Source organism: Abramis brama, assembly GCF_963993115.1.
Source record: "Abramis brama genome assembly, chromosome: 6".
Lineage (NCBI taxonomy): Eukaryota > Metazoa > Chordata > Actinopteri > Cypriniformes > Leuciscidae > Abramis > Abramis brama.
In genome coordinates this window covers 34486232-34630410 of record NC_139968.1, presented here as the reverse complement: position 1 = coordinate 34630410, position 144179 = coordinate 34486232, and the positions used below count along the sequence as shown (strand labels likewise).

The 144179-nt window shown below is 38.8% G+C and overlaps 6 protein-coding genes and 3 long non-coding RNA genes across 11 annotated transcripts; 7 read left to right on the top strand and 2 right to left on the bottom strand.

Moving 5' to 3' along the window:
• Window positions 1–15687: 15687 nt before the first annotated feature.
• On the top strand, window positions 15688–16473 carry LOC311085415. The gene is made up of 3 exons (XR_014606816.1): window positions 15688–15811; window positions 16048–16091; window positions 16355–16473. It is a non-coding gene; the product is annotated as an uncharacterized lncRNA (long non-coding RNA).
• A 17967-nt stretch (window positions 16474–34440) lies between these two features.
• On the bottom strand, window positions 34441–57925 carry LOC311084808 (uncharacterized protein). Of its 3 annotated transcripts, XM_084117105.1 has the most exons (6): window positions 57578–57925; window positions 49957–50123; window positions 43313–43642; window positions 39096–39437; window positions 38601–38734; window positions 34441–35508 (listed from the first exon to the last, which is right to left on the bottom strand). In XM_084117105.1, the coding sequence occupies exons 3-6, from the start codon at window positions 43605–43607 to the stop codon at window positions 35494–35496; spliced, it is 786 nt and encodes a 261-aa protein (XP_083973231.1). In that variant the 5' UTR covers window positions 43608–43642; window positions 49957–50123; window positions 57578–57925; the 3' UTR covers window positions 34441–35493. The 3 variants fall into 3 exon arrangements, 1 of the variants encoding a protein (XP_083973231.1); XR_014606609.1 differs by lacking the exons at window positions 34441–35508; window positions 38601–38734; window positions 39096–39437; window positions 43313–43642 and adding an exon at window positions 48199–49396; XR_014606610.1 differs by lacking the exons at window positions 34441–35508; window positions 38601–38734; window positions 39096–39437; window positions 43313–43642; window positions 57578–57925 and adding an exon at window positions 48199–49396 and having other exon boundaries at window positions 49957–50259.
• On the top strand, window positions 39637–41582 carry LOC311084820. Its single transcript, XR_014606617.1, has 2 exons — window positions 39637–40294; window positions 41069–41582. It is a non-coding gene; the product is annotated as an uncharacterized lncRNA (long non-coding RNA).
• Window positions 57926–60165: 2240 nt separating the features above from the next.
• Window positions 60166–66477, top strand: LOC311084809 (SLAM family member 5-like). Its single transcript, XM_084117106.1, has 3 exons — window positions 60166–60348; window positions 62586–62906; window positions 65334–66477. The coding sequence occupies exons 1-3, from the start codon at window positions 60300–60302 to the stop codon at window positions 65660–65662; spliced, it is 699 nt and encodes a 232-aa protein (XP_083973232.1). The 5' UTR covers window positions 60166–60299; the 3' UTR covers window positions 65663–66477.
• A 7255-nt stretch (window positions 66478–73732) lies between these two features.
• LOC311084788 (SLAM family member 5-like) lies at window positions 73733–78404 on the top strand. Its single transcript, XM_084117068.1, has 6 exons — window positions 73733–74034; window positions 74501–74821; window positions 75025–75315; window positions 75417–75554; window positions 76234–76307; window positions 76871–78404. The coding sequence occupies exons 1-6, from the start codon at window positions 73989–73991 to the stop codon at window positions 76922–76924; spliced, it is 924 nt and encodes a 307-aa protein (XP_083973194.1). The 5' UTR covers window positions 73733–73988; the 3' UTR covers window positions 76925–78404.
• On the bottom strand, window positions 75457–85317 carry LOC311084836. The gene is made up of 3 exons (XR_014606634.1): window positions 85250–85317; window positions 83862–83980; window positions 75457–75522 (listed from the first exon to the last, which is right to left on the bottom strand). It is a non-coding gene; the product is annotated as an uncharacterized lncRNA (long non-coding RNA).
• A 41-nt stretch (window positions 85318–85358) lies between these two features.
• LOC311084794 (uncharacterized protein) lies at window positions 85359–91627 on the top strand. The gene is made up of 6 exons (XM_084117078.1): window positions 85359–85478; window positions 87713–88030; window positions 88205–88501; window positions 88570–88680; window positions 88795–88856; window positions 90880–91627. Exons 1-6 carry the CDS (start codon window positions 85421–85423, stop codon window positions 90922–90924), a joined length of 891 nt encoding a protein of 296 aa, XP_083973204.1. The 5' UTR covers window positions 85359–85420; the 3' UTR covers window positions 90925–91627.
• Window positions 91628–113244: 21617 nt separating this feature from the next.
• LOC311084800 (uncharacterized protein) lies at window positions 113245–119546 on the top strand. The gene is made up of 6 exons (XM_084117095.1): window positions 113245–113321; window positions 115536–115853; window positions 116028–116324; window positions 116399–116500; window positions 116615–116676; window positions 118622–119546. The coding sequence occupies exons 1-6, from the start codon at window positions 113264–113266 to the stop codon at window positions 118649–118651; spliced, it is 867 nt and encodes a 288-aa protein (XP_083973221.1). The 5' UTR covers window positions 113245–113263; the 3' UTR covers window positions 118652–119546.
• A 9995-nt stretch (window positions 119547–129541) lies between these two features.
• Window positions 129542–135688, top strand: LOC311085914 (SLAM family member 5-like; the record flags this gene model as incomplete). The annotated part of the gene is made up of 6 exons (XM_084118532.1): window positions 129542–129606; window positions 129697–129836; window positions 130036–130326; window positions 130435–130545; window positions 131121–131191; window positions 134588–135688. The coding sequence occupies 6 exons, from the start codon at window positions 129542–129544 to the stop codon at window positions 134639–134641; spliced, it is 732 nt and encodes a 243-aa protein (XP_083974658.1). The 3' UTR covers window positions 134642–135688.
• Between the last annotated feature and the right edge of the window lie 8491 nt (window positions 135689–144179).

Below are 144179 nucleotides of genomic sequence, written 5' to 3'. Positions count from 1 at the left end.
CCAGGGTGGCTAACAGCCCTGCAGCTAAAAAGAAATGAGCGGTGGCCCACCACGCATAAAAAATGTTATGACAGGAAGGCCATCACATACTCAAAACGGAAGCCAATTTTCCTTGAGCTTCTCGTTAGATCGTTCCAGCCACCAACTGGGGAGGCTTCAGGGCCCTGAAGTCTCCATACTTTACCTTTTTATTCTAAGAATGACCCCTAGGTCTATACAGGGAACAAGGCTTCTGTAGAGAGATACAAATAAGTGTTAGTTATACACACAAATTCTCCAAAAACCAAAAAAGTTCACCTGCGGCGTGCGGAGTGAAGACTTCACCAGAAAGGTCTCAACGAACCTGGGGTCCACCACTTTTACATGCCTAAAAGAGGCACTCACATCAACCAGTTGCTACGGCGGGCCATCAGAACATAGTTCTCATCATAGGCCCAACCCCAGGACTGGTGTAACGCAAACGCCTGGGGAGTAAAGAAGAGGGAGAGGGCCGGTAGAAAAAGCCCTCCAGGGAGGTCATACCCTTACTTCCGCTGAGCGCTGCTCCGCTTGCGCTGAATGACCTCCCTTAAGTCCCTCTTCTTGCGGGAGGCTCGCCTTCTCTGCGTCCTACTCCTCCCTGGAGGGGGCGCACGAGAGGCAACACTAGACCTCTGGCCCTGTCTATGGTCCTCGGACCAAGACGGACCAGGTCCTCCCGCCTGCCTGGGCCGGGGCCCGGATCTCAGCGGTATACAAGTTTTAAATGCGGCTGAGCGCGCCTTCGCCTCCCTAAACTTTCCAACCACCGCCTCAACGGAGGTGCCGAAAAGTTTAGTGGGCGAAACTGGTGAATCAAGGAGAAGGGCCTTTTCCTTCTCCCCGATATCAGCCAAGTTGAGCCACAGATGCCTCTCCGTGGCCACCATCGCCGCCATCGACCGGCCGATCGCGGCAGCAGTCTGTTTAGTGGCCCGGAGAGACAAATCTGTGGTCCGGCGCAACTCAGCGACCGCCTCAGGGGACAGCCCCGTCCCCTGGTCGAGATCCCGCAGCAGATCAGCTTGGTAGGCTTGGAGCACTGCCATGGTGTGAAGGGCAGCACCAGCCTGACCTGCTGCCATGTACGCTCTGCCATTCAAGCGAGCCGTGACTTTAAGAGGCTTGGATGGCAGAGTCGGAGCTTTTAGTGTCGACGCCCGCCCAGATACGAGATAGTTCGCAAACGTCTCGTCAATGGGCGGCATCGACACATAACCATACTCCCCGATCCCCTCAACATCAGCGAAATTACCCCGCTGATGTCGATGAATACGGGCCGAGTATGGTTTCTCCCATGCCATCTCGATCTCAGAATGAAGATCCGGAAGGAATGGGAGGCTCAGTTGAGCTGGTGGTCTATGTTCAGGGAGAAATCGATCGTCTAACCGGCCGCGAGCGATCTCTCCCTGAGCGCGCCGCCATGGCAACTGAAGCTTGTCAGTGGCGCGCTCCATAACTTCCACCAACTCAGCGTACATGGGGCAGGATGGCTGACGAGGTTGAGGATCTGATTCATCCTCCTCAGCCATCTCTTGCCCAGCCTGAAGAGCACTCGCTGCAGTATCAGTAGGAGAATCTTCTCCGTCATCCACCTGCAGCTCACTCTCGTCAGCCGATGACTCGTCCGAGAGGTGAACAACCCTCTCGAGACTGTCAGCGAGCTCCATCTGGGAGCCCCATGAAGCGCGTCGCCGCTCTGCCTCGGCACAAGCGGGACCCGATCCGCGAGGACCAGATGCTGAACTCTCTCCCCTCGAGAAGAGAGCCAGACGAGAGCGGAGCGTTCTCATAGGAAAACACTCACAGTTTGCACAGGATGCTCCCTCGAGAGCATCCCGTGCGTGCTCTTCACCCAGACAGTACACGCACATCTCGTGAGTGTCACCCGGCGACAAATATCTTGGGCACGGGTCAACACATTTGACAAATTTCTTAGGACTTGCCTTGGACGTGCGTTTCATTTCCTTGCTGGAGTAGACGTTTTTAATTACAGACAAAAACAGTCCCTGAAGACGAAAAGATGTTGTCATGTTTGCAAAGCGCCCCTTTTATACTTGCAGGTTGCACGTTAATCATTCACGCTAATGATTCACGGGCTGTCGCCGGTCAGCATGATTGCTGTGAGATGATATTTGATTTCAGACACCTGTCACGCCTGAGGCGTTCCCCATAGCGTCATTCTGACGTAGTGTAGAGTTCCCTTTCGAAAGGGAACCGTAATATTTTCTTCTCAGCCATGTCAACAATTATCCGCGAGTGAAATCTCCTCCCATCTGTTGTCTGATTGGCCTTTCGCAAGGATTCCTGGGTAGTTAAAGTGCGTGGAGCCTGCATCTATGCGGGCTTCGCGGAAGACCGCTTCAAGGGTACAAAGGGGGCGCTGCTGAGCACACTTCAGAGCAGTAAAATGCTGAATGGGACAGCCTACGGACTCGTAGACTCAGCGAGCACGCGCAATTCAAGTCCACGAGACCGAAAGTCCGCATGAAGTGCGCCATTTGGGACAGGGCCAATGTCTAATAGGAAGAGAATTGGCACTCTCTGCTTACTTCCGGTTTCTGGACTGGCTGCAGTAACACGTCTCTGTCCATGCGGGGGCGCTCGCAGGCGAGTGCAGAATGAATGGAGGTCTATGGCGAAAAACCCTCAAAATCCACTTTTCTCAGGATATAATTTTTTGTCTAGTAATTTGAATGTTGTATTCGAAAGGAGATGCAAAGAAATTACACATTGCTGGGTGTTCGATTTTTTAGAGTCACTTATTTGGTTTAAAAAGTCTTTTAAAATGTCAATGACGTCAGAATGCTGACGTCATTAGCAGAATGCTAGCGTGTTATGGGCAACAACAACTCAACCTGTAAGAAATCGAAAAGAAATAAGTACTCGATCATTCAACTTTCGACCTATAACCCATGTTGAACTTGCAAAACTTACAATAAAATCTGAGATTTCTCAACGGCAATCGGGTGAAAGAGACACATTTAGCCGTCTAGCCCCATAGACTCCCATTCAGTCTGCACTCGCCCGCGATCACCTCCAGTGGAATTCTAATGGAACTGCAACCAAGATCGATACAATGGGGCTAATAGGAAGTGCCAAGGCTCTCCGTAGACGGGCTCTGATGGAAGCCTCCGTGGACTTACCCGTCCTATGTATATAAAGATAATAAATTCTTCGTTTACGAGGATTAGTCTGATCATTGGCAGAGGTATTTGTACACCATTGAGGACATATTTATGAATAAAAATATTGATTTTAGATAATAAAATACCTAAAAAGTTACTTATTGTCCCTTTAAAGTGACAGTAGCCTCATATATACATAATACTGCATAACCTTAAAAGAATAAATATATAATAAATACTTGATCAATAAACTTGATCAATTACGTTGTTGACGTTTTAACACACTGCAGTAGGTTCCGATTACGTCATAAAAGTTTAAACATGCATGCACGCAATGACCTATTACAGATAATACGTTACACAAAATACATTTTATGAACTCTGTATGGCTATTATTGATAAACGTTCAAATTACACCAATTTATTTAATGTATTATTTATAAATATCTAAACTTGCAAAAAATTTGGCTCTTAGGTGCAAAAGCATATCCATGCATTTAATTTTTTTTATGAAAGTTGGTGATTGCGGTGTTTGTCTTTTTTTTAAGATACAGATGTTGAAAGACAACAGTTTGGAGTCATTGTAGTCCAGTCAGAAGATAACAGTAAGTAAATGGTCTCTTTTTAGTAAGAGCAGTTGAATTTATGAATTAGCTCTCTGAGTAAGAATTGTTTCTTTTTTTTTTTTTTTTTGCTTGTGTGTCTTTCAGATTGGCCAGAAAGTTGAAGCACAGAGAAAACTTGGACAGTTTTTGTGCTCTGTGAAAGTGATGGTCTAAGCACTCCCCTGGACATCAGCATTGCCATTGATGGTACTGAGGTTTTACATGAGTTGTCCTCAGTTGCATCTGCTTGTGCCATGATGTTTGGAATCACGTACTGAGAACTTGAGGTATCCTGAAGTACTTAAATATAGGCCTTTCAAAAAATTGAGGCCTTTCAAAAAATTGTCATGGACATAGCAAAGATGCGAATGGATTTTAAAGGGTTAATTCATCCAAAAATGAAAATTCTGTCAGTATTTACTCACCCTCATTGTCAAGTCCTACTCTTGTTCAATTTCCAAAGGACACAAGGACAACTCAAATTTCCGACTCAATCACTTTTATTTTTCTTTTGGCTTTGTCAGTTGATTGATTTGTTCAATGAATTAGGTTGTAAACCTTTAAAGACAGAGATCAAAAGTTACCATTTTTGATTAAACATTTCAGTTAAAGCCGGTTTGCTGCTGCTGGTGCATTCTGGGAAGTGTAGTTCTTTGACACTAATTTCTGAGATTCAACTCAACACTCATGTTGTTCCAACCCCGTAAGACTTTCGTTCATTTTCTTGACGTATTCACGAGAGCAGCACAACGCATGCGCAAGAACTGAGAAGATGACGCAGATGGGTCTCAATGTAGTGTTTAAAATGGTTCTAAAGTGTGCATTAACTGGATGTCCGAATCGTGAGAAACCAACGAGAAAACGTATAAGTGACTTGCCAATGCCGCTAAATTAATGGCTTACCTTTCACCCTTTCCCATCAAATGATCGTGAGTGTCATCTTCTCAGTTCTCACGCATGTGTCGTGATGCTCTCGTTAACTCACTCAGACCCAAACTGAAGAAAATTAATAGTTGAATAAAGTCGTAATTTTTGTTTGTTTTTTGTGCACAAAAAGTATTCTCGTCACTTGATAAACTAAAGGTTGAGCCACTGTAGTCACTTGGACTATATTAACGATCTCTTTACTAACTTGTCTCGGCCAGCAGAATGAAATTACCTAGCAACCTATGAAGTAGTGAGACAGCTCTCAGATTTCATCACAAATATTTTAATTTGGTGAACTAACCCTTTAAATGTTCCTGCATGTCATGTCTTTTAAGGAGCTTTCAATGTTGATTTGTTTCAATGTTTTTTTTTTTTCAATGAATTGATGTTACACTGGATGATTTATCAATGCCATATTAAGGGCTTTTCAATGTTTTCTGTTACATTCCTAAATTTAATGCAAGATAATCTGAAATGTCGAGTGACAATTGTACTGTAGCAAATGGAATTGATGTATACATTTATTGATGGATGTTTTTTTGACATTGACATTGTTGACGGTTTTACTATTGAATGTATTTTTTTTATTAAGTCATGCACTAAAACAGTTTCAGTATTGACTTTTGTAAATCAAATGAATTCTTCCACAAATGTTTTTAGAACAAGTGGGTATTCTGGTTTCTGTGAGTTTGTTGGAAGATTGCACTAAATAAACAGTTAAATGTTTGATTCCAGAGTGTAAAAGGCTTATTTTTTCAGACAAAAATTCTGTGATATTTCATGTTTGTAATTTTGTTTTGTATTTATTTTGATATTTAATATATAAAAGTTAAAAAAATTAAGTTAATCCAAATAATAATTTAGAATTTATTGCTAATTAAACAAATCTCTTTGGTTGAAAGAGTACTTTGATCCAACGACTCATTTTTTTCAGTGCAAAGTATTTATTCAGTTTGTGCGTGTGTGAGAGCGAGCGAGAGAGAGAGAGAGAGAGAGAGAGAGAGAGAGAGAGAGAGAGAGAGAGAGAGAGAGAGAGAGAGAGAGAGAGAGATTATGACTGGTGTTGTTTATTGTAAGTATTTGTTGCCTTTTTGGACTTGTTGCCTTCCACCTGCACTGTCTCTTCGTCTGTCTCCTCCTCTAATGGGCCTACCCTTTTCACCACCTTCTCTGGGCCAGCATCCTCTAACCTGGCCTTTTTAGGGGACTTTCCTCTCAGGGCGAATGAGAGGATGCTTAATTGTTTTTTACCTGACATCTTTGAAAGACAGATGCAATGATTAATGCATCCATGGATATAATTTTAAAAGACATGATTTTAAAAGTGACCTATAACATAGACTACGCAATACAATTTAATTTATTTAGTGCTAATAATATTTGGAGAGAGAGAGGTTTATAATGTGACAATATGTTAGTCATCGTGTGATAACGAAAATATAACTAGGCCTAGACTACTTGTTCTGAGCAGGTGTTGTCAGTGAACAGGCTGTAAAACTATGAGGTGCCCCTAGGGACATTATTCAGAATTACCATGCATATACATGTACTTTTCCTCTCACATACACATATGAAGCCCGCTTCATTCACATACTATAATGAAATGCTCACACACATACAAGTGAAATGCTTTTACAAACACAACTGAAACGCTCCCACTTACACAAAAGCATGTTGTATGAAAGCATTTCAGTTGAAACGGAAGGTAGTGATGTGTCATTCATGAACAATTCGTTCATTTTGAACGAATCTTAAATATGACTCGGGACTACCGAGTTGTCTTAGAGAATGATTTGTTCATTCCAGTTCAGGCATACTTGCTTCTCAAAGGATCAAGTCCAGACCGAACTTCCCCACCATCAAAGTTCGGCTGGCATCCAGGCTAAGTTTGGGGAAAAAAAGTTTTGGGGGAAAAAGGTTCCGTTGATGACAACATCAGTCATGCTTAAATATGTGTTAATTACAGTTTAAATAGAGCAGGGGTCGGCAAATAACTTTGGCCGCGGGCCAATATTTTTTTTAGCCAGTAGATGGCGGGCCAGCTACACGGAGTAGGGATACAAATTAAACCGCTTAAAGGGATAGTTCACTTTGAAATAAAATTTTGGTATGTTTTAGCTTACCTGAAGGGCATCCAAGATGTAGGTGTCTTTTTTTCTGCAGTAGTTTCAATTTTGATATTTTTAGGTCAAACCGTTCTTGTCTGTCAGTCATATAATGCAGGTCTATGGTCACTTTGTGCATGCTCTTTGAGACCGTGACCATAGACCTGCATTATATGACTGACAGACAAGAACGGTTTGACCTAAAAATATCAAAATTGAAACTACTGCGGAAAAAAAGACACCTACATCTTGGATGCCCTTGAGGTAAGCTAAAACATACCAAAATTTTATTTCAAAGTGAACTATCCCTTTAAAACACACTCTGTATTCACCCTCTTTATATCCAGTGTTGCCAGATTGGGCGGGTTCCCGCCCAATTGGGCTGTTTTGAATTTGATTGTGCGGGTAAAGGGTTTGGGCGGGTGGACAAAATTTGGGCTGGTTTGGGGTCAGTTCGGCGGTTTTCAAACGTCTACATTTTAATGTCTAATTGGTTAAAAAACTAAACTAAAGTGTGCATGTAGTCCATAAAATCAGTCATCATGACATTACTGTACACGCACGCCCATGCAGAGTCAGCTGGCGTTGGTGTTGACATCACCGACGAGCACGCACTTTTAGCCAACCAGCAATCCGCAGGCAGATGCGATTGAGCGCGATAAGTTGTAGCTGTAGCCTATATTCAAGTGATCGCTATGCCAAAGTGACGATAGCCTACTATACAGTAAGTTGTATCTACAGTAAAGAGTGAGATAGTGAGCAACTCTAAAAATTTACACATGTGGTGGGAGATGACTCGATGGTGAATATAACTCTGAGGAGAGCACAGTTGAATGACTTGAATTGAAATCAAATATGGGATGACTCCTGTCCATGGTCATGTGCACACTAGCCTAACCAGACATCTGCAACTTTTACCAGACTGCACTCTACTTGTCCCTGACAGTTGCTGAAAAAGGTTTGAATCAACGATTAATCCGGTTTGATTGCTAAATTCTGCGTTATGTTCTGCAATGTGTTCTTCCGAGGGTTAAAGTCATCGGTTCATTTCTTGATTGCCGTTTTGACAGTGTCCACCTGGACATTTTAGTTATATTGGCTAATTCTCCTTAAATATTGCCCTGTTTTGATCTGTTTTCCTGGAAAAATTATTTATTTTGTATTTTATATTTTATATTATCATCGTTTATTTTGTTTAAAGGAGATACAAATTGTGCTTATATCAACTTTGAATGACATGGTAATGAAATTATATCACATTATTTTGGCAGTAAAATTTTGGGCGGTTTTTTCTTGTAGTGGGCGGGTTTTGGTGAGCTTTTGGGCTGGAAATCACCCCAATCTGGCAACACTGTTTATATCCCGACCTGACGGTCTCATTTCCAGAATCTCACATTCAAATGTCTCTAACGGAAAGAGAGAGATTAAGTAGCAATTATAAATGCTATACAAAAGTAACAATTATAAATGCTATACAAAAATTGTGTTCGTGTCAATATAAATATTATTTTAACATTGTACTGTCAGCAGAGAAAAAAATGTCACAGAAAAAAAATAATGAAATATAAATAACAAATAAATATCAAATCACTCAGGCAACATAAATGAAAACCATATTGCCCTACTGACAAATGAAGTAGGCTATTTTCTGCCAAAATATTTTAAACATCCTTGCAAAAAAAAAAAAAAAATGTTGTTGACTGACAATGGTTTCAGTAGGCTACCAAACAGCTCCTCAGAGATAGGTGTAGGCTACAGGTGGTCAGAATGAAGCAAAACATGTCGGGAGTGGGTTATCGGGAGTCAGACCGCCCGCTCCTTCCAAACTAGGTAGGCAACACCAGAGTTCTGACCGCTACCGTCTTTATACTTTAAAATAGAGTCCTGCACGGGTTCGGGTACCCGATGGGGTCACCCGCAAAATTTGGTTTAACAATCACATTCAAACGTAAAAATATATGCATATTTTTAGGAACACATCTACAAAAATATGACTGTATTTCAAGTTTATAAAATAATTTAAAATCCACATCAGTTTATTTGTGCCCACGCACCACACCCTCCCAGGATCTATAACGTTACCTAGGTTACTTTCACTTTTAAAAATTCATCATAACCGCGCGCGCGATCTGCACTTGTCGAGATGAATGGTGAGGAGTTGAAGAAAAGAATAACTAGTGGAGATTGTAAAGTTGTCGACAATACGTCATCAAAAATCAAGTCCACAGTGTGTGGGAGAAATTTGGAGTTATCTGAAGAAAATATCGTGAAAGGCTTTCCTGCATTTCACGAGTTCACACTTACATATAATTTGAGGGGGTAAAGTTTAATGCGTATTTGGCGTGCTGTCCGGAGGGAGGGCTCCGAGCTCTAGCCTGACTACGTCAGACTTCCTACTTCCGCTCAATTTCATTTCGCTTCTGTACTCAGTCTGAGACAGCGTCATAGCTTTCCGTTTTTCTCCGGTCTGAAAACAGCCGGCCAATCAACGAACAGAGGGCGGGCTGAGAGCCGTGACGTAGATGCTGATTGTTCCGTGGATGCGTAGATTTACTTCACAATTCACATAATCTGCAAAAGTCGTTCACAGCCATGTTTACTCCGGTATTTCGCTCCATGGTTTTCGCATCATACATGTGTTTACAGTGGAAGTTAGATGCGGCTGAGTATGCGCAGAACACACGCCATAACCAAACATTATGTGATTGGCTCCAATGATTTTAAACTTCAGACAACTGTCTATCGAACAGTGTTTTTCAAATGTAACACTGTTAAGTATGTGTGGTGTGCAGCGCGTGTTTGAACCCAAAATTGTCAGATGTAGGCGCGCGGCCACGGCTATTCTCAAGTAGTGGAAGAGATTTGTGCAGCATTTAGTGCAAATATTTTTTTATCAGGTAATGCATATTATTTATCAGTGTGTTATACCCGAAAAAATAATGAAAAAAAGTTCAAAAGTCGGACTGTAAGCGAATGAGACTTACAGGAGAGCATGATTGCTATTCACACCCTTATTAAAATGGCTGTAATCTGTTACCACAATAGTACTTGATCTGTTTAAAATGATTTAATTGGTATATGTCTGCTAGGTGTTAAATTAAAATTCAACATTAAAATTCGTCTAAACCTGTTATTCATTTTTTCTATTTTTGATCTGAGTGCACAATCAGAAAATCGGAAAACGAGTCATTATTCGTTTTTTCATTTTAGTTCAGGAAATAACTAATGGAAAAACAAGTCGTTTTTCATTTTTTTATTTTTGGTTTTAATTAAAAAAAAAAAAAACGATTAAACGAATGATACGCGGGGCCTATTTGTAAACCGTTATTGTAAAATAAAAATAGGCTGATTTAAAAAAAAAAAAAAAAAAAAGGACTTCCAAAATAATCCGGCGGGCCAGAAAATATTGCTGGCGGGCCAGTTTTGGCCCGCGAGCCGCCTATTGCCGACCCCTGAAATAGAGCCCAGGTTGAAATTAACCAAAAGTTTCCCCCATAATGCCCAGTTTGACTAGAAATGATGGTTTGTTTGCTTGCTTGTAGTTGTCCATCGAATCCAATGATGACGTCCACTTCCGTCTTTTAACGGTGAGTTTTCTGATGGCTGAATAGTCCTATCCTGGATCCACAGGTTCTATTGCAGGTGGGGCATATATACATGGTATTGGTGTTACTGGTATTTATGGGAGTGTTTCTCCTGAGCCTTCTTTGTTCTCTCCTGACTGTCCTATCCTCCTCCAGTGCTTGGGTCCCATCTATACATAGTTGCCGCCAGCTGTTGCGGTCAGCAGCCATGTTCTCCAGGTCCCCAGGTTTTATTTTGCACTTCTTTAGCACTGTCTTCAGTTGGTCTTTTTAAGCGTTTCTTCTGTCCTCCAGCAGAGCGCTGGCCTTGTTGTAGCTGGCCATATAGCACTCTGCGGGGCAGACGGTTGTAGGGCATCCTTATGACATGACCCAACCAGCGCAATTGGTGCTGGGTAATTGTGGCCTCAATACTCTTGCAACCTGCTCTTCTGAGGATCTCAGTGTGGGACACTCTGTCATGCCAAGTGATTCCCAGGATGCGCTGCAGACAGCAGATGTGGAAGTGTTCCAGGGACTTGATGTGGCGGCTGTAAGTAACCCAGGCTTCACAGCTGTAGAGGAGGGTGGTGATGCAGACCGCTTGGTAGACACAGATTTTTGTATTGAGATGAAGGTTCTTATTCTGAAAAACCCGCCGCTGGAGTCTTCCAAAGGCAGCTGATGCTTGTTTGATTCTATTCTGGACCTCATTGTCAATGCTATTGTCTTCAGAGATAATGCTCCCCAGGTATTTGAATGATGGAACAACTGACAGTTTTTCATCTGCAACAGAGAAGATTGGTGGTGCGGGTGGGATGTTTACACTCCACTGGCAGATTATCACTGTTTTGGCAGTGTTGATGGTCAACCCCATCCTGCTATATGCCCTCACTGCTGCATCTAGGACAGACTGGAGGTCATGTGAAGAGTGAGATACAAAAGCGCAGTCATCGGCATACTGCAGCTCAAGTATCCTCACTCTGTGCAGTTTGGTGGTTGCCTGCAGTCTCCTGATATTAAAGAGGTTACCCTCCAGCCTGTACGCTACTGTCACCCCACTGTTGTCTTCAATCTCCTTGTGGAGAAACTGAGTGACACATATGAGGAAGATGTTAAAAAGCACTGGTGCCAGTACACACCCCTGCCTTACCCCTGTGCGCACAGGGAAAGGGCTTGACTGTTGACCTCCTATTATCACCCTAGCAGTCATTCCATCATGAAACTGATGGAGGATGTTGACAAACTTAGTGGGGCATCCGAACCGGAGGAGGACTTCCCACAAGAGATCTCTCTGGACAGAGTCAAAGGCTTTGGAGAGGTCGACAAAAGCCATAAACAGATCTTTGTTGTTCCCTGCACTTTTCCTGGAGTTGCCGGGTTGTGAAGACCATGTCGACTGTACTCCTGTTCCTTCTAAATCCGCACTGTGACTCGGGTAGCATAGACTCTGTGATGTCATTGATCAGTCTTTGTAGCATCGCCTTGGCCAGGACTTTACCTGCCACAGCAAGAAGTGATATGCCCCTCTGATTATCACAAATAGCCCTATCCCCTTTACTTTTATATATGGTGACAATACTAGCAGCCCTCCAAAGCTGTGGGATGAATTCATCAGCCCAAACCTTGGTGATGTAATGGTGTAGTGTTCTTGTGCAGAGATACCCTCCTTGTTTTAGCAGTTCTGCAGGAATATTGTCAGAGCCAGGAGACTTGTTGTACTTCAGGGAGCGGACAGCTGTCAGAACCTCCAGGAAAGTTGGAGGATGGCTAAGGTTGTCAATAGGGGGAAATTCAGGAAGTTCATCCAGGATGGTAAAGTCTGCATAAAAGTCCTGATTCAGTAGGGTGCTAAAATGTTCAGCCCACCTCTCCAGTATGCTATTCTGGTCTTTTAGGACTTTGAGCCCATCTGCTGTTTTCAGGGGAGTGATGCAATGACTTTTTGGGCCATAAATGGATTTGTCTGTATTGTAAAAGTTGTGCATATCATTTCTGTCAGTGAATGACTGAATTTCATGAGCCTTCTCCATCCACCACTTGTTCTGTAAGTTCCGCAGAGTTCTCTGCACTTACCGACGATTTTCTTGCCATTGCTGTCTGGCGGTACTGGATAAGTTGTGACTTCCAGGCGGACACAATCTAAATCTAAACGCCTCCTTACTGGGTCCATGTTTTCGTATGGGGGGGGGGGGCGCATTTTCATGAGGACCTTGGTCATGATCATGCGGTGATCTGTCCAGCATTCCACACCTCTCATGGCCCGGGTTATGAAAACATCTCTGATGTCACAACGCCTGACGATGACATAATCAATCAGGTGCCAATGTTTGGAGCGTGGGTGCATCCATGATGTTTTGTATTTGGTCTTTTGCTGGAAGATGGTGTTGGTTATGGTCAGATTGTCCTCAGAGCAGAGGGTAAGTAACCTCAAGCCATTTGTGTTGGCCTGACCAATCCTGTGCCTGCCAAGAACTCCTTTCCATATCCCACTGTTCTGCCCAGCATGAGCGTTGAAGTCCCCAAGCAGGAGGATCTTATCGTTCTTGGGGATCTGGTGGAGAGCCTCATCCAGTGTCTGGTAAAAGGAGTCTTTAGACTCACTATCAGATGGTAGAGTTGGAGCATACACACTTAGGAGAGTGGCATACTGGTTCTTCACCAGGGGTATACGGAGGGTCATCAGTCTTTCACTGATGCACACTGGTGTTTCAGTGAGTCTTGGCAGTAGTGTGTTCTTAATGGCCAGTCCCACACCATGCAGATGTTGTCCACCTGGGGGGTAGCCTTGCCAGTAGAAGGTGTAGCACATGCCCTCCTCTGTTAGAGACCCCTCATCAAGGAGCCTGGTTTCACTCAGGGCAGCAATGTCGACATCGTAGCGGCTCAGTTTGGCTGCAACCAGGGCTGTCCTTCTATGGGGTCTTTCGGACCTGCCGTAAGAGTCCAGGAGGGTTCTTATGTTCCATGTTGCCAGTTTAAGGGGGTAGAATTTGTTTCTTTTGTTTCGACCGCAGAAGTGGAATGACCCGACAGGCACGGTATCCTGTCCAGGTGTGAATTGAGTGGGCATTTTTTAGGCCACCTTTTCTAGGCCCTTCCTCAGCTTGAGGTGAGCAGTGCAGTCCCTGAATAGGGCTGCTCAGTCGCACAAGGGTCTGCCGAGAACAGCTGCCACTCAGCCTCAGCTGTTAGCGACCATATACCTTGTGCCGCTGACGTGCAGGGTTCTGACTAAGAGCTCCCAGTCTATTCAAACCTGCCCCCGTCGTCAGACACTCTATCGCCGCCAGACTTCAACCATAAGTAGATCCAGGTAATATTCACCATTGGTCAGAGGTGGAATACCTGCGCAAAGAATTTTTTAAAGTGTTAAAGGGGGTGCGCTCTCCCCAGTAGCACTAACTTCACCATGATGAGGTAGGTCTGGTGGCATGGGTGTGCCCAGGACGACCAGCTCCTCATCCTGGGTGCAGGAGACTGCCGGGACCTAGCTCTGTTTAGGCCCGCCTATTGCGTGTCTCCAACGCATTGCTTTCCTGTTGGGGTGTGCTCCCTTAGCCTTGCCTCAAGAGGCTAACCCACAAGGCAGTGGGGCTATTTACCCATAGCTGGGGCAGTGGTTGACGGGCGTCAGGGCGTGTCCACCGTGTGGTGGGCCTGCACACCACATCTCTGGGGCCCACTGCTGCTCCGAGATCCCCTGCAGTTTAGCCTGGGACTGCAAGGTACCCAGTTACCAAGTGTGGCCTCGAGGAGGCACTGCAGGATATTTTCGTTTAACATTTTAATTAGTGCTTTTGTATTATTACTGTATATTGACTGATATGTAGCAGAAGGGAGTTACAAACTAAATTTCACTTTACAACCTGTTGTAATGTTACAAATAAATCTACCTTGTACCTTTTATGTCTTGCTAAACTTTTGATATCTGGGTAGGAACACTACCCAAAACTAATGCAGTCTACTACAAACCACATATAATTTTTCATTTGTAATTTTTCAGAATGCAGAAAACATTGTGTCCAGAAAATCTTCCCATACCAAGGCATCGTGGACAGAAGAGTTATAAATGTGAGTAATTTTCCATTTGTTCCTCTTGGTCTTTTGCCTTTGTGCCGGCAAAAGCAATGGCAGGAGACATTATGTCTCCACTTCCCTGTCTCCACGCCACTGTACATGAATGAAGCCAAAACATTCAGAATACTACCGCTGATGTTATTTTGAGCCTGAGTCTGCGCAGATTAGGAGTGCAGCCGTAGTATCAATGTCATGCCAATATACCTATCCAAATAATTCGCTGGCAGAGCTTAGCTGTGATAAGGTGAAACCCACTTTATATAGCTGACTGATTTATACCAAACTTATCAGATGAAATGAATACTTGAACATAAGTGTGATGACAAATACCTAAAATGACAGAAACCATCTTTGTGAGAAATGTATCTGGCTTGTACTCTGATGTTTTATTTTGGCCAATGTCCCATTCGCTAACATGAGCCATTTTTACATATGATCTCAATGTCCGGAGAATCCAGTCCAGGAGCTGAGTCCGAAATCACCCACTACTCACTACATAGTTGACTATATAGTGAGCTTGACATTTTGTAGGGCTGTCCGAATGTATAGTGAGAAGTATTATACCCTATATAGTCCACTCAAAGTATCCCGAAATGCATTTTGAAAAGTAGTGTACAACTGATGCCGTATACCAGCATGCATTGTACTGATAGAAAAAACTGTCCACCAACTGATTATCGAACAGCAATGAGGTAATTAACGGCGCCAAGATAATGATCGGAGTAGTGTCCGAAAGTGCTTTTGTTTTGGTGGTGAGGTCACTATATACCCCTGTCCATACAACTCTCTAGATAGGGAGTGGTGAATGAGGGGTGATTTCGGACACAGCTTTCATAAATGTAGCACACAACAGGACATTGTCCATGTGAGATCCTTAAAGCTGCAATAAGCAGAAAACTGGTGAATGATAATTGATTTTTGAGTCTCATAGAATGTTAAATACTGATGTTTAGAAATTAAAAATGACCGTACTTGCACGCTTGGCCAGACTGGCCAACAAAACACACATTAGAGAAGCTCAGGCTTCAACAAACACAGAGGGAGTGTGACTTTAACCTCTGCTCAGTTATTGAGGAGTTATTGCGTAACATTATTCCACTATATTTGCTGGTATATTAATGTTTAAAATCTTTTATGTGAGTAGAAAAGACTATAAAGTGGCTAAACGTGCAATGTCATTAGCCCCCACTCACTGTGAATCCTATGTGCACATGGCCTTAATCAGACATTACACATGATTTGTACTAGGGAGCGGGCAGGATGATAAGTCCGAACCGAATGATTCACAGGGTTGTGTTTACCCTGTTAATGTCCGGACATCTTAGTTTGTGAATGCAGCTATGGAGGGTGTGGGATTAATGGACTATGGAGATATAGAGAGAAAGGTGATTCTCCACAAAATTGACACAGATTTATAGTGTCACAATATACTCTAAAACCTGGCAGTATATTATAACGCATACTTTGATAGTATTTAGGAAAAGGATTAACTTTATAACAGAGTGACATTACATAGTAGACAAATGTGCTTCTTCATTAATCGTCTTACAAAAGCTCTAAATGCAACTCTTGCTGTTTTCTTAACTAACTGTAACTTCTGTCTATATGTCTTGGGTTTCAGGGAAAAGAAGAAGTCAAAGTAATGTGGACCCCTTGCTTAATATGGTAGGTCCTAACCCTCCTAGATAAAAAATAAAGTGGTGTTATGGACTGGAACCAGTATTATACATTGACAATACAGTAGTAACCAGCATATTTTGAATGAGGTTATTTGGACAATCATGTTAAGACAAAGATTTTCGTTGTAAGATATAATTCTGTACATGTGTAGTATGACATAAGAAGACAGAGGGCATGTTTTACATGTCATAGCTGAGGTTATTCTTTTAACTTTTATTGTGTTTGTTCTTCCTTTCGTTCCTGGACAGTGGCAAAGTGTGGAATGACACCTGGAAGTCATATGCATGACTCCATGGAAACAGCAGCACATGCAGAAACTGGTGGCTCCGACAGTTTTGGCACAGTTTCTACTTATAATAGAGCATGCTGTCATTTATAAATTGTTTCTTGATAATTTCATTGATGTTCACTTTTGAAATAAAGTTGTTTTTTTTCATTAGAGTCGACGTGTGCTGTTTATGCATTATCAATTTTGATAAGAATGCCAATCATGATAAAACATTGCCTGTGCTTTTATAAGCAACATATGCCTTCACTGCCAGTTGGAAAACAGTCTACAAACACTCTGAAATAAGTTTTAGAAAACATGTTACATCTGCCGCATTCCAGAGTTTATGTGTTAAGTTTTGTTCATTTGTTGATTTTCGCCACCTTATCATTATGCACATACATGCAGGTAAATGGCTGTTGTTCATAAATGCATTTGGTAATGATTACACTGCACTCTAAGAATAAAACTACATTTCAGTTTACCCTATCTGATGGGGTCTCATTAGGATTGAGTGAGACATTCAAGGTGCCCTAAGTGATGTTGGGTGACGTCACATCTTGTTGATGTTTAAAGTATTGTCAAACAAAACGGAGACTAGCTCGACCCTCCCTCCTCCTCATCGGCGCACTAACCCCCCAAAGTCCACCCCAAAATCATTATTGTCGGTTATTGGCTGGAACACTGTTTATGTTTCGTGGTGCGGGTTAGCCCAGTTTGTTTTTCTTGCCGTTTGTGGAGCCTGGGCTGTCTACAGAGAGACAGCACACTGTTTTTTTACAGCGTGTTCAGGGGACAGGTAGCTAGCGGATAGTGAGGAGATGTTTGCTGTATGTGACAAAAAAATGTTTTGGCCTAAAAAACGTGTGACATCGCTTAGAGCACCTTTCAATTTAATTTTACATATATAGTGTTTAAACAATTGAAGTTTTCCCAACGCACTTTACAGAGCCTGAACCCTGTATAACAACTTGGAAGGCAATAGGGCCAGGGAAAAACTCCCTATTTGACATGAAGAAACCTTGAGTAGTTACCAGACTTAAAGGAGGTACCCATCTGCTTGTGACTGGCTGGGTATAATATAACAATTAATATAATAATTAGTCATTTAGCTGACGCTTTTATCCATTGTGCCTTACAATTGGCACACAATTGCCTTACAATATACCAGAGGTTGCACGTCTCTGAAGCAACTAGGTGTCTCGCTCAGGGACACAATGGTGGACTAGAAATTGAGAAGAAATGGAATGCCAATGATCCTGCATTAACGATTTTGTACCTCCAGTTCTTTGGAGAGATCCATTGTCAACCTATTTCAAACTGACTCACAGATTGGATGATTGAAGGTCAGGTATATTTGCTTTACAACATTATATTATCCCAAAAAGGAATCTTAAAGTTAGAAATAAATAAAATATCTGGGTATTGTAAATAATAACTTATATAAGCCAACAAACTGCAAAGGTGAAGGGGTTTGGCCCTTAAACCAATCTTTTCAGGCCTGTAGTAATTCCATAGAATTATTTATTATCATTATAATTATTACATGAAACTGACTCATTTTTCTCACATAAAAAGATAAAAACAAACAAACAAACAAACAAACAAAAAAACAAGCAAAACCCTTCATTGTATCTTCAAAGTGCTCTTTGAAGTGTGGCCCTATATCATGGACCTAGAATGCCAAAATTAAAACTTTGGATTAGATCCAAACCAAGTACATCGTTGGAAAGGTCTCACCCTGGAGAGTAACATATGTCAGTAAAAAGATTCTTCATGGCTCCTGCTTTGATATACTGACCTTTGAACCCTGACCTCGGTGCATATATTAAGTTATATAATTAAGCAAAAAAAAATAAAAAAATAAATAGATACAGACATGGGACCAACTGTTATGGAAAGCTCTTGACCTCATCTAACATGTCAGTGTGGTCAATAACAGGGGGTGCAATCACATATAGGTAAAATAGATTTTCACCCATTTCACAATTATATATTTAAAATCTGATTACACACATGTGTGTATCATTGTCACATGCCTGTCCTGTCTTGTGCTGCACATGGGTGTTTGTTATGTTGGGCCATGTGCTCGTGTCTATTGTCTAGCCCCTCCCAGCTTGTTATTTAATTATTGGTTAATTTATCCCACCTGTTAGTCTCATTACCCTCCTTTGTTTGTTCCCCTATTTAGCTTCCTTGTGTTTGTAGTCCTGTGCTGGTTCGTTGTCTGAGTTACCTGTTCCTGGTGTTCCTTCCCGCTGGCTATTTGTGTCTTGAGTTTTGTACCTTATCCGTTAGTGTGGAATAAATCTCCTCTGCATTTGAATCCTCGTCTCTCGTTCACTCTCCCGTGACAGAACGAACCAGCCAATATGTGGATTCAGCGGAGTGAGATTTTTCCTCAGGGAGAGGAGAAGGGATCTTCAATCTCCTTATTGGAATACTTCGCCAGATGCGCTCAAAGGACTTGGGAGGAGGAGAGGACCATGGCTGATGACAATCAGCGGAAAGGAGAGCCTTCACCGCTGATCCCGAAATGGAGGAGGAGGAGAAAGACTTCCTCCATGCCTGTTCCGGTGGTCCCGAGTCCGGTGGTCCCAGTTCCGGTGGTCCCAGTTCCGGTGGTCCCAGTTCCGGTGGTCCCGAAACACAGGAGGAGGAGAAAGGCTCCCTCCGTAACTGTTCCGGTGGTCCCGAATCCAGTTGTCCCAGTTCCGGTGGTCCCAGTTCTGGTGGTCCTAGCTCCGGTGGTCCCGAAACACAGGAGGAGGAGAAAGGCTCCCTCCGTAACTGTTCCGGTGGTCCCAGTTCCGGTGGTGCCTGTCGAGCCTGTGTCTTCGGACAAGATGGCCGCCGCCGAGCCTGTTCACGTCATGCCTGCCGAGCCTGTCTCTTCGGACAAGATGGCCACCGCCGAGCCTGTTCACGTCACGCCCATAGATATCATATAAAGGCTAGATGTCTCGTCCGCGCTGCTGGCCAATGGAGCTCGACATCCGCACACGGCGGCCATCTTACGACAGGGTGCTCGCTCACTCATAACATGGTGCATGTACTTTTAAATAACCATAACTTGCTCAATTTTCTACCGATTTTCAAACGGTTTGGTTTGTTATAAACGTCAGAGATGTAGCTATTATACTGCATACATATGAATAATTATGTTCAAAATGTTTAAGCATTCAGAATTATAGCCACGTTAATAACGTTTGTAAGAAACCAAACCGTTTGTAAATCCGTCCAGTGGTGTCTGTTCCTGAGCCGGTGGTGTCTGTTCCTGAGCCGGTGGTGTCTGTTCCTGTTTCTGAGCCTGAGCCGGTGGTGTCTGTTCCTGTTTCTGAGCCTGAGCCGGTGGTGTCTGAGCCGGTGGTGTCTGAGCCGGTGGTGTCTGAGCCGGTGGTGTCTGAGCCGGTGGTATCTGTTCCCGAGCCGGAGCCAGTGTCTGTTCCTGTTTCTGAGCCTGAGCCGGTGGTGTCTGTTCCTGTTTCTGAGCCTGAGCCGGTGGTGTCTGTTCCCGGGCCGGTGGTATCTGTTCCCGAGCCGGAGCCAGTGTCTGTTCCTGTTTCTGAGCCTGAGCCGGTGGTGTCTGTTCCTGTTTCTGAGCCTGAGCCGGCGGTGTCTGTTCCTGTTTCTGAGCCTGAGCCGGCGGTGTCTGTTCCTGAGCCGGAGCCAGTGTCTGTTCCTGTTTCTGAGCCAGTGTCTGTTCCTGTTTCTGAGCCGGTGGTGTCTGTTCCCGGGCCGGTGGTATCTGTTCCCGAGCCGGAGCCAGTGTCTGTTCCTGTTTCTGAGCCTGAGCCGGTGGTGTCTGTTCCTGTTTCTGAGCCTGAGCCGGTGGTGTCTGTTCCCGGGCCGGTGGTATCTGTTCCCGAGCCGGAGCCAGTGTCTGTTCCTGTTTCTGAGCCTGAGCCGGTGGTGTCTGTTCCTGTTTCTGAGCCTGAGCCGGCGGTGTCTGTTCCTGTTTCTGAGCCTGAGCCGGCGGTGTCTGTTCCTGTGCCGGAGCCAGTGTCTGTTCCTGTTTCTGAGCCTGAGCCAGTGTCTGTTCCTGTTTCTGAGCCGGTGGTGTCTGTTCCCGGGCCGGTGGTATCTGTTCCCGAGCCGGAGCCAGTGTCTGTTCCTGTTTCTGAGCCTGAGCCGGTGGTGTCTGTTCCTGTTTCTGAGCCTGAGCCGGTGGTGTCTGTTCCCGGGCCGGTGGTATCTGTTCCCGAGCCGGAGCCAGTGTCTGTTCCTGTTTCTGAGCCTGAGCCGGCGGTGTCTGTTCCTGTTTCTGAGCCTGAGCCGGCGGTGTCTGTTCCTGAGCCGGAGCCAGTGTCTGTTCCTGTTTCTGAGCCTGAGCCAGTGTCTGTTCCTGTTTCTGAGCCGGTGGTGTCTGTTCCCGGGCCGGTGGTATCTGTTCCCGAGCCGGAGCCAGTGTCTGTTCCTGTTTCTGAGCCTGAGCCGGTGGTGTCTGTTCCTGTTTCTGAGCCTGAGCCGGTGGTGTCTGTTCCCGGGCCGGTGGTATCTGTTCCCGAGCCGGAGCCAGTGTCTGTTCCTGTTTCTGAGCCTGAGCCGGTGGTGTCTGTTCCTGTTTCTGAGCCTGAGCCGGCGGTGTCTGTTCCTGTTTCTGAGCCTGAGCCGGCGGTGTCTGTTCCTGTGCCGGAGCCAGTGTCTGTTCCTGTTTCTGAGCCTGAGCCAGTGTCTGTTCCTGTTTCTGAGCCGGTGGTGTCTGTTCCCGGGCCGGTGGTATCTGTTCCCGAGCCGGAGCCAGTGTCTGTTCCTGTTTCTGAGCCTGAGCCGGTGGTGTCTGTTCCTGTTTCTGAGCCTGAGCCGGCGGTGTCTGTTCCTGTTTCTGAGCCTGAGCCGGCGGTGTCTGTTCCTGTGCCGTGGCCGCCCGAGGGGTCGTCTCCGCCCTGGCCGCCCGAGGGAAAGTCTCCGCCCTGGCCGCCCGAGGGAAAGTCTCCGCCCTGGCCGCCCGAGGGAAAGTCTCCGCCCTGGCCGCCCGAGGGAAAGTCTCCGCCCTGGCCGCCCGAGGGAAAGTCTCCGCCCTGGCCGCCCGAGGGAAAGTCTCCGCCCTGGCCGGCCGAGGGAAAGTCTCCGCCCTGGCCGCCCGATGAACTGCCCGCTCCGCCCTGGCTGCCTGAAGGAAAGTCTCCACCCTGGCAGTTTGCACAGCCTGCCCCGTCCTGGCCTCCCGAACCCTGTGGACCACTCTGGTATCCCAGACATTTTGTTTCCCCTGTCCCGCCCTGGTCTGTCCCTCCCGTCCCGCCCTGGTCTTATGGAGCGTCTGGTAGCCGCTCCGTAGGGAGGGGGTAATGTCACATGCCTGTCCTGTCTTGTGCTGCACATGGGTGTTTGTTATGTTGGGCCATGTGCTTGTGTCTATTGTCTAGCCCCTCCCAGCTTGTTATTTAATTATTGGTTAATTTATCCCACCTGTTAGTCTCATTACCCTCCTTTGTTTGTTCCCCTATTTAGCTTCCTTGTGTTTGTAGTCCTGTGCTGGTTCGTTGTCTGAGTTACCTGTTCCTGGTGTTCCTTCCCGCTGGCTATTTGTGTCTTGAGTTTTGTACCTTATCTGTTAGTGTGGAATAAATCTCCTCTGCATTTGAATCCTCGTCTCTCGTTCACTCTCCCGTGACAATCATCCCCCTAAATACCACAGTAATCTCTCAATTCAGTATTTACAACTTCCAATTCTAGGAAGAACAGTAATGTAGACTAAAAACTAAAATTCCCTATAGCCGCGCTATGCAGTTTGATAAAATAAGCGCCGTATATGTAGGTTTTCGGTTTATAAACCCCAGTTTATACCAATTAGGGTTGTAAAAACATATATCAGCTTAATATATAAAAAATATATTACAGTCAAACTAGTGATTACACAGCATCTATTGAAATAGCCAGTGGTGGTAAGTAATGAAGTAAAAATATTTTGTTACTTAAGTATTTTTTTTCGGGGATCTGTACTTTACTTGAGTATGTTTAATTTGCATCTTCTCTCACTCTTACTCCACTACAATATTAAAGACAAAGTTTACTTTTTACTCAGATACTTTTCCCCATGCCCGCTCCAAGTATTTATTACACTGGCTTTCCAAATCAATGAAAAACTTGGTTTTCTTTTGAAAAAAAGAATGTGCAAGGCCACGAGCTCTTTGCCAGCATACGCTCACGCAGCAGTCAGTTCACCATTGCAAAGTGGAAGATGACCGCTGAAACAGGTGAGGGTGCAGCTTTCGCTGCCAACAATGATCCTGAGATTCCCGACAGTGTAGATCAGACTCTACATCAGTCTGCTGAAAACCTTTCCCTACATATGTTTTATTAACAAAGTTCGGGAGGAGCACGTTCAGATAATTAACACGAGTGGAGAGCAATCAGCAATCAATGATAAAAGGTGTATAGATACATTCAGCGGTCTCACCTCAATTCATTGACAGTTTAGCAGCATCCCTCCACCACCCGTTCTCCACACTTCTAGTCCTAACCCATTTACATACGGGGGGAGTACTCTGGGTTTGGGCCGAACTCCAAGCTCAGTGCCCTCCCCCTGGACAGTACGCCAAATACGCATTAAACTTTATTCCCTCTAGTTGTAAGTGTGAACTTGTGAACTGCAAGTTTTACATCAGGTTAAACATCAACTTTGAATAGTATTCTGTTAGGGGTTAAAAGTTTAGGACCCAAGGACCAGATGTTTGAAAGAAGACCCGGAGTCAAAATTATAAAAAATTTAAGAAAAGTTTTACTGAAGATAGTTTGCAGTTTCATCAGCAGAAGTTCAGCTTCAAGACTCACACAGGAGTTCGTAGGCCGCCCCGCTTACAGTTACAAAGATCACAGCAGTTATACCATTTCCAAGGCCTAAACTACGTCATTGTTTACAGCTTGAATGATTCTCATTGGCTAAGAAATTGATAAACATAGTAATTTTCCACACATATACAGATAGATTGATGCATATCTCCATAGATTATGCAGCTGACACTCAGACCCTGAAGTCAGGCACGTCGTGACCTTCCAGGTCGCAGATTTGGGTTGCTGGGTGCCAGCATGTCCCGAACAACAACTCCGTCAATCTCCAATAAAGCCAGTGGTTCCTTAACCTGTAAGCAAGAAGACTAACACACACACCGACACACAGCTTTTCAAGATAACAAGTTATTTCTCTCAAGGATATAGGACACTTTAGTCTAAATGGACAATATAGGCTTTAACAAAGAAATGGTCCCTTAAACTATTGGCTTCAATGACCCCTATATGTTTAAACACATGTTGAAGACCTTTCTCAAACACAAAACATTTCCTTATTTAGTTTCTTGAAGCTGGGTTAAATGAGCAAGCACTGTTACTGCATTAAGATATCAAATACAGACATTAAAGAATACATGAAAAGAACATTTCATTGATCACACTGGTAACTTTTATAACAAAGTAAAATGTGACCCTGGATCACAAAACCAGACTTAAGTCGCATGGGTATATTTGTGGCAATAGCCAACAATACATTGTATGGGTCAAATTTATCGATTTTTCTTTTATGCCAAAAATCATTAGGATATTAAGTAAAGATCATGTTCCATGAAGATATTTTGTAAATTTCTTACCTTAAATATATAAAAAAATATTTTTGTGAGTGGATGCAGCACAATCGCCAATAGAAATGGACAACTTTAAGGAGATTTTTTTAATATTTCGATTTTTCTGCACCCTCAGATTCCAGATTTTCAAATAGTTGTATCTCGGCCATATATTGTCCTATCCTAACAAACCATACATCAATGGAAAGATTATGTATTCAGCTTTCAGATGATGTATAAATCTCAATTTTAACAAAATTACCTATAAGACTGGTTTTGTGGTCCAGGGTCACAAATGTCCAGAGAAGTCATTCAACTCATTTGATATTTAGAAGGAAAAATATTGATTAATACCTTGATTATAATCATTCATTACATATACATTGAAGCAGCAGTGGATTCCAATCCACCCCCTTCAGTCCCCTGTTTTAGACCAATGTGGGGTCCAATACCACCACATCTGGTCTTTCCATACAGGCTGCTTCAAAATGTTAGGTGTCTGACCCATGCTGCTCTGTCAGGTTAAATTTTTTATAAAACAGACAATATATTTTTTCCTTCAACGACTTAACATAGCATTAATATCCCACATAGCACATAGTATATTATTGATCTCCAGAACCTGCTGACATAGCTGTCTTTACATGTCTTACACAGCTGTTATTCATCTTGGCAAATTTGGTATTATCATCCACCTACTGATACAATACAAGTACATATTTATTCTCTGGAAGCCGGGCTAAATAAGCAAGCGCTGTTGCTGTATTCCTAGCATGGGCTAGACCCGCAGTCACTACTCAGATAGTAAATACAGACATTGTCTATAATCATAAATACATGCATAAAATAAAATAAAACAATGCTTTTATAATAAACTAGAATGATAGTTAATCCATTCTTCTAAGTACCCCCATTATAAACCCTTTAGGTTCAAAACACAATGGTTGTCAAACTGAAAATAAACAACAACAACAACAAATAATAATAATAATAATTATTATTATTAAGACCCATAATAATCCATTTAATCACTTTGAGTCTCTACTAAAATCATCCTTCAGTTTACAGTCACATAGCATGTACCATTGTACAAATATAGAATTGTTCCCATTCTGCTTAATAAAACTTATGTTCATTCTTTATCTTTACTTATTCCTTATCACGTTAATCCCTGTTAATCATACTCAATGCCTTATTATTTTTATCTGAAACTCACAACTTAATTTGACTTAACAGGCGTTCATAAATAGTTCCATAAATTCTATCAGAAATTTTATTTTCATAACATAAATGTTTCTACTATATTTCTTCTCATCTTTCTCTATTTCCCTACATGCCAGTTCCTTCTGCATCCTTTTCCTTTCTTTTCGCTCTGCCTCATCTAACCAGTAAATTATTGTTTTCTTACAATCCTCACACACGTCTCACACAACAACCTTTCTGTTTTTCACTCCCCTCTTCCACCGAGTCTCTCACTGCTGTCAGCCTATTAATTCTTCTATATCCTTGTTTTCATAACATTAATTTTAACTTTAGTTTTCATTATAACTACTTCTCACAGTATTCCTCTATCAAATGGTTAGTCTGAAAATCCAAAAAATATTATCAGTATTGTCTCAGTCCAACATATCTTTACTGTTTTTCACAAACCAAAATAGTATGTTACTCGAAATCTCAACCCTTAAGACAGCCATATAGCTGCTTTCTTCTATAACCTTTATTACCTAAATTGTAGTTTTCTTAGACATCTAATGTCATACATCCATTTAATGGATTAAGAAATAAAGTTTTTTTTTTTTTAAAGTTATATCCACTCCTCCTTTGTTCGCCCACCGGCCTTTCCTAAAAGTGAGGGAATTCTCTGGATAATTTGGATAGTGACTTTGCCAATGTGTCACTTTGTCTCTCTGCCATCAAGTCTATTATTTTTACGTTTACCATTATGATCCCACCTAGGTGTCTTATTTAAATTTAGACCCTCAGTTGAATTTAGACAAGAGTTTTTACCCCATAATGGATGACAATCTTAAACTTCACAATTCTAATTTACATAAATACTAATCCAGAGAGTAATTCAACATCATAAATGACAAAAGTAGTCATAATTACCCATAGCAGACAGAGCTGGAAAACCAATCCAATTAAAGCTCGTCCCATGTTCTGTATTGTCTTTTCATCAGAATGACTAAGCCCCTAAAGCCCCTAAAGGGATGTGGTGGTGGAAAAAAGGTTGGGAGAATTTTTTTTTCCAAATCTTTTGCATTCCCTCGCAAAACTTTTGCGTTCCCTTGCAAAACTTTGCGTTCCCTCGCAAAACCTTTGCGTTCCCTTGCAAAGTTATTTGCATTCCCACGTGAAAACTATTCCCACGCAAAACCCGTTTTGAGCTCAGACAGACACTTCCTGTTTAATGTCCCGCTGGCGGTGTTTCAGAGCTCCGTACGTTAATGGAGCATTTCATAGTGTTTGAACTTGGACTCAAATATAAAGAAATGCGGTCAGTGCTTAGCTCAAGGAGTTCAGTGAAGTTGGTAGTATTCACATAGGCTATTTGAACTTCCCTATTCTTGAGCTAAACGTTGTTAACGCTAACGTTGTTGGTAACACTATGAAACGCTCCATTAACGTACGGAGCTCTGAAACACTGCCAGCGGGACATTAAACACGAAGTGTCTGTCCAAGCTTAAAACAGGTTTTGCGTGGGAACGCAAATATCTTTGCGAGGGAACGCAAATATCTTTGTGAGGGAACGCAAATGTTTTGCGTAGGAACGCAATTTGCGAGGGAAGGCAAAAGATTGAAAAAAAAAATTCTCCCAACCTAAAATTTTTTCCACCACCACGTCCCTATAGGGGCTCCGTAGAATTATCAGCTTCTTTAAAGTTTGTTTTTTCACTTAACCCATCTGTAATGATAAAACACTCATTCCAGAGGTTAATGACACAATATCCACAAAATCAGGAAATAATAGTACCACAAACTAACACATACAAACATGAAGTTCAGTCACCATCACACGCACTCATTCTAGACACGCATATGTTAAATGCTCATTTTCAATGTTCGCTTTTTAATATTAAACTCTAAAAATATTTACTTCACATTTTTCTTTCGATTTTACCTAATTTTACATAGTCTCTTAATCAGTTTCAAATCACGTCTGTTCATTATTCATTTGACTTTAGAAAAGTCAGCTGGGTTGTTTTGGTTCATTATCATTATTTTGTTTAAGCTTGCTTTAGCAGGCCGATAACAGAAAGACAGACAGAGTACCATCCCTTTCTCCACTCAAGCAGTCTCTCTCACTATAAACTAATAATCTTTTCAACAACCTCCTAAGACTGTAACTTAGACAAAATATAATAATAAATTAATTACAAAAATCTTTGATCATTCACCTTTGTTATCCAGACTTTTTCATGAATCTACAAAAGCTGTCTTCATCTTTAGCCACCAACATGTCTAACGACTCTTATTGACATATTATTTCAAAATCAACACTTCTATAGATTTTGTTTTTTTCTTGCCCATAAGGCAACCAACCTGATATAAATTAAGAAGTTTTGTTACTGTCTCCACAACAAATAATGACAATCACCTCATGGTCTCAGCTGGTCTTGAAAGCCCATTCCCATTAGCTCTTTATCTAATCTCCTTTTCTTCAGGGTGTTGTCCCCTGGCATAGTTGCAGACACTTGTCACAATGAAAAACAAGTCATCCAATGAATGCGGTTTCTGGTGAGTGGTATGGAGGAACTCACATTTCTGGGTCAGACTGCCGTAACTTCTCACAGCTCATCTCCCCTTAATGATATAATGATGCTGCTGGCCTCACAGTCATCCGCTCCACTCTCATACCCATCTCACATAACACACCTCCCTTCAGGAGATGCCCAGTGGCGGCGGTGACCCCCTGCCTTAGGTTGCCCTCGTTTGGCCAAAGAGGATCTTACCCGTCGTTGAGTAGTCACCTCATGCACACTGGTAACCGCTCTTCCCCATGACAGAATATTTGACAGTTTTCTTCAACATAATCAGTTGTTTTCTGGAGCTTAGGGAAGGCACATTCAAGAGTCACCAGAGCCATCAGGTTGCCTAATAGTGTTAATAAAGGGAGACAGGTAACTAAAAGCAGTATTTAAATCACTTAAATCTTTTAAACATCTTCAAATCAGCAAAATCGCAATAATGAGATTATACTCAGTGAACTTAGTTATCACAACGTCCATTCAGTGTACAGTTACATCTGTAGCCGGAGCCATCAGCCCTGTATTGTGGAGACAAAGAAGTAGTCCTGTGACAAAGTAGTCAAAAACGTCACTTCTATCATTTAAGACTTATTTAAAGTCATTCAGTTTTACTTTTAAAACATTTACAAACTTCCCTTTAAATGTATGAAATCTGAACTGCCTGTAGCATGATTTCTTTTAACATCTCCATGTCTATGGTTTTCAACCGAATTGCTTTACTATAAATAGCTTATCACTTATGACACAGGCTCAGATAACAGCTTTTAGCTGACATTGAATGAGAGAGACTCTGAAGCATTCAGGACTGGTACACTGCACTCTCATAAACTTCTAAACTTTATCTACCATCTTTTAACTCTAGCCCAGCGTAAGGAATCTTTGCCAGAAATGACATGCGTTTTCAAAATCTTTTGAGATTTTTCATTTAATTTTTTCAGATTTTTTTTCAGATATTTTTGCACTCACATTTGTTGGAGTCATTAATTTTACATCAACCTGTATTAATTCATCAATTCACTTATAAAAAAAAATATTATTATAGATTTTTTAAATATCATCATTTAAACACTGATCTATTTTCAAACCCACATTATTACCAGAACTTTCTGTTACTTTCACATTTTCTCACCTTCCGAGTGGCCATTTACAATTACGGGCTAAATGGCCCTGCTGACCATAATTAAAACCCTCTCTGTCATCTGGTGGGTTCATGTGTCAGGCTCAACTACAGCAACAGACACATGTTTGATCATTGAGCTTGCAAACGGCTCCAACTTACTGCACACCCTTGAAGCAGTGTGTCCCAATCAGGGATGTAAACACAGCCACTGATAAGCAGTTAGTTATCACAATAGCCGAATCATAATCTTCATCATTATCATTGGCAGCACATTAATTTTCATAAGATGCACAGAAAAATTACTCAACATATTCTAAGGGGTTTTCACAATGTTTCTGTTTAACTTGAATCACATTTGTCCAAGGAAATTATCCCCAACCTATAATTACATTTACTTGCTTTTTGTAATCATCGGAAGCAATACGAGGCTAAAAGAATTTTTCAGTTTCTTTCTTTGTTTAGCCAGTCAAGTTGTTGTTTAAATTTTGAAAACAGAATCAAAACCCTGACTATCCATTTTCTTAATAGTTTCTGCAAATTTCGTTGAAGTCAGAGCTTCAGAGCACAGCTGCTTACAGCGTTTGCTCTCTTCTGTCTCACTATTTGTTTCAGGACTGTTCAGGTTATTGATCAAGTTACTCAATTTGTCTGCCATATCTTAATCACAGTTCAAACTCACCTGAAGTTATTGCAGAAATGGAGGCAGCGATCTTTGAACAACACAGCTTGGCTTCTGCATGATGAAACTGCAAAGTATACTCCAAAATGACAGTTACATATACTGGTCCACACCAATTTGGGTCACAACTTTTATTTTTCTCTCAGGATCATTCCTGATGCATCCCTGGCAAACAACCCTATTTTTGTTAGTATCCCTAACTGCCTGATTCACTAAATTTGGAGATCCCCTATCTGAGATGGAAGAGATGGAGTAGGTTTGCGGTGCCACTGGACCTTGAATCCAGGGACGTACTCTGCTGGGGTGTTGCTACACCAACAATGCCCATCGGGGCCCCACTGAGCACGCTTCGCTTGCGCTGTCTGCTCTTGTTAACTTTAAACAATGCTATCAGCGACTTCTTATACTTTTAACTTAGTATAATTAATCTTCACTCTCCTCGTCGGAGAGAAGCTCTTCCGTTCCCCTTCACAATCTCTTCCATTCAGACAGCACTACCAAATAATAAAATCTTTCTACCTTGTTCGCTGATTTGCCAGGGGTGTCACCAAGAATAATTGCCCGGCACATTCTCCACCATTACTCTTACGGGTTAACAGTTTAGGACCCAAGGACCAGACATTTGAAAGAAGACCCAGAGTCTGCACATTTGAAAGTTTAACATCAAATAATTATTTTATAGGCATAGTGATTAAATGACAAGAGGCTTGTCTGACACTGAACTGAGCTCAGACTTGCACTAATAATGTACTTTAAATGATGGGAAATTTACAATGTAAATCCATATGACTCATTTAGAAAAAAAAATATTTTTCTCTAAATTAATTCTAATATACAGTGTAATCATGGAACAATCAAGGAAACTAATTTTTGACAATGTACAGGATAATGTTAGTCACTTTAACATGTTCTTCCTCAGTCAGTGTTTGTTACTCTGTGAGGATGCGAATCTGCTCAGATGCTTGGCAACAGACACCGCTTTCTTTGGTTTTTCCACACCTTTGTGCTGGGCCAGCGTGATAACAGTCTCCATTATCAGCTCCTGCAATGTTGCCCGGATGGATGTCGACTTGCACCTATTGATCACTCCTGCCACTATGTTCTTCCTGAAGGTATAATCCTTGTCCACCTTCAGTGGGGTCACCACATACTGTTGAGCAGACTTGGAGTACTGGTGTTTATGTTGCTCCTCACCTTCCTTCGTTTTAGCTGTCTTCCGGTCCACATTACTGTTGTGATCCAGTGCAGCAACCCGCAGACGTGCCTCCAAACTCTCCCTCAGAAATTTGTTCCTCTTTGTGGTCTACTTTGTGTACAGGGAGTGAAGACTCTCTAGCTGTCCTGTGTGAATGCCCAGTGTGGTTTTCTCCAATTTCCTCAGGAGGTCTGAATCTTCTGCAGGTGCTGAAAGGCAGCAGAGCTAGAGAGGAGCCATGGACGCTGACTCTCTTCCTCAGAGGTGTAGGTAGGGTGCTCACACCTGGTCATTGTCTCACCAGATACCCAGTAGTGCACATTGGTAATGTGATGCAGGATTGAGATCCACTTCTTTTTCAACTTTGCCACACTTCCCTCACATGTTGTGACATAAAACCAGAGGTGGTTTGTGATCATTCTGATCCCCTCAAACAACTCTTCATTGTGGCACTGCAGCAGTCGTTTTTTGACAGACTTAATGTGCCAGAGGTCATATTCATGCTGTATGGATTTATATTCCTGACACTTGACTTTCTGCACCGAAGGGTGGCAGTCGGTTGCCAAAACAGATATGGTCACATCATATCAATTCGCTCTTTGACTTCCTTTCCAATGTTTAAAAAATGCCCTAGCTCAACATCTTCAGAATACATGCAATTGTTTTGAATGAATGAATGAATGAATTAATTAATTAATTAATATACTGTATCTGTGCTGGTTTGAGGGCACAGGTCAGGACAGATGCTGGAGCATTAACGGTGGTCACTACTGCACTACTGCTCTACAGTGGTTACCACTGATAGAGTTGATACCCTTAAACGGGATTAAATGAAACCTATTTTAAGCATGGTGCATTAATCCTTTACATTTTTGTGTGCATACGTGTTTACTGGTGTCTAGATGTGTGTTTCGGTACATACATATTACATGTGTTTACTCTGTTAAGGGATGAGTGAGCAACCTTTGGAGAGTCTTGTATGAGTGAATGTCTTGTTTGTATGAGTTATGTATTATATATTTCTGCACTTACCATTATTGTAAAATAAGTTTTTTTGTTTTGTTGTTGTTGTTTGTTTTCTGTTTCATTTGTGTATGTGTTTTTGTTTTATTTGACTGCCGTTGTAAGGTCAATGTCAATTTCTGTACCTGGACTCAAGGACCCCCTCAAAAACGAGATGTTTCATCTCAAGGGGTTATTCCTCTTCAATAAATAAATGTCAACACATTCTCCCAACTTGGAAAGGCACCTCTCCATACCATCCACCTCAAGCCAATAACTGTTCTTCACCTCTGTGACTTGAACAGTTCCCTGTGCCACCACCGACTTCGACTTGATGTCCAGGAGTGAGTAGGTTCCATATGAGGCGTTGTGACCTGGACTGTCATATCTGGAGTCTCCTGACATGATGAGCCACTCATCACCTAAGGTACTCAGTACAGCCCCATTGTGTACTGTCCAGGTATTGTTGACCTCTGGGATGACATAGGCCTTCTGTATGTTGAACTACTGTCTTTTTGAGATGGTTTCCAGACCAATGGTGTCGTTCACCTCCATGAATGGACTGCACTCATTTCCAGTGACAAATACAGCAGCAGATACAGAAACACTGCATTCCATAATTCCTCTAACTAAAGGCTGAGAATGCCACATAAAATCATGGCCATCAATGCATTCTGTGTTGATCCTAAGCCCAAATACACTTTTGGAGACTGCCGGTGGCCTCACCAAACATTTGCCACAGCCTTCCCAATGACACACATGAAAGAGCTTCAACAATTCTCCTGTCGACACAATACTTTTTCGCTCTTGTGAGACATTTGTTTCCTCATCCTCAACATCCTGAAACTCTGATCCTCATCACTGATGCTTCCCTCACTACCCAACTGAAACTCATCATCATTGGGATTATCTTGACTCTCTTGCATTAAACTTTCTACCTCAGACTCTTCACAGCCCTCACTTCTAACGTCCAGATCTTGCTGAGATGACAGTGCCGTAGCTGGGGAGAGGCCTTCCACTGAAGTAAAATATGAATGGTCATTTTTTAGTATGTGGTTGTTAAGTATGTCATCGGTCAAAGTGCCTGTGCAAATGTACTGCTTATTGCCTCCCTCTTCTGTATCCTGTTCAAGTGGATCAGTCTGGGTGCTGACACTGACTGTCGAGAGGGTGTGGACACTGCCTATCTCCTGCTCTATCTCCTTACAGATGTCAGCTTCTGGGAAATTGCTACTGGCCACCAGACACATGCATGTCTGCCTAACCTGTAAACACATTTACTGTTTTTAGGTACCCAACTGATATTGACAGCCTTATCATGGAATACTTTGTACTTACATCCTGACTATTGATTTAAAGCATATAAAAGAATCTTATACTGAAACACTGTTTCTTGTTGTGTTATTCTTACAATAACCATTTAATAATAATATTTTTTGGTTCAATGTCCATACCAGTTATGTGCTGTAGTGTTGGTTAAATCAGTAAAATTATTTTTATTTGGTGTTTTATTAACATAAGAGTAATATGTGTAACAGTAGGGATGTTTGTTACGCTTCTGAGGGATGTTACATAAATATATATATATTATTTTCTCACTAGTGCCCATTATTTCTCCCCTGGTGTGAGATTATTACTTGTGATAATCAAATGTACAAAAAAGTAACATTAATTGTAACATCTATGGGAAATCATGCAACTTGCTACATGAGTAATATCCATCTGACTTTAACTAATGTCATAGCATATTAACATTTAAAATTATACTGTCAAAGAGTATATTATAGTTATGTTTATATTGTCAGTGTGTGTGTGTGTATATATATATATATATATATATATACACATATATACACACACACACACACACATATATATATATATATATATATATATACACACACACACACACACACATATATATATATATATATATATATATATATACACACACACACACACACACACACACACACACACATATATATATATATATATATATATATATATATATATATATACACACACACACACACACACATATATATATATATATATATATATATATATATATATATATATGGTGATCATCTATGTTTAATAGATGTTGGTGAATATTGTTTATTTGATTTTGGTGTGGGCATCTTTGATGCTGACTTCTGTGGGTCGCTGAATGCCCTACCTGTCTCTTCCCTGCCTGGCTGGCGCATTTTAGCACCCTTTCCCTGCTACGGCAAACTGATGCCTCTGTCCCGCTGTTGTCAGAGTATGTTGGGCGGTCAGTAGAGCACACATTTTAGGCAGTGAAAATGAAGACAGACGGAGCACCTTCAGGCTTTAGTCTGTTGGTCCGGCGAACAACTAGTTTACCAAACTCAGAAGTCTTCTCCTCAATGTAATCCTCCTCCAGAAAATGTTCTCTGCAAACCCTGGAGTCAACGCCCATCGGAGTGCTCTCTCTCTTCAGAGCAGTTAGCCAGCGCAGCAGTACAGTTTTCCGTTTCAGCGGCAGTTTATGAAAATGGACTGTTTTGTCCTTGGCTTTGACCCTGTAAAACTTTCACTATCTCTATCTTTCACTGTCTCTTTCACTATCTTTGCCTTTCACTATCTCTGTCGTTCAATATCTCTATCTATCTCTGTCTTTCACTGCCCAGAGCCTTTAAAGCCAACCAACACCGTGACGTCACATGTTATAATACTACACAATGGTGGCGCCCTGGCCGCGAAATATATAAAGTTTTTTCTTTTTTCTTTTATTTGTCATGTTTCTTATATAATTGTTGATTATAGTGGAAATACATATTGTAAATCATGTAAACTTGATTGACTGCTTCATTTCCCCTGACATTGTTTTAACATGTTGAAGACCTTTCTCAAACACAAAACATTTCCTTATTTAATTTCTTGAAGCTGGATTAAATGAGCAAGCACTGTTACTGCATTCAGATATCAAATACTGACATTAAAGAATACATGAAAAGAACATTTCAATAATAATACTGGTAACTTCTATAACAAAGTAAAATCTCATTTGATATTTAGAAGGAAAAATATTGATTAATACCTTGATTATAATCAATCATACATTGAAGCAGCAGTGGATTCCAATCCACCCCCTTCAATTCTGTGCTTAATGGTGTGTTTTGAAGATATTTCAACTTAAAGAGGTGGTTCTTCCTCACTGATATTCTAAAATAGTCTTACCTTGTATCTTGCACATCTTCTGTTTGATGCAGCTAATGTTATGGAACATGTCTATTGCAAGTTCAACCCCTATACTGCGTTAAGGTGCTTCATTGTCTCTTATGATGGCAAATCTAACAAATTCTTTATTGCAGTATTTAATCTTATTTTGTTCAATTAAAACATTGCATTGTTCAATTAAAACATTGCATATCAGTCCCATAACAATTGATCTGCTTCATTATTGATATTTTACAGTTAATTTGAATTTACTTTTTACTTTCCGTACTTAAGTACGTTTTAAATCAGATACTTTCGTACTTTTGCTCAAGTGATGTTTGAATGGAGGACTTTCTACTTTCACTGAAGTCATTTTACTCGAGTATAACTTTTGAGTACTTCTCCCCCCCCCCCCCCCCCCGTTTAAATTGGCTTAAACTACTTTGAGAACGAGTCAAAGATTTACATTTACACGTTGTCTTTCTAAAACAGCTGTATATCACCTTCAGAACTTAAATAATAGCCAAAATTTGACTTACCTGTTTCAGAAAATGCTCACGAAGAAAAAACTCTGGTGCATTGGTTGCAATTGATGGGGTGAATCCACTCAGTGTCTCCATAGCAACGGATTATGGGTAGTTCTTCTGCCAAAGATTTTATCGAGATTAATTGATTATTAATGGTGAAATGGTAACGTTTGTGGCTAATGGTAGGCTGAATATAAATATTAATAAAAAAATAATCTTTAAATCAATCAATATTCATGACGCTTTTGTAAAGTAGAAAAAATAATGACCATAACATTTTCATATTGTATTGTAGTCTAGAATTATCAATCACATTTTTGTGCTCATGTGTAGAGCCCCTGGTGATACTTCAAGCACAGTTTCATGTTGTGCAGAGCCTCCTTAGTGTTTCAAAAATAGTGTTTTATGATGCTATTGTGGAAGAAATTGAATATGTTCTATATGTTTGCATTTTCTCATATTCATAGAATCTTAGAAATATGATGATAATCAGATGAATGTAGTGTCGATACACACCCTTTTGAATATACGTATGTGTATGTCCTTGTACATGACCTGACAAAAGTTAATATGACTGAATGTATGACCGAGACAGAGAGTCTCCATTCAAGGGTGTAATATGATTAAATATGATAGACAAATCTAAACAATATGTTAGTTATGGCTAAGATGTATCCTGATGTAGCCTCGGGAAAACAATCTTGGGGGAGGAACAACTATAAAGAATGAAGGATACCCCCCACTCGTTGTCACACTCTGCAGGCACTTAGTAATGACTGTATGACTGCTGACCTTTCCTTGCAAGGGAATAAATAATTGTTAAAGGAGAAGTTCACTTTTAAAAAAACTTTTGCTGATAATTTACTCACCCCCATGTCATCCAAGATGTCCATGTCTTTCTTTCTTCAGTCGAAAAGAAATTAAGGTTTTTGATGAAAACATTCCAGGATTTCCCCCCATATTATAGAGTCCATTGGGACCCAAACGGTTCAAGGTCCAAATGACAGTTTCAGTGCAGCTTCAAAGGGCTTTAAACGATACCAGACGATGAATAAGGGTCTTATCTAGCGAAACGATCGGTCATTTCAAAAATAAATAAAAAAGTTTAAGTTTTATAAGCACAAATGTTCGCCTTGCTCGTTCTGTGATGCGCGTTCGTGACGTCACGTAATACGCAATTACGTTTAAAAGGTTACGCTTGACGTGTTTACAAATGTGCAGAAGGAGGACCATATACACATTTTCAAATGTATTTGTGTCAGTTTATCGTTTAAAATGCCCATTTCGAGTGCGTATCCTGGGTGCTTTAATATTAAAAGCCAAAAAGAACATTTTCTTCAGGACAGAAATTTTTCAAGCGTGACCTTTTCAACGTAATTGCGTATTACGTGACATCACGAACGCGCATCACAGAACAGAGCAAGGCGAACATTTGTGCTTATAAAACTTAAACTTTTTTATTTTTTTTTTAAATGACCGATCGTTTCGCTAGATAAGACCCTTATTCATCGTCTGGTATCGTTTAAAGCCCTTTGAAGCTGCACTGAAACTGTCATTTGGACCTTGAACCGTTTGGGTCCCATTGGACTCCATAATATGGGGGGAAATCCTTGGAATGTTTTCATCAAAAACCTTAATTTATTTTCGACTTTAGAAAGAAAGACATGGACATCTTGGATGACATGGGGGTGAGTAAATTATCAGCAAAAGTTTTTTTAAAAGTGAACTTCTCCTTTAAAGACAATTGATCCATGTTTGTCTCTTATTTATTCAGTATTAGAAAATTGTTTGCCACCACGCTATCATAAAAGTGCCCCATTCACTCCCATTCACAAAGGATTTTAACCTAAAACGAAAATACGGTCAAACTTAAAAGTGGCATTTCCATTCTAATTATGCTTTTAAATGAAAATGTTTCCATTGTTCTAGTTTTCCCGCTAGTACAGTGTACATTTTAGGACATCCTCAGACCTCAGACATATGAAGACAAGGCATCATGCCTCAGACTAAAAGGTTTCAGTCATTGGACAAAACGGCATCGAGCCTCAGACTGAAAAGCTTCAGGTCTCAGGAAAAACATTGTCAGGTGTCAGGTCTCGTACAGTTAGGCATCAGACGAAACAGCCTCAGACAAAAAGGCATCAGACATAAAGGCAACGGACGAAACGGAGTCAGACTAAAAGGCATCCGACGAAGCGGACTCAGACTAAAAGGCATCGGCGAAAACGGACTCAAGTGGTGTTTGGAGATTCGCATTGCCCCGCCCCATATGACGTCACATGTACTCGATTCATAGCTCAAAAGAACGCTTTAACTCCACGATAGTTGGCCAACATACAAACTCGCTAGTTGAAACATGGCATCTAAGTATTTAAATACGCAAATAAAACTTGTATATATATGCTTTAATTAAATGTTACACTAATTATGTTGTATACAGAAGAGAAAATGCATTTTGCGAGTGCATGTTTTAACATTTAATTAAAACATATAATATATACATAGCATATATATATATATATATATATATATATATATATATATATACTTTAATTAAATGTTACACTAATTATGTTTTAAACAGAAGAGTTCAGAGAACTAGCTAGTTTGTATGTTGGCAAACTATTGTGGAGTTAAAGCACTCTTTCAAGCTATGAACCGCGTACATGTGACGTCATATGGGGCGGGGCAATGCGAACCTCCAAGCTCCATCTGATGCCGTTTCATCCGATGCCTTTATGTCTGATGCCTTTTTGTCTGAGGCTGTTTCGTTTGATGCCCAATTGTACGAGACCTGACACCTGACAATGTTTTTCCTGAGACCTGAAGCTTTTCAGTCTGAGGCGCGATGTCGTTTTGTCCAATGACTGAAGCCTTTTAGTCTGAGGTATGATGCCTTTTCTTCATATGTCTGAGGTCTGAGGATGTCCTAAAATTGATTACTGTGTACGTTGCCTTGGTTACTGACACCATCTTAAACTGAATTACATCTTTTATACCACAGTAATAGAAACTTGAAGAATAGCGAGTTCAATATCACATCTAAATTTCTTAAAATGTTTTATTGGTGTTTTCTAATAAGACGCTTGCTATCTCGCTTTGACTGCCTCACCGGTGAATATCTGCTTCTGTAGTGTTTAATAGAAAGGATAATAACTAATTAATCTCATACAGTATATCTTGTTAAATCAGATGTATGTAATACTTACACTCAGTGGTACTGCTGCATGGCTCTTGTGGTGGTGACAGTAAATCACAGCAGCAGATACAGCAGCAAACACCAGCAGAACACCAACAGCTATTCCTGCTACAGCTCCTGAAGACAGACCTGAACCTGGAACAGCTACAGAGAAACAGACATTATTACGAGAGAGTGAATGATTATCCATCTAGTATTTACCAATATCTTAAACTGACATTTACACCTTTCTACTTTATTCATCAGTTATTTAACTGATTAATGGCTTCATCTGTTGACTTTAGAAACAGCAGCTAAAACAGCATCAGCACTGAGAGATCAACAGGAAACACTGTTCACAGGAAAACTGCACTTTTCATGTTAATAACATTAATTAAAATGCCATTGAGTCAAAGCTCACTTTTTTAAACAGTCCAGTGCCCATTTATTGGGTTGATTTAAAATATTTACTGTTCATTAAATTCATCAAAGGAAAATGCTTTGAATGGCTAAATTATACACTCACCAATGACAGAAACACTGAATCTCTTCACTCTAGTGATGCTGAAGCTGCTGTTGTTGATGATGATCTGTAGTTTATAGAGTCCAGAGTCTGTGTTTTTGGTGTTTGTGATGGTCAGAGATCCAGTCTGATGATCCAGCTTCAGTCTGTCTCTGAATCTCTCTTTACACTGAACATCTGTACAGATCTTACTCTGATTTCCAGTGATTTCAGCGATGACAATGTCTTTAAAATACCACGTCATCACATCATGTGTGTTTTTTATTACACCAGGATCTAAAGTAACAGATTCTCCCTCCTTCACTGACTTTCTCTTCACTTCATCTCGTTCAGCAGCAGAAACACCTGAAACACAAACCAACAGATGATTCAATTCTAGACGAAAACAACAAAAGCCACAACATGAGAGAACGAATGAAGTTGCATAAACCCTTTCTTGACTTTCTAGCCTGGTTAAAACCAGACCATTCTCAGTAGTAACTGAGTTATTAGTCTGGCAAAGCTCCATAGACAAATCATTTACAAAGGGGCGTCACCAACGGACGTCGCTCAAATGCCTCTGGGCGCAGTTGGATAGACCTAAAACAATCAGAGCGATCGTCATCGTGTAAAGCCATATGCTGCGTCCCAATTTGCCTAAATTACACTACGCCATAAAAGTATGTAATGTTACTCTTTTTGTGAAGAAAAGGTATTTACTTTTGAATGTGTAGCAAAAAAGTAGGCAAGCTTTAGGACATACTACTTCGTCATCTTTATCGGACGGATCTGTCGCGTGCATCCTGTCACTTAGGCTGCGTTCGAAACCGCATACTTCCCTACTATTTAGTATGGGAAAAAGAGTAGGCGAGCGAAAAAGTATGTACGAATCCAAAAGAGTAGGCGAGAATTACCTGGGCGACGTACTAATTATCGCGAGATTCGGACTTAAGTGCGTTCGAATATGCCTACTTTCCTACTATATAGTAGGCGAAAACAGTACGTGAAGGAAGCAGTACGTTCGAAACATCGATATTCATAAAAGAGTAGGCGAGAAGTTCCCGGATGGCTTACTGATTCTGGACAGATTTTTGAGTGCTCAACCGATGGATACTCTTCTATCCCAGGAGGCCACGCGAGAGGATACGTCATAAAAAAGAAGAAGAAGGATAGGTCATACTCGAACGTGACGGAAAGGATGACGGACGAGACTGTTTTCAAATGTGAGTTTCACAAATCAAATGATCGCATGTGTTGAACTACTGTACAGTAAACTGTTGAATTGTTGAAGGTGTAAAGACGCTATATATTTGTGATTTTGCTGTAAATCACATTTTATTATGGGATAGGATGAGCAGCTTACATATAGCTAACAGAGAAGCTCCAGTAAGGACACATACGTCTCCAAAGTGGATTTGCATACATTTTAAACCGTATACATCTTAAATACAATTACTAAATGTCTATTTAATATCTGGCAAGAAACTCTTCTATAAGAATTGCAGATTACTACGTCTAATAGACATGAAATAGGCATCTGAGTGATGTGTGCTATTATGTAGAACCAATCTATAAAGTAACTAAACATAAGTTATCTATTTTATTTGTCCATTAGTACTGTTGATAAATTAAGGAACATTTATGTAGGATAAAAGGTTAAAACAACCTCAACATGTAAATGTAGTGTTGAGCTCATAAATCACAGAGGTATGTGAGTCTCATGAAGCTGAATGCTGCCATCAAAGGCTTTGTGACATTACAGAAATGAATAACCACAACTATTTAAATATTAAGTTGTAGTTTATTTAAATTATTGTAATTTCAAACTGAGCTACTACAGCACTTTTCTGATTCTTGATTTCTGTGCATTTGCTGCACAGCTGTTGTGGTGGAGCAGGACCTGCAAGGAAAGATGATGGCGGCATTTGTGGAAAAAAAGCATTTTTGTCTTCTAAAAATAATGACTGCTTTTGTGTTATGTTTGTGCATTTTTGCAGCATCTGAAATGTCAGCAGACTGGTGTGAGTACTGAGGATGAGGAGCCCAGAGCTGAATCCTGGAGATGGTGCCATGGATGAGACCCTCCATCACTCCACCTGCCCTCATGAGACCCTCCACCTGCCCTTACGAGACCCTCCACCTGCCCTCATGAGACCCTCCACCTGCCCTCATGAGACCCTCCATCACTCCACCTGCCCTTATTGCCTCAGATTGTGAAGCACAACACATCACGCAACAACCTCCGGCACGAGGGAACGGCTCACCTCGGGCGGTCAGCTGATTCATCAGAATAAAGCCGCAGAATGGGAACCGCTGTGTTGAGACGGCAGAAGGATGTGGGGTTCAGCGCCTGTAGTCTACATACATGATTGTAGTTTGAATAAAGCTTTGTTTCATGTGTTGACTTGTATATGCATTTGTTTATTGTGTGATGGTGACTTTGATTCATTCTTTAACTAATTTATTAATATTTCTCATTGTTGTCAGTAAATAAAATACAATTAATTCATGCTTTATTTATTGTTTGAATGAAAATGTAGGTATGTTCGCTATATACACATCTAGAGTGTATTCATGCATAGCTATTTCAAATGACATACATTACATTTTGTTTGTTTTATTGAATTATATCATTTTCAGTAAAAAGTAATATAATTAATTGGTCAGCATTTATCGTTGTTATTATTGTATGTTTTAGGGTGGGATAGCAATGCAATTCGTTCTGGGGTAATATTAATTTTTAATAATGATACTTAAATTTTTCGAGTATAAAATCAACAGTTTTCTCCAATCTTCGCACAGCAGCCCTTTGTGCAGACATTACAAACGCTGAGGAAAACCGTTCTAGGTAGGGCTGTCGAGTTACTGATGTTATGAGGTATATGTGTATATATATCTATCTATCTATAGGCCTATATATATGTATATATATATATATATCATTCATGGGTTTGCAAACATGAGATTTTATACACAGGAAAAAACCTATAAGGTTGAATATCTAAATATATATTTTCTTAAATAATTAATTATATAATACATTTAAAAAATGCATTTTCTGTTATTTATAGGCCTGAGGGATGAAACGAGAGTTAAATTTAACAAGAAAAAGAGGAAAACATAAAGCAGTAAGCCACTTTTGCTTATGGATATAAAATAAAGAAATTAACAACATTTAAGAGATGACAATTTTGGGATTTCGTAATAAAAATAAATATCGTTAAGGATAAAACGGTGGGTCACATTTGTAGGGTATAAGAACTTAAATCAACCCTAAATGTACTCACAAAATAAATGGGCAGCAGTTTCTTCAAAAAGTCCACAAAAGGAGCAAGTTTAATCAATATTATGATATTTACAGACAGATTAATTAAACGTGTCGTTCAAATCTTTTAAGTTGTTGCGCTTGTGATAACGCGTCGTAGGTCACATGATAACGTAAACATGGCAGATGTCCGGTTCTCATTCATACTCAACGAGATCTGGCTATAAAGTACCTACTCTTTTAGCGCTCGTTAAGTAAGTACTTATTGAAATTAAGTACCTACTCATTGAGTATGCGGTTTCGAACGCAGCCACAAACTGCCCTGTCAATCATCGTGTCACAGTTAAAATCCTCTATTAAATCTAATTTAATTTCCTACTGTTTCGGAGAGAAATGTAGTAGCACGTTCATCTGCCAGTGGGTCTTTTATGGAGACTGTCCTCATGTGTTTGCAATTTGAATAATAATGCATTTAAAAGTTGAACGGACGTCGCTCAAATGCCTCTGGGCGCAATTGGATAGACCTAAAACCAATCAGAGCGATCGTCATCGTGTAAAGCCCGCCTCAATGTTTCTGATTGGTGCCGCGATTTCGACGGCATGGAAATGGGCTTGAATGAGCTTTTTGCCAGACTACTTCTCGAGCAAATCTGAATTTGCCGGAAGTTGTCTGGGTTTCCCAGGCTATTGACTTTCAATCTGAAAATAAACAATTTGTTTTGTACTCAAACCCATTCGACATATTTTACATTAAATCCTCCTCTAAACTAGCCTGGCAAGCCAGACCTACATCAAGATGTTAGGTCTGGCAACTCACCATAGACACTGTGGTGTCACCATTATGTTAAGCCCGCCCCGCCTACTCTATACATGACGTGATTGGCCTGACCCAATTTAGGTTTTTGCAGCTCGAAAGTCAATGGAGAGTTGCTAGACTACCCTGGCTACCCGGGCATTTAAACATTCACTAACTCACCATGAAAATTAATACTGAAGATTTTTCCACTAATGCTGCCGCTGCTGATGATCTTCAGTTCATAAACTCCAGAGTGTGTGTTTCTGGTGTTTGTGATGGTCAGAGATCCAGTCTGATGATCCAGCTTCAATCTGTCTCTGAATCTCTCTGTATCATTATTACACTGAACATCTGTACAGATAATACTGAGATCTCCATTGATCCGAGCGATACGAATGCCATTAAAATACCATTTAATATCTTTTTGTTGGTTTGTTTGAACATCAGTGTATAAAGTGACTGAGTCTCCCTCCATCACTGACACTTCTTCTGATCCAACATCGGAAACACCTGGAGAAGAAATTAACAATTTTTCTACTATTATTGTAGTACAGTATATTACAGTAGTACAGTAATTTTTGCAGTACATTAGTCAACACTTCAAAGTATGGGATTTATTGGTTCAGTTTAACTTGTTACAAATATTTAACTGAGTTAATGCAGTATCTGTTTTGTCCTGGCATCCTTTGGCTAGCGTTAAATTATATGATGATGCTATAATTCATTCAAGTGCTATTAAACCATTCAAGTGCGCTAAGACAAAAAAGAAAAAACACAAATATACGTATTGGCGCATCTGTGAAGCGGCTCTATATTGATACAGTTTGTTCACTGGCTTCCATGGCTGCAATATATAATGTGTTTTCCGCCAACTGGCAACCCGAGGTGTCGAAATACTATTGGATAAATTGGCAACGGGCAGGATCCCACAGACCAAAACATAAACAGACATTCTGACACGGAACGCACAATTCATTTAAATGGCATTAAGTTGCATTATTTTTATTAGAAAAAAACTGTGAACAGCATGTTTTCTATACATATATCTGCAAACATATTACAGTATTTTTATTCTTTAGTATAATATTACATACAGCTGGTGCTCTTCTGTAATTTTTGGCCAAACAATTTTAATTTATTTTATTTTTTTCATTTGTTTCTTCATTCGGAATGGTACGAAACTTGGTAAAGGCTTTGGCACTTGCCATGTGAAAAAATAAACATGGGCATGATTCGAACAGGTATAGTGGAGGATCTTTCCGAATTTTAGATAAGACCCGCCCTCTCCACTTTTTGAAAAGTTTGATTGATTCACCAGAATGATTGACAATTAGGAGGACCAATTGTATAGGTGATCCACCTGGAAGTAAAAATCCTCCGCTATACCTTTACGTAAATAGTCCTGAAAAAATTGTCTCTTGTGCTTCATTCGGGAAATGAACTGGAGACGAATTCCATCTAGTGAAAACTTTTGGTACTGCGGCCAAACAAAATCTTCTTGAAAGCTAATTTATTGAGAAATCAAGCTCAAATTTTGAACACAACATGTTTAGATTTATGGCTTTGTTTTTCCTCACAGTTTTAGAGTTCAACATGTTTTTGAAAATATTATATTATATATTATAATATTTTTATAACAAAAAACGTTAAATTCTGTAACTTTTTTTAAGTTGTAAAAAAAAAATTCTGTAACACTTTTTAAAACTTCTTTCACGTCAGCAATAATCTTTGTCTTTAAAAAGAGATCAGACAAGTCTGTGCTCTAAAGCACTCAATATTTCCGACAGTTTAAGTTGGACATTTAATTTTCAGGTCTATGTTTAAAAAGCGAATAAATTGATTATAAATACAGCGTAAATATAATTTAGTACCATGAAATCCCCTAAAAATACAAAAAATATCATTGAAAAAAATAAATCTGTCATTTTTGACCGACACGCGAAGAGCACCAGAGAACAAAAACAAAGTAAAAATCACTCACAGCTCTTGACTGAATCACTTTTGTAGCTTTAATAAGGATTAAAGTCCGCGTGAACCAGAAGTTGCAAACGACTTTTCTCCAGTGTTGTGACGTATTTCCCAGTGAAACGGAATATTGAACAGAGGACAGGGTTTAACTCTAGCGCTCCTCCTCTCCATCTCTGCTCATAGCAGACTAACGGGGTCCGTGTACGTTTTGATAGTTTGTTTTTTCGTTTGAAACACAAAACAAAATAACGAGAAACCACCTGTTTTTCGTTTGTCGTTTCAAACCAAAAACAAAGAAACGGTAAAAAAAGAGCCGTTCTCCCGTTTTTGGTTCTGAATCCAAAAACGAAAAATGACAAAACCAAAATCAAATAACGGTCCGATTTTGTTTTTTTGAAATTCCTTTTTCCATTTTTCCGTTTGAAGATCTACACTGAAATATAGACAGGTTGGCCACGTGACCCGGAAGTAATAGTAAATATGGCCTATCAAAATAAAAGCCAAGCTTTTAGAACGGTCATAATATGCAGCACTAACGTTATACCAGAGTAACGTTAGAAGAAGAAAAATCAATTAATAAATAGCCTTATATAAACCTGGACCGGAATAAATATGTTAGCAACAGTAGTTTATTAGATTACGAAGCCAAAACATTTTTTTGTGTGGATTGACTTGCATGGATGAATTGTTCACCACAAAACGATCAATTTAGGCAAACAAAGTAAATATGGTCAGTTTTGATTTCATGTGGACTTTAATTACAGGGAAATGTGCCAAAACATTTTATGTTTAATGTAATCCTGCAGCCATAAAACAATGGCATATTGGATTTTAATATTTGTATCAATATAAGTGTGATGTAGCTTCAGTGAAGATGTAACCAGCAGATAAAAAATATGGATGTTACTGTCATACAATATAGAACAAGAGGCTTATGACACCAGAGATATATAGGGGATACAAGGGAATGTTTAGACAGATATCATTACTATGACTACAATTTTTATTAAAAGTTAATTATTGCAGTCAATGGGAATACATAACTATTAACACACTGTAACACTAACAAGTGAAATTAGACAGATGAAAATTGCTTGAGACAACCGTTGAAATATTTGTTGAAAAATATTCTGAATCTTGCAGATGTGATGGAAAACCCAGTTGTGGCACCGTGCTGCCGCAGCCTCGTTGGGTGCCGGGTCTGCGTTGAGCAGTGGGCAACTACCTCGCCGCACTGCCCAAAGTGCAGGGACGAGATGTTCCAAGAATTTTTTTTGTTGAAATTACAGGAATGGGGGAGATTGTGAATGTTTTGAAGGACACTATAAATTAGGGGATTGTTTTAGTTAGTTTTTATTTTAGGTTTAGGTTTTAAGTTAAGTTGAATGGTTAAGTTTGGTTATGTTCATCTGTTATGTTATTTTATGCAATTAATAAATTGTTCCATTTTTTTTTTATTATTCTCACTTGCAGAACTTCTTTTGTTGTAATCATTTTGTTATTTTATGCAAATAATAAATTAATATAAACATTTTAATAAAATAAATTAAGTATAATAGCACACATGTAAATCAGACAATCAAACATGAGGAGAAAGAGCTCATTTTGGTGAGTAGGCTAATGCATTAAGCAGCAGTGCTAAGAAACGTGATTTGTGAAAGCACAGTTGTAATGAAAATAATGGAAAGTGTTTTAATTACAGAACATAAATCAATATCTCCATGACAGTAGCTCGCACACAGCAGACACAGTGCGACACCTACTGGTGTCTGTAATCGTTTTGAACTGCCCTTGATTTTAAACTTCGTTGGATTATTAACGTTACATGGAGGACTGAGAACCTTCACATATGTCGTTTTTGATTGTATTATAAACAAACTACTATCACTATTAGTAGTCTTGAAATACATAATCTGAACAATGTTTCGAGGTGTGGTAACTGTAGTATAAGCGGAATAATTGACTTCAGGCCGTTGAATTATTAGAAAAATAATGCACACCCGAGGTATAACGGCCCCTCCGCTTCGCGTCGTGACCGCATTACCACCTCGGGTGTGCATTATTTTTCTAATAATTCAACGGCCTGTCTTCAATTATTCCTTACGTAATAAACTACTGTTGCTAACATATGTATTCTGGTCCAGGTTTATATAATCCTATTTATTAATTGATTTTTCTTCTTCTAACGTTACTCTGGTATAACGTTATAGTGCTGCATATTATGACCGTTCTAAAAGCTTGGCTTTTATTTTGATAGGCCATAATTTACTATTACTTCCGGGTCACGTGGCCAACCTGTCTGTATTTCAATGTAGATCTTCAAACGAAAAAATGGAAAAAGGATTTAAAAAAAACCCCAAATCGGACCGTTATTTGATTTTGGTTTTGTCATTTTTCGTTTTTGGATTCAGAACCAAAAACGGGAGAACGGCTCTTTTTTTACCGTTTCTTTGTTTTTGGTTTGAAACGACAAACGAAAAACAGGTGGTTTCTCGTTATTTTGTTTTGTGTTTCAAACGAAAAAACAAACTATCAAAACGTACACGTGTACGTTTTGATAGTTTGTTTTTTTGTTTGAAACACAAAACAAAATAACGAGAAACCACCTGTTTTTCGTTTGTCGTTTCAAACCAAAAACAAAGAAACGGTAAAAAAACAGCCGTTATCCCGTTTTTGGTTCTGAATCCAAAAACGAAAAATGACAAAACCAAAATCAAATAACGGTCCGATTTTGGTTTTTGGAAATTCCTTTTTCCGTTTTTCCTTTTGAAGATCTACATTGAAATATAGACAGGTTGGCCACGTGACCCGGAAGTAATAGTAAATATGGCCTATCAAAATAAAAGCCAAGCTTTTAGAACGGTCATAAAATGCAGCGCTAACGTTATACCAGAGTAACGTTAGAAGAAGAAAAATAAATTAATAAATAGCCTTATATAAACCTGGACCGGAATAAATATGTTAGCAACAGTAGTTTATTACAGCTATTTAATATCGTGCATATCCAGACATCACAGTCATGTTTAATGAGCGCATTGTTTGGCTCAATACAGTTGGTAATATAGGTTAATCTAAGAACTTATTGTGTGTGCAGAGTTGTTACTGTTAGCGCTATATTATATAATTAAATTTATATTTAATGTGGTTTCCACCGTAATGGACAGCGAACTGACAGCGATTGAATGAATACTTGTCAACGTGAATTCCCACGTGACGTCATGCGTAGGCCTAAAAACGTTAATAAAGAGGGAGATTGGGATTCCGCCATCAAAATATCAGTCCCTATCTCGTCTTTGCCATTTGATTGACACCCTCGTAAAACTTGCTGGTCCTCAAATATAATTTTATCCTAAACGCATCATATCTATTTTCAAAAAGCCCAAGGACACGCTGTTACCTCGCTCACGTTATACAGTGTTAATAAATGTATTGAACAGGCTAGTTAGGTAACTAATAGTGATAGTAGTTTGTTTATAATACAATCAAAAACGACATATGTGAAGGTTCTCAGTCCTCCATGTAACCTTAATAATCCAACGAAGTTTAAAATCACGGGCAGTTCAAAACGATTACAGACACCAGTAGGTGTCGCACTGTGTCTGCTGTGTGCGAGCTACTGTGTTCTGTAATTAAAACACTTTCCATTATTTTCATTACAACTGTGCTTTCACAAATCACGTTTCTTAGCACTGCTGCTTAAGGCATTAGCCTACTTACCAAAATGAGCTCTTTCTCCTCATGTCTGATTTACATGTGTGCTATTATACTGCGTGAACAGTTTTAGGAGTTGACTGTAACACTCAAAAATGTAAAAACATGTCTCACATATAGGCCTTCAGTCCAGTGGGGTGTGTGGTTCTAGTGTGCATAATAGACAACAAGCAGTAGCCTATGTCATGCAAGTGAACATATTTTATTAAAATGTTTATATTAATTTATTATTTGCATAAAATAACAAAATGATTACAACAAAAGGAGTTATAAAATAGAAAAAAATGGAACAATTTAATAATTGCATAAAATAACATAACAGATGAACATAACCAAACTTAACCATTCAACTTAACTTAAAACCTAAACTTAAAATAAAAACTAACTAAAACAATCCCCTAAATTATAGTGTCCTTAAAAACATTCACGATCTCCCCCATCCCTGTAATTTAATTTTTTTTTCCTGGAACATCTCGTCCCTGCATTTTGGGCAGTGCGGCGAGGTAGTTGCCCACTGCTCAACGCACACCCGGCACCCAACGAGGCTGCGGCAGCACGGTGCCACAACTGGGTTTTCCATCACATCTGCAAGATTCAGAATATTTTTCAACACATATTTCAACTGTATTTTCATCTGTCTCATTTCACTTGTTAGTGTTACAGTGTATTAATAGTTATGTATTCCCATTGACTGCAATAATAAAATTTTAATAAAAATTGTAGTCATAGTAATGATATCTGTCTAAACATTCCCTTGTATCCCCTATATATCTCTGGTGTCATAAGCCTCTTGTTCTATATTGTATGACAGTAACATCCATATTTTTTATCTGCTGGTTACATCTTCACTGAAGCTACATCACACTTATATTGATACAAATATTAAAATCCAATATGCCATTGTTTTATAGCTGCAGGATTACATTAAACATTAAACCTTGTAATTAAGCAGTACATATTTGTTTTCTTCTGAAACCCTGGGTTCTGTAGTAGAATCTAAAATAAATCTTTGAACAAAGTTTGGCAGTGCAGTGTCCGTTTATAATGTCCCTTTAATGTGACAGGCGACTTTCAATATGGTAATGCTATGACTTGATTTTACTGCAGAATATGACTTGTTTGTAGAAAATTTAAAACTGACTAACCTCTGCATATAAGGCATTGAAACGTTGACCTGACTGTTGCCAGCTGGTCAGCAGTCAGAGCCACCGTGCTGACCCTATTTGCTCGCGCATATTGCCCCAGGTCCCGCAGTGCTTCCGTTATAGTTGGCAGCTCTTCTACACATCGGACAGTTTGGTCATCAATGCCACTGTGGGGTACAAAAAAGTTAGTTTACACAATTCAAGCAAGTCATGCTGAACAGCCACGTTGATTATTTGCTGTTATCTATATTTTTGGTTTTCATGACCTAACCCAACTTAACATAAGGACTTTTTGGTTTCACACTCATCCCTTTTCCGCAGAAATGGTTATAAAACCAGCTTCTTAACCACAATCGCAAAAAAACTTGTTTGGTAACACTTTATAATAAGGTTAATTTATTAAACATTAATTAATGTATTAACTAACATGAACTAACAATGAGCAGTACATTTGTTACAGTATTTATTAATATTTGTTAATGTTAGTTAATAGAAATAAAGCATGCTCATTGTTTGTTCATGTTAGTTCACAGTGCATTAACTAATGTTAGCAAGATTTTAACAAAGTATTAGTAAATGTTGAAATTAGCATTAACAAAGATGAATAAATGCTGTATAAGTGCAGTTCATTATTAATTAATGTTAACTAATGTAGTTAACTAATGGTAACTAATGAACCTTATTGTAAAGTGTTACCACTTGTTTTAAATGTGACCCAAAACCTGCTCAAGCTCATCCTCCAAAAAAAATAAAAATTCTAGAATGCAACAAACTTACTAAATAAGGTTATTAAAATTAAACCTACAAGAATAATAAAAAAAAACAGACGAGCCCCCAATTTGTTACAACTCCGGCTCTCAGGCCGCAACAAAGAAGGAGGATGCAACTCAGGTTTTCAAAGATTAACATAAATTTATTTAAAACAACACAAAACAAAAGAATAGTGTGGCAGGCGCAAGCACCGACACTAGTGTCTGGGCGGGCAGGCCTAAATAGGTTGGGCTACTAGCCAGGTGCTCCCAATCTCCTTAATTGCCTGCAGTGAGAAACACACAGACAGCACACAGTACAGAGGCCCAACACCAAGAGCTCTCGGGGCCGTCACACCTTTTAACCAGTTTATTTGTATTCAGCATACTTTAAAATAACTTAATTTGATAATGCCTAATCAACTTAAAGTCATCTCCATTGCTGGATGGTTTTTGATAGAATTTATTGGTCTTTGTGAATTTGCTTATATGTTGAAAAGGGTTTATTGACTTGAAATTCAAAATTTAAATGAGAGAAATGCACATTTCATATGAATTACATAATCAGAGATTTCTTTTCCTCAAGTGAATGCAATACGCTTCCGTAGTATTGCATTCACTTGAGGAAAAATAATCTACTCTGTTTTTCTGAATTAACGAGTTATTTATCTCAGAATTACGAGATAATTTTTCATGAATAAAAGTTTTTGCTCTGTTTTTCTGAATTAATGACTTAATTATCTCAGAATTACGAGATAATTTTTCATAAATAAAAAGTTTTTGCTCTGTTTTTCTGAATTAATGACTTAATTATCTCAAAATTATGAGATAATTTTTCGTAAAAAATATTTTCTGTTTTTCTGAATTAATGACTTAATTATCTCATAATTTTGAGATAATTAAGTCATTAATTCAGAAAAACAGAGCAAAAACTTTTTATTCATGAAAAATTATCTCGTAATTCTGAGATAAATAAGTCATTAATTCAGAAAAACAGAGCAAAAACTTTTTATTCATGAAAAATTATCTCGTAATTCTGAGATAAATAAGTCATTAATTCAGAAAAACAGAGTAGATTATTTTTCCTCAGCAATACGCTTCCGTATTAACCCTCGTGTTATGTTGGAATTCTGTGCACTCCCCTTATGGTCCCGGTCAAATTGACCCGCATTGGATTCATACAATTCCTCAAAAATCACACTATGAAAAACAACAAAGATTCAGGTTCAAACTGTAAACTTTTAATATCAGCATTTGTCAAATATTCCAAAAAATATATATCTATAGGCCTATATGATTTAACGAAAATGTTTTTAACCATTTTTAAAAACTATTTAAAATTTGAATATACGTTATATTTATATATATTTGCATATACATTTTTTTTTTTGCTTAGAACATAATAACTGAACAATTAATCAATTAATCTGAGCTCATTTTTCCTGCTGTCTATGTCGAAGTCTCAAGATATTTCAGATATCTTGAATATATAAATGAGAGCTTATTTTACTATCTGTGTCTTCTATCAAAAATCTTCATTTGAAATTGGCAATTAATTCTGAACACCATGATTTAGCTTTTTCAAGTGTGTTTGGTTTGGGTTAGAGCACTTTTAGATATACTTACACTTTAGAACTGGAGTTGATGCCCTAACATACAAATAAATGTTTTTATTTTGTGTCTGTACAGTTGCTTTTGAATAGCTGCCTATGATGGACATCATAAACGTAATAGTAATTTTGTTTGTATTTGTCAAAAAAAAAAAAAAACACCAGCATGTTGAAACTTGCATGTTCATGATAATAAATGAGAAAAAGTCACAAAATATCAAGAAAAAAAAGGTTTAATATTATTTCAGGTAGCTTGAAAAAATAAATGATAGGTCATTTTTACCATCTGTGGCAGACAAAATATTTTTCTGTATTGAAATAAGTGTGGAAAACCTTTTTTTTAGCTTCATAAGGTAGTAAAAAATAAAATAACCAAATATAACCTAGAAATGTTATTATTTTGGGTTCGTACAGTTGCCTTAGAGCGTTAAAATATGCGGGTCAAATTGACCCGCGAACATCACGAAAGGAACAGTCATTTTGTTTGTATATGTCAAAAAACACCAGCATGTTGAAACTTTGCATGCATGTTCATGATGATAAATGAGAAAAAGTCACAAAATATCAAGAAAAAAAACATATTTAACCAGTATTTCCAACAACTAGAAAATCTAAACGGGTCCAATTGACCCGCAATATAACACAAGGGTTAAAAATATATTTTTAAATTGACGTAAATTCCTGACCGTATCTGATAATGTAGGATATCGACTATTGTCAAAACAAAATATATGCAGTAAATAATAATTAAATAGTGTTGTTTTGCACAGAGCATTCTTTAATATTTATACCATAGCAAAAAATATTTAGTTGTCATGAAAATCATTCTTTACATTTATGTAGGCTATTTTAAACATGCATTCGCGCTTAAGCTGACATAGACGCGCAATAGGCTATATTTTTAAGCGTAGTAGATGGTGCGACCATGGGCGCGACCGCACTTCTCCGAAGCACAGATTGCGCATAGAGTTTGCGTGACAGCGGTAGGCTATTATACTAAGGCAGCTTTGAAAAGCTGTCTATGAAAAAGCTACAGAAAGTTTTGGGTCCATGGTGGGTCTATCAGGATACCGCCTGATGAATTTTGTTTTTCTAGCACCTCATATTCATTCACGTATTATTAGCCTTCTTTGAAATGTGTACCTTGAAATGTTTTGTTTCCATTCCAGATTGATTTTAAAGGCTAGTTGTTTTCAGCAATTACTAGGCATATTGGCAATGATAAGCAGAATAGCCTATACTTAACAACTGCCATCATTATTTGATACAAGACCACTGAGAACACCTAAAGTTTTGATAATATTTATGGAATATAATTTATGGAATTCTACTTTTACATACATTTTTCAGATAAAGTTCATGTCAGCATAGTGATGCACAGTTCACTTCTCCATCATCTATTGTGATATCTGTCATTGCACAGTCAACAGATATATATACACAGATATACATTGCAACAAATGATATATTGAGCTGCAGTCAAAGGGACTGAAAGCAAACAAAAGTTGAATGCCATGCTGATTAAGACACACAGGCTAGGTGTACAGACACATTTTCATTTCTTAATTTTATGCCATTCTAAAACATTTTTATGTTAACATTGAAATATAAAGACAGTGCTGCACCCATCAGAGCATCAGTGATGTCAGTGAGGTGAGGTGCCAACGCAGAGCCAAAAAGATACTAAAGGACAGAACCCACCCAGCCACAGCCTGTTCATCCTGCTGCCTTCTGGGAAGAGTATAGAAGTTTCTGCTGCCGCACCACCAGACTGCAGAGCAACTTTTCCCCCCAAGCTATCAGACTCTTAAACTATAGTTCATCCTCAGCACTGCTCCACTGATCATAGTTTATTTCTGTTTACTATTTTTATAATTGCTTCAATATTAGCCCAATAATGTCTGCTATGTACCAGAAGGGAGTTATAAACTCAATTTATACTTTATACTATTATAGATATTATATTGTGACAAAATATACCCACCTACCTTAAAGAAGAATAAAGTGAATGTTTTGGAAAGGCAGAGTCAAAAGTTATGACCTTAAAATGATTGAAATGTTGTGGAAGGATGAGGAAGCAAGCAGCTCATGTGAGGAAACCCACCAACATCCAAGAGTTGAAGCTGTTCTTTACAGAGGAATGGGCAAAGATTCGTCCAAGTCAATAAGCAGGACTGTTCAAAAGTTACTGGAAACGTTTTCTTGCAGTTATTGCTGATGTAATCAGCGTTGACAGCCTGTTTTAGTAATGTAATTATGTTTTTGGGTTTTCTTTTGAGGACCTTGTAAAATGTTCTTATCTTAGGGCTTAACAAATGTTCTGCAGCCATTGATTGTACATGCAATGCCCTTGAAAGCATGTATGTGCTATATAAAGTTTCAAGACTTGTATGGATTCTCTTCACTTGCATGACACAATCAGAGTTTTGTATGTTATACAAACTGGAATGTGTATAGAGAAGAAATATTCACACAGTATATAGCACACTGGTAAATCCTTCTTTTGGCCAGATGGCCTACATTAGGATTAGGACATGTCTGATGTGAGTTTGTTGTCTGAGCTGCTAAGAAGCTGATAGCAGTGTTATAATCAGGTTAAAACAGAAGCAGGTTTAACTCTGGGCTGGGTGAATGATGATGATGATAACTAGGCAAAAAAAATTAAAAACAAAATAAAATTAACAACAATATACATCTGTATCAGTAATCTTGATTTAAATCAGTTACCAAAGACACCATACAGTCAGTCATTTAAATACTGCCACCTGCTGGTAGAAAGGGGGAACAGTTATCCATTACGGTGGAAACCACATTAAATATAAATTTAATTATATAATATAGCGCTAACAGTAACAACTCTGCACACACAATAAGTTCTTAGGTTAACCTATATTACCAACTGTATTGAGCCAAACAATGCGCTCATTAAACATGACTGTGATGTCTGGATATGCACGATATTAAATAGCTGTAATAAACTACTGTTGCTAACATATTTATTCCGGTCCAGGTTTATATAAGGCTATTTATTAATTTATTTTTCTTCTTCTAACGTTACTCTGGTATAACGTTAGCGCTGCATTTTATGACCGTTCTAAAAGCTTGGCTTTTATTTTGATAGGCCATATTTACTATTACTTCCGGGTCACGTGGCCAACCTGTCTATATTTCAATGTAGATCTTCAAAAGGAAAAACGGAAAAAGGAATTTCCAAAAACCAAAATCGGACCGTTATTTGATTTTGGTTTTGTCATTTTTCGTTTTTGGATTCAGAACCAAAAACGGGATAACGGCTGTTTTTTTTACCGTTTCTTTGTTTTTGGTTTGAAACGACAAACGAAAAACAGGTGGTTTCTCGTTATTTTGTTTTGTGTTTCAAACAAAAAAACAAACTATCAAAACGTACACGGACCAAGGTCCTCCAATGCAGAGGGGAGGGGCATTTTCAGATTTTGATTAAAGATTAGGAAGCCAAAAAAATTGTTTGTGTGGATTGACTTGCATGGATGAATTGTTCACCACAAAACGATCAATTTAGGCAAAGTAAGTATGGTCAATTTTGATTTAATGTGGACTTTAATCTCTATTCAGTTTGAATTTTTCAGTGAATCTGTTTGATTATTCAATTTCTGTAGGTTTACCCGTTACACCCAAAAATATTAAAGCACAGTTCACATGGTTGTATGGTTCAAAACCAACGAAAGCTTTTCAATCTGGTTTCAGCCATGTTCACCACAGAGCCTTTAATATAACTCTGATTGTATTCGTCTGAAAGAAGAATGACATATACACCGAATTGAGGGTGAGTAAATCTTGGGCTAATTTTAAGAGCCAGTGCGTGAAAACCTTTGAATAGGAGGATTTGAAATTGTTCTTATTTAATTTAAAGATCTTATTTTTTAGTACTGCCCTGCAGAAGTTGCATAAAATACTTACAGATTTTCTAGAAGACAAAAATAAGAACAGTTTAACCCCCTCCCCTGAAAAGTTTACAGCCCCTGAATTAGGGCTGTGCAATTAATTGAATTTCGATTTTGGCTCCCAACGATCACCAAAATAGCACAATCGAGTAAAAACGATTATTTTGCCATGTTCTGTTTTGAAAGAACGCTAAAATTTTCGAAAGTGTAGTTTTTCCGACGCATGCCTTGTGCAACTCATTTAGAGAGATAGAGAGAGAGAGACGCAGCACCGCTGAACACTCACGCGGTTTGTGAAATTGCGTCTTGTAGAAAGTTTTAAAATTATTGATTTGATTTTATAATCTGTGTGGATTAATTTAGGATACTCATACAATCTACATGCTAAAGTGAATCAATGTTTGTTGGGGAATTTCCCGCATTATAAGTGGTAGACCTGCAGGAATTATTAAAATAGCCTACTCATTTAAGTATTATCTGTTAAATCATTTATTTTAATAGTTCAAAAAATACAATCACTATTCAAATTTCGATTTTTTAAGAATTGTTGAAAGTTGTCTTTGGAAACACTTTACAATAAGGTTCATTGATTTGCATTAGTTAACTACCTTAGTTAACATTAACTAATAATGAACAATACTTCTACAGCATTTATTAATCATAGTTAATATTAATTTCACCATTTACTAATACGTTATTAAAATGAAAGGTTGTATTTGTTAACATTAGTTAATGCACTGTGAAGTGTGAACATGAACAAACAATGAACAGCTGTATTTTTATTAACTAACATTAAAAAATATTAATAAATACTGTAACAAATGTATTTCTCATTGTTAGTTCATGTTAGTTAATACATTAACTAATGTTAACTAATTAACCTTATTGTAAAGTGTTACCATGTCTTTTTAATAAATGCAACACGTTCCCAAACTCATGTGAAATAATCGTGTTACATAATCGTGATTTCAACACTGACCAAAATAATCGTGATTATGATTTTTTCCATAATCGAGCAGCCCTACCCTGAATTTTAATACATTGTGTTTCCTTCAGGAGCATCATATGTTTTCACCACTTGCTAAAGTTGTGAATGAGTCCCTCAGTTATGCAGAAGATGCTGGAAAACCAAAGAATATGCAGGAGCATGTAAATGTCATTCCTCTGAAGAACAGTGGGCAGGACAGCACTGCTCAGGACAAACATGGAATTTATCATAAAAACAAATAAAATGTAATAATCCATATCCATAATCCCAACAATAACCTGAATCCCTCCATCTCTCCAACGTCTACATTCACACAAACACCAGAAGAAAGATTGTAACAAGCAAAGGTCTTACCATTGTCGAGTAAAAACAAGATCACTGCGAGCAAATTAAAGAGAAACTTCATTTTCCCAACTTTTTCCCTCAGAAAATGAATGCAGATTCTGATTCATAAAAGCGTTGCTCTTCTGCTTCACTGGAGACGCAGTTCTTTCGCTGTGTATTCCATTGCTTATTCCTAACTATCAGGAAGGCAGAACTCAGGTGAAGAAGAGGAGGGAAAACCATGAACAGGGAAAAAAGATAGCATCTCCTTTTGTCCCATGCGCACTTGCTAATAGATGTTTTAATTATACTCGATGTTTTAACTACACACTCTCACTGTGGGAAGCATCATTCTTATTTAATTTCACGATTCACTAGTTCGACTGCCCATTCAGCCTTGAAGGTTAATAGTGAACTAACCTGTTTAGGCTACTATTAGTCTCCCTCCCCCACCCCCACTGTTTAACTCTACACAGAGAGAGAGAGAACACAAATCAAACGTCACCTGTCAACCAAAACATGCAAATAGGGGAATAAAAGCTAGGCTTTGCCTTGCTTAAGCTAGGCAGGATATTTCTGACCCTTTGGATACTTCTGCACTGAACTCCAAAAGATCTCCAAAACGATATTCTGATAAACAGGCAGCACAAATGAAAGAAGCAAACATAATTGCAAGTGAAAACAGCAAATCTAGTGAAACAGGGGGAAAATATTCTGATCATCAGTCAATAGGAATTGTTGTCCAAAACGGTTGACTAGAAAAACTTCAGGATAGTAATTCATAATAAAGATGAAACATTACTAATATCAGCAGTACAGGCTTAATTCAGTACCTTTACCTTCCTACAGTTTTTCTTGTAGGGGAAGATATTTTTTCATGTAAAAATACATTACTTGGGTTTCTCTTCCACAAAAGTGTAAACAGCGAGCCTCCCCAGCACCATCTGTGCTGCGCTTAGCATAGATCTGTCGGCCGATAGCATGATTTTGTGGTGTGTGTGCTTTAACAGGCGGAGCCAGACAGTGTCAGCCTCTGTGGTTACAGACGTGCAAGACAAAATTAGCTGCATTTAGAGCTTCAAAGATTAAACAGGTCATAAACATGTTAAAGCAAATGCAGCATTATGATGAAATGTGCAATAAATGGACGCTTCAGTATCATACCGCATCATCCTGTACCGGTTCAGGAACACAAATTAACCACTTTATAGTGTTTACTTTGACGTGTACAGTGTAGACAGACTCAGATAGTTGTGGTGCCTACGCAATGTTTGAGTTGGAGGTGCAGTTTGTTAAGTCAACTAAACTGAAAGTTAATAGATCAATCTGCTACACCTTGTAAATGAGTCCTGTTGACCTACTGTACCTGCTCGATCACTGGTATCTGAGATGCCAACTGAAGCAGGAAAGAGGAAGAACAGAAAGAGAGAGAGGTACTTCAGTGAACAGCGATTTTTCAACTTGTTTATGAATACTGTTGTTTAAAGCCAGAGACGCACCAACACACAAAGCTGAGTGTGTTGTTGCCTCTTGTCGACTGCGTCTCGGCTAGAAAGCTGTGCTTGAACACACCAAAAGAACTAAAGGCCCTGATATACTCACAGCGAAGCTATTTCGAAATACGTGACCAGAGATGTACTGTATTTGAACATCTGTTGTCCCAAGTGTGTCTCATTTCATTAGAAGTACAACTTCATTTTCTACTGTAAACAGCTGTGTGCTTATGTTTTCACTCACTGAGGTCTGACCTCCACGGCCTCCAACAGAGGAAATAAACTGTAAAGACGTGAAAGAGGGCGGAGCCTCCACGCACACACCTACTTATTACATAATCGCCATGGACCAATGTCAGTACGAAGGTACAAAGGAACTTTTCCAGAAAGTTCACTCTCGCAAGCAGTTTCAAAATCCCAAAACGAACTTCAACCGAAGATAGGTTTGGCCTGATTTTGTCCGAAATGACCTCACATCGTTTAGTTCTTCGACTTCGTTTGAAGTATATCGGGGCCTTAAAGGCAAATATACTTGTGTATAAATGTCTATATCAGCAGGTAACAATAGTCTATATTCATCACTCAGAAAGGTAACCTGACACTAGGTCTGCAGATATACAAACCTTAAACAAAGCAGTACTTGCTTATTGTTTTGAATATCAATCATGCAGATTTTTTTATCCGACTGTGCTACTAGTCCAATAACAATCAGATTATTATGGTCCATGTGAATACAGCTACTGTCTCTCTCTCTGTCACTCACTGCTTACAGCTCACAGCCAAAAAAAGGTCTGGTGTATTATTTAGCGTTTTGTTTAGCTGTCGATATGTGTATAGCAAAGCTACGCGATTGTTAAGAGTCTAGTTTAAGAGTCTCTGACACTGATTTGACTGTTTTTGATGGATTCAGCACTTTGGCCAACCAAGGTTGATTTTAACTTGGTTAACCATGATAAACCAAGGTTGATAATAAAACTTGATTTTATTTTTTTTGTGACTAAAAAGCTATTTTGTTAAAGCATTAACTGTGAGATTCGTTGGGAAGGCAGTAACCATGAGATTCATTAAGCAGGACAGGAAGAAGCTCTTTCACCTAGAAAATAAACGCACGTGCACTGAATACCCACACTTCATCTCGGAAGAAAACCAACCACAGCAGGTTTCAGTTTGACTCTGAAGATGAGCTGCTAGAGTCACAATGTGAGGTAGCAGACTTTAACTAGACTTTAACTAGACTTTTCACTGAACAATTGAAGAAAATGATTCACATGTTTGTTTTGTTCTGTTTGTGCTGGTGGCGTCTGACTGGTAAGTTATTGGTTATTTTTTTTAATATCAGTAACATTCTTCACAGATGTTAAAAAGTCATGAAAACTAATGTAAATTGCTATGATGAATGTAGCTTCATCCAGAGGAGACTTCTCCATTATGCCACTTTCAAATCTCAGGCAGGCCCAGCTTGCATGACTTGGGACGGGGCCCGTAAATCGCAATGTTTAAATTACCTGATATTTGCAGGTTTTTCCTGATAATGTATCAATGTATCAATGCTTTGACTAGAGACTCAAGCTAAATTTTGAGCCAGTTGCTCGTGTGAGAGTCAGTGGCCGTTCTGAGAAGTGATCAGACATGAGGTGATCGGAAAGCCTTAGAAAACTTTTTAATAAAGAGACATGAATGTAGAGCGGAAGCAAACCGTAAAGAACGATGAAAAGTGTGAAGATGATATATATATATACAGTGAGGAAAATAAGTATTTGAACACCCTGCTATTTTGCAAGTTCTCCCACTTAGAAATCATGGAGGGGTCTGAAATTGTCATCGTAGGTGCATGTCCACTGTGAGAGACATAATCTAAAAAAAAAAATCCAGAAATCACAATGTATGATTTTTTAACTATTTATTTGTATGATACAGCTGCAAATAAGTATTTGAACACCTGAGAAAATCAATGTTAATATTTGGTACAGTAGCCTTTGTTTGCAATTACAGAGGTCAAACGTTTCCTGTAGTTTTTCACCAGGTTTGCACACATTGCAGGAGGGGTTTTGGCCCACTCCTCCACACAGATCTTCTCTAGATCAGTCAGGTTTCTGGGCTGTCGCTGAGAAACACAGAGTTTGAGCTTCCTCCAAAGATTCTCTATTGGGTTTAGGTCTGGAGACTGGCTAGGCCACACCAGAACCTTTATATGCTTCTTACAGAGCCACTCCTTGGTTATCCTGGCTGTGTGCTTCAGGTCATTGTCATGTTGGAAGACCCAGCCTCGACCCATCTTCAATGCTCTAACTGAGGGAAGGAGGTTGTTCCCCAAAATCTCGCAATACATGGCCCCGGTCATTCTCTCCTTAATACAGTGCAGTCGCCCTGTCCCATGTGCAGAAAAACACCCCCAAAGCATGATGCTACCACCCCCATGCTTCACAGTAGGGATGGTGTTCTTGGGATGGTACTCATCATTCTTCTTCCTCCAAACACGTTTAGTGGAATTATGACCAAAAAGTTCTATTTTGGTCTCATCTGACCACATGACTTCATCCCATGTCTCCTCTGGATCATCCAAATGGTCATTGGCAAACTTAAGACGGGCCTTGACATGTGCTGGTTTAAGCAGGGGAACCTTCCGTGCCATGCATGATTTCAAACCATGACGTCTTAGTGTATTACCAACAGTAACCTTGGAAACGGTGGTCCCAGCTCTTTTCAGGTCATTGACCAGCTCCTCCCGTGTAGTTCTGGGCTGATTTCTCACCTTTCTTAGGATCATTGAGACCCCACGAGGTGAGATCTTGCATGGAGCCCCAGTCCGAGGGAGATTGACAGTCATGTTTAGCTTCTTCCATTTTCTAATGATTGCTCCAACAGTGGACCTTTTTTCACCAAGCTGCTTGGCAATTTCCCCGTAGCCCTTTCCAGCCTTGTGGAGGTGTACAATTTTGTCTCTAGTGTCTTTGGACAGCTCTTTGGTCTTGGCTATGTTAGTAGTTGGATTCTTACTGATTGTATGGGGTGGACAGGTGTCTTTATGCAGCTAACGACCTCAAACAGGTGCATCTAATTTAGGATAATAAATGGAGTGGAGGTGGACATTTTAAAGGCAGACTAACAGGACTTTGAGGGTCAGAATTCTAGCTGATAGACAGGTGTTCAAATACTTAGTTGCAGCTGTATCATACAAATAAATAGTTAAAAAATCATATATTGTGATTTCTGGATTTTTTTTTTTAGATTATGTCTCTCACAGTGGACATGCACCTACGATGACAATTTCAGACCCCTCCATGATTTCCAAGTGGGAGAACTTGCAAAATAGCAGGGTGTTCAAATACTTATTTTCCTCACTGTATATATATGTATATATATAATTAAAGATATTAATATATTTAAAATATTATATGCTATCAAAAATTAAGCATCCTACGAATGTTTGAGCATCATACGAAGCTCATAGCTTCATACAGTTATTGTGATCTAGATAGCAGATGTTTAAAACTCAAGTTCATATATCAGAACTATCAATCTGTGTAAATCTGTTTGTTCTCCAGGTGTGTTTGGTGATTCAGTGTCAGTGATGGAGGGAGTCTCTGTTACTCTAAACACTGATGATACTGAATTACGTAAAGATGATGATATACTGTGGAAATTTGGAGCTGAAAAATCTCTAATAGCTAAAATGAATAAAAAGAGGCAAATCTTCTCCACATATGAAGATGTTCCTGATGGGAGATTCAGAGACAGACTGAAGCTGGACGATCAAACTGGATCTCTGACCATCACAAACACCAGAACTGAACATGCTGGAGTTTATCAACTAGATATAAGTGGAGCGAAAAAATCATCAAAAACATTCAATGTTTCTGTCTATGGTGAGTAGAGACGTCATTTTGTCCAAACGTTCATATTCTTGTTTTATTAAAGAAATATTCAGCATGAATTGAATTCAATCAACAGCATTTGTGGCACTGATTATAACAAATTTAAATACAAAAAAAATTCCTTAAATTTTTTTTTAAAGCAAAACTCAAGGTTACGTCAATGTGATTTTTGGAGGACTTAAAAAAAGGCCCTTCCATTAATTATTGTGTTAAACGTTGTGCATCAGGTCTCTTATGAGGCTGCTGAGAGTAACGAGCCGATCCCCAATCTTAGCGAGGGGGAGCCCGACTCGCCACACTCTGATTCTGCGCCTCACGTCTCTGAGCAGGACTGGGTTTGGGCCGGGTGTTCGACAGCCCCTCCCCTTGAGTGGGGCGAGAAAGGAACTGGAAAAACGCTTACTCATGTCTCTCTTCACCTCTCATAATCTGATGGCAACTGTGTTAACCGATTCGTCAAACATCCCAGAAGGTGAAAGAGGGGCATCGAGCAGAAGCGTCCTTTCTCAGTCTTTGATGCCGTTGATGTCTCTCTGTGGCGACCAGACCACCATTAAACGGTCGCTTTAGTTGCATAAAGAGACAAATCTGTGGCTCAACGGAGCTCAGAGACTCTTCGTCGATCGAACCACCCACTCTCAAATCCTTCAACAGGTCAGCCTGGTACAACTGTAACTGTGCAGTGCAGCACCAGCCTGACCTGCCACCTGAAAGTCTTTCCCTATCAGTGTAGAGGTTGTTCAGCACGGCTTAAGTGGGGAGGTGGTTTCTTTGATGATACTGCAGACTCTACTACCTGAGGCATCATCGTATAACCGCGGCCATTCACACCCACACTAACCGAATATGTCGATGTCGAAGGCACAAAGACACGCGATGTGTAAGGTTTCCCCCAATAGTGAGTTAACTCACTATGTAGGTCCTCAAAGAAGGGAGAAGCTGCTGAGCAAATGGGTGGAGCTTACATCTAGCTGGATGTCTAGCGAGGAAGAGCAAATGTAATTTGGGCCTAATGGGTGGAGCTAGGATATCTAACCACACCCTAACCCTACCCACAACTCTATCCCTCCATCCCAATGGACGTCCACTCTGCAGTGAGTACCATGTGAAAGAAGGGGAGAGCCCGATGTTGAGGTCCCTCCTCGTGGCCACCAGACAGAAATCTGTTCTCCAGTCTGGAGTGTTTGGGGGGCTCTTGTTCCCATGGCTTGTCTAAAGGTGTGTTCACACTTGTAATTCGGTTCGATTGGTTCATTTGTTCCAGACCAAAAAAAAAAAACAACAACCACAGAATCACCGAACCAAAAGATACCGAACCTAAAGGCAAAGGGATTCATCACAAACTGATTGGTCGGCTTTTATTACTAATTGCCTATTTTAAGACGGAACTTATCGGACATCCAAAACTATGCTGTGTGCTGGGATAAATGGACTATTTTTTTGTGCGTAGCCTGCATATGATGGTATTCTGACCAGCTGAGAACTCGTGAAGAGCTTATAAAATGTGTAAAGGAGTCAAAACAGCAGCAGGAATCCCTCCGTCACACACAAACGAAGATCGAGGATGCTGTGAGGATGCCTGTACCGAACTGTGGTGGAAAACATTGCGACTATGACGGGAAAAAACAGGTATTCTTGAGCATTATGTCCTTTTGGGGACTCATCTTCCTGTTTTTGGTTTGTTTACATGTCTTTGGTCCATGTTGTGTTGATATCTCAGTCGAACCGAACCAGGGTTTGTTTGGAAGCTGATCGAGACCCATCTTTTCGATGGTCTCGGTCTGCTTGTTTGGTGGCACCAGGATTCAGATGGCAGCGTTCACACTTATTCAAATGAACAGCACTAACAGAGCAATCGCACCAGGTTTCTTTTAAATCCAACCAAACAAAACCTAATGGTAGTCTGGACACTGCATGAGTCACAACCTCAAGTAATTCCTTTTGCTCCTCCCTCCGAGCCGATGAGGTGCCAGGGCATGCTTTGGAGTCCGGCAAAGGGACATCCCGATCTGGAGAGAGAGAGCGAGCGATAGGGACAGACCCATCTCTCGCCCAGAATGACACGCGAGGCCCACAATCGCATTGTGGCTGCTAGCACTTGGAAATAAGCAAATAGAGCACGAAGCACTTTAACTGTGAACGTTTCACAACGCTTGCACTCGCCATGCTCAAACGCAAGGGCAGCATGCTCTCCCCCTGAATTTATTTAAAACGGGTGTGTTTCGTATTCAGGCATGAGCCGTTAACACAGAAGCACATGCCGTTTACCTTGAGTGACGCTCATTTTTTTTGGATGGAACCATGGAGATCCAACATTTAAATATCACTGCCCTAAACACTCACTCAAAACATTGAGCTGGAAATAAGACTGTTGTGTAGATTTATCAATACTCCTCTTTATTCTCTCATGTTTTCCAGCTCGTCTGCCTGTTCCTGTCATCAGCAGTAACTCTTCACAATGTTCCTCATCATCTTCATCAAATTGTTCACTGCTGTGTTCAGTGTTGAATGTGTGTGATGCGACTCTCTCCTGGTATGCAGGAATCAGTGTATTGTCCAGCATCAGTGTGTGTGATCTCAGCATCAGTCTCTCTCTACCTCTGGAGGTGGAATATCAGGATAAAAACACCTACAGCTGTGTGCTGAACAATCCCATCAGCAACCAGACCACACATCTGGACATCAACACACTCTGTCACACATGTGCAGGTACCACAGCACTGATGATATATGTGTGTGTTTACTGACCTGATCTCTGTCTTCTGTTGTAGATCTGATTCAAGTCACTTAACATTAATCTCTCTTTAGACATTACAACACAGTCTCCTTCTCCTCCTCCAGTCTCAGTGTCTCTGATAGTGTTGATCTCTGCTGCTGCTGCTGGATCTCTGATGATTGTAGTTGCAGTCGTGATCTGCTGCATCTGCAGGAAACGTAAAAAATTAGGTCAGGAGATCAAACACTTAATTCAAATGCTAAAATTTTTAACTTTTATAAGGCACCAATTTCAATATTAGATTGGAAAATGTGTTGTTTTAACATGCATGCATTATGTTATTGTTAATGCAGTTCAGACCCGGGAGAAAGACATGAATGATTCTGCATTGTGTAAACCAACAAGACGAAAGATAATTCTGTGTTGCAGGAAGTTGTTCCAGTCAGTTAATCTGTTAGAATTTTTGTGTTCCATTATGCATCACGGTCAGTGAACAGATGTGGATGGTCAACCGTGTTAATTATTACTTTCAGTAATTTTCCTCCATAACAATAAAATATTATTATATTCAATGATAAAAAAAAAAGTCTTAATTTACTCACCGTACTGTTATGAGTTTCTTTTTGGCAATATGACAGCTTTAGTCACGATTAACTTTCATTGCATATTTTATTCCATACAATGAAAGTGTACTTTATACTCCGTTGTTGCAGGAACAGCACGTGCTCTTTCACATATGCTGCGTTTGCAGCGCGCAACCGATTCGCGGCTGTACCACAAACATTTATTCACTATTTTTATTTGAAAGCTAAATGTTTTTTATCAGCAACTTTTATTTAAAAAAAAAAAAAAATTGTCACCATTGCGATTCTCTTTGTACACAGTACAGTTATACACTTTCATAGACGTAGGCCTATTTAAACACAATTTAAACAACATATTTAAAGCAGCTTCTTTATATTAAGTTTATCTCCATCGCGGGTAATGGTAGACTTTTGTGTTTGTCGTGTTCGGCAGAGATCAAACTTATGCAAATGATGGGCGATACCCAAAGGTTAGGTCACCTCCTAGCCTACAATCAGTAAAAATGTTCAAAACTTTGCACAGTCAAACAAATAATTTTACAGAAACTTTATGGTCTTGTGAAGCCTACATAAAATGTTATTATTATATTTTTTTAAAAAGTAGGCTATTTAAACTGTTGCTTTTGATTGACTGTCTATTGTTCCTTGCAGAAATCAAAGGAGCCTGTGTATGGAAATTTCACCTCAAAATAACGATCAAATTCAACATCTCTGCCAGGACGTTTTTCTTCTGACTCTGTTTTGCTTGCACTTTTTTTTTTTTTTGCACTCTCATAAGCACTAATGTTATATCAGAAATTGTGTTGCTGTGTATTAGTTTAATTTAGTGGTGCACAAAAAGCACAGCATTCAGAAACTTAACTAAATGTTCTATTTTTAGCTTAACACACATAGAAACTTTATTAAATTTTGATCTCACCATTCGCTGTTCTGGACCACTTGGTCTACTCATATGGAATGCATATTTACCAGTTTACAGTAGGCTAACACAGATAATCACACACACATGTTCTGGATATTTTGACAAATTCAGCACAAGCACATCATTGCTCTCTAGTGTCCAATTCATAAAATCACATCTCTCTAATATGGTGCTACCCAACCCAATACAGTGTGCTATAAATAAATGTTTCTGTTCTCATGCACAGAGGAAGATCTGAAAATATGCACTAGTAATGGGAGCTTTCGAAACACGCTTCATGAAACTTCGAAACCTTTGTGAATCATTTGTTTCGGGTAATCAGGATGCCAGTCTGTCACCTTTTTTTTATTTTATTTTTTATTTTTTTGCTGCCAAAGTCACATGATTTCAGTCAACGGGGTTCCGTGACGTCATAACTGTTCGGAAATTTCAGTGGTTGTCTACATGATTTTTACCTGATCACGGATCGATTTTATACATTTCTATACATTTAATTACACATATGTATAATAAAAAGAAAGAGTTGTAGTTAAAAGTCTCATTGCTCTGATTAACCAATCTCTCCATAAAACAAACAAAACAAGTTTAATAAAATAACACATATTATAAAGACTCTTTTTATTGAATGCTACTATATAATTTGTTAATTGCCTTTAATAGATTACACCTTCAATAAAACGTTTACAATGGGGTTGTAAAAGGTGTTTTTGTGGATGTTTGGACTGAGATTGTGTTGCATTTCCACAGTTCTGACCAGCAGGGGTCGCCAGCGTGTGGAGATTCGGGCGATTCGAAACACTGAATCATTATTTCGAAGCAAGTTTCGAAAAGCTTCGTTTCTCCCAACACTACAAATAAGACACCTAACTGATCACTGCGCTGCCTCATGATGCCTGTTTATAATAAAAACTCACTCAATTAAACACAGATTGCTTTGGTTTATTATGATAAAAATAGCCTATTTCCACAGAGTTGCTGCAGTGATAGTCAATCACCCCAGAAGAACATCAACACATTCCTGCTATAGGACCAGAAGACAGACCTGAAGCTGTAATGATAAATACATACAATTATTGTTATTACAGATTGACTGTCTTTGACTCATATTTTACTGTCATCACTTTCATTCTCGATATTGAGTGGCGCCATCTGGTGGGTTGTGAAATACAGCAACAGCATTACAGCACAATGCAACAGTTTATTTTAAGATCTAGAGTCATGTGACAATGTGAAAATGGTGTCACTTGATGTACATATGAAGGTGATAGAGATGATCTCAGTTATGTTTTAATACTGAGTCAGAGCTCACGTTTTCATTTAGTGGGTCGATTTAACTAAATATTAAACTGTATTTTAACATCCTCAAAGGAAAATGCTGTGAATTACTAAATTATAGCCTACTCACTATGACAGAAACACTGAAGCACTTAAAAAACTGTGAAATATTTTGTTTTCTACATAAAGATTGTGAGTAAAGAAATATGTCTGGAATCATAATGTAACATACAAACAAATAAAAAGAACATTAGTGATTCACACATTCACTCATCAGACAAACTTAAATATTAACCTAACGGATGATCTTGTTAAATGTAATGAACGTCATACCACATCCTGATTCACACCCCGATACAATCAGATGTTCAATAAACCACAGTAACAGTTTTTTTTTTTTTTTTCAACAAACTGTAAGAAATTAAAATGGCTGACAGTCGAAAACAGGGTAAGACAGTTGAAACTGAGATTAAGATTTTGTATAGGAATGAGCCAAGGTATTTTAAAGATTATTTTAATCTTATTAGGAACTCTCATAGTTCCTTGTAGATTTAAGAGCTGTTCTGGGCAAAACACCTTTTTGCACATGGCAGTAATGGAATGGAACAAACTCCCAGTTGAGATTAAAGGCAGGGTAGGTAGGATTTTTCTAAAAAAAAAACATTCCAAATTTGTTTAAACTGTCTTTATATACCAATACATAATTAAAATGTAAGTACTCTGAAAAAGAAAATATAAAAATCGAGTGACTGTAGACCTTTTAATCTGCAATAAACACAGCTCATTATTTCCATTCACTCCCACCCCCTCCCTTCTGAGCTCCTTCCAAAGCGACGCCCCCAAAACACATGAACGCGCGACGCCAAACGCTCAGGCTCAGCTGGAAGACGCATTTATTATTTACCTGAGACGAGTGGAGAGGAAGGAGTGCAGTACATACAGTGACATCATGTCAGAATCACATGTAATAAAATACCTAACTTTATCACTATGAATATAAACAAATAAGATTTCTTTTAGTACTCACTATCAAGCTAGCATATCGATAATGGTAAAGTTTCATTCGGTAACGAGCTATATTTATAAGGCAAAACTAAAAACAGGTTGCATTGATACACGTTTTTCCATTACCATCAGTTACACTGTGATGAAGGTGAATTTCGTGTAAGATTCATAACATATACGGTGTTTTGCATGTAAGAGTTTCCATGATGAAAACATTGTTGACTCTAATGAAGACTAACGTACACTCCGAGTCCGGAGACAAGTACCGCATCGTCGGTTCGAGGACAGGTCCGGGGTTGAGGGCGAAGCAGAGGAGGTCGTTCAAGAGTGCGGGCAGGGTCCGAGGAAGTAGTTTTTGCCTTGTTTGCCTTCGCTGACTGCATATGCAGGTGCTTTGAGCTGAATATTTCCGGGAACGGTGACATGTGATAACGAGTGCACGCAGGGCAGCGCACGCAGTGGTGCTCGGGCACGAGACATGAAGGCATCTGATTTGTTCTTTACATTCGCACCGAATGGCAGTGATTGGTCAGAGTTTTTACTGTCCTACAGCTGCTACAGAGGTCAGATTTTTTTCATTCCTTTTTCTGAACACATAATGTATTGACTACTCTCAGGATGGAAGGACCATTTCACCCAGTATAAAAAAAAATGTTTCTGAACAGGATTACCTACCCTACCTTTAAGTTAAGCCAGTCAGATCGCTGTTTTAATAGAGCATGTAGTGAATGCAGTGGCGTAACTTTGTTCTAAAAAGTGGGTAGGACAGGTTGGGGAGGGGGGGGGACGGTGCTAAATTATAAAACAGATGTACAATAACATTACAATGTCCAGCAATCGATTTAAATAGTACATTGATCGGGTTTAAGTGGTCATTCAATGAGGGCTATTTTAGTGGTCCACGGGTAGAACTATTGTCAAGCGTGTCCGATGTTCTGGGTTCTAATCCGCACTCACATAGTTTTTTTTTTTTCTCTCATCAAAACCGATTATGTTTTTCAGTGGTTGTATATCAGGCAGGAACACGTTTGTGTGCATTTTGTTTTGTAATTTCACCGGAACGAATAGAGAGTCCACAACGGATTGAAGCGCGCGTCCGTGTGAAGACTGTGCGCGAGCCAGAAACAAACATAGTAGGCTATCCGCGCCACTGATCGCAGCGGCAACGAGCACTTTGATCAGTTGATTTAAAAAACAACACATTTCAGCGCTAGATCGCCTCTTATTTAAAAAACGAACGAAATGAATGCTGCTAGTTAACTATTTTGTTTATTTGTATTGGTACATTCGTGCCGCGATATGTTTAAAAAGTGGTGGGGACAATATCGACCTTAGAAAATAGTGGTGGGGACATGTCCCACCCGCAAATTACGCCTATGAGTGAATGGTTGCTAAATGATAATTAGATTTCATTTTTTTTTTTATGTGATCTTAAGGAATATTTATTATTGCAGTGTATGTATTTGTGTTTATTTTATTTTGTATTTGGATGTGGTTGAATGTACAAGGTATAGCCTACCTTTAGTCATCTGTAGCTTGCCTGGCCATCTTTATCAGACTACAACGAGGACCACAATGGAAATAAGTTTGTAACTTTCTTGTGTTATCGTCGACAGTTCTGATAAATGTATAATGTCACTGTGATGGCTTCTTGTTATGCATTTATTTTTGATACTAATAAATCAAATCAAATTAAAAAAAAACAGCAGGCTCCAGCTGTGTGTGTTCTGTTGCATTCAGGACTATTATGTTGAAGTTACTCAAGGACTTTTAGTTTGAAATTTCTCTCTTCCTGTGTTTTCTTCCTGTTAATCTGTTCCTTTCTTACCCATTTCACTCACTGGTGTCTTGTTTATTCTGTGTGTAAATATAGTTTTAGTCCTTTAGTTTTTCTGAGCACCTGTCACAGGGTGTTTTTTTTTTTTTTTTTTTTTTAACCAATTTGATAAATACCACTTTGAAAATGGATTCACGCTCTGACAAACTGTTTTTGTTTTTTTTGTTTTTTTTTTTGCAGGTGGAAATCTGAAAGAAAGAAACACATTCTAAACTGTTGAGCAGTTAAATGTGATAATTGTGTTACTGTTTCTCTCCCTCTGTCAAACAGTTGCTCATCTTGTTTGTTTTTTTCTCCAGTAGATTAAAGTGTCTAAAATCTGATAATAGTATCAGGACCGGAAGAAGCTCTTCACCTACAAGCTAAACACTCATGCACTAAAAACACACTCTCACCTGCAAGATGTTTGTCCACCCAACAGACAAAACCACACTTCTGTAGAAAACCGGCCGCAGGAGTTTCAGTCTGACTCAGAAGATGAACTTCAGTGAAACTGGCACTGTCAAGTGGCAGATGATTTTATCTATGTACTTTGGGTTTTTCCATTCACTAAAAAAAATAGAAAAAATGTACATAATTTTAAAATCACTAGTTAGGCTTTCTGGCATTTCCAGAAAAGTTGCAAATAAAGTCAATAATCTGTGATTTGTTAATTCTCCAATCAGATGATTTTTTATTTGTCAAATTCTATTTCTTAACAGCATACAATTAAATAATAAATGAAGAGTAAAATTAAATCATCCATAAACAGGATTACAATTTTAATAAAGAAACAGTGTACAATGAACAGTTACAATTACTTTTCAGTTCCTCTTTCCTCTCATATCGAGCAGGCACTAAAGACACAAACATACTGTATGTTTTCACACTCTGAGGTGTTAGCCCGTATAATGCAAGATGTTCAATAAACCATGCAATACAGTGCATTTGTGGTCAGCCTATTGGAAACTCACTGTCTTTTGCCCTCATCTAAACAGCAAGAGTAAAAGTTCACCCTAAGTCATCAGCTATATTTGAGGCATAAAGATTAATAAAATAAAAGTATGAAACATACATTTCAAATTATAATAATGGCAAACACATCAAAATGGTAGTAATGATTTCTTAAAATATGATATTTGATTAAATGATAAAACATAAGCAACTGATAAAACACAAATATATATATATTTCTTTTTTCTGAACCTTCATTTTAACTGACAAAAGTACAAAGAAAAGATTTCCAGTGCTTTCATTGACTGGAAAAGTCAATGAAAAGCCATTCTTTTATTTTGATGGCTGCAACAAACTCCCAAAAAAGTTAGGACGGACACATGTTTACCACTGTCACATCACCTTTCCTTGAGTAACGACGATTCGAGTTGCATTTCTTGATGCATTAGCAGATCAGGGGTCAAAGGTCACACACATTCAACAGAGGTCCTCATGCCTTGCACAACACAGACTGAGATTTCTCTGAATCTTTTCACAGTATTATATGTAGATGGTGAAACACCGAAACACTTTGTAATCCTGCATTGAGAAATGTGATTTTTGAATTGTTAGAGAATTCTCTCATGATATTTGGCACAAAGTGGTGAACCATGACCCATCTTTTGCGGATGCTTCTTTTTATACCCAAATACGACACCCTCACCTATTACCAGTTCACCTACTTATTGTGGGCTGTTTCAAAACCATTTAACTTTTGCTGCTGCTGGAAGAGGTGTTAGTGAGGCCAGCAGGGGGCGCTCACCCTGTGGTCTGTGTGGGTCCTAACGCCCCAGTGTAGTGATGGGGACACTATACTGTCAAAGGGCACCGTCCTTCGGATGAGACGTTAAACCGAGGTCCTCTGTGGTCATTAAAAATCCCAGGATGTCTTTTGAAAGAACAGGAGTTTAACCCCAGCACCCTGGCCAAAGTGACCCAGTGGCCTCTGTCCATCATGGCCTCCTAATCATCCCCATACATATACATATACATATACATATACATATACATATACATATACATATACATATACATATACTCCAGCAATAAGCTGGTGTGTGGTGGGTGTTCTGGCGCAGTATGGCTGCCGTCGCATCATCCAGGTGGAGCTGCACATTGGTGGTTGGGGAGATTCCCCCCTTCATTGTAAAGCGCTTTGAGTACCCAGAAAAGCGCCATATAAATGTAACAAATTATTATTATATTATTGTGTTCTATAATCTTTTCTCTTTCATTTTGCATGTGTCCTAACTTTATTTGAAATGTATGCAGCCATTGAAATCCAAATTTGTTTATATTTACAAAATACATGTAAGTTGGTCAGTGAAAACATTGGACTTCTTTTCTTTGTACGAATTTCTTTGTACTTAATCGACTCTTTGTCAGTTAAACGTGAAGTAAAAATGTCCCAACTTTTCTGAAAATTGGGTTGTACCATGAAATGTAGGTCATCCACAATTCACACAATATTTTTTTTTTACTTTTATTGTTTTGAAAGCGTACCACCCCAGTGAAAGCTTTTGTACCTTTTTTTCTGAGAGTATCTTACAAAAAGCAAGTTCAATGACAAAAATAAGGAATATTTCACACATTAAGAACAGTTAAAGTCTTAATATTAGCAAGATGAACTAGTATAGTATATTATGCAAATGCAGGGTTGTGAAACTAGGAGGGTCACACTGTGTCGTGGGAGGATTCACAGAATACATAACACTTCTGCTGTATGTTTAGCAGGAAGTTTCATTAGATCAGACTCAAGAACATGTTTCACATGTTTGTTTTCTGTCCATGCTGGTGGAATCTGATCGGTGAGTTATAAAAACATTTTCATGGTTACATTTTTTTCATTTCAGAGTAAAACTTTTTAAATTCGATTTTTTCATCTGCTGTTATGTATCGATGAATCGTGAATATTGTGAAATCTACTAACTTTGAATTCAGTCTCAGGTAATCCGTAAGCGCTTCTGCAATGTTTTCTGTCTGCTTGATCCGTCGGTCTCTCTGTTACAGTAGCATTTGGCAGTTTACAGAAGCTGTTTATGAATACATTTTACACATTTTATTTTTCTTTATCTGAATCAAAGGAATGTCCATATTGCAGTGATATACAGCTGTAAGATATACATTTAATTTAGTTCTTTCTTATTGGTGCAGTAGTTAAGTTATTCAATCAGTGCTAAGTACTTTTGCATTTAAATGATAAAATCTGCATCTGATTTCAGGCTTTATAAACCATCAGAAACTTTAATCTGTGTAAATCTGTTTGTTCTCCAGGTGTGTTTGGTGATTCAGTGTCAGTGATGGAGGGAGATTCTGTCACTCTAAACACTGATGATACTGAAATACGTAAAGATGATGATATACTGTGGAAATTTGGAGCTGAAAAATCTCTATTAGCTAAAATGAATAAAAAGAAGCAAATCTTCTCCACATATGATGATGTTCCTGATGGGAGATTCAGAGACAGACTGAAGCTGGACGATCAAACTGGATCTCTGACCATCACAAACACCAGAACTGAACATACTGGAGTTTATCAACTAGATACAAGTGGAGCGAAAAAATCATCAAAAACATTCAATGTTTCTGTCTATGGTGAGACGTCATTTATCTAAACATGTACATATTCTATTTACATACATACATAGATTAAATAATTGTATAGTTTGAGCTGACAGAAACTTTTAGTGACTGTTAACGCACTAAACACTCACTCCACACAAACTACAATTCACAACACTAAAAAAAAAAAAATAGATTGTTGTGTTCATATTTGTTTATTCTCTGATGTTTTCCAGCTCGTCTGCCTGTTCCTGTCATCAGCAGTAACTCTTCAAACTGTTTTTCATCATCATCATCATGTTCATTGGTGTGTTCATCAGTGTTGAATGTGTGTGATGCGACTCTCTCCTGGTACAGAGGAATCAGTGTATTGTCCAGCATCAGTGTGTGTGATCTCAGCATCAGTCTCTCTCTACCTCTGGAGGTGGAATATCAGGATAAAAACACCTACAGCTGTGTGCTGAACAATCCCATCAGCAACCAGACCACACATCTGGACATCAACACACTCTGTCACACATGTGCAGGTACCACAGCACTGATGATATATGTGTGTGTTTACTGACCTGATCTCTGTCTTCTGTTGGAGATCAGACTGATGCGTTCACTTCTTTCTTTATCATTACAGAGGCAGACACACTCTCTCCTTCAGTTCCTCCAGTCTCAGTGTCTCTGATAGTGTTGATCTCTGCTGGATCTCTGATGATTGTTGCTGGATTTGGGATCTTCTTGATCTACAGGAAATGTAGATCAATTGAGAAAGAAGGCAAGTATTACTGCTTTTAAATAAGTAATATAACAAATACTATTTTGAAAATATGCTCTAAACCAATCAAAATCGATCATTTAATTAAAAGTATTCTCGTAATTTTGTAAATGAGTTGAACTTTATACACAACCAAACTAATATTTGTAGTTATTCTCTGTAGATTACACTCATATCATAATGCATGTCTATTTCTATATAATGACACAGAACGTCGCTCATCTCACTCGAACAAAAACAGATTTCTCAAACTGCATCAACACAGCATTAAAAAAATTAAAAAGCTTTCTCAATTGTATTAACTATCTTACAGCTGGTGCTCAAATTAAAATCTAAATGAATGATGACTTTTGTTGTGCTTGTTGAGCCTAAAAGCTGATTAAATACAAAGAATGTAAAAGACTTTACTTTTGTCAAACATCCCATTTGGTTTGATTTATGTGTAAAGAATGTCTCATAATTTTATGATGAACATTTTTTTTTAAAGAACTTTTTGTGTGTGGAAAAAGTTAAAGGTCTAATGGTAAATTCAATTTGTTAATGCCGTTTTTAAAAACTGCAGTGTTAAACATTTATTTATTTAAGTTTGAAAGCCCTAATAATAACATAAATATTGTGAAGAACCATCTTTTTAAGATTGAATTTTGCGATTTTAATGCATCGATTATTGTTCAAACAGTTGAGACTTGTGAAGATGAGTCTCAAATCACTTATGCTGAGACGACATTCAACAACAGAAGCGCACAGAAGTTGGTGAGACCATTTATTGTCAATTTGTTGAGTATTTGTATAATTTCAGCAGAGTCAGATGTAGATCAGTGCGTGTGTTTGAATTTGTCTTTATAATATAGAAGCCCATTTCCACCACATAAGAAAAAATATATGGTCTGGTAATTCATAATTATGACAAAAAGACGAAATCATGACATACAAAATCTAAATTATGATATGAAAAATAAAAATTCTGAATTAAAAAGGTCAAAAATATCACATACAAAGTTGAAATTGTGACCTTTTTTGTCGACATTACAGTATGACATACTAATTTTGACTTGGTATATCATCATTTTTCATTTTTAATGTCATGATATCAACTTTCTATGTCACAATTTTGACTTGTGTCTTAACTATGATTTACCAGAGCATTTTTTTTCTTATGTGGTGGAAATGGGCTTCCATATTATAATGATCTAAATCTCAAACACAACAGCACCATCAGATGTTTATAAAAGTCTTGTTGCTTTGAATTTTTTTTACATTATATGTAGTATTTAGTATTATTATTATAATATCTTGTCTAATGCATTTTTTCACAGAAAGTTGAAGAGGAGGAATGTGTGGATTATGCACCAATCGCAATGAGAAGATGATCAAACTTCAGTCTTTTTCTGAGAACAAGACCCAGATTGTGATCATTTCACTAGGAACCTCCTAATAGCACGCCTCAAAATAGCAACGCGCCAACAGCACGTCCATGGACGCACAAATAGGCGCAAATGCATTTGCTATTTAAACAACGTGGCACAGGATGTGTAAATGATAACTGCATCGGGCTGAAACTAGCAAAACACGCTTGCGTCGCGCCTGGAGTCGGGTGTATGATGGGGCCCTTAGTCAATGGTTGAGTTTAAGGATTTGGGATGTTTCATCAGGAAATCACAGCAGACATGCAATAGGATCATAGTCAAGGGGTTTAAAGAATGACTAACAATGGATTAATTAAAAAATCCCATAAAAACCTCAAAGTGAAGGGTCATTTTGTGTAACTGCTCCTATGGACCTCACTACCCCTCACTCTCCATAACATTTAGTGTACTTTCAAGACCCAGCTAAAAACATAATATCTGTTTTATATGTATTTTAAATAATGTGGCTACATGTGGCCTTATGTGTGTGCATTATATGCATATTTGTAATGTACTAGGTAACCTTGAGCAATGTAAAGGCGCTATATAAATTAAATTTAACCTTGAAACACAAGGACTTTAAAAAAATTATGTTACAAGTATCCAATTGTGTGTTTTAATTTTTTACTCTTCCAGTGCAAAATGTAGATGAAACTAAAGGAACGGACACCTTGCTGGGATCTCAATTATTTATGTCAGTACAGAAATGTGGTTAGATCTGCTGGGTAGATGAACAGGTTGTGCACGAGCACATTTCTGCTGCTGGACGTTTGTGTTTGATGTCAGTTTGTGATCGTCTCTCTCTCTGAGGTGTGAAAAGTGTGTCTGTGAATAGCATGTGGTTGAAGTTTTTTTTTTCCATTCGTGCGTACATGAAACCATTTGACTTCTGCTCATAAAGGTCATCCTGTTTTTTTTCTGCCATTGTTTTGGTCATTATCTTAAGTAAAAATGCAAGGTATGATTTACAATTTATGTTTGATGTTTGTTAATAATTCACTTTTTTTCTCATCAGTTTTTAGGAGAAACTAACTAACATTGCTAACAGACTTTTTTTTAGAAGCATTTTTTTTTTTTTTGCTTTCATAAACTTTTTTCAAAAAGTTTTTAAACTTTTTTTGTCCACAGGTAAACAAATAAGGTCCAAACTTAGATAAAATAGTTTTGTTTGATGCAATATGACACTGGTGGGTGTGGCCACACGTCAAAGAATTTGCTCAAGGTGAAATATAGAAGAACCCTTTGAGATTCAGATGTTCATTTCTAAATCAAACACTAAATGTAAACACACACTGTAACACTGCAAAGAATAAAATGTTTAAAAATGTGTCGGGTTTAAATATTACTGGCTCACTTTGGCTGAAAGTGTTTGATAAAGTGGGATTCAGGTAAAGTGGGCAATCTTTAACCTCAAATTCATTAAATAAATGAACATTTACTGGTCAATCACATTTATTTATTTATTTTTTGTATAGGCCTATGTGTTGTAGGCTACTCACATTTTAATGTTGTAGAGATCTTTTTCATCTCACAAAATATTCTGTCAACTTTTTGAATTTTTATGAATTGAGTGATATAATGAATTTCACTCATATTTTGGGTTTACATGTAGAAATAGGCCTTTTCTTATACATAATGGTGTAGTTAAATCTAACAGCCTCTGTATAGAGCGCCATCTAGTGTTCAAAATAAGACTTCACATCTGGAACAATAATACTAGGGTTCTTTCTGTGTTTGTTTTTCGGTCAAACGAGCCGACCTCGAGTCTCTGTGATCTTCTGTCTCTATATAGCTCAGGTCCCTCCTTTAATGCAAGTCTGTGGGATTTTTTCCCCCCGCACCTATCATTCAGTAAGTGAAAATGGTGAGAAGTACACACAATGGATGATAAATAACATATAGTATAGAACAAGCCATATGCATACAGCATGATCGAGAATCATAACCAGGAATCAACTCCACCATCTAATATAAATATATTAAATAAAAAGCTTTTAAAGTGACAGTTATAATACAAGCTGCTGCTCACAGACTTACAACTGGGAGAAAGTGGACATTGACTGAGGCCATACAGCAAGCAAAATCTGTTGGGGGTATTTTGTAGGACAGGTGCAGCAGGGAAGAGGGGTTTTTTGGACTCGGGACAAGCCGACCCATATGGTACAAGGCAACATCAGCCCAGAGAAGAAAGCTGGTAGTAGCCGAGGTCCGGCAGCAAGAGGAGGAAGAGATGCACAAAGCCAGTCTTGCAGTCCAAACAGGGACAGTGGAATAACTGGGAAAACCTGGAGAAACGTAAGCTCACCTGGAAGGATCTTTGGGAAATGGAAGGGAACAGACTGAGCTTCATCATCAGAGCAACCTACGATGTTCTTCCCACACCCAAGAACATAAACCAGTGGACTGGAGAAGATCCATTATGTCCTCTCTGTTAAACCCCAGCAACGCTAAGGCAGATCCTCGTCAGCTGCAAAACCAGTCTTTCCCAGCCTTACACCTGGAGGCACAATCAGGTCCTGGGACAACAGGCGATTATCCTGGAAGGAAGGAGAACCACCACCAATGCCCTTCCTCCTCCAAAGCATGGATTCTCAAAATCCACTGCCTTCATAAGAGCAGAACAACTTCCAGTGAAGCCAACAAGCGTGTCGCGCAAGTCCTAAAAAGTGAAGCCAAAGTGTCTCGATCGCCCCCAGGTGGCTGGTCCCAGTATAGGTCATAAACCCCGCCCTCCCCATGATGTCTAATGGACGAGATGGATACTAAACAATCAAATTACACTTCAAATAATTTTTTTCCAAATATATTTTCTGTCATTTGAAGTAGTATTTATCATGCTGCTGTAAGTATAAGTGTTAATTTTTTTAAATAAGTTTGGTCTTAGTTAGTTATTTGATGCTATAAAAATGGGAATGTGACGTCAAGACTGACAGCTTTCTCTAAATGAATTAGTCCAACAAACTTTTTGGGCGATTTTCAGGAGGAGATTGGAGCTTTATCTTTAATTTCTACATCTCCATAACTGTTTATTTCACACTGACACAACAAAGTTGCTCTGAAATAAACTGTGTACTAACAGTTTCTGTGGGAGTGAGAGCGGGACCTTGATATCACGGCTAAACTTCACGCTCACTACTGAGCAGAATCAGGTCCCAAATCAGTGTAAGATGTCAGCGCTATATTAGGACTTTGGCGGCTTCACTTTTCACCAATGGAAAAGAGTGAAGGGGCGTCGTCCATCTTTTTTTTACAGTCTATGGAAGCCAACTACAAAAATGTAATCGACCCTGCTGGACGCTGCCCAGGACTGGAAAATGCAAGTTGATCTAGACCGGAAGCTCAGTTTTCCACCTGAGATCACCACAACTAACTTCAGGCCGGACCTGATCCTGTGGTCAACCTTGTAAAAGTCCCTGTTCACTGTGGAATAAACTGTGCCATGGGAGGCTACAATTGATAAGAAACCATGAACATGTTGGGAAACAGAAACCCAACAGTTTAATCCAGGTGAGCATTAGTCAGGTGAGCTGCTTTACTTCCTCATTAACTTCAAGGTTCAAGGTATTTTATTGTCATTCTGTACATGTTGACACATGAGAACGAAATATGTACTCAGGACCAGCAGAGTAATAAAAAAGATAAATAATATACAATATACATTCAATGAGTAAAACATAGTTTTAGAGGACTAAATTTAGAAAGCAGGAAGTTTTTAAAAGCAGTGTGTCAAATTCACATATAAACCAGAGCATACTTATGACACAGTGAATAAGAGGTATAAATGATAAGGAGAGATAAACGAGTCTCACAGCCTCTGGAAAGAAGCTGCATTTAAGTATTTTAGTTCTGGCTTTAACCCTTCCTGAGGGGAGGGGATCGAAGAGTTCGTTTGCCGGATGGGTGGGATCCTTCATAATACAGGATGCTCTGCTTCTGCACCTGCGGGTGTAAATGTCCTCAACAGAGGAAAGACTGCTAGAAGTAATTTTTTGGGCAGATTTGACCACCCTCTGCAATTTCCTCTTGACAGCAGCAGAACAGTTTCCGTACCAGGCAGTGATGGAAAAGGTGAGTGTACTCTCCACCACACACCGGTAAAAAGCTAACAGAACCGGAGGGCTGAGACCAGCCCACTTCAACCTCCTAAGAAAATAAAGGCGTTGTTGGGCCTTTTTTATAATGCTGGCTGTGTTGATGACCCATGTTAAATCATTGGAAATGTGTATTCCAAGATACTTGAAGCTCGATGCCATTTCCACAGCCACTCCTCCGATGAACAGGGGAGAGAGGAGGTGTAACCTCTCCTCCTAAAGTCCATGACCATTTCCTTTGTCTTCCCACATTAATGCAGAGGTTGTTTACTCTGCACCAGTCCACAAGTTCTTCCACCTCCTGTCTGTAAAAGGACTCGTCGTTGTGGGAAATCAATCCCACCACAGCCGTGTCATCAGCAAACTTCACAATATGACTGCCCAGATATTTAGCCGAGCAGGACACATCCCTGGGGGGAGCCGGTGTTAAGGATGATAGACGAAGATGAAATGCCATGGAATTTGACAGTCTGTGGCCTGTTCGTTAAAAAGTCATGGACCCAGTTACAAAGTGATGGTTTAAATCCAAGTAGGAGCAGTTTATTAACTAGAGTCTGTGGAACAATTGTATTAAAGGCCGAACTGAAGTCCAGGAAGAGCAGCCTGACACAGGAGTCCCTGCTCTCCAGATGAGTGAGAGCAGAGTGGATGACCGATAAAACTGCATCCGATGCAGACCGGTTCTCCCTGTAAGCACACTGATGGGGGTCCACATTAATGTCGATGGTATCCTTCATGTGGGCCATAACCAGCCTTTCAAAGCATTTCATAATTATCAGAGTGAGAGCCACTGGATGGTAGTTTTTCATGCACGTCATGGCCGAGCTTTTGGGTACAGGGATGATAGTAGATGTCTTGAGACACACTGGCGCCACAGCCTGGGAGAGAGAGTTAAAGATGTCAGTCAGCACCTCAGCCAGTTCATGAGCACAGTCTTTTAGAGCCCTGCCCGGGATATTATCCGGACCTGCTGCTTTGCGTGTGTTAATTCTCAGCAATGCACCTCACATCCGCAGGGGACACACTGAAAGGCAGTTCACCTGGATGGATTGTGAGTCCAAGGGAGGATGAAGGGAGAGGGATTAGATGTCTCAAAGCAGGCCTAAAATATATTCAGGGCATCGAGAAGCGATGGATCCTGAGGGTAAACAGCATCTCTTTTGCTGTACTCACGGATGCTCTTGATGCCCTTACACATGCTCCGGGGGTCATTGGTGGAAAAGTGACCCTGTATTTTGTGTGCATACTTAGCCTTTGCCTTCTTGATCCCGACCTCTAATTCCCTCCTCGCCATTCTCAGTGTAAGTGCGTCTCCTGTCCTAAAGGCTAAGTCCCGTGCCTTCAGAAGACACTGCACCTCTCCATTCAGCCAGGGTTTCTGATTTGGACAGATGGTGATCTTCCTGGTAGTAGTGACACCATCAATACATTTACTGATGTAGCCACAAACAGATGATGTATATTCCTCCAGGTCCACCCCACCAACGCTGGTTGCCGCTTCTCTGAAGATCTGACAGTTGTTGTGCTCAAAGCAGTCCTGGAGCATGAAGTCAGCTCCACTTGGCAACACCGTGATGGCTTGGTGTCTTTCAGCAAAGGACGATGAGCAGGATCCAGCAGGATGGAAATGTGGTCAGAGAAGCCCAGGTGGGGGCGGGGCACTGCTCTGCATGCTTCCCGTCTGTTAGTATACACACGGTCCAGCATGTTGTTTCCCCGGGTTGCTATGGAGACGTGCTGGTGGAACAGGGGCAGAATATCCGTCAAATTAACATGGTTAAAATCACCTGCTACCACAAAGAAAGCCTCTGGATGTTTGTTCTGTAACGCATAGATATGGTCATGAAGTTCCCCGAGAGCCATGCTAGCATTATCACTCCTCCACCTCGCTATGCTCAGAAGCCTTAACCTTCCCAACATTGCTTCAATCTCTGGTTTAATCACTGTGTTGCGATTATTAAGTGTAAGAAGTCCATATAAACTGTACTTTAACTGTACTTGTTTCCACAGCAACAACCAGGGTACTGAAGGGGTTGGGGGTCAGAGGACAGCTCTCCGACAAGCTGTTGGGTCAATGTCAGAGACTGATGAGCAAAGCAGAAACTGGCTGTGGATAAATCAGAAGAATCCCAAATGGGCCACAAAATGACCAAGAGGGGTAAAAGAAGAAGGGAGAGCACCTGGGACACCAGTTGTTGCTTTTGAGCCCTTTGGAGGAGTTGTGGGCTTATCAACGAAAATCCCAAGGAAGGAGGGTGCCCACCTGAGGGTAAATATCGTTTAAGTGTTATAATCTGGTCCCCGGTGTATCTACCAATCCAGAAAACGTGAAAATTGACGTCAACTTGACGGTACATGCAAGTCGATGAGATGAATCAATGTAACTCCACAACAACTACATAAATGTATCCACTAACCATTCAGAAATGTCCAGGTGCGTCTAAAAGTTAAACCTCTTCCTGAGTCTCTCTGTAAGGCTGCACTCGCAACTGGTTATCTCTGAGATTTTGGATAAGTGAGATAATTTGCGTGTTTTGTCATTGCTGGAGTATCCGAAGCTTGTGTAAAGGACCGGCACTCTTCTGAACGGAGGCGAGTAGCAGCAGCTCATTTACATTTAAAGGGACACACGCGAAAATGGTGCGTTTTTGCTCACACCCAAAAAAGGGCAAATGTAATCAGCTGCAATACGTGACCTGTGTGGTATTTTGAGCTGAAATGTCAAAGACACATTCTGGGAACACAGTAGATTTATATTATATCTTGTGAAAAGTTAAAGAAAATGCAGTGAAAGACTAAATTACACTTACTAATGACAGAAACACTGAAGCTCTTTATAATTCTGATGATCTGTAGTTTATAGAGTCCAGAGTCTGTGTTTCTGGTGTTTGTGATGATCACAGATCCAGTCAGATGATCCAGCTTCAGTCTGTAAATGAAACACATGCAAACAAACAGCAGAAGATCATCATTGATTCACACTTTCACTCTCAGACAAACATGTCTCATGATCTTGAACAACTTAATGCACATTCAACTCACATCCTGATTTCTAAGCATCCCAGTACAATCTCTAGAATGTGAATGTTTTATTCTTTACCAAATTGATATAAAATTGTATTTTTTTAAAACAAAAGAATAAATAACTTTCACAGACTAAACTTGTGAATGGTAGTGTTAAATATCATTGTGTTTCAATAGGCCTATGTCACGAAAAAATTGAAGACCGGAAGTACGTCTTTTAGTAGGGATACGGCTCTTCCGGTTAGCTTTTTACAATGGCAGAGTCCATATATACCGCTGGATTAAATCTCTCCGCAACCTGCTTTAAGTCACATATGACGATGTGGTTCGGATGGTAAATGAAAACTCTCAAGTGGAAACGTCGAAACTGAGGAAAGGGTACAAGTTCTTCTGGGAGAAATTCATTTTCAATTACAGAGGTAAGTGTTTGAATTCCGCCGCCAGTAAGGTAAACGTTTCTATGGTAACAGCGAGTTGGACCAATCAGCAGACGTTGCTGCTCTGCTTAGGATTGTGGGTACTGTAGTTTTTTTTCATAAGATCGCGGATAAAACATGTTTTTCTTAAAACAAGGTTGATTTCATACAAACTTATAGCTTCTACAGGAGCAAAAACCTTCGTTTCACAACCTCATAGCTCGTGGTCAGTCTACCTCGGATGGTTTAGACATTATGGCAGATAATCCAAATCCTTATAGAGAAATACTGTTGACCGGAAGTTCTGAATCCCTACTCCGCGTTCCGGAAGCGGGAAGTGTGACATAGGCCTATTGTTTTCCTGTCTCTGTGTGAAACAGTTTCTCATCATGTTTAAAGCTGTTCATAGCAGGACAGGAAGAAACTCTTTATCTACAAACTAACACAAACACACACGCACTGACTGCCCAGTCTCACATATAAGATGTCCGTCCAACCAAATGATCAAACCACAACAAAAAAAAGAAGAAAGAAATAACCCGCAGCAGTTTCAGTTTGACTCAGAAGCTGAACGTCAGTAAAACTATGAGATCAGATACGCTTTTAACTTTGTACTTTATTTTTATTCATACACTAAATTTAAGAACTGAATAAATATACGCAACCATTTTAAAATCAGTTATGCTCTTAGCCATTTAACACAGTTACAACTACTTTTCAAAAAGTATGTTAAATGATAAAAATAAAGAATATCTCACCCATTAAGAACAGTTTAAGTCTTGATAAGGCCAGATGAACTATAACATTACGTCATGTGCAAATGCAGCGAGTGAAACTAGGAGGGTCTAACTGTGTCATGGGAGGGTTCACACATATAGACTGAGTGTTTCCAGTGGATAGATTCATCAGACACTGAACTACTGAAGAAAATGTTTCACACGTTTTTCACATGCGTTTTGTTCTGTCTGTGCTGGTGCCGTTTGATTGGTAAGTTATAAAAACATTTTTATGGTTTATTTTTTTGATGGAGTTACAGTGGCTGCAACAAACTCAGAAAAAAAGGTACAAAACCTGTCACTGAGGTGACACACTTTCAAAAGTAATATAATAATTTAAGTACTAATATGTACCCTTAAGTTACTAATAGGCATCCTTTAGGGATTAATAAGTGAAAGGGTCTCGCTCCAGTCACAGCTTGTACCTTTTTTCCTGACAGTATCTGTTCAAATGAGATTATTTTCATCTACTGTTATGTGTGAAATTAATCATGAATATTGACTACTAACTACTAACTTTGTATTCAGTCTCTGTTCAGAATGTTAAACTGAAATTTTCTGCCATAAAGTTGGACATTTTAACATGGGGGGTTTGTGGGTTGGCTCTCTTTTGGAGCCTGTCCCTAGTGGCCAGACAAAGAATTGCAATTTAAGTCACTTCTGTGTTGGATTCAGGAGAGAGACAGCAAGGTCACCAAGATCACTTGGTGCAAACACACAGGCTGCATCCGAAATCTGAAAAATTACAGACAGGATAAGGAGGTAGGAAGGTAACAAGGCCCGAATCCAATGACCGTGTCACATCCATCAGGAGACCTTTTAAAAAATCAGGAGATATTTGAAGGCAGCATAGATGTATCCTTCACTGCCTTTGATATCCCACAATCCTCTGCATTCCATTCTGTGACAGTAAAGATTCTGTAAAGATTGCGTTTGAAATTTGAGGTCGGAGGTCAGTTTGTGTGTAAAGTGTACATTTTGACCAACTTTTCCCTCTTTTGATGACATTTCTACTGAGAAGTTTGTATTGTAGTAATCAAAATATTCAATTTGTTGTCACCAAAGCTCTCTCTATTTTGTCATCAATCATTAAATCGTTACGCTGGCTCAGAAGTCTGTCTGAAATCAGTTTGGTGAGGCATCTTTATACATAAACGCTGTCTGCTAAGTCATTGCCTGACAGGGCAGGGAGGCAACAAGTCATGCAGCCACAGTTTATAGCCTATATATTTACAACACTAACTAACTCTATGAACATGGAAATCAGTGATAAATCGACCTCTCGACCTCTCAACCTTATAACTATGGAGGAAATCCAACGCAACTTTGAGAGGACCAAACGAAACATGATCAGTTAGCGACACTGGATATGAACCACACAGCAAACGCTAATACTTTTTCATATACTGTCTACTTTCTTTGTATGACAGTTCTATCTAATAATGCTGTGTTATCAGGCTCTGGTGTTCTCAGCGCTGTCAAAATAAAAGTCACAACAACAAGCGCGGCTTACGTCACTCCTAATGGCGTTGCAACCAGGAAAATTGCCCTAGCTTTGGGAACATTTAGTTCTCGGGGAACCACCCTGGTGGCTAGTTTCTAGAACTACCCCGTGCGAAAGTGCCTAATATGTGCCATTTCGGGAGTAATAAGTACACTTTATGTAATAAAGTATGATAAATAATTATCATGTATTTGTTTTTAATAAATATGTAACTTTATACATTGATACTGAATTCCGTTCCTTTACATTAAAGAACAGGGTCAAAGTTATTCTTAAAAGTAAACTCCTTATTAAAGTCGTATATGATGGAAAATGTTTTTGTTGTTTTTGGAAACCTGTCCGCTTTGAGGTCATATCTGGAATTAAGCATTTATGTTTTTTACTATATTAAATAGCCTGTAATATTTAGAATGACAATCCAATGTATTACGGCTTGTTGGATCATTTGCTTGTTTAATATTTATGGTACATCTGTACAAGTATGAATACAAGTATGTACAAGTATGAATAATAATAATGATAATAATAATAAAAATAATAATTTTTGCATAAGAATAGTAGCATTAAGCCATTATCTCTAGCCTGGCTCCGCCCTCTTACGTACTTCCGCTAAATTTTAATTTTCCTTCAGTATGATTTATGTACTCAATGTACGAGAGTCTGGTTGACCAGGCTAATCATCTCCTTTTTTCCATAAATGATGCTGCTGTATTAGTCCATTAATTGATACTGTAAATATTTTTATTTTTTAACATATTTATATTTATTTATAAGCAATTCATAAGCACTGCTGCAATGTTTTCTCTGTCTGCTTGATTCAGACAATCTCTCTTTAACGGTAGTGGTTAGAGGTTTACAGTAGCACATGTAAAGACAGTTGATATTTCAGGCTTTGTAAACCATCAGAAACCTTAATCTGTGTAAATTTGTCTGTTCTCCAGGTGTGTTTGGTGATTCAGTGTCAGTGATGGAGGGAGATTCTGTTACTCTAAACACTGATGATACTGAAATACGTGAAGATGAAGATATACGGTGGACATTTGGAGCTGAAAACCTTCTTTTAGCTATAATTAAAAAAAAGAAGCAAATCTTCTCCACATATAATGGTACTGATGGGAGATTCAGAGACAGACTGAAGCTGGACGATCAAACTGGATCTCTGACCATCACAAACACCACAACTGAACATACTGGAGTTTATCAACTACTGATAACTAGAGCAGAAAAAGGATCAAAAACATTCAACGTTTCTGTCTATGGTGAGCAGAGATAATTTGTCCAAATGTTCACACGTTAATTTTATAGTTAGGACTGAAAGACACATTCAGTGACCGTTAACATCTGTACTAACAAACACCAACTTAACACAAAATTCACAATAACTAAAAAAGACTGATTGTTAATATTTCTCTCTATTCTCTCATGTTTTCCAGCTCGTCTGCCTGTTCCTGTCATCATCAGTAACTCTTCACACTGTTCTTCATCATCATCATCATCAAATTGTTCATTGGTGTGTTCATCAGTGTTGAATGTGAGTTATGCGACTCTCTCCTGGTACGCAGGAATCAGTGTATTGTCCAGCATCAGTGTGTGTGATCTCAGCATCAGTCTCTCTCTACCTCTGGAGGTGGAATATCAGGATAAAAACACCTACAGCTGTGTGCTGAACAATCCCATCAGCAACCAGACCACACATCTGGACATCAACACACTCTGTCACACATGTGCAGGTACCACAGCACTGATGATATATGTGTGTATTTACAGATTCACTCACACTAATGACTCTCTTCTTCAGTTCCTCCAGTCTCAGTGTCTCTGATAGTGTTGATCTCTGCTGCTGCTGCTGGATCTCTGTTGATTGTAGCTGCAGTCATTGGGATCTTCTGTATCTGCAGGAAAAAATTAGGTTACGAGATCAAACAATTAATGCATATGTTGAAATATTTATCTTTTATAAGTCCAATTTCAATAGATTGAATGTTGTTTTTAACTTGTATGCATTATGTTATTGTTTATGCAGTTCAGACCCAGGAGAAAGACATGAATTATTCTGCATTTTATAAACCAAAAAGACGAAAAAAGGTAAGACCATTCATGACTTTGTTGCAAGAAGTTGTTGTCTGTTTGAATTTTTGTAACACAATATGCATCAGATGGTCAGTAAACAGATGTATTGTATTTTTCCTCAATAACAATAAAATATGATTATATTCAATGATTAGTTCATCCAACAACAAAAAAGTCTTAAATTTACTCACCGCACTGTTATTAGATTATTTTAGGCAGTATGTCAGCCTCAGTCACCATTCACTTTCACTGCATATTTTTAAAGTGAACTATAACTGCCAGTGTCTGCCTACCACCAACTTGTGTTTCCCGGAAGAAAGTTTATCTCTATCGTAGGTTGTTGTAACCATAGACAATAAAATAAAGGTTGTAACGGTAGCTTTCGTGTTTGTCGTGGTCGGGGAGACTTGATGAGGAAGAGCTGTCGCTCGTCCTTATTTAATCGTGCTGTTTTATTTGCCACTTGGAAATATGATATGAAAAATAACGACAATATGAAAAAAAAAAAAAAAAAAAAAAAAAAAAACACCTTAGGCTATACCATTACAATGGGGTTTTACCTGACATTTTACCTGGCGTTACGATTCAACCCTATGGATGTTGATAAGATAAGATAAGATAAGATAAGATAAGATAAGATAAGATAAGATAAGATAAGATAAGATAAGATAAGATAAGATAAGATAAGATAAGATAAGATAAGATAAGATAAGATAAGATAAGATAAGATAAGATAAGATATACTTTATTGTCCCCAAATAAAGTATAAAACTTTATTGTTTTGTATTACTTATTAAGTTGATCTTGAAGTTTTGGGCTTTTGGTATGAATATGTTAAAGGGTTAGTTCACCCAAAAATGAAAATTCTGTCGTAATTTACTCACCTTCAAATTGTTCTAAACCTGTATGAGTTTATTTCTTCTGTTGAACACAAAAAATATATTTTGAAGAATGTTGGTACAATAACTAAACAGTTTCTGGTCCCCATTGACTTCCATAGTATATATACCATTATAGCATGAAAAAAAAATGAAAAAAAAAAAGAATATATATATATATATATATATATATATATATATATATATATATATATATATAAATTCTTATGAATACAAAAGAAGATATTTTAAAATATGTTGGTAACCAGACAGTTGATGGACCCCATTATAGACTTCCATTATAGCATGAAATAAATAAATAAATAAATACATTTTTATATATATATATATATATACATATATAATTTATTTTCATTTTTTTCTTTCATGCTATAATGGTAGTCTATAATGGGGTCCATCAACTGTCTGGTTACCAACATATTTTAAAATATCTTCTTTTGTATTCAACAGAAAACAGTAGCTCATACAGGTTTAGAACAATTTGAAGGTTAGTAAACGACAGAATTTTCATTTGTGGGGTGAACTAACTCTTTAAAGCTAGTGTGCTCCAAAACAATGACAATATTCACATTTAGACAATATAAGTTCAAAACTAACCATCTCTCACTTCTGCCAATATTAATCAATGACTTTTGAAGACATCACTCTGCACTTCAGCTTCACATCAGATTTACTGTCCTATCAAGTGCTAGAATCTGAAGTCCCGCCCCCAACATTAGTAACTGGGCTGAAATCAGTCACTTATTCACACAAGTATTATTTTCTACATGGTGAATGGCACACAGTGCAATTGGGTCAAATTAAGTCTGGTTTCACTTTTTTATTTATTTATTTATTTTAGCACAAAATCACAAAGTATCCTTTCACCACACATAAGTGTTGCAGATTTATTAGTAAATAAGATTGTCATAGATGCAAAGCTCTGAATAAGCCTACTAGTTACAAGTGTGTGATTATCAGTGACAAAGCGATCAGACATCATTCATTTGGATAGGCTGATGACTTCTGTCGGGACAGTGACCGTGATCAACAAGAGATTAAACTTAAGTAAATGATGGGCAATACCCAGGTTAGGCCACCTAGGCTACAATAAATTACAATGACTGTATATTGATTGACTGTATATTTTTTTCTTGCAGAAATCAAAGGAGGTCGTGTATGGAAATATCCTATACCAACAGTGATCAAATACAACTTCTCTGCCAGGATGTTTTTCTTCTGACTCATCTAATGTTTTTTCTTTTTTCTTTTTCTTTTACACATGCAATATCATAAGCACTATTGTTAAGTCTGCAATTTTGTTGCTGTGTATTAGTTTAATTTAATGGTGCACAAATAACACAGCATCCAGAAGCTTAACTAAATGTTTTATATTTAGCTTAACATTAACACATGGAAACTTTATAAAAGTTTGATATCACCCTTCACTGTTCTCGATCACTTGGTCTACTCCTGTTTAAATAAATAGAAAATTCTCTCTAGTGTCTAAAGCAGAAAATCACATCTCTAATAATAGCCTACTGCTACTTTTACCGAGACAGTGCGCTATAAATACAGCTGCTGGTCTCACAGAGGATGAGCTGAAGAACAAATATGAAATAATGATGGGTACTTTCAAAACATTTTTTAATAATTTGTTCCGAAACAATCAGAAAGCCAAAGTCACACGAGTTCAGTAAAGAGGTTCCGTTATGTCATAACTGTTCGGAAATGTCGATGGTTTGCCGCTAGGGGGCGATGATATCTGTGAACCCATGAACCAGTGGTTGTCCACATGATTTTTACCTGATCTCGGATCAATTTCATATATTTCTAGACATTTAATGACACATTTGTGCAATAAAAAGGAATAGTAGTCAAAAGTCTCTAATTGGTCTGATTAACCAAAAGTCCTACAATTTAATAAAATAAAACATATTAAATATACACTTTTTTATTTAATGCTATTACATAAAAAATAAAACATATTAAAGACACTTTTTATTTAATGCTATTATATAATTTGTGAATTGCCTTTAATAGATTACGCATTCAATAAAAACGTTTACAATGGGTTTGTAAAAGGTGTTTTTAAAGTTTGTGTTGCATTTCCACAGTTCTGACCAGCAGGGGTCGCCAGCGTGTGGAGATTCGAGCGATTCAAAATAGCTGTAATGATAAATGGATACAATTATTATTGACTGTATTTACTGTCACGTCATCTACTGTCATCAAATTCATTCTAGATATTAAACGGCGCCATCTGGTGGGTTTTGAATAACAGCAGCTAAAACAGCATTAGGCTACAGCACAATGCAACAGGTTACTTTAAGACTAAGAGTCATGTGACATAATGTGAAAATGGTGTCACTTGATGTGCATATGAAGGTGATAGAGATGATATCAGTTATGCTTTAATACTGAGTCAGAGTATACGTTTTCATTTATTGGGTTGATTTAACTAAATATTAAACTGTATTTTAACATCCTCAAAGGAAAATGTTGTGAATTACTAAATTATACTTACTAATGACAGAAACATTGAAGCACTTAAAACTGTGAATTAATTATTTATTTATTTTTTCTAGATAAAGATTGTGGGTAAGAAAAATGACTGGAATCATATCAACTTTCTCCTTCCAACCAACCAATTTGAAACAAAGAAAAGAAAAAGAAACACATTCTAAACTGTTGAGCAGTTAAATATGATAATTGTGTTACCGTTTCTCTCCCTCTGTGTCAAACAGTTGCTCATCTTGTTTGTTTATTCTCCAGTAGATAAAAGAGTTTTAACAAATCTGATAGTATCAGGACAGGAAGAAGCTCTTCACATACAAGCTAAACACTCATGCACTGAAAACACATTCTCACCTGCAAGATGTTTGTCCACCAACAGACAAAACCACGTTTCTGTAGAAAACCGACCGCAGGAGTTTCAGTCTGACTCAGAAGATGAACTTCAGTGAAACTGCACTGTGAGGTGGCAGACGATTTTATGTACTTTGGGTTTTTCCATTCACGTAAAATTTAGACAAAATATACATCATTTTAAAATCACTAGAGTTAGGCTTTCTAGCAATCTCGCCTGATATAAGACAGCCGCTCAACAGTCTGTGGTCGTCATTGACCAATTCTCCTTTTCATGATGGGCCATACATTATCAGCAATAGACAGATCTGGACTGCAGGTGTAGAGTGTGTAAGAAACCACTCTGTTGTAACACATGCAGAATGATTGTCTAACCATAGACTTCCCAGGAACGATGTCATCTTGATGGCTGTATGTGCAATACCAACACCTCTCCTCCACGTCAATGATACCGTCACGAATATGCACTGATGCACCACCGTACCATTACAGATGTTTGCTTTTGCATCTGTCTCTGATGAAAGAATGGATCGTCACTTTCGTCTTTGGGACTGAGAACTTAATGTCGTTTTTTTCGAAACATCTTTGCAATTTAGCCATGACAGTAATATTTTCACTTTCATTTTGCCTCTGGCCCAACTTTTTTGGAATGTGTTACAGCCATCAAAATCAAAATGTGTTCATATTTACCAAATACAATTAAGTTGGTCAGTGGAAACATTGGAAATCTTTTCTTTTTGGTTCAAGAGAATTAATAAAATCATATATTCTTGATTTTACTGCATTTTACAAATGTCCCATCTTTTCTGGAAATGAGGTCACTGAGGTGGTACCGTTTCAAAAGGTACTAATAGGGGCTTTTGCACCAGAGAAACCTTTACATGTAGAACTATTGGTGGAAGTACCCAGTTTTTGGTGTGGTCACACCTTAAGAACTGGTAAAGACTTTAGTTCTAGGAACTCCTTTTGGAGGAACTAATTTAGTTCAATTTGTTGTCACCAAAGCTCTCTCTATTTTGTTCAATCATTAAATCGTTACGCTGCCTCAGAAGTCTGTCTGAAATCAGTTTGGTGAGGTAGGATGTCTTTATGTATAAACTTTGAGGGGACCAAGTGAAACATAATTCTGTATTTCTGCTCAGCTAGCGACACTGGATATCAACCACACAGCAAATGCTAAGACCTTTTCATATACTGTCTACTTTCTTTGTATAACAGTTCTATCTAATAACGTAGACATGGCTTTTAAACAGATTGTAAACTAAAGATGGAGAATAAGAGTGCTGTGTTATCAGGCTCTGGTGTTCTCAGCGCTGTCAAAATAAAAGTTACAACAACAAGCGCGGCTTACATCACTTCAGAGTTCCTAATGGCGTTGCAACCACGAAAATGGCCATATAGCTTTGGGAACATTTAGTTCTCAGGGCTAGTTTCTAGAACTACCCGGTGCGAAAGCGCCTAATATGTGCATACACTTTATGTACATACATTTACAATACTAATATGCTCCCCCTAAATAAGGTACCAATTTAAAAGCTTTTGTACCTTACAAAAAGCTAGTTACATAACAAAAATAATTTATATATTGCCAATTAAAAACAGTTAAAGTTAAGATGAACTATAATAGTATGCAAATGCAGGGTTGTGAAACTAAGAGGGTCAAACTGTGTCGTGGGAGGATTCACACACCACATCAACACTTCTGCTGTATGTTTAGCAGGTATTTTTATAAGATCAGACACTGAACAACTGAAGGAAATGTTTCACATGTTTGTTTTGTTCTGTTTGTGCTGCTTGAGTCTAATCGGTAAGTTATAAAAACTCTGCTCTACTGTTCAAATGAAATTATTTTCATCTGCTGTTATGTGCCAGACGAATCATGAATATTAGGAAATCTACTCACTTTGAGTTCAGACTCTTTTCAGAATTTTAAACTAAAATACAATGTTAAAAGGCATGGAAATTAATGGAAATCTCTAGCGAAAATGTAAATTTCTGATATTTTTCTCTGTTTTCTTAATCTTCTAATACATTTTTTTAACGGATTAAAAGGAACAAAAGTGTTACCTTTTGAAAAGGTACAGCCCCAGTGACAGCTTTCGTACCTTTTTTTCTGAGAGTGCAACAGAAGTGTATATATCCACAACTAACTTGCATGTTCAATCTGTAATAATTATCATGTATTTGTTTTTAATAAATATGTAACTTTATACATTGACTTTCCTCAATAGCAGATAATCTTAAAACAATTTAAAGTTTGAGGATGTGTTGCACCATACGGTTTCATCTTAAATCAAGGTTTAACTAATAAATCTGTTGTGCCAAACTTTAAACTGTGAAATAATCAAATTTACATTTAAATCATCATTTTGATCCTGAAGTGCGTTCCTTTACATAAATTAACAGGGTCAAAGTTAATCTTAAATATAAACTCCTTAATAAAATCGTATATGATTGAAAATGTGTTTTTGTATTTTGTTTTTGGAAACCTGTCTGCTTTGAGTTCATATCTGGATTTAATGCATTTATGTTTTTTTTTTTATTATATTAAATAGCCTGTAATATTTAGTATGAAAATCCAATGCATTACTGCTTGTTGGATCATTTGCTTGTTCAAAATTTACATTTTAAAAAGTATTATTAATAATAATAATTATTATTATTATTGCATAAGAATAGTTGCATTAAGCTATTATCTCTCCTTTTTTCATAAATTATGCTGCCGTATTAGTGCATTCATTGATACTATAAATACATTTCCTAGCAACTTGTAAGCACTGCTGCAATGTTTCACTGCTTGATTCAGAAAATCTCTCTTTAACAGTAGCGGTTAGAAGTTTACAGCACATATAAAGACTGTTGATATTTCAGGCTTTGTAAACCATCAGAAACCTTATTCTGTAAATTTGTTTGGTTCCACTTTATTTCAATAGTCCACTTTAGACATTCTACTGACTATAAATAACTTTGCAACTACATGTCAACTAACTCTCATTAGAGTATTAGTAGACTGTTAGGTTAGGGTTCGGAGAATAGCTGACATGTAGTTGCCAAGTTACTTATAGTCAGTAGGGGACCAATAAAATAAGAGTTAGCAGATATAGAGCAGACAGTCTACTAACACTCTAATGACAGTTAGTTGACATGTAGTAGCAAAGTTACTTATAGTTAGTAGAATGTCTAAAGCGGATTATCAAAATAAAGTGTTGCCATTTGTTTGTTCTCCAGGTGTGTTTGGTGATTCAGTGTCAGTGATGGAGGGAGATTCTGTCACTCTAAACACTGATGTTACTGAAATACGTGAAAATGAAGATTTACTGTGGACATTTGGAGCTGAAAACTCTCTTTTAGCTAAACTTAAAAAAAAGAAGCAAATTGTCTCTACATATAACAGTACTGATGAGAGATTCAGAGACAGACTGAAGCTGGACGATCAAACTGGATCTCTGACCATCACAAACACCACAACTGAACATACTGGAGTTTATCAACTACTTATAATTAGAGCTGAAAATGCATCAAAAACATTCAATGTTTCTGTCTATGGTGAGTAGAGATCATTTGTCCAAATGTTCATATATTTTATTTACATATTCAAATGTTTAATCATTTTATAGTTTGAGATTACAGACACATTTAGTGACCATGAACACACTAAACACTCACTCAACACAAAATGTATTACTATTCACTTAATTGTTGATTGTTGTGTTCATATTTCTGCTCATTCTCTGATGTTTTCCAGCTCGTCTGCCTGTTCCTGTCATCATCAGAAACTGTTCTTCATCATCATCATTACACCAGAATTGTTCATTGGTGTGTTCATCAGTGTTGAATGTGTGTGATGCGACTCTCTCCTGGTACGCAGGAATCAGTGTATTGTCCAGCATCAGTGTGTGTGATCTCAGCATCAGTCTCTCTCTACCTCTGGAGGTGGAATATCAGGATAAAAACACCTACAGCTGTGTGCTGAACAATCCCATCAGCAACCAGACCACACATCTGGACATCAACACACTCTGTCACACATGTGCAGGTACCACAGCACTGATGATATATGTGTGTGTTTACTGACCTGATCTCTGTCTTCTGTTGTAGATCAGACTGATGCATTCACTTCTTTCTGTATCATTACAGAGCCAGACACACAGTCTTCTTCACACTCTCCAGTGTCTCTGATAGTGTTGATCTCTGCTGGATCTCTGATGATTGTTGCTGGATTCGGGATCTTCTGGATCTGCAGGAAATGTAGAAAAATTGACAAAGGCAAGTGTTACATACAGCTTTTAAACAAGTATAAACAATACTTTGAAAATATGCTTTAAACAAGTCAACTGATAGCCCTATTTTATCATTTAATTATAATGATTCACAATTTTGTAGTTAACCTTTATATGAAACCAAACTAATATGTGTAGTTATTTTCTGTAGAATGCAGTCATTTTGGAATTTGTGTCTTTATAATGGTCCTCAACATCGCTCTTTACTCGTCTCACTCGCACACAGCATACACACTGAAAATTCATAATGTTTACTTTGAATAAAAAAATAAAAAAAAACTTTCATGCAGTTGGTGCGCTAATTAAAATCTAAATGAATGATGACTTTTGTTGTGCTTGTTGAGCCTAAAAGCTGATTAAATACAAATAATGTAAATGACTAAACAACCCAATTGGTTTGATTTATGTGTAAATGTCTCTCTAAATATGACAAACACATATTTAAGAACTTTGTGTGTGGTGAAAGTTAATGCGATTTTTAAAATCGGCAGTGTTAAGTTTATTTCTTTATGTTTGAAAGCCCTAATAATAACAAATATTGTGAAGAACCATCTATGTAAGATTGAATTTTGCAGGTTTTAATGGATCTATTATTGTTTAAACAGCTGAGACTTGTTCAGAAGAGATCATTTATGCTGAGACAACATTCAACAAAAGAAACGCACAGGAATCGGTGAGACAATACTTTGTTTTATCATTTCAGATGTAGATAAGTGTGCGTTTGTTTCTTCTGTATAATATGGAAGCCCATTTTCACCACAAAAGATAAACAATGATGGTCTGTTAATTTATTATAATAATAATAAATAAAAAATTATGACAGTCTGAAGTCAAAATGCTGATAATAAAAATTCAATTATGACTTAAAAGTTGAAAATATCACATACAAAGTTTTGAAATTGTAACTTTTTGTCTAAATTAAATGTAGTATGCCATAATTTTGTTACGACCCTCCTTTGGCTCTTAACAATCTAGGGGTTGAGAAGGGGAACATTAAACCAGTTCGGACCCCTGTCACCAATAATCACTGAGAATGGGTTGAGAATAACGAGAAACACAAGACAAAAATTCGAATGAACTTAATTTAATAAACGTAAAGGGATTAAAACTATTTTACATATGAATAAATAAAAAATAAAATCTATATTTACACAAAGATAAATAAACCAACCACAAAAAGAAACCTAAACACATCGGCAAATTTGTGCCAAATAAAAGACAATCAAAAAGGAACTTACTAAACCATTTCAATCTAACCATAAACTAAAAAGAAAATTTCAAAGAAAAAGTCTTCAACGACCACAACGTCGTAACTTTACTCTAACCAAACAAAAATAAAGAGAGTAGCACAAGTCCCTAACCTAGTGTGTATAGACAAAATTTAAGCTAAATGTTTGCCATGCATGTCACGTGACATTCTTACCTAACCCCTCTCCTCCATCCAGCTTAACCCAGCTTTGAAGAGCTGTTTAAAGGTGCTCTAAGCGATGTTGGGTGACGTCACTTCTTGTTGACGTTCAAAGTATTGTCAAACAAAATGGAGGCTAGCTCAACCCTCCATCCTCCTCATCCCATCCCCTCCCCCTCCCCCTCCCCCTCCCCCTCCCGTGCTTCCTGAAACAGTCATGAACCATTTAGAAAAGCCAAACTGGATTTACACACCTGTCCAGCAATATGTCTGATTGGAAGCCACAGAAGAGTTCTCGCCACCTTTTGAACGCTTTTCTGATGTAAATTCGGGACTTCCAATTTGTTTTTCTTGCCGTTTGTGGAGCCTGGGCTGTCTACAGAGACCGCATTTTTTACAGTGTGTTCAGGACACAGGCAGCTAGCGGATAGTGAGGAGATGTTTGCTGGATGTGACAAAAAAAATTTTTGGCTTAAAAACGTGTGACATCACTTAGAGCACACACATGATTAGTTTTTAGGGCAGTCAAAATAGGAAAGATTAACATGATGGTCAAAGGACTTAACACAACTTAACAAACCAGGAGAAACACAACTTAACAAACCAGGAGAAACAAAACACATCACAAATCAAATTCAATACAAAAACTCTCTTGCTCTGGCAGTAGCATGTCCCTTAAGTAGCGCTTCCCCAGGTGTCGAGCATCGGGATAACTGGATTATCCCGCCCTCCGAGGGCACAGCAAATCCACTCGTCACGGATGATTGACAGGAAAAACAGCCAGTCAGCATGTTGCCTGTTAAAGTGAAATTATAGAGAGAGACACAAGGAACCGAAAAGAGAAACACACATGAAACACACCCAAAAACACTCTAAACGTCCCTGAGGATGTAACACTTATGTCACAGTGATCATGATTGTCTTAACAATGATCTACCAGAGCATTTTTTTCTTATGTGGTGGAAATGGGCTTCCATATTATAATGATCTATCACATAAATCACGAAACACAACAGCACCATCAGATGTTTAAAAGTCTTGTTACTTCGATTTAAACTATATATCACATTATTCATTATTATTATTTCATGTTATGCATTTTTCCCAGAAAGTTGAAGAGGACGATTGTGTAAATTATGCACCAATCGCAATGAGAAGATGATCAAACTTCAGTCTTTTTCCGAGTACAAGACCCAGATTGTGATCATTTCACCTCCAACGTCCTCAGACTCCGAGTCAATGGTTGAGTTTTGGGATTGTGAGAATCACAACGTTTCATCAGGAAATCACAGCAGTGTAACGACTGAGACAAATCAGACACAATTATTTGTTGTATTTAACAAATAATCTTTAAAACTCACTCTGGGGTCTATGGACCCATCCGCCAAAGGACCAACTAGGGCAAGAGGGGCCTCAGTTACCATGACTACCAACTGATAAGACGGTTTATTGCTCTAATAATGTGGTCATGTGGAAAAGCAGAGGCCATAGGAAAGACCCACAGACTTTCCTGCATTCATTTATGGACGAACTGATCTGTACAGTAAATGAGCATGGACCCCAGGACATTGTACAAATGATTATTACTGTCTTGTGTAATTTTTTGATACTATGTATTTTATGATTTAACCTCACCTATACCATGTTTGGTCTCTATAAATTGGTACTTTGAAGATCGAAATGGTCGTGAATATGATATGCCGATAGCTGCGCAACATATTAGTATTAAATTAATCTTTAATAGTTTCTTCTTCAGCAACCAATCCAGTTGCACATGAAAATGAGCACGCTTCAAACAAAGAGCCATATATCTCAAACAGAGGAATTTTCCCATTTGGAAATTCCACCTTTCTCATTGGTCGAGAAAATCCGGAGAGGTGGGACTTTTCTCAGGCTTTATTAGAGCCAAATTCACAGTGACCCCCTCTCTTCTGGCTTCTACTGCGGCTTCTTCGGGCTGATGTCTGTGGGGACCCTCACCGGGGCCCTTGGGCAACGACAGGCCTTGAGCACAGCCTGCTATATCTTCACTCACCCAACAGAGTCAGGCTGTAATTTCTTCAGAGCTTCATTCCCTGTTTACGGTTTCATTCTGTCACTTTGCATTTTACCCGTGTATGTGTGATTGTGTGATTGTGTGTATGTGTTTATGCTTAGATTAGCTGTGTTCGCGTTTAGTTAATAAACTTGTGCACAATACATATTTGGTTCTGAATCTCTGCTTGCAACAAAGTTTCTGTGTCAGCTTGTGATCGTCTCTCTCTGAGGTGTGAAGTGTGTCTGTAGCATGCGGTTGAAGGTGTTTTTTCCATTCCTGCGTACATGAAACCATTTGATTTCTGCTCAACAGAGAAATGACTTTACAACACACCGGTGATACTGAACCCATCAATGCTGATGTTTGACAAAAAGGTCTCAAATCAAACAGAGATATTGAAATATGAAAATATATACCTTGTGTGCATATGCATCATGATCTTATGTACTCAGGCAGTGATCGTGCAGTTCAGCAGTGCCAGTTTCAGTAGTTTTTTCCAGCTGTGACACTTCCTTCTAAGAAGAACTATTCTTGATACCTTTGTTTCGTATAAAGGTCATCCTGTTTTTTTCTGCCAATGTTTTGGTCATTATTTTTAGAATAAATGCAATGTATGATTTACAATTTATGTTTAATAGTTCTTAATAATTTACTTTGTTTTCATCAGTTTTGAGAAAAAACTAACTAACACTGCAAATAAATGTTTTTTAGTAGCATTACAGTGCTCCTGTCCACAGATAAAACAAATAAGGTCAAAACTTAAATGAAATAGTTCTGTTTGATGCAATATGACACTGGTGGGTGTGGCCACACGTCAAAGCAGGACTCACTCAAGGTGAAATATAGAAAAATATTTTAATTCCTAACTTAAACACTAAATGTAAACTGTACACTGAACATCACTGTACACACTGTAAGCAGAAAGAAACTGCAAACAATAAAATGTTAAAAAATGTGTCAGTTTTTTGTAAGGTGTTTTAATATTGCTGGCCCACTTTGGCTGAATGTGTTTGATAAAGTGGGATTCAGGTAAAGTGGGCGACCTTTAACCTTCAGTAACTCAAATGCATTAAATAAATTGAGATTCACTGGTCATTCAGGTTTTTTTTTAGCCTATTTGTTGTTATACATGTTGTTGTCACATTTTAATGTTGTAGAGTTCAAATGCCACCAACTTTATGTTCTATCAGTCGTTTTGAATTTTACACATGAATTGAGTGATCTGATGAATTTTCCTCATGTTTTTGGGTTTGTTAAATATGTTGTTGAATATGTTTGTTTAATATATGTTACAAATTATGTGTTTTGAATTGCAGGTGAATCACTGGTGAAACATCTGCTATAATACTATAAATAAATAGTTTTAATTGTAGAAATAGGCCTTTTCCTATACATAATGGTGTAGTTAAATCTAACAGCCTCTGTATAGAGCGCCATCTAGAGTTCAAAATAAGACTTCACATCTGGAACAATAATACTAGGGTTCTTTCTGTGTTTGTTTATCAGTCAAAAGAGCCGACCTCGAGTCTCTGTGATCTTCTGTCTCTATATAGCTCAGGTCCCTCCTTTAATGCAAGTCTGGGGGATTTTTTTCCCCCACCCGTTTATAATCCAGTAAGTGAATACACACAATGGATGATAAATAATATATAATATGCATACTACAAGCCATATGCAAACTCCATGATCCAGTATCATAACCAGGAATAAGCTCAACCATCTAATATAAGTATGTTAAAAAGCTTTTAAAGTGACAGTTATACAAGCTGCTGCTCTCAGACTGGCAACTGGGAGAAAGTGGACATCGACTGAGGCCATACAGCAAGCAAAATCTGTTGGGGGTATTTTGTAGGACAGGTGCAGCAGGGAAAAGGGTTTTTTTGGACTCGGGACAAGCCGACCCATATGGTACAAGGCAACATCAGCCCAGAGAAGAAAGCTGGTAGTAACCAAGGTCCGGCAGCAAGAGGAGGCAGAGATGCACAAAGGCAGTCTCGCAGTCTAAACAGGGACAGAGGACTAACTGGGAAAACCTGGAGAAACGTAAGCTCACCTGGAAGGATCTTTGGGAGATGGAAGGGAACAGACTGAGCTTCATCATCAGAGCCACCTACGATGTTCTTCCCACACCCAAGAACATAAACCAGTGGACTGGAGAAGATCCATTATTTCCACTCTGTTAAACCCCAGCAACGCTCTGTCTTTCCCAAGGCCGTTACACCTGGAGGCACAATCAGGTCCTGGGACAACTGGCGATTATCCTGGAAGGAAGGAGAACCACCACCAATGCCCTTCCTCCTCCAAAGCCTTCATAAGAGCAGGACAACTTCCAGTGAAGCCAACAAGCGTGTCGCGCAAGTCCTAAAAAGTGAAGCCAAAGTGCCTCGATCGCCCCCAGGTGGCTGGTCCCAGTATAGCTCATAAACCTCGCCCTCCCCATGAAGTCTAATGGACGCGATGGAAACTAAACAAACTAATTACACTTCAAATAAATGTTGTTTATTTAATAAAATAAAATGTTTTCTGTCATTTTAGGTAGTTTTTATCATGCAGATTTAACTTTAAGTGATCGGTTTTTTAAATAAGTTTGGTCTTAGTTAGTTATTTGATGCTATAAAAAGGGGAATGTGACGTCATGATTGACAGCTTCTCTAAATGAATTAGTCCAACAAACTTTTTGGGGGATTTTCAGGAGGAGATTGGAGCTTCAACTTTAATTTCTACATCTCCATAACTGTTTTTTCACACTGACACAACAAGTTGCTCTGCAATAAACTTTGTACTAACCGTTTCTGTGGGAGTGAGAGCGGGACCTTGATATCACGGCTAAACTTCACGCTCACTACTGAGCAGAATCAGGTTGAAAAAATAAGTGCAAGATGTCAGCGCTATATTAGGACTTTGGCAGCTTCACTTTTCACCTGTGGTCAACCTTGTAAAAGTCCCTGTTCACTGTGGAATAAACTGTGCCATGGGAGGCTACAATTGATAAGAAACCATGAACATGTCGGGAAACAGTAACCCAACAGTTTAATCCAGGTGAGTGAACATTAGTCAGGTGAGCTGCTTTACTTCCTCATTAACTTCAAGGTTCAAGGTATTTTACTGTCATTCTGTACATGTTGACACGAGAACGAAATATGTACTCAGGACCAGCAGCGTAATAAAAAAAATAAATAATATACAATATACATTCAATAAGTAAAACATAGTTTAATGGCCCAATTTTAGAAATAACTTAGTAAACTAAAAATACCTGAAGAGAAGGGGTGTAACGATTCGTTTTAACAACGATTCGATTCGTATCGCAATTCGTGGTTGTCGATACGATTCAAGGACGATATTGGTTAATTTAGAACGATACGATCCGAAACGATTCAGTGACTTGAAATCGATTCAGTGACTTTTTAGCCAAAAATTCTTGTAAGGGAATCAGGTATCAATTATAAACAAACAAGTAAACAACAATTAATGTCAAATGCATTCACATTTTATTTCAATAAAGTAGGACTGCACGATTATGACAAAAATCATAATTGTCGATTATTCCCTTGATATTGTAATTGTGATTAATTACGATTATCACAACATTGAATGATGTTTTGAATAGTTTGGCCATGGGACCCACATTTCCCCATGGTCATCAAGCCGCGACCCACCTTTTTAGGAATTATATAGGCCTATTATAATACATTTGTTTACACAAAAATTGATGACACACAAGTTCTGTCCCCCTTTACTTAACATACAAAAAAAAAATTGTAAGAATATGACAAATACTGATAAACAGTAGGCACTGCGAGGTTAAGCTTTACTGGGGAGTTATGCATCAGATGGTTTTGAGGCTTGACATTCATAAGGTCGAAACTTTCTACTTGTATATGTGGGAGGTGATGAGTAGCTATGTATCGTTTATGATTATATTGAAATGATTGTATCGCATTGTATTTGTTGAATTAAAGGATTTATGAACCATGACTGAGAGACGGGATTGTTGTTTTGGGCATGCAAACAGGGTTTTCTCCTTGTATATGGACTAGAGGGAGGTTACGAGTACATATATAGTTTATCATTGTATTGCAATTGTTATTGAAGGTTCTATGGACTGTGACTGAGAGATGGGATCTTACTTTTGGCGTGCGTTAATACTGCGTTGTGTTAGGTCATGCTGTATGTCGGGTGGTGGTGTCTAGGATCCCTTTTTTATAAGCTTGTAGCTTCAGAGGGAGTCCTTTTTTCACAATGTATTATTTTTATTGGCAAATTGCATTTCAGTTTGTATGTAAAATTGTGAAAATAAAAAAATCAATCAATCAATCAAGCTATATAGCAGTCCCAAACTAGTTTTTATTAATACAGTCTTGGTATGAGCCACCACAGTCATATAAAAATATACAAAATAACCACTAAGTGGCATTTTGTTATGGAAACAACAACAATTAGGCTACCATGGTGATACACAATACTTAGAAGAACTTAACTTAACTTACTAATTTACGATGTTGCATGCTCGTATTTCTTTTGCGCTTTAGTGAAGTGATACAGTGCGCGCCGGCGCATTTGCGCGTGCAATTGAAGAGTGCGCGCTACTGCAGTATAGCGGCTGAGAGGACAGGAAAGTCCGTTTTTCTGAGGTGAGAGACTTTGCGCTGCTTGACTGTTGTTGCGCTGCTGCTGGCGCGTCACGCATGGCGACGACGTCACAGATAGGCACACTGAATCGAGTAACGTTTAACGCCTTTATCATTAAAAGTGCTAAGAAAAAACATCCATAAAGTCTGATGTGCTTAAATCCAATGCGTTATTTCCTAGTATCGATACAATCGATTCATTGCCTTTTAAAACGATATTAGATCGATATATGTCGTCCGGAAGGCCAACTTGCCGAGCACAGATCGATGTAGTTGGATCATAGGAATATAAATCGATACATCGATGTAGTTGATGAATCGTTACACCCCTACTGAAGAGTATAACCTATATAATAAATAAATAAACAGCAAGTTTTTAAAAGCAGTGCGTCAAATTCACATATAAGCCAGAGCATAATTATGACACAGTGAATAAGAGGTGTAAATGATAAGGAGAGATCAACCCCTAAGGCAGGGAATTCATGAGTCTCACAGCCTCTGGGAAGAAGCTGCATTTTGAGTCTTTTAGTTCTGGCTTTAACGCTTCCTGAGGGGAGGGGATCGAAGAGTTCGTTTGCCGGGTGAGTGGGATCCTTCATAATACAGGATGCTCTGCTTCTGCACCTGCGGGTGTAAATGTCCTCAACAGAGGAAAGACTGCTAGAAGTTATTTTTTGGGCAGATTTGACCACCCTCTGCAATTTCTTCTTGTCAGCAGCAGAACAGTTTCCGTACCAGGCAGTGATGGAAAAGGTGAGAAACGTGTGAACGTGTGATGGAAAAGGTGAGAAACGTACTCTCCACCAAACATCGGTAAAAAGCGAACAGAACAGGAGTGCTGAGACCAGCCCGCTTCAACCTCCTAAGAAAATAAAGGCGTTGTTGGGCCTTTTTTATAATGCTGGCTGTGTTGATGACCCATGTTAAATCAGTGGAAATGTGTATTCCAAGATACTTGAAGCTCGATACCATTTCCACAGCCACTCCTCCGATGAAGAGGGGAGAGAGGAGGTGTAACCTCTCCTCCTAAAGTCCATGACCATTTCCTTGGTCTTCCCACATTAATGCAGAGGTTGTTTGCTCTGCACCAGTCCTCAAATTCTTCAACCTCCTGTCTGTAAAATAACTCGTCGTCGTAGGATATCAATCCTACCACAGCCGTGTCATCAGCAAACTTCACAATATGACTGCCCGGATATTTAGCCGAGCAGTCATTTGTTAATAGCGCGTACAGCAGCGGTCTCAGGACACATCCCTGGGGGGAGCCGGTGTTAAGGATGATAGACGAAGATGAAATGCCATGGACTTTGACAGTCTGTGGCCTGTTCGTTAAAAAGTCATGGACCCAGTTACAAAGTGATGGTTTAAATCCAAGTAGCAGCAGTTTATTAACTAGAGTCTGTAGAACAATTGTATTAAAGGCCGAACTGAAGTCCAGGAAGAGCAGCCTGACATAGGAGTCCCTGCTCTCCAGATGAGTGAGAGCAGAGTGGATGACCGATGAAACTGCATCCGATGCAGACCAGTTCTCCCTGTAAGCACACTGATGGGGGTCCACATTAATGTTGATGGTATCCTTCATGTGGGCCATAACCAGCCTTTCAAAGCATTTCATAATTATCGGAGTGAGAGCCTATCGGTAGTTATTCATGCACGTCACGGCCGAGCTTTTGGGTAGGGGGATGATAGTAGATGTCTTGAAACACACACGCCACAGCCTGGGAGAGAGAGGTGTTAAAGATGTCAGTCAGCACCTCAGCCAGTTTATGAGCACAGTCTTTCAGAGCCCTGCCCGGGATATTATCCGGACCTGCTGCTTTGCGTGTGTTAATACTCAGCAATGTCCACCTCACATCCTCAGCGGACACACTGAAAGGCAGTTCACCTGGATGGAGTCTGAGTCCAGAGAAGATAGAGGGATTGGATGTCTCAAAGCAGGCATAAAATGTATTCAGGGCATTGAGAAGAGATGGATCCTGAGGGCAAACAGCATCTCTCCTGCTGTAATCAGTGATGCTCTTGATGCCCTTCCACATGCCCTGGGGGTCATCTCTGGAAAAGTGACCCTGTATTTTGTGTGCATACTTAGCCTTTGCCCTCTTGATCCCGACCTCTAATTCTCTCCTCGCCATTCTCAGTGAAAGTGCGTCTCCTGTCCTAATGGCTAAGTCCCGTGCCTTCAGAAGACACTGCACCTCTCCATTAGACCAGGGTTTCTGATTTGGACAGATGGTGATCTTCCTGTTAGTAGTGACACCATCAATACATACTGATGTAGCCACAAACAGATGATGTATATTCCTCCAGGGCCACCCCACCAACGCTGGTTGCCGCTTCTCTGAAGATCTGACAGTTGTTGTGCTCAAAGCAGTCCTGGAGCATGAAGTCAGCTCCACTTGGCAACACCGTGATGGCTTGGTGTCTTTCAGCAAAGGACGATGAGCAGGATCCAGCAGGATTGAAATGTGGTCAGAGAAGCCCAGGTGTGGGCGGGGCACTGCTCTTTATGCTTCCCGTCTGTTAGTATACACACGGTCCAGCATGATGTTTCCCCGGGTTGCTATGGAGACGTGCTGGTGGAACCGGGGCAGAATATCCGTCAAATTAACATGGTTAAAATCACCTGCTACCACAAAGAAAGCCTCTGGATGTTTGTTCTGTAACGCATAGATATGGTCATGAAGTTCCCCGAGAGCCATGCTAGCATTAGCACTCGGGGAGATGTGAACTCCCGAGGCAAGTAGTATGGTCGGCATTTCAATGTCAAGTATTCCACCGCTTTAGAACAGTGGCTGCTTACCGGAGAGCAGTTTGTACACCAGTCTTTGTTTATGGAAACACAGAGTCCTCCTCCGCAAATATTCCCCGAGAGATGGTTTTGATCGGCTTGGAAGAGGAGTAACCCGTCAATATGGTAAACTGAGCCTGGGATGTTGTTACATAGCCAAGTCTCCATTAACAGAAGTACACAACAGTTTCTCATTTCCTTATAGCTGCTTAGTCTGAGTCTCATTAAGTCCATCTTGTTGTCAAGCAAGCGGATGTTTGCTTGTTTGTTATTAGCCTTTAGCCTGGCTATCAGACTAGCCCGCTTACCCCTATTCTGCCTTCGTGCACACCACTTCCTCCTTCCCTTTAGCCGGTGTGTATCACTCCTCCACCTCGCTGTGCTCAGAAGCCTTAACCTGCCCCACGTTGCTTTAATCTCTGGTTTAATCACTGTGTTACGATTATTAAGTGTAAGAAGTTCAGATAAACTGTACTTTAACTGTACTTGTTGCCACAGCAACAACCAGGGTACTGAAGGGGTTGGGGGTCAGAGGACAGGCCTTCTGACAAGCTGTTGGGTCAATGTCAGAGACTCATGAGCAAAGCAGAAACTGGCTGTGGCTAAATCGGAAAGAATCCCAAATGGGCCACAAAATGACCAAGAGGGGTAAAAGTAGAAGGGAGCGCACCTGGGACACCAGTTGTTGCTTTTGAGCCCTTTGGAGGTGTCGTGGGCCTATCAACGAAAACCCCAAGGAAGGAGGGTGCCCACCTGAGGGTAAATATCATTTAACCCTTTCGCACGTACGATCACACCGGTGTGATCAGTCTAGGCTGGTCCCTGGAGCGTACGATCACACCGGTGTGATTAGAACGGTCAGTGCATCACGTGATCAACTGCTAAATTCAAATGTGCTTTCGCGCGTTGGCTGGCGCTGAGCCAGAGACAGGCGCGTTCAGAGCTGTCATATATCACAACTTTTCAGTGTTTTCAACCACATAATGTTTATTTTAGGTTTCAGACATATAAATTCTAGGGGTGCGCCAATCTGATATTCGGTATCGGTATTAGTCCGATACTGGCCAAAATCACTGGATCGGATATTGCATGAATCGCGGGAGTATAACCCGATCCGATACGATCACGTCCCTTAATCCTAAATTGTCATACAAATGCTTAACAACACCTGAGAGACATGCCGTAAAGAGAGATGAGCAACACGCGTCACGCAGGGTTGCCAGATTTTCACATACATATCCCGCCCAATTGCTTCTTAAAAATAGCCAATCGCGTTTCGGGGTGGGAGAGACCGCGACTTCATCTGGCTGGAGTTTCACGTTACTTTCTCCCGGATGCCTGTTAGATCACAACACTGGAGTAGAGAGCACTACTGTTCTGAAATTAAAACTGTTAAAAGGCTCAAACTAATTGCATAATATAACACTACGCATCAATATCTCTTCCCTTTGTGCTTTGAACTTTTCAATGCGAAGTGCTGTCGCTGTGCACTGTGACTCCATGTCGCTTCAAGCGCATCATTCTGCGCACGAAATGCGCATAAGCGTTTCGTGCCGCTTGGAGCCTTTCATATTACAATACTTTTGAGCAACGAAAGTTTATTGATAGCTTTAGTTGTTCTGTCCTATCTATCATATGTTGCTGCTTCATTTAAAAGCTGCGCTTAATTTTAAAAGAAATGTTTTTTAATTATATAGTAGCCTATATATTTTGTCCGTTTTTTGTTTTACAAAGTTAGGAAAATAATGTTTAAGTCAAGCTTAAAAGCCTTTCTCAGAAGAATAATCACAGTCTCTTCCCCACAGTCAAGCATAGGCCTACAGATACAGTTTATTAGGTAATTCAGCACTTTTTTGAATTATTATTATTTTAGTATCGGATTGGTACTCTGTATCGGCCAATACTGAATCCCAGGTATCGGAATCGGTATCGGAGGCAAAAAAGGCGGATCGTGCCACCCCTATTCACATAAGTACTAAAAAATCAATACATTTAGAGTTTGTAAAATACACACTTATGTCTATGGAAGAGGCAATAATAATCATTTCCATTAATTACGTTTTATTCAGATACACATTGTGTAAGTAACTTTAAAGTTTACTCTATTCTTCTCCCAGTTCACCAGCCACTTACTTTTATGTATTTCAGGAGAAGTGGATGAATTCACGTGTTGTAAATAAATCCAACAGATCCGATTCTCTGAACTGCATCTGCGGCACAAACTAACATGGCGGCGCCCATAGCGCATACAGCTCAACTAACGCGATCGTTATAAAGGTGTTTAAACAACAAAACACTTCCACTTGCATATATTTGACAATCGGAATATCAGATATTTCATCCAATAGCTAACAAATTTGTGAATATTTTGAATTAAAAAGGAAAACTGACATAAAAACAGCTCATCATTCATTCAGCGCTGTTGTTGCTGCGGTATGTCACGTGACAAGCAATGACGCGTCACCATGGAAACCATAAAGTGACAAGTTCTAAATAACGGTCACCTTGAAAAACTCACGCTGGGGGGTCAGCCAGAATATTTTAAATTTACGTGTGAAAGGGTTAAAGGGACACTAGGTAACTTTTTAACCTTAACTGAACAGCTTCGGAGTCAGTGGAATGGTTATATTACTTATTTCGGGTTGAATGGTGGTGGTTTCGCACCCCCCTGGTGCCCGAGAGCGGAAAAAACTCACTTGCAACTTTGGGACGCGGGTTGGTGTCAGGAAGTATCGCGTGATATCAGGTCTCGCGATGTAACGAATTGCTTGACGGCACTGCACATGTACACGCCCCTATTCAAGCACCGGCGGGCTAGCTATAAGCAAAGGGCAACGATAGATTGAGTTATGGCTGAGGCTGAGCCTGTAAAAAAGAAGCAGAAAGCTAGGAAATCTTTGTCGGAGGACCAAAGAAAGAGGAAACGGGAGACTGACCGAGCAAGAAGTCAGACTCGAGTAAATATATCGGACCGGCTTTTTCAGAATGGTGAGAACTGAGAGAAACAGAAGCCTGCAAAACGGATGCTGACCTTCTTGCTGTTGCACTTGTAAGTTAAGTATCTTTGGAATAAACTGTGTTTAATATTTAAATTTCAAGTAATTGCGACCTCAGGATATTTGCTATTGTCTGTAAAGGTTTTTATTATGATCGCTGTCTGTTAGGGGCTTACTAGTACGCTAGATACTATAACTTTGATGTTAGCATTGTCATAGCAAACACGTTTGATTTCTGTAGTTGTTTGGCAGTTCCTCTGTCGGTTTTATTTGTGTAACTTACACTTTTATTTTATGTCACTAAGTCAACGCGTCTGATAGTAGGCAATATCAGACGCGCAAAATGTTGCACATATCATGATCGAGCTAGAAAAAACGTTCTGATGTTTTCTTAGACAAGCAAAGGTAAACCATCATTCTACCAGATGAACTTATAGACCTTGCTAATATAACTTTAGACAAATATTAGCCTCCGATATATATATTTTTTATGCTCATGCCCATTCTCCCAAAAACAAACAAACAAACAAACACGAAAGCAGTAGTTCGCCTCGTTCATATCGTTCGTTCCCGGTAAAAATACTAGTATGCATGACAACACAATAAAAAAAAAATCGCCATCAGTTGGAAAGAAAGTAGCAGCTATTGCTTTACTTGCCTCGGTAGACATAACTGGTTTTGAAATAGCCGGTTCCTCTGCTCAGCTAGGTTGACAGCTGATCAGCTGGGTTGCTCGTGGCGAGGGGGGTGGGGTGACAACAGTTTGTTTTTACGACAGAGTGTTTGAAAGCATTATACTACCAGACACTAGGGGGAGCTCGTAGAGAAAAAACACTCAGACTTGCATAATGCCCCTTTAAGTGCTATAATCTGGTCCCCGGTGTATCTACCAATCCAGAAAACGTGAAAATTGACGTCAACTTGACGGTACATGCAAGTCGATGAGATGAATCAATGTAACTCCACAACAACTACATAAATGTATCCACTAACCATTCAGAAATGTCCAGGTGCGTCTAAAAGTTAAACCTCTTCCTGAGTCTCTCTGTAAGGCTGCACTCGCAACTGGTTATCTCTGAGATTTTGGATAAGTGAGATTATTTGCGTGTTTTGTCATTGCTGGAGTATCCGTAAAGGATCGACACTCTTTTGAATGGAGGCGAGGAGCAGCAGCTCATTTACATTTAAAGGGACACACGCGAAAATGGTGCGTTTTTGCTCACACCCAAAAAAGGGCAAATGTAATCAGCTGCAATACGTGACCTGTGTGGTATTTTGAGCTGAAATGTCAAAGACACATTCTGGGAACACAGTAGATTTATATTATATCTTGTGAAAAGTTAAAGAAAATGCAGTGAAAGACTAAATTACACTTACTAATGACAGAAACACTGAAGCTCTTTATAATTCTGATGATCTGTAGTTTATAGAGTCCAGAGTCTGTGTTTCTGGTGTTTGTGATGGTCAGAGATCCAGTCAGATGATCCAGCTTCAGTAAATGTAACATATGCAAACAAACAGCAGAAGATCATCATTGATTCATACTTTCACTCTCAGACAAACATGTCTCATGATCTTGAACAACTTAATGCACATTCAACTCACATCCTGATATCTAAGCATCCCAGTACAATCTCTAGAACAGTGTTTCCCAAACCTGTCCTGCCGGCACCCCAACACTGCACATTTTCTTTGTCTCCCTAATCAAACACACCTGATTCAACTCATCAGCTCATTAACCCATGTGATAATGAGCTGATGAGTTGAATCAGGTGTGTTTGATTAGGGAGACAAAGAAAACGTGCAGTGTTGGGGTGCCGGCAGGACAGGTTTGGGAACCACTGCTCTAGAATGTGATTATTATTTATTTTTTAAACAAAAGAATAAATAACTTTTACAGACTAAACTTGTGAATGGCAGTGTTAAATATCATTGTGTTTCAGTTGTTTTCCTGTCTCTGTGTGAAACAGTTTCTCATCATGTTTCTGTAGATTCAAGTTTAAAGCTGTTCGTATAAGCAGGACAGGAAGAAACTCTTTATCTACAAACTAACACAAACACACACTCACTGACTGCCCAGTCTCACATATAAGATGTCTGTCCAACCAAATGATCAAACCACAAAAAAAAAAGACAGAAATAACCCGCAGCAGGTTTCAGTTTGACTCAGAAGATGAACGTCAGTAAAACTATGAGATCAGATACGCTTTTAACTTTGTACTTTATTTTTATTCATACACTAAATTTAAGAACTGAATAAATATACGCAACCATTTTAAAATCAGTTATGCTCTTAGCCATTTAACACAGTTACAACTACTTTTCAAAAAGTATGTTAAATGATAAAAATAAAGAATATCTCACCCATTAAGAACAGTTTAAGTCTTGATAAGGCCAGATGAACTATAACATTATGTCATGTGCAAATGCAGCGAGTGAAACTAGGAGGGTCTAACTGTGTCATGGGAGGGTTCTCATGTATAGACTGAGTGTTTCCAGTGGATAGATTCATCAGACACTGAACTACTGAATAAAATGTTTCACACGTTTTTCACATGCGTTTTGTTCTGTCTGTGCTGGTGCCGTTTGATTGGTAAGTTATAAAAACATTTTTATGGTTTATTTTTTTGATGGAGATACAGTGGCTGCTACACACTCAGAAAAAAAGGTTAAAAAAGCTGTCACTGAGGTGACACACTTTCAAAACTAATATAATAATTTAAGTACTAGTACCTTTAATATACTAATATGCATCCTTTAGGGATTAATAAGTGAAAGGGTCTCGCTCCAGTCACAGCTTTTGTACCTTTTTTCCTGACAGTATCTGTTCAAATGAGATTATTTTCATCTAGTTATGTGTGAAATTAATCATGAATATTGTGAAATCTAGTAACTTTGTATTCAGTCCCTGGTCAGAATTTTAAACTGAAATTTTCTACCATAAATTTGGACATTTTTACATGGGGGGGTTGGCTCTCTTTTTGAGCCTGTCCCTAGTGGCCAGACAATGAATTGCAGTTTAAGTCACTTCTGTGTTGGATTCAGGAGAGAGACAGCAAGGTCACCAAGATCACTTGGTGCAAACACACAGGCTGCATCTGAAATTTTAAAAATTACAGACAGGATACGGAGGTAGGAAGGTAACAAGGCCCGAATCCAATGATCGTGTGACATCCATCAGGAGACCTTTTGAAAAATCAGTAGATTTTTGAAGGCAGCATAGATGTATCCTTCACTGCCTTTGATATCCCACAATCCTCTGCATTCCATTCTATGACAGTAAAGATTCTGTAAAGATTGCGTTTGAAATTTGAGGTCGGAGGTCAGTTTGTGTGTAAAGTGTACATTTTGACCAACTTTTCCCTCTTTTGATGACATTTCTAGTGAGAAGTTCGTATTGTAGTAATCAAAATATTCAATTTGTTGTCACCAAAGCTCTCTCTATTTTGTCATCAATCATTAAATCGTTACGCTGGCTCAGAAGTCTGTCTGAAATCAGTTTGGTGAGGCATCTTTATACATAAACGCTGTCTGCTAAGTCATTGCCTGACAGGGCAGGGAGGCAACAAGTCATGCAGCCACAGTTTATAGCCTATATATTTACAACACTAACTAACTCTATGAACATGGAAATCAGTGATAAATCGACCTCTCAACCTTATAACTAAGGATGAAATCCAACGCAACTTTGAGAGGACCAAACGAAACATGATCAGTTAGCGACACTGGATATGAACCACACAGCAAACGCTAATACTTTTTCATATACTGTCTACTTTCTTTGTATGACAGTTCTATCTAATAATGCTGTGTTATCAGGCTCTGGTGTTCTCAGCGCTGTCAAAATAAAAGTCACAACAACAAGCGCGGCTTACGTCACTCCTAATGGCGTTGCAACCAGGAAAATTGCCCTAGCTTTGGGAACATTTAGTTCTCGGGGAACCACCCTGGTGGCTAGTTTCTAGAACTACCCCGTGCGAAAGTGCCTAATATGTGCCATTTCGGGAGTAATAAGTACACTTTATGTAATAAAGTATGATAAATAATTATCATGTATTTGTTTTTAATAAATATGTAACTTTATACATTGATACTGAATTCCGTTCCTTTACATCAAAGAACAGGGTCAAAGTTATTCTTAAAAGTAAACTCCTTATTAAAGTCGTATATGATGGAAAATGTTTTTGTTGTTTTTGGAAACCTGTCCGCTTTGAGGTCATATCTGGAATTAAGCATTTATGTTTTTTACTATATTAAATAGCCTGTAATATTTAGAATGACAATCCAATGTATTACGGCTTGTTGGATCATTTGCTTGTTTAATATTTATGGTACATCTGTACAAGTATGAATACAAGTATGTACAAGTATGAATAATAATAATGATAATAATAATAAAAATAATAATTTTTGCATAAGAATAGTAGCATTAAGCCATTATCTCTAGCCTGGCTCCGCCCTCTTACGTACTTCCGCTAAATTTTAATTTTCCTTCAGTATGATATATGTACTCAATGTACGAGAGTCTGGTTGACCAGGCTAATCATCTCCTTTTTTCCATAAATGATGCTGCTGTATTAGTCCATTAATTGATACTGTAAATATTTTTATTTTTTAACATATTTATATTAATTTATAAGCAATTCATAAGCACTGCTGCAATGTTTTCTCTGTCTGCTTGATTCAGACAATCTCTCTTTAACGGTAGTGGTTAGAGGTTTACAGTAGCACATATAAAGACGGTTGATATTTCAGGCTTTGTAAACCATCAGAAACCTTAATCTGTGTAAATTTGTCTGTTCTCCAGGTGTGTTTGGTGATTCAGTGTCAGTGATGGAGGGAGATTCTGTTACTCTAAACACTGATGATACTGAAATACGTGAAGATGAAGATATACGGTGGACATTTGGAGCTGAAAACCTTCTTTTAGCTATAATTAAAAAAAAGAAGCAAATCTTCTCCACATATAATGGTACTGATGGGAGATTCAGAGACAGACTGAAGCTGGACAATCAAACTGGATCTCTGACCATCACAAACACCAGAACTGAACATACTGGAGTTTATCAACTACTGATAACTAGAGCAGAAAAAGGATCAAAAACATTCAACGTTTCTGTCTATGGTGAGCAGAGATAATTTGTCCAAATGTTCACATGTTAATTTTATAGTTAGGACTGAAAGACACATTCAGTGACCGTTAACATCTGTACTAACAAACACCAACTTAACACAAAATTCACAATAACTAAAAAAGACTGATTGTTAATATTTCTCTCTATTCTCTCATGTTTTCCAGCTCGTCTGCCTGTTCCTGTCATCATCAGTAACTCTTCACACTGTTCTTCATCATCATCATCATCAAATTGTTCATTGGTGTGTTCATCAGTGTTGAATGTGAGTTATGCGACTCTCTCCTGGTACGCAGGAATCAGTGTATTGTCCAGCATCAGTGTGTGTGATCTCAGCATCAGTCTCTCTCTACCTCTGGAGGTGGAATATCAGGATAAAAACACCTACAGCTGTGTGCTGAACAATCCCATCAGCAACCAGACCACACATCTGGACATCAACACACTCTGTCACACATGTGCAGGTACCACAGCACTGATGATATATGTGTGTATTTACAGATTCACTCACACTAATGACTCTCTTCTCCTCCTCCAGTGTCAGTGTCTCTGATAGTGTTGATCTCTGCTGCTGCTGCTGGATCTCTGTTGATTGTAGCTGCAGTCATTGGGATCTTCTGCATCTGCAGGAAAAAATTAGGTAACGAGATCAAACAATTAATGCATATGTTGAAATATTGATCTTTTATAAGGCCAATTTCAATAGATTGAATGTTGTTTTTAACTTGTATGCATTATGTTATTGTTTATGCAGTTCAGACCCAGGAGAAAGACATGAATGATTGTGCATTGTATAAACCAAAAAGACGAAAAAAGGTAAGACCATTCATGACTTTGTTGCAAGAAGTTGTTGTCTGTTTGAATTTTTGTAATCAATATGCATCAGACGGTCAGTAAACAGATGTATTGTATTTTTCCTCAATAACAATAAAATATGATTATATTCAATGATTAGTTCATCCAACAAAAAAAGTCTTAAATTTACTCACGTAGCTTTCGTGTTTGTCGTGGTCGGGGAGACTTGATGAGGAAGAGCTGTCGCTCGTCCTTAATTAATCGTGCTGTTTTATTTGCCACTTGGAAATATGATATGAAAAATAACGACAATATGAAAAAAAAAAAAAAAAAAAAAAAAAAAAGGCTATACCATTACAATGGGGTGAGTTGACATTTTACCTGGCGTTACGATTCAACCCTATGGTATATGTGACTCCAGATGTGAAGAATCGGCGCAGATTTGTCAATTCCGGGAAAAAAAAAAAAAGAAAGAAAAAAATCAATAGGCTACAATTAAACGTTCTTCCTACATTATTTTGGTGTTGTTATTTCGTTACTTGAAAGGCAAAAGTAGGCTACCATAAAATTAATAATATATAATAAAAAAAAACGCCAAAAAGTCACCCAGTTATGCGGTTTGATGGCGTCCATCAATATACCCAACCTGATCTCATTCGTACGAATTAGCCACCTTTTATGAATTCGTACAAATTGATCGTGAGATAACGTTGCAATATCCTATAATCAATCTGACTTTGCTGCATGTGCAAAATCACAAGGAGAAATCACAAAAGGATCTTGTTATTACTTTTTTGTATTACTTATTAAGTTGATCTTGAAGTTTTTGGCTTTTGAAATGAATATGTTAAGGGTTAGTTCACCCAAAAATGAAATTTACTCACCTTCAAATTGTTCTAAACCTGTATGAGTTTATTTCTTCTGTTGAACACAAAAAAAATATATTTTGAAGAATGTTGGTACAATAACTAAACAGTTTCTGGTCCCCATTGACATCCATAGTACCAACATATTTTAAAATATCTTATTTTGTATTCAACAGAAGACAGTAGCTCATACAGGTTTAGAACAATTTGAAGGTGTTCAATTAAATGACAGAATTTTCATTTGTGGGGTGAACTAACTCTTTAAAGCTAGTGTGCTCCAAAACAATGACAAGATTCACATTTAGACAATATAAGTTCAAAACTTTCCATCTCTCACTTCTGCCAATATTTATCAATGATTTTTGAAGACATCACTCTGCACTTCAGCTTCACATCAGATTTCCTGTCCTATCAAATGCTCTCTAGAATCTGAAGTCATTAGTAACTGGGCTGAAATCAGTCACTTATGCCGCGTTCCAGGCAACCTGTAACCCGTGTTTTTCCAACTCGTAACTGGGAGTACATCGATCTAGTACGAGTTCACGGGTGGGAAGTCACGGGTTTGACTGCCGTTCCAGTGCACTTTCACGGGTATAAGGTTGGAAAAACACGGGTTACAGGTTGCCTGAAACGCTACAAAGTCATGAGTCGTGGTTTGAAGTCGTGATTTACGTGCTCAAAAACCTGCCTGGAACGCAGCATTATTCACACAAGTATTATTTTCTACATGGTGAATGGCATACAGTGCAATTGGGTCAAATTAAGTCTGGTTTCACTTTTTTTTCTTCTTTTTTTTAGCACAAAATCACAAAGTATCCTTTCACCACACATAAGTGTTGCAGATTTATTAGTAAATAAGATTCTCATAGATGAAAAGCTCTGAATAAGCCTACTAGTTACAAGTGTGTGATTATCAGTGACAAAGCGATCAGACATCATTCATTTGGATAGGCTGATGACTTCTGCCGATACGGGACAGTGACCTTGATCAACAAGAGATCAAACTTATGCAATTGACGGGCAATACCCAGGTTAGGCCACCTAGGCTACAATCAATTAAAATGACTGTATATTGATTGACTGTATATTTTTTCTTGCAGAAATCAGAGGAGCCCGTGTATGAAAATTGATCAAAACAGTGATCAAATACAGCATCTCTGCCAGGATGTTTTTCTTCTGACTCATCTAATGTTTTTTTTTTTTCTTTTTTTTTTTCTTTTCTTTTACACATGCAATATCATAAGCACTATTGTTAAGTCTGCAATTTTGTTGCTGTGTATTAGTTTAATTTAATGGTGCACAAATAACACAGCATCCAGAAGCTTAAAGGCACAATATGTAACTTTTTTGCTTTAAAAATAGCAAAAATCACTATATCTATGTTATATATATTTTTTTAGTTGTGTACTTACATTATCCCGACTGTTTCCAACAACTTTCAAACCAGGAGAAATTTGTAATTTAATTCGAGAAACGTCCCGTTTCTTTATTTCCGTTTTGTCGCCGTCAATGGCGTCATATCCGCGTTGTCCCTGGTTTCCGCTCGTGCTGCCATGGCAACCAGAGCTATGAACCAGAGCTGATAGTAACCAAAGCGAATGACGCGGACAACTGTGTAGTTCACAATGTTTATTTGCACGCTGTTGTTGTTTCGTTCAAACATTATGGACCATGGCAAGCAGACTTTGGATAAAAAAAAGGAGAACTAAAACGAGAATCAATATCAGCGCGGTGTTTTCGAGATGCCGAGAGCTCCCATAGACAGTATATAAACGAGAGCTCCACGTCCGAGACTTCGACCTCTCCTACATGTACTTAATTAAACAGGTGAGCACATTTACATAAAACTAATCAATGTTATATAGTTCAACAATGATAAAATGTTATAATATGATCTGTATGTTATTCTAATGTTGATCTAGTTTACTGCTAGTCTCATACAGACAAACTAACACATACATTTCAACACATTCAAATGCAGTTTAGTGTGCTAGTGTAATGTTAGACCAAGTGAAACAGCGCTGCGTTACCTCACAAGTTCTAATAAACTGACCTGTGAGTAGTAATTCTGCGTGTAGTTCGGTAGAATGAAATGTACTTATTCCTTTTATATCCGCGGGACTCGCGTCGCGTGTGGAGCTGATAGCTGTCTCTTAGCAACCCCGAACTGCTTCATATCACAGTCATGATAAAAGCATCGATGTATTCAGTCATCCATAAACATTATTAGATCGGTCGGCTTGACGTTGATGACAAGATCCATAATTCTTAGCAAATGTTGCGTCATCAAACTACGCCTTTGTTATTGTAAATAGGTTAGCGACCCCTAGTGGCGAAAAATGCCATACTGTACGTTTAACTAAATGTTTTATATTTAGCTTAACATTAACACATGGAAACTTTATAAAAGTTTGATATCACCCTTCACTGTTCTCGATCACTTGGTCTACACCTGTTTAAATAAATAGAACATTCTCTCTAGTGTCTAAAGCAGAAAATCACATCTCTAATAATAGTGCTACTTTTACCCGAGACAGTGCGCTATAAATACAGCTGCTGGTCTCACAGAGGATGAGCTGAAGAACAAATATGAAATAATGATGGGCACTTTCGAAACATTTTTTAATTTGTTTTGAAACAATCAGAAAGCCAAAGTCACATGATTTCAGTAAAAGAGGTTCCGTTACGTCATTACTGCTCGGAAATGTCGATGGTTTGCTGCCTAGGGGGCGATGATCTCTGTGAACCCATGGTTGTCTACATGATTTTTACCTGATCTTGGATTTTTTATACATTTCATAAATTTCTTATACATTTTATTTGATAAAATTCTATACAATTTCTCTATTACAATTTTATACATTTCTAGACATTTAATGACACATTTGTGCAATAAAAAGGAAGAGCTTCAGTTAAAAGTCTCTAATTGGCCTGATTAACCAACAATCCTACAATCTAACACTTTTTATTTAATTTTTATTTAATGCTATTGTATGATTTGTTAATTGCCTTTAATAGATTACACCTTCAATAAAACCTTTACAATGGGCTTGTAAAAGGTGTTTTATTCATGTTTGGACTGAGTTTGTGTTGCATTTCCACAGTTCTGACCAGCAGGGGTCGCCAGCGTGTGGAGATTCGAGCGATTCGAAACAGTGCATTTTTTTTTTTTTTTTTTTTTTTTTTTTAAGCAATGTTTCAATTGATTCAAAGTTTCGAAAAGCTTTGTTTCTCCCATTACTAATAAACTAAATAAAAAATACATCTTACTGATTACTGCGCTGCCTCATGATGCTTGTTTATCACAGATTACTTTGGTCTATTAGAATAAAAACACATTTTCACAGAGTTATTAGCCTAGCCTACTACTTTTATTACTTATATAGTAAAACACACCAGCAGTCAGAAGAACAACAACATATATTCCTGCTATATGAACTGAAGACAGACCTGAAGCTGTAAAGATAAATAGATACAGTTATTGTTATTACAGATTGACTGTCTTTGACTCATATTTACTGTCATCACTTTCATTCTCGATATTAAATGGCGCCATCTGGTGGGTTTTGAATAACAGCAGCTAAAACAGCATTAGGCTCCAGCACAATGCAACAGGTTATTTTAGGACTAAGAGTCATGTGACAATGTGAAAATGGTGTCACTTGATGTGCATGTGAAGGTGATAGAGATGATCTCAGTTATGCTTTAATACTGAGTCAGAGTATACGTTTTCATTTATTAGATCGATGTAACTAAATATTAAACTGTATTTTAACATCCTCAAAGGAAAATGCTGTGAATTACTAAATTATGCTTACTAATGACAGAAACATTGAAGCACTTAAAGTCCCCATGAAATCAAAATTGACCCTATTTACTTTGTTAGCGCATATTACTAGTCTTGTGGTGAACAATTAATCCGTGCAAGAAAATATTTTAAAAAAAATTTTTTTACCATGGTAATCTTTAATCAAAATCTGAAAATGCCCCTCCCCTCTGCATTGGAGGACCTTCTCTGATGACGTAGGTTTGAGGAATTGGTTTGGGCAACGCTTAACCACTCCCCTCAAACCGTTAGTCTGCTATGAGCAGAGATGGAGAGGAGGAGCGCTAGAGTAAAACCCTGCCCTCTGTTCAATATTCCTTTTCACTGAGAAATACGTCATAACACTGGAGAAAAGTCGTTTGCAACTTCCGGTTCACGGGGACTTTAAAACTGTTAAATAGTTTTTTTCTACATAAAGATTGTGGGTAAGAAAAATGACTGGAATCATAATGTATCAACTTTCTCCTTCCAACCAACCAATTTGAAAAAAAAAAAGAAAAGTAAAAGAAACACATTCTCTGTTGAGCAGTTAAATATGATAATTGTGTTACCGTTTCTCTCCCTCTGTGTCAAAACAGTTGCTCATCTTGTTTGTTTTTTCTCCAGTAGATTAGGCCTAAAGAGTTTTAACAAATCTGACAGTATCAGGACAGGAAGAAGCTCTTCACCTACAAGCTAAACACTCATGCACTGAAAACACATTCTCACCTGCAAGATGTTTGTCCACCAACAGACAAAACCACGTTTCTGTAGAAAACCGGCCGCAGGAGTTTCAGTCTGACTCAGAAGATGAACTTCAGTGAAACTGCACTGTGAGGTGGCAGACGATTTTATTTATGTACTTTGGGTTTTTCCATTCACTAAAATTTAGACAAAATATACATCATTTTAAAATCACTAGAGTTAGGCTTTCTAGCAATCTCGCCTGATATAAGACAGCCGCTCAACAGTCTGTGGTCGTCATTGTCTGATTCTCCTTTTCATGATGGGCCATATATTATCAGCAATAGACAGATCTGGACTGAAGGTGTAGAGTGTGTAAGAAACCACTCTGTTGTAACACATGCAGAATGATTGTCTAGCCATAGATTTCCCAGGAACGATGTCATCTTGATGGCTGTATGTGCAATACCAACACCTCTCCTCCACGTCAATGATACCATCACGAATATGCACTGATGCACCACCGTACCATTACAGATGTTTGCTTTTGCATCTGTCTCTGATGAAAGAATGGATCGTCACTTTCGTCTTTGGGACTGAGAACTTAATGTCGTTTTTTTCTAAACATCTTTGCAATTTAGCCATGACAGTAATATTTTCACTTTCATTTTGCCTCTGTCCCAACTTTTTTGGAATGTGTTACAGCCATCACAATCAAAATGTGTTCATATTTACCAAATACAATTAAGTTGGTCAGTGGAAACATTGGAAATCTTTTCTTTTTGGCAGTTAAATAAAGGTTCAAGATAATTAATAAAAATCACATATTCTTGATTTTACTGCATTTCACAAATATCCCATCTTTTCTGGAAATGAGGTCACTGAGGTGGTATCTTTTCAAAAGGTACTAATAGGGGCTTTTGCACCAGAGAAACCTTTTCAAAGCTCCTAGAACTATTGGCGGAAGTACCCAGTTTTTGGTGTGGTCACACCTCAAGAACTTTAGTTTCACCACCACTCAAAACCAAAATAAATAGTGTTCCAACCAATCACAGACAGGGGTGGGTGTTGTGAGGTTTTGCGCTCGTGCACGGCTGCCTATGACGACTGCACGCGAAAACCTCACAACACCCACCCCTGTCGGTGATTGGTTCATGCTTATGGGGCGGGCAGCTAGCGGATCGTTAGGAAAGATAAGATGAATGTGATCATTTATGTTTGGGCCTGAAATCGCTGATACAACCTTTAACTCCTACTTCAGATTAGGGTCAAAACCAGGGCTAGAGTGGTGAAGGTATGACGTCACCTTGTAGGCCAACCAGTGTGGTGAAGAGATGAGTCCAGTTAGCATCACACTGGTTCCCTTGACAAATCCCACAATCCTGTGCGTTCCAATCCCTGAAAAATAAAGATGGCGTTTGAAATTTGAGGTCGGAGGTCAGTTTGTGTGTAAAGTGATTTTGACCAACTTTTCCCTCTTTTGATGACATTTCTAGCGAGAAGTTCGTATTGTAGTAATTAAATATTCTTTTTTTTGTCACCAAAGCTCTCTCTGTTTTGTCATCAATCATTAAATCGTTACGCTGTCTCAGAAGTCTGTCTGAAATCAGTTTGGTGAGTCATCTTTATGCGTAAACGCTGTCTGCTAAGTCATAGCCTGACAGGGCAGGGACGCAACAAGTCACTGTCTAGGTTTTCAGATGCAGCCACAGTTTATAGCCTATATATTTACAACACTAACTCTATGAACATGGAAAACAGTGATAAATCGACCTCTCGACCTTATAACTAAGGAGGAAATCTAACGCAACTTTGAGGAGACCAAGCGAAACATGATTACGTATTCCTGCTCAGTTAGCGACACTGGATATCAACCACACAGCAAATGTTAAGACTTTTCATATACGGTCTACTTTCTTTGTATAACAGTTCTATCTAATAACGTATTAGACAGGGCTGTTAAACAGACTGTATACTAAAGGAGTCATTCCACGAAACCAGTACGATTTGGTCATTCCACGAAACCGGTTCGTTTTAATATGTATGAACTAGGACCAGATATATGCATTGGCCTTATAGTTATGTGCTTAACACTTATTATATTGAAAGAATCTTTGCTTGCAAAGCGGGAACTTCCATGTTATAATATCACGAGAAGGCCCAGCCGGCTTTCAATCTTCAATTGGTATTCCACTCGACCATGCCCAAGATGAGACCATACCTCTTGTGGAATGAGCTCTGACGCTTATGGGACACTGGAGGCCCTTAGACTCATAAGTCAGCGAGATAGCGTCCACTATCCAGCGTGATAATCTCTGCTTTGTGACCGCGAGTCCTTTGGAGTGGCCGCCAAAACACACAAAGAGCTGTTCTGACTGACTGAATGGGGCAGAACGCTCTAAATAAACTCTAATGGCCCTGACAGGGCAGAGCAATTTCACATCTCTTTCATCCTCTGACGAGGGAAGAGCTGGCAGGGAAATGACCTCTAAACAGAGTGGAGAGCACTTAAGGAACTCTGGAGTCGTTAGGCCCGAATTCAAGGCAGGAGGCACTTACTGAAAGCACTTGCAAATCACCTACTCACTTGACTGACGCTAGCGCCAGCAAGAGAGCAGTTTTGAGTGAAAGAGGCTTCAGGTCAGCGAGCTGAAGTGGCTCAGATGAGGCTCCTTTCATGGCCTCCAGGACCATGGAGAGGTCCCAGACAGGCACGGAGGGGGGTCGAGGTGGGTTTAGCCTTCTGGCCCCTTTGAGGAAGCGCACGACCAGGTCCCTTCTTCCCAGTGATTGCCCAGCCACATGAGGGTGAAATGCTGCTATTGCCGCTATAGAGACAGAGCGCCACGCGGGAAAACAGTTCAACGGTCTCCATTGACTTTGCATTGCGAGAGGCTGCCTCCTTGTCATTTCTTGCTTCTAACAAAAGACAGAAAAATGCCTAAAAGCTGCTATGTGACAAGGTGTACAGCAAACAAGCTAAGAAAACCAAAAATAAGTTTTCATAAGCTGTTGACCCCAAAAAACGAGCGTTTGAAGACATAAAAGTGGATACAGGCTGGAACGAATGGGTAAATTGTGGGATCCTGACACTCAGTATGCACTAAAAATACACTACATGTGCAGTAAGTTAAACATTTGGTCACTGGTGAGTCAAATATCCAAATGTCAGTTTTATATATTATATTTCTGTAAGATAAACTATCCTGTGTTGACGATTACGGTTTCCTCCAGCGGGCGTACGTTAGTTCTCAAAGTAATGAGACACGTGACGCTCTGTCTCAACTGCCTGTATCCACTTTTATGTCCTAAACACTTGTTTTTTGAGGTCAAGAGCTAATAAAAACGTATTTCTGGGTTTTTCCGCTTGTTTGCTGTACACCTTGTCACACAGCAGCTTTTAGGCATTTTTCTGTCTTCTGTTAGAAGCAAGAAATGACAAGGAGGCAGCCTCTCCCAATGCAAAGTCAATGGAGTCGGTTGGATTGTTTTCCCCTCGGGTGTGGGCATGGCCTAAATACGCTATGTCTCTATATATACTTTGAGCGTGGACGGGGAACGCCCCGCGTTTAAAGAGCTCTTGTAAAAAGGAGAGAATTTTCTGTACTCCACATAATAAGGGGGGCAAGTTCCGAGTTGTGTACCAAGCAACAAAGTGAGATGCAGCTGTTCATCTGACTTGCAATAGCCGAACTTCAGGTCTTATACATTTTCTTATCACTAGGTAGCCAATCAGCTATCTTTCTCTTTTTGCTCCGCCTCGAGATCTCGCTACCGTTAGAATCATCTTTCCCGGAGACATCTTTTAATAGGTAGAAAAAACTTTTTAAATTCATTTTTTTTTAAATCTCAGGTAACATGATTTTCTGCACCTGCAGTGTTCTAGTGCAATCCATCATTTTTAATTAACATTTTTAGTACCATCTTATCAACTAACTATACACATCTCTCTGAGCTAGTTAGGTACTTTTCCATCCTCATAGACCCTTTGACCTGATTTAACCTGATTTATCCTGATTTAACCCGGTTTCTGACTGAGACACAGCAATACAGACTTTTATATGAGGCAAAGGAAATTCTCCAACACATGTAAAAGGATATAGCGCGCCAAATGGCATGGCAGAACAGCGGGCTGAAGGTGGCGTCGAGTTGAAACAGGAGCCGGCATCCTCAGACTGCTTTGCAGGTGCTTGTTCGAGGCGGCGAAGAAGATTTCTAATACGGAAGTCAGCGAAGTGGAGACTTGCTAAAGATATTAAATCTGTTTTTAAGGCGAAAATGGGGCCTTATATAGCTATAAGCCATGCCCATTCTGGCGGGCTATGACACGCCAGGGCGCGAATCGGCCTGATTGGTTTGCGTGCATGAGCTGCCTCGCCATAGGTTTGTGAAGTTGTTGCAGCACAGCCAATGACCGCTCTAGGTGCTCAGCTAGGTGTCTGCTGTGCAGCTGCACTGCTTTTTAAAAACCTCTTGAAAGGGAAATGTAGGTGTGACAGGGTTGAGACTAGGGTAACAGGGTGGAAGATGTTAACGGGGTTGAAGAGACAAATACAGCTTAACATATAAATAGTTGTTTTTTTAGTGTGTGTGTGTGTGTTTTTTTTTTTTTTTTCATGTACGCACGCTTTGTGGCAAAGAAGTAATGGGGTTGAGTGTGACGGGGTTGTTATTTTTTGCTCAAAATGGCCACTGCTCTACATGAAGTGAATGAGAGCACATAGCATGCATGATATTAAGAAATCATGTATATTGTTGAAATAAAGATAATTTTCACAAGTAATAGATTATATCTTTATTTGATGTAACAGGGTTGAGTCGTTGAGCTTGACAACCACAATATCACAATTCTAAATAAGTTATAGTTATAAAAGAAGGTGGTAACTTGCCTGTGTCTGCACACAATGTTGTTCAGAAGACTTATATGTTACTTCCTGTTATTGAAGTCACACAAGGAAACGTTCATTATTTTTTGGGGGGGGGGGGGGGGGATGATTTGTGTAATGGGGTTGAGGGGTTACTGAGGTACAGAACTAAATAATGTGATTTTAATTAATAATTATAAATTTAATTCGAGAAAAACAAAACATTACCAGCAAAAAAGCACGGACAGAAATTCATGGGAAGGGCAAAATGTATGGACTTTTTTCTAATTTTAGTATTCATATCCCAAGTACACTTTCAGAAGGGACATGACAAAGTAGGTGGTGTCAACTGAAAAAAACAAGATCATTTCTAATAAAGATAAAATGTATGTCTATACTATATTTCTATACTTTATCAAAGGAGACATTTATAGATTTTGGTGACCCAATAGGTAAAATGCATTCAGAGTTCCTAATGGCGATGCAAATTCAACCAGGAAAATGGCCCTAGCTTTCGAAACATTTAGTTCTCACCCTGGTTGCTAGTTTCTAGAACTACGCGGTGCGAAAGCCCCAATGTTCCATTTCGGCTGTAACATGTACACTTTATGTACATACATTTACAATACTAATATGCACCCCCTAAATAAGGTACCATTTGAAAGCTTTTGTACTTTACAAAAAGCAAGTTAAATGACAAAAATAAGGAATATATTGACTATTAAGAACAGTTAAAGTTGAGATAAACTATAATAGTACATCATACAAATTCAGGGTTGTGAAACTAGGAGGGTCAAACTGTGTCGTGGGAGGATTCACACACCACATCAACACTTCTGCTGTATGTTTAGCAGGAAGTTTTATTAGATCAGACACTGAACAACTGAAGAAAATGTTTCACATGTTAGTTTTGTTCTGTTTGTGCTGCTTGAGTCTAATCGGTAAGTTATAAAAACATTTTCTTTTCCCATATTAGAGTAATAAAGCTGCTCTACTGTTCAAATGAAGTTATTTTCATCTGCTGTTATGTACCAGACGAATCACGAATATTAGGAAATCTACTCACTTTGAATTCAGTCTCTGTTCAGAATTTTAAACTGAAATACAATGTTGAAAGGCATGGAAATTAATGGAAATCTCTAGAGAAAATGGAAATTTCTGATATTTTCTGTAAATCTGTTTTCTTAATCTTCGAATACATTTTTAATGGATTCACATCAGAAGTGTATTTGTGACCCTGGACCACAAAACCAGTCACATGGGTCACTTATTTAAAATTGAGATTCATACATCAACTGAAAGCTGAATAAATAATATTTGCATTGATGTATGGTTTGTTAGGATAGGACAATATTTGGCCGAGATACAACTATTTGAACATCTGTAATCTGAGGGTGCAAAAAAATCGTACCATTGAGAAATTGCCTTTAAAGTTGTCCATTTATGTTTGCGATTGTGCTGCATTCACTCACAAAAAAATATTTTTTATATATTTACAGTAGGAAATTTACTAAACATCTTCATGGAACATGATCTTTACTTAATATCCTAATGATTTTTGGCATAAAAGAAAAATCAATAATTTTGATCCACACAACCTATTGTTGGCCATTGCCACAAATATACCCGTGCGACTTATGACTGGTTTAGTGGTGCAGGGTCACATATATGCACAATTAACTTGCATGTTCAATCTGCAATAATTATCATGTATTTGTTTTTAATAAATATGTAACTTTATACACTGATATTCCTCAACAGCAGATCATTTTAAAACAATTTAAAGTTTTAGGATGTGTTGCACCATATTAATTTAAGTTTTAACTAATAAATCTCTTGTGCCAAACTTTAAACTCTGAATTGCGTTCCTTTACATTAAAGAACAGGGTCAAAGTTAATCTTAAAAGTAAACTCATATATGATGGGAAAAGTTGTTGTTGTTTTTGGAAACCTGTCCGCTTTGAGTTCATATCTGGAATTAATGCATTTATGTTTTTTACTATATTAAATAGCCTGTAATATTTAGTACGACACTCTAAAGTATTACGGCTTGTTGAATAATTTGCTTGTTAAAAATTTACATTTTTAAAAGTATTAATAAAAATAATAATAATAATAATTCTTGCATAAGATTAGTAGCATTAAGCTATTATCTCTCCTTTTTTCCACAAATGATGCTGCCGTATTAGTCCATTAATTGATACTGTAAATATATTTCCTAGCAACCTGTAAGCACTGCAATGTTTCACTGCTTGATTCAGAAAATCTCTCTTTAACGGTAGCGGTTAGAAGTTTACAGCACATATAAAGACTGTTGATATTTCAGGCTTTGTAAACCATCAGAAACCTTAATCTGTGAATTTGTTTGGTTCCTCTTTATTTAGATAGTCCACTTTAGACATTCTACTGACTATAAATAACTTTGCAACTACATGTCAACTAACGCTCATTAGAGTATTAGACTGTTAGGTTATGGTTAGTTGCCAAATTACTTATAGTCAGTAGAATATCTGTTGAGGAGCATCAAAATAAAGTGTTAGCAGATATAGAGCAGACAGTCTACTACTCTAATGACAGTTAATTAGAGATAACTTCTAATTGTTTATTGAAAAAAAGTGTTGCCATCTGTTTGTTCATCAGGTGTGTTTAGTGATTCAGTGTCAGTGATGGAGGGAGATTCTGTCACTCTAAATACTGACAATACTGAAATACGTGAAGATGAAGATATACGGTAGACATTTGGAGCTGAAAAGTCTCTTATAGCTAAAATAAAAAAAAAGAAACAAATCTTCTCCACATATGATGGTGTTCCTGATGGGAGATTCAAAGACAGACTGAAGCTGGACGATCAAACTGGATCTCTGACCATCACAAACACCAGAACTGAACATACTGGAGTTTATCAACTAGAGATAATTAGAGCTGAAAAAGCATCAAAAATATTCAATGTTTCTGTCTATGGTGAGTAGAGATCATTTGTCCAAACATTCACAAATTCTATTTACATATTCAAATGTTTAATCATTTTATAGTTTGAGATTACAGATACATTTAGTGACCATGAACACACTAAACACTCACTCAACACAAAATGTATTACTATTCACTTAATTGTTGATTGTTGTGTTCATATTTCTGCTCATTCTCTGATGTTTTCCAGCTCGTCTGCCTGTTCCTGTCATCAGCAGAAACTGTTCTTCATCATCATCATCACACCAGAATTGTTCATTGGTGTGTTCATCAGTGTTGAATGTGTGTGATGCGACTCTCTCCTGGTACGCAGGAATCAGTGTATTGTCCAGCATCAGTGTGTGTGATCTCAGCATCAGTCTCTCTCTACCTCTGGAGGTGGAATATCAGGATAAAAACACCTACAGCTGTGTGCTGAACAATCCCATCAGCAACCAGACCACACATCTGGACATCAACACACTCTGTCACACATGTGCAGGTACCACAGCACTGATGATAGATGTGTGTGTTTACTGACCTGATCTCTGTCTTCTGTTGTATCAGACTCATTCACTTACACTAATGACTCTCTTTTCCTCTCCTTCAGTTCCTCCAGTCTCAGTGTCTCTGATAGTGTTGATCTCTGCTGGATCTCTGATGATTGTTGCAGGATTCGGGATCTTCTGGATCTGCAGGAAATGTAGAAAAATTGACAAAGGCAAGTGTTACTACAGCTTTTAAACAAGTATTATAAAAAAATAATACTTTGAAAATATGCTTTAAACAAGTCAACTGATAGCCCTATTTTATCATTTAATTAAAATTGATTCTCAATTTTGTAGTTAACCTTTATATGAAACCAAACTAATATGTGTAGTTATTTTCTGTAGAATGCAGTCATTTTGGAATTTGTGTCTTTATAATGGTCCTCAACATTGCTCTTTACTCGTCTCACTCGCACACAGCATACACACTGAAAATTCATAAACAGAAAAAAAAAACACTTTCATGCAGCTGGTGCTCAAATTAAAATCTAAATGAATGATGACTTTTGTTAATACAAATAAACAACCCAATTGGTTTGATTTATGTGTAAATGTCTCTCTAAATATGACAAACACATATTTGTTTAAGAACTTTGTGTGTTGTGAAAGTTAATGCTATTTTTAAAATCGGCAGTGTTAAGTTTATTTCTTTACATTTGAAAGCCCTAATAATATCAAATATTGTGAAGAACCATCTTTGTAAGATTAAATTTTGCAGGTTTTAATGGATTTATTATTGTTTAAACAGCTGAGACGTCTTGTTCAGAAGAGATCATTTATGCTGAGACAAAATTCAACAAAAGAAACGCACAGGAATCGGTGAGACAATACATTGTTATTGAGTATTTTTATCATTTCAGATGTAGATAAGTATGCGTTTGTTTCTTTTGTATAATATGGAAGCCCATTTCCACACAAAAGATAAACAATGATGGTCTGTTAATTTATTATAACAAAAAAAAAAAAATTATGACAGTCTAAGTCAAAATGCTGATAACAAAAATTCAATTATGACTTAAAAGTTGAAAATATCACATACAAAGTTTTGAAATTGTGACTTTTTGTAGAAATTACAGTATGACATACTAATAGACTAACTGTAGTATGCCATAATTTCAGGTCCCAGTTCGGACCCCTGTCGCCAATAATCACTGAGAATGGGTTGAGAATAACGAGAGACACAAGACAAAAATTCGAATGAACTTAATTTAATAAACGTAAAGGGATAACTATTTTACATATGAATAAATAAAATCTATATTTACACAAAGATAAATAAACCAACCACAAAAAGAAAACTAAACACACCGGCAATTTTGTGCCAAATAAAAGACAATCAAAAAGGAACTTACTAAACCATTTCAATCTAACCATAAACTAAAAAGAAAATTTCAAGTCTTCAATGACCACGATGTCATAACTTTACTCTAACCAAACAAAAATAAAGAGAGTAGCACAAGTCCCTAACCTAGTGTGTATAGACAAAATTCAAGCTAAATGTTTGCCATGCATGTCACGTGACATTCTTACCTAACCACTCTCCTCCATCCAGCTTAACCCAGCTTTGAAGAGCTGTTTAAAGGTGCTCTAAGCGATGTTGGGTGACGACACTTCTTGTTGACGTTCAAAGTATTGTCAAACAAAATGGAGGCTAGCTCGACCCTCCATCCTCCTCATCCCGTCCCCTCCCCCTCCCTTCTGTGCTTCCTGAAACAGTCATGAACCATTTAGAAAAACCAAACTGGATTTACCCACCTGTCCAGCAAACAGAGCCATCTGATTGGATTGGAAGCCCTTCTGCCAGCGGAGTTCTCGCCGCCTTTTGAATGCTTTTCCGATGTAAATTTGGGACTTCACGTGTTCCTTCTCCTTTTCCCTATTCTTTGTTATTTGTTCATCGGAACATCGTCTCTTTGGTCATGTGTCGGGCATATCAAAATTCTCAAGAATATACATTTTTAACGTTAGTCATGTCCAGGACCATCTCCATCTCTCCTCTAGCTAACTTCCCTCTTCATGCTTCTCTCTCCTCCACTCCCCACACCCCCCTTCATGTGCACGCACACTAACCCCCCAACCCCCCACACCCAAATCATTCTTGTCAGTTATTGGCTGGTACACTCTTTGTTATGTTTCGTGGTCCAGGCTGGGCCAGTTTGTTTTTCTTGCCGTTTGTGGAGCCTGGGCCTTCAGAGACCGTGTTTTTTACAGTGTGTTCAGGGGACAGGCAGCTAACGGATAGTGAGGAGATGTTTGCTGGATGTGACAAAAAATGTTTTGGCCTAAAAAACGTGTTGCATCACTTAGAGCACACAAATGAGAAGTTTTTAGGGCAGTCAAAATAGGAAAGATTAACATGATGTTCAAAGCACTTAACACAACTTAACAAACCAGGAGAAACAAAACACATCACAAATCAAATTCAACACAAAAATGTCTCTCTTGCTCTGGCAGTAGCATGTCCCTTAAGTAGCGCTTCCCCGGGTGTCGAGCATCAGGATCAGGGCCTGAAATTAACACCCGACCACACGCCAAATGCGGGTGAATTCTGCAATTGGCGGGTAACACTGTCAATCTACCTGCCACATTGGCAGGTAGCCAATGAGAATCGACCCTTCGCGGGGAGTTTGATTGACGGCGATCTGGCCAATCATATTCCGCCGAATCCGCCTTTTTTTGTCCGACAAAGCAGTCAGGAGAGTTCAACGTTGGATGATTTGAACTTGAAAAAACGGAGTGTACTGAGTAGGCCTACTGACCTCTTTCCGCAGTTAAAACTACATTCCTTCTTATGTTCATTCATGTTTATTTGATGCTATAAATTAACTAGAAGGAAGAGATGATCGGTTCACGAGCAGCTTTAACTGAGGCACCACAGCGATCTGTCAAGACACATTACAGAGCCACAAAACGGTATTGTCTAAATTTCTTTAAAAATGACCAAATTTTAACGTTGAGACTTTGTTTAATATCAAAAGTAACCTGGACTGTCTTGTCTGTCAGCGTGTTGTCAGTGTCTCTGCTGCGCGATGTGTTTTTCATTGCATGAGATCATGGTTTCATGGCGTGAGCGCGGTGTAGCTTGTCGGACATAGCAACAGTAACTAAAGGGGCCGGGTCTTTGCGTTTTTTTTTTTTTTTTTTTTTGCAACTGTTGTTCTTTGACATTTAAACGAAGTCAGCCATTTCGTTGGATTTTAGCTAAAAATGTGGCGGCACATTACTGGAGTACAGAAAGTATCTGTGAAAGCAGCGCAGTTTGAGTGTTTCGGAACGTATATGTGATCGGAGAGAAAGATGAGGCCCTTCTCTGACTACGTTTGAATAATATGTGAGTTAAGTATTAAACTGTTGGTGAGATGAGATGAGATAATGCAACGCTGACATAAGCTACATTACAATGACGTTGCACAGATGTTGGGAGTTGGGAACCGGTGAGAAAATGCCTACCCGGTAACTTTACCAGTAATAACAATATTAATTTAGTTCTGCTTAACGGTTCCTGAACGCTGTAACTAACAGCTGCCCAGCCATCAACACAGCCGCGTGTGATTTGTTTACATACGAGCTGCACTAGGTCGATATCTGTATTCTAAGAGTCATTATTACTTGTAAGGATCTTGTTAATAACTTGACAGCACTTAAATGTGTATTCTTACAAGTTAAAGAACAAATGTTTGTGCAATTCCTTTTTTTTTCCACCTTTTATGAGGCCAAAAAAAAAAAAAAAAAAAAAAAAAAACTGGCTGGTAAAAAGTCACTGTGGCGGGTGGATTTTTAAATCCACCTGCCACAGTGGCTGGTGGTCAAAAAAGTTAACTTCAGGCCCTGATCAGGATGCTTGGATTATCCCGCCCTCACAGGTCAGAGCCAATCCAATCGTCACGGATGATTGGCAGGCAAAACAGCCAATCAGCACATTGCCTGTTAAAGTGAAATTATAGTGAGAGACACAAAACACATCCAACGAAACGCATCCAAAAACACTCTAAACGTCCCTAAGGACGTAACACTTCCTATGTCACAATTTTTACTTTTTATGTCTTAACAATGATCTACCAGAGCATTTTATTCTTATGTGGTGGAAATGGGCTTCCATATTATAATGATCTATCACATAAATCACGAAACACAACAGCACCATCAGATATTTATTAAAGTATCGTTACTTAGAAAAAACTATATATCTATTCCTATGCATTTTTTTTTTCACAGAAAGTTGAAGAGGAGGAATGTGTAGATTATGCACCAATCGCAATGAGAAGATGATCAAACTTCAGTCTTTTTCCGAGTACAAGACCCAGATTGTGATCATTTCACCTCCAACGTCCTCAGACTCCGAGTCAATGGTTGAGTTTTGGGATTGTGAGAATCACGACGTTTCATCAGGAAATCACAGCAGTGTAACGACTGAGACAAATCAGACACAATTATTTGTTGTATTTAACAAATAATCTTTAAAAGTCACTCTGGGGTCTATCTTGGACTCTTGGAACCATCTGCCAAAGGACTAACTAGGGCAAGAAGGGCCTCAATTACCATGACTACCAACTGATAAGATGGTTTATTGCTCTAAAAATGTGGTCATGTGGAAAAGCAGAGGCCATAGGAAAGACCCACAGCCCTTAAAACAGACTTTCCTGCATTCATTTATGGACGAACTGATCTGTAAATGAGCATTTACCCCAGGACATTGTACAAATGATTATTACTGTCTTGTGTAATGTCTTTTGATACTATGTATTTCATGATTTAACCTCACCTATACCATGTTTGGTCTCTATAAATTGGTACTTTGAAGATCGAAATGGTCGTGTATATGATATGTCGATGGCTGTGCAACATATTAGTATTACAATAATCTTTAATAGTTTCTTCCTCAGCAACCAATCCAACTACACATGAAAATGAGCACGCTTGAAACAAAGAGCCATATATCTCAAACAGAGGAATTTTCCCACTTGGAAATTCCACCTTTCTCATTGGTCAAGCAAATCCGGAGAGGTGGGACTTTTCTCAGGCTTTATTAGAGCCAAATTCACAGTGACCCCCTCTCTTCTGGCTTCTACTGCGGCTTCTTCGGGCTGATGTCTGTGGGGACCCTCACCGGGGCCCATGGGCAACGGCAGGCCTTGAGCACAGCCTGCTATATCTTCACTCACCCAACAGAGTCAGACTGTAATTTCTTCAGAGCTTCATTCCCTGTTTACGGTTTCATTCTGTCACTTTTTATTTTACCCGTGTATGTGTGATTGTGTGTATGTGTTTGTTTAGATTAGCTGTGTTCGCGTTTAGTTAATAAACTTGTGCACAATACATATTTGGTTCTGAATCTCTGCTTGCAACAAAGTTTCAGTGTCAGTCTGTGATCGTCTCTCTCTGAGGTGTGAAAAGTGAATAACATGCGGTTGAAGGTGTTTTTTTCCATTCCTGCTTACATGAAACCATTTGACTTCTGCTCAACAGAGAAACCGCTTTACAACACACCGGTGATACTGAACCCATCAATGCTGATGTTTGACAAAATGGTCTCAAATAACAGTTTCAGTAGTTTTTTCCAGCTGTAACACTTCCTTCTAAGAAGAACTATTCTTGATACCTTTTTTTCGTTCTATCAGTTGTTTTGAATTTTACGCATGAATTGAGTGATCTGATGAATTTTCCTCATGTTTTTGGGTTTGTTAAATATGTTGTTGAATATGTTTGTTTAATATATGTTACAAATTATGTGTGTTTAATTGCAGGTGAATCACTGGTGAAACATCTGCTATAATACTATAAATAAATAGTTTTAAATGTAGAAATAGGCCTTTTCTTATACATAATGGTGTAGTTAAATTTAACAGCCTCTGTATAGAGCGCCATCTAGTGTTCAAAATAAGACTTCACATCTGGAACAATAATACTAGGGTTCTTTTGGTGTTTGTTTATCGGTCAAAAGAGCCGACCTCGAGTCTCTGTGATCTTCTGTCTCTATATAGCTCAGGTCCCTCCTTTAATGCAAGTCTGTGGGATTTTTTCCCACCTGTTTATCATCCAGTAAGTGAAAATGGTGAGAAGTACACACAATGGATGATAAATAATATATATTATGCATACTACAAGCCATATGCATGCAGCATGATTTAGAATCATAACCAGGAATCAGCTCCACCAATACAAGCTTCTGCTCTCAGACTGGCAACTGGGGGAAAGTGGACATCGACTGAGGCAATACAGCAAGCAAAATCTGTTGGGGGTATTTTGTAGGACAGGTGCAGCAGGGAAAAGGGTTTTTGGACTCGGGACAAGCCGACCCATATGGTACAAGGCAACATCAGCCCAGAGGAGAAAGCAGGTAGTAGCCGAGGTCCGGCAGCAAGAGGAGGCAGAGATGCACAAAGGCAGTCTCGCAGTCCAAACAGGGACAGAGGAATAACTGGGAAAACCTGGAGAAACGTAAGCTCACCTGGAAGGATCTTTGGGAGATAGAAGAGAACAGACTGAGTTTCATCATCAGAGCCACCTACGATGTTCTTCCCACACCCAAGAACATAAACCAGTGGACTGGAGAAGATCCATTATGTCCTCTCTGTTAAACCCCAGCAACGCTAAGGCAGATCCTCATCAGCTGCAAAACCAGTCTTTCCCAGCCTTACACCTGGAGGCACAATCAGGTCCTGGGACAACAGGCGATTATCCTGGAAGGAAGGAGAACCACCACCACTGCCCTTCCTCCTCCAAAGCATGGATTCTCAAAATCCACTGCCTTCATAAGAGCGGGACAACTTCCAGTGAAGCCAACAAGCGTGTCGCGCAAGTCCTAAAAAGTGAAGCCAAAGTGTCTCAATCGCCCCCAGGTGGCTGGTCCCAGTATAGCTCATAAACCCCGCCCTCTCCATGAAGTCTAATGGATGCAATGTAAACTAAACAATCAAATTACACTTCAAATAATTTTTATATTAAATAATTAAGTAGTATTTATCATGCTGATGTAAGTTTAAGTGTTATTTTTTTTTAAAATAAGTTTGGTCTTAATTATTTGATGCTATAAAAACGTGAATGTGACGTCATGATTGACAGCTGTGATTGACAGCTTCTCTAAACGAAGTAGACCGGAAGCTCAGTTAATCACAACTAACCTCAGGCCGGACCTGATCCTGTGGTCAACCTCGCAAAAGTCCCTGTTCATTGTGGAATTAACTGTGCCATGGGAGGCTACAGTTAGTGAAGCGAATGAACGAGGCTGAAGTACTCAGACCTAGCAGCCGAAGCAGGACAACGGGGCTGCAAAACCCAGTTGCTCCCAGTAGAGGTTGGTTGCAGAGGTTTTGTAGCCACAGGGTACTGAAGGGGTTCAGTCAGAGGACAGGCCTTCCAACAAGCTGTTGGGTCACTGTCAGAGCAAAGCAGTCATGATGAGCAAAGCAGAAACCGGCTGTGGATAAATCGGAAGGATCATGTGGATCATACAAAATGACTGAGAGGTAAAAGTAGAGGGGAGTGCACCTGGGACGCCAGTGTTGCTTTTGAGCCCTTTGGAGGTGTCATGGTAGCCTGACTACGTCAGACTTCGTACTTCCGCTAAATTTCAGTTCGCTTCTGTACTCAGTCTGAGATAGCGACCTATCTTTCCGTTTTCCTCCGGCCTCAAAACAGCCGGCCAATCAACGAACAGAGGGTGGGCTGAGAGCCGTGACGTAGACGCTGATTGTACCGTGGATGCGTAGATTTACTAAACACAATCAGCAAAAGTCGTTCACAGTCATGTTCACTCCGGTATTTCGCTCGATGGTTTTGTTTTCACATCATACATGTGTTTACAGTGGAAGTTAGATGCGGCTGAACCTGCACATAACACATGTCATAACCAAACGTTATGTGATTGGCTTACGGGTAACCAATGATTTTAAACACTCTGTCGACTCTGTCTACGAAACAAAACGAAGTAGCAGAGTTTGGTATTACCAGGCTAGTGTCGTGGGCCTATCAGCGAAAACATCAAGGAATGATGGTTCTGACCTGATGACCCTAATGAAGTGACTACCCCTACCCCCCACTCAAGATGTTAAGAAAGTGCATATTTTTCAAAAGTATTGTACTATCAAGTTCTAAACGCTCAACACACTGGGTTGAGTTTGGACTGAGTTGAACAGCTAGTTGGCTTCTACATTGATCATCAGTTGTATGATATCGCTTAAACTGATAAATGGCTCCATCTGGTGTGTTTTTGAAGAACAGCATCATCACTGTGAGCTCATCAGGAAACACTATTATACTGATGATATGTGTGACCAATTACTAATTTATATTTATCTAAGTTATATGTCATTACTAATTTATATTTATCTAAGTTATATGCTGATTTAGTTATTAAGTTATTATTTGTGTAATTTACTAGCAATTTCTGAGTGAAATTTGTTTCAAAGATTTCGGCAAAGACAGCATTAATCTGATTGATTATCAAAATACTAAAGTGTATTTTAACATTCCTTAAATAAAAATGCAGTGAATGACTAAATTACACTTACTAACGACAGAAACACTGAAGCTCTTTATGATTCTGCTGATGATCAGTAGTTTATAGAGTCCAGAGTCTGTGTTTCTGATGTTTGTGATGGTCAGAAAACCAGTCTAAGAATGTAAAAATGTGTTTTTATTTTAATGTGACATAAAAGTATAATTTTTTTTAAAACAAAAAAAAGAATAACTTTATCAAGCTAAACTATTCAATGGCAGTGTTATATGATCATTTTGTATTTATTACAGTTTCTCAACATGCTCAACATGTTTGTGTGTAGATTAAAAAGCATGACAGGAAGAAGCTCTTCACCTACAAACTAAACACACCAGCTCTAAATGGCGATTTTCTCACCTAAGATGTTTGTCCACTCACAGATCAAACCACATTTCTGAAGAAACCCGACCGCAGCAGTTTCAGTTTGACTCAGAAGATGAACGTCAGTCAAACTGTGAGATCAGACATGCTTTTAACTCTACCCATATATACTAAAATTGAGAACTGAATAAATAAAAACAATTTTAAAATCACTAGAGTTAGTCTTTATTTTACCATTAAAAGTAATTCATCCAATATTGAGAAAATATTCTTCTATTTTTACATATTTAACACAGTCAGGCAAGTAATTGTGTGCAATTTGAATGCATAATTTAAAATCTATTAAAACAATTATTAAACTAAAGTTGGAATAACTCGACGAGGAGCTGCTCATAATGAGTAACAGTGAATAACATTAATGAGATTCACTCAGTAACTACATCATTCATTCCTGCCGCAGTGCATGCTGGGAACTCGACTAGCAGCAAGGATTTTAGAAAAATCTGTTTTAATCTTAAAATTAATTAAAATAAAACAAAATAAATTCATTTATATAAATATAAATTGGGCATAAGAACATAGTTTAAATGTGTGTGTGTGTGAGAGAGAGAGTGTGTTTGTGTGTGTGTCTTTGTGTGTGTGTGTGTGTGTATGTATGTGTGTGTGCATGCATGTCTGTGTGTGTGTGTGTGTGTGTGTGTGTCTATTTGCGTGCGTGTGTGTGTGTGTGTGTGTGTGTGTGTGTGTGCGTGTGTGTGCGTGCTTTTGTGTGTGTGAGTGTATCTGTGTGTGTGTATGTGTGTGGATCTGTGTGTGTGTGTGTGTGTGCGTGTGTGTGTGTGTGTGTGTGTGCGTGTGTGTGTGTGTGTATTAGTGGGGTCAGACTCTGTCGGGGGAGGTCTTGCTCACATTACTTCTGTTGTGTTTGTTTAGATCAGTTGTGCTAGTGTTATTACATCAGAAAATGTTTCACATGTTTGTTTTGTTCTGTTTGTGTTTCTGCCGTCTGATCGGTAAGTTATAAACATATTTGTGTTGTTTATTTACATCTCAGAGTAATAAACTGTGGTGGTTCAAATTAGATTATTTTCATCCACTGTGATCAAATCTCTCTTGATGTTTTAGGTATTTTAGTTTCAATGATTACAAATGCAAATCCTACCAAGAAATGTCTTAATTTAATTTAATTTAAAATTTTCAGTAATCATAAATAACTACAAAAGTCATGGAAATTCAGTAATCAATTATGTGTTGAATATTATATCCAGAATATTTAAACTTGTACGTTCAGGCTGTATTTAATTTATCATATATATATATTTTTTTTACCATGACAATTTTAAAAACACATTTTAAAACACATAAATATCAAATTATTGATTCTCTCACGTCTGCCTGTTCATTTATGTGACATTTCATTTAGTTTGTAGTCTCTGCTGATGTTAAAGTTTACAAACTGATCTCAGACTTTCTATACCAATATGAGCATTAATCTGAAAACCTGTTCATGTTCATCAGGAGTGTTTGCTGCCGAAACAAATGACATACAGTCAGTGTCAGTGATGGAGGGAGATTATGTCACTCTAAACACTGATGATACTAAAATATATGAAGAATACAACAACATAACGTGGAAATATGGAGCTGAAAAGTATTTTATAGTTGAAATTAGTAGAAAATATGGGATCTTAACATATAACGGCACTGATGGGAGATTCAGAGACAGACTGAAGCTGGACGATCAAACTGGATCTCTGACCATCACAAACACCAGAACTGAACATGCTGGAGTTTATCAACTAGAGATAATTGGAGTGAACCTGACATCAAAAATATCCAGTGTTTCTGTCTATGGTGAGTCGAGATGTAATTCCTCTTGTGCTTCTTGTTTTATTAGATATTTACATATTGAAAAGTTTAATTATGTTATAGTTTGAGATGACAGACACAATCACTGCTCATCAACACAATGAACCAAAAATAATACTGTAGATTTATCCATATTTCTGTTTATTTATTTCATCTTTCTCAGCTCGTCTGCCTGTTCCTGTCATCATCAGTAACCCTTCACACTGTTCTTCATCAAATTGTTCATTGGTGTGTTCATCAGTGTTGAATGTGTGTGATGCGACTCTCTCCTGGTACGCAGGAATCAGTGTATTGTCCAGCATCAGTGTGTGTGATCTCAGCATCAGTCTCTCTCTACCTCTGGAGGTGGAATATCAGGATAAAAACACCTACAGCTGTGTGCTGAACAATCCCATCAGCAACCAGACCACACATCTGGACATCAACACACTCTGTCACACATGTGCAGGTACCACAGCACTGATGATATATGTGTGTGTTTACTGACCTGATCTCTGTCTTCTGTTGGAGATCAGACACATTCACTTACACTAATGACTCTCTTTTCCTCTCCCTCAGTTCCTCCAGTGTCAGTGTCTCTGATAGTGTTGATCTCTGCTGCTGCTGCTGGATCTCTGTTGATTGTAGCTGCAGTCATTGGGATCTTCTGTATCTGCAGGAAAAAATTAGGTAACGAGATCAAACAATTAATGCATATGTTGAAATATTGATCTTTTATAAGGCCAATTTCAATAGATTGAATGTTGTTTTTAACTTGTATGCATTATGTTATTGTTTATGCAGTTCAGACCCAGGAGAAAGACATGAATGATTCTGCATTGTATAAACCAAAAAGACGAAAAAAGGTACAGTAAGACCATTCATGACTGTGTTGCAAGAAATTCCAAATTTTGTAAACAATATGCATCAGACGGTCAGTAAACAGATGTATTGTATTTTTCCTCAATAACAATAAAATATGATTATATTCAATGATTAGTTCATCCAACAAAAAAACAAAAAGTCTTAAATTTACTCACCGCACTGTTATTAGATTATTTTAGGCAGCATGTCAGCCTCAGTCACCATTTACTTTCACTGCATATTTTTAAAGTGAACTATAACTGCCAATGTCTGCCTACCACCAACTTGTGTTTCCCGGAAGAAAGTTTATCTTTATCGTAGGTTGTAACCATAGACAGTATAACGGTAGCGTTTGTCGTGGTCGGGGAGACTTAATGAGGAAGAGCTGCCTAAGTCGCTCGTCCTTATTTAATCATGTTGTTTTATTTGCCACTTAGAAATATGCTTAAACATGTAGGCCTACGCATGCAGGAACAATGGCATGGAAATAAAATAACAACAATTGTATGAAAAAAATAAAAAAATAAAGGCTTAGCCTATACCATTACAATGGGGTGAGTTGATATTTTACCTGGCGTTACGATTCAACCCTGGATGTTTATGTGACTCCAGATGTGAAAAATTGGCGCAGATTTGTCAATTCCGAAAAAAAATCAATATAATTAAACGTTCTTCCTACATTATTTTGGTGTTGTTATTTCGTTACTTGAAAGGCAAGAGTAGGCTACCATAAAATTAATAATTATATATATATATATATATATATATATATATATAAACCGCCAAAAAGTCATCCTTATGCGGTTTGATGGCGTCCATCAATATACCCAACCTGATCTCGTTCGTACGAATTAACCCCCTTTTATGAATTCGTACAAATTGTTTGTGAGATAACGTTGCAATACCCTATAATCAATCTGACTTTGCTGCATGTGCAAAATCACGAGGAGAAATCACAAAAGGATCTTGTTATTACTTTTTTTGTATTACTTATTAAGTTGATCTTGAAGTTTTGGGCTTTTGGTATGAATATGTTAAAGGGTTAGTTCACCCAAAAATGAAAATTCTGTCATAATTTACTCACCTTCAAATTGTTCTAAACCTGTATGAGTTTATTTCTTCTGTTGAACACAAAAATATATATTTTGAAGAATGTTGGTACAATAACTAAACAGTTTCTGGTCTCCATTCACTTCCATAGTATAATATATATATATATATATATATATATATATATATATATATATATATATAGCTGGCCCCCTCTGAGTCCGACCCACACCTCAACGTGGTGAGGGGGTGAACAGTCAAGTAGGGGACTGCCTACTCGGGCTATGTCATCAGTGATGAAGGTGCTCGCACCGAAGTATCACCCAGGGCGTCACGCGTGGTGGAAAGGCCTTGCAGGAACCCTGACAATGACTGGCTAAGTGGGCTCCGGCAAAGACTGCCATGGTGTCTTTTGGCTACAACTCGGCACGTCACGACAGTGGCGAAGACAGCACCGCAGCTGAGCAGTCACAAGCCACTCTAGAGGGCGGTAGGGTTGCCATATTGGGATCACTTCCGGCCAGCTTGCTGCGCCAGCAGTCACCAGCCTGCACGTCTCAGATTCTGAGCTTGCTGGCAACGGTCACTGTTGGAAGAGAGAGTGGGATCGGTCACACAAGCTTTTCTCACTATAATCCATTCATTGTGATGGTACAGTATGTCACAGACGTCAAGTCCTGCGGCGATGGGCAAGTGGCGACGGGTGCAGGTGGAGGATACCACTGGGAGCACTTAGTCACAAACCTGCACGTAGGCGGCCTGGGTGTGATGGTCGTCTGATGCTGACCTGGAATGACAGCACCATCCGTATCCTGCCCAGGTGACAGAGCAGCCCTTTTCAGGGACAGCGCTGCTCTCTTCCACAGAAGAAGGGGATAGAAAAGGTTCCCTAAACATCGCTCGTTCCACTTACTCTGCTGGTTCACCGCGACCATCTGAGTATCCAATTCTGCGGTAGACAAAAAGTACAAAAGATAAAGACTAAACTGCGTCTAGCCTCTTGGAATGTGCGCACACTTTTGGACTTTTGGACTGATCGTCACAAACGGAGAACTGCAATCATTGCCCGTGAACTGGCGAGATACAGAATCGACATTGCTGCTCTCAGTGAGACGAGAATTTCTGGAGAAACCAAACTCACAGAAGTCAACGGCGGCTATACATTCTTCTGTATTGGGCAGCCCGATGGTCAGCCAAGGCAGGCTGGAGTTGGATTTGCAGTGAAGA

What these genes read in the sequence shown, in the direction of transcription:
- LOC311084794 (XM_084117078.1), top strand. Translation starts at nt 85,421, where the DNA reads ATGTTTCACACGTTTTTCACATGCGTTTTGTTCTGTCTGTGCTGGTGC. An exon ending in ACTCTGTCACACATGTGCAG is followed by an intron (nt 88,502 to 88,569) that starts GTACCACAGCAC and finishes TCTCTTCTTCAG; the next exon opens with TTCCTCCAGTCTCAGTGTCT. An exon ending in AACCAAAAAGACGAAAAAAG is followed by an intron (nt 88,857 to 90,879) that starts GTAAGACCATTC and finishes TTTTTCTTGCAG; the next exon opens with AAATCAAAGGAGGTCGTGTA.
- LOC311084809 (XM_084117106.1), top strand. Translation starts at nt 60,300, where the DNA reads ATGATTCACATGTTTGTTTTGTTCTGTTTGTGCTGGTGGCGTCTGACT. An exon ending in GTGCTGGTGGCGTCTGACTG is followed by an intron (nt 60,349 to 62,585) that starts GTAAGTTATTGG and finishes TTTGTTCTCCAG; the next exon opens with GTGTGTTTGGTGATTCAGTG. An exon ending in ATTCAATGTTTCTGTCTATG is followed by an intron (nt 62,907 to 65,333) that starts GTGAGTAGAGAC and finishes CATGTTTTCCAG; the next exon opens with CTCGTCTGCCTGTTCCTGTC.
- LOC311084808 (XM_084117105.1), bottom strand. Translation starts at nt 43,607, where the DNA reads ATGGAGGGAGACTCAGTCACTTTATACACTGATGTTCAAACAAACCAA. An exon ending in CTTCAGTATTAATTTTCATG is followed by an intron (nt 39,438 to 43,312) that starts GTGAGTTAGTGA and finishes TTTGTGTTTCAG; the next exon opens with GTGTTTCTGCTGCTGAACGA. An exon ending in ATTCAGTGTTTCTGTCATTG is followed by an intron (nt 38,735 to 39,095) that starts GTGAGTGTATAA and finishes GTTTCTCTGTAG; the next exon opens with CTGTTCCAGGTTCAGGTCTG.
- LOC311084800 (XM_084117095.1), top strand. Translation starts at nt 113,264, where the DNA reads ATGTTTCACACGTTTTTCACATGCGTTTTGTTCTGTCTGTGCTGGTGC. An exon ending in ACTCTGTCACACATGTGCAG is followed by an intron (nt 116,325 to 116,398) that starts GTACCACAGCAC and finishes CTCCTCCTCCAG; the next exon opens with TGTCAGTGTCTCTGATAGTG. An exon ending in CATCTGCAGGAAAAAATTAG is followed by an intron (nt 116,501 to 116,614) that starts GTAACGAGATCA and finishes TTGTTTATGCAG; the next exon opens with TTCAGACCCAGGAGAAAGAC.
- LOC311084788 (XM_084117068.1), top strand. Translation starts at nt 73,989, where the DNA reads ATGTTTCACATGTTTGTTTTCTGTCCATGCTGGTGGAATCTGATCG. An exon ending in ACTCTGTCACACATGTGCAG is followed by an intron (nt 75,316 to 75,416) that starts GTACCACAGCAC and finishes TTATCATTACAG; the next exon opens with AGGCAGACACACTCTCTCCT. An exon ending in ACAGAAGCGCACAGAAGTTG is followed by an intron (nt 76,308 to 76,870) that starts GTGAGACCATTT and finishes ATTTTTTCACAG; the next exon opens with AAAGTTGAAGAGGAGGAATG.